At 39.8% G+C, this 144,179-nt stretch overlaps 1 long non-coding RNA gene and 1 pseudogene across 2 annotated transcripts; one reads left to right on the top strand and one right to left on the bottom strand.

The window, feature by feature from the left end:
- The first annotated feature begins 4,525 nt into the window (after positions 1-4,525).
- LOC101445104 (olfactory receptor 2G2-like) lies at positions 4,526-15,639 on the top strand (annotated as a pseudogene).
- A 23,144-nt stretch (positions 15,640-38,783) lies between these two features.
- LOC131277498 (uncharacterized) lies at positions 38,784-120,105 on the bottom strand. Of its 2 annotated transcripts, XR_009184659.2 has the most exons (7): positions 119,969-120,105; positions 115,219-115,308; positions 109,882-109,913; positions 109,602-109,771; positions 99,484-100,004; positions 41,505-41,632; positions 38,784-39,312 (listed from the first exon to the last, which is right to left on the bottom strand). It is a non-coding gene; the product is annotated as an uncharacterized lncRNA (long non-coding RNA). The 2 variants fall into 2 exon arrangements; XR_009184660.1 differs by lacking the exons at positions 115,219-115,308; positions 119,969-120,105 and adding an exon at positions 112,582-112,830.
- Positions 120,106-144,179: the final 24,074 nt, after the last annotated feature.

Raw genomic sequence — 144,179 nt, 5'->3', positions numbered from 1 at the left:
GTCTAGGTACTTATCTGCACATGGTTACTATGAAGAGAGGATTCACAGAGATGGCCTGAAACCATTTCACATCCATCAACCTGCAGTGCCATAATTAGGCATGGATGGGAGAACATATGGCTAACCCTTAAACAACTTCTACTTTTTTGGGGGCTTGCTTGTTTCTTCCTAGCCAACAAAGTTCTTGATTGCAATGTATTTTTAATTTTATATTCCTGATATGTACTGTAGGACCTCAAACACAATATTCATTAAATAAATAAGGATGGATACATGAACTGATTTCATGTCCAAAGACAAATAATTAAGTAATATTATTTCTCTAAGAGGTATAATGTGCTCTTAAAAAGTTGTTTATAAATGAATGGAGCCGAATGTGAAAATTAAGTAGAGTATAAAATATAATCTCAAAAATTAATAAGCTCTTCATGTATTCATTCATATATATAAATATACCCATTAAAAAATTTATTGAAGGATATCCATTCATATATAAACATACATATATAAACAATAAGAGTATAGTAATAATTGTGAACTTACTAAACAAACATGTACAACATTATACAGGGCTCTCATACTTCATACTACCCTAAATACCTCACATTGTTGTGAAATATTTTTAACTAGTGATTAAAGCACATCCTCAAAATATTACTACTAGCCAAAGTATTTTACATTTGGTGTATCTTTCCCCCAACACACCCCATTATTATTTTATATCATTTACACGTGACCATACATAAACAATTAACATATAGTAAAGGTTTGAACTTACAAAGCAAACATACATAACATCATATGGGAGTCCCATCTACCAACTGACCACCACCACCTTGCTTTGTTGTGAGACATTTGTTACAAATTATTTTTTTAAAGATTTATTTATTTACTTATTTATCCCCCCCCCCGGTTGTCTGTTCTCTGTGTCTATTTGCTGTGTCGTTTTTGTCCGCTTCTGTTATTGTCAGCGGCACAGGAATCTGTATTTCTTTTTGTTGCATCATCTTGTGTCAGCTCTCCGTGTGTGTGGTGCCATTCCTGGGCAGGCTGCACTTTCTTTCATGCTGGGCGGCTCTCCTTACGGGGTGCACGCCTTGCGCGTGGGGCTCCCCTACGGGGGGGACACTCCTCCGTGGCACAGCACTCCTCGTGCACATCAGCACTGTGCATGGGCCAGCTCCACACAGGTCAAGGAGGCCCGGGGTTTGAACCGCGGACCTTCCATGTGGTAGATGGATGCCCTAACCACTGGGCCAAGTCCACCACCCTGTTACAAATTATTAAAGAATATTGTCAAAATCTTATTACTAATTATATTCCTTATCTTACATTTGGTATATTTTCCCCTAACCCATCCTATTAATTTTTTTAAATACATTTTTTATGACAGAAGTAAATTTACAAAACAATCATGCACATGTGTAGTATTCCCATTTACAACACCCCTCTATCAACACACCACACTGTGGTGGAACATTTTTTACAGATGAGATAATATCATCAGATTATTACCAGGACCATAGTGTACATTTGGCACACTTTTTCCATACTCCCCCATTATCAACACAGTACATCTTTGGCATAGATGTATGAATATTACATTATTACTGTTAAGCACATTACATAGGTCACTCCATTTGTATTTTTCCCATGTTTCTCCACATTTCCACCCCCACAAATAGTGATGTACATCTCTTTAGCTCACAAAGAACAGTCTTGAATCTGTCCCATCAACTACAATTCTCACCCACCTCTGGGTTTACTGTATTATTCAGTCCCTAAATTATTCTCTAGCTTTCTTTAGTTGGCATTTACATTCCTAGATTGCCCTTTTCAGCCACATTCCTATTTATAAACCAGCTGTTACTCACTAAAATGTGTTACCATCAACTTTATACATGTCCACACTTTTACACTAGTTAATTAAAACCTCCACATACATTAAATATCAGTAGTCCATCTCAGTCCTCCTATTTCCTTTAAGAATCCACCACCTACCACCAGGTCTTAAAGATATTTTCCCATATTTTCTTTTAGAAGCTTTATTGTTCTTGTTTTTATATTTAGGTTTAATCCATTTTGAGCTAATGTTTATATAAGATGTGCAATAGGGGTTCTCTTTCCTTCTTTTGGTTATGGATATCCCGTTCTCCCAGCACTGTTTGTTGACTGGACTGTTCTGCTCAAGTTGGGTGGGTTTGATAGGCTAGTTAAAAAATCATTTGACCCTAGATGTTAACGTCTGTTTCTGAACCATCAATTCTCTTCCTTTGGTCTATGTGTCTGTCTTTATGCCAGTACCATCTGTTTTTACCACTGTAGCTAGGTAATGTGATTTAAAGCCCAGAAGTGAGAGTCCCCCAACTTTGTTTTTCCTTTTTAAGGAAAAGGAAAATTTCCTTTCCTTAAAGGTCCTGGCTATTCAGGACCCCTTAACCTTCCAAATAAATTTGATAATTATGTTTTCCATTTATTTAAAAAGTACTGGTGGAATTTTTGTCAGGATTCCATTGAATCTGTATATCAATTTGAGTGAAACACCTTTTTAAAATTTTTACTTTTATTTAAGAATTGACATCTTAATGATATTAAGTCTTCTAATCTGTGACATTGGAATGTTCTTCTAATTAATTTGGTTTTTTTTTTAACCAATGAGTTGCTTTACATCATTGGTTAAGTTTATCCCTAAATATTTGGGTTTTATCTGTCATATATTATTTTCATCACTCTCTTGACACTTTTAATTACATTTACTGATATAATCTTCATGTCTAGACTCTCTTCCAAGTCTCCCTCTCCTGACTTTTCTTTTCAGGCTATAGCACACCCTCTAGTATTTCCTGCAAAGCTGGTCTCTTGTTTACAAACTCTTTCAGTTTCTGTTTATTTGTGAATATTCTAAACTAGTCCTCATTTTTGAAAAACAATAATGCTGGATATTAGATTCTTGGCTGTAAGTTTTTCTCTGCTGTATCTTAAATATATCAGACCAGTGTCTTCTTACCTCCATGGTTTCTGTTGAGAAATCAGCATTTAAACTTATTGAGTGTCCCTTATGTTATGCATTACTTTTCTCTTGCTGCTCTCAGAATTCCCTTTGTCTTTGGTATTTGAAATTCTGATTAGCATGTGTCTCAGAGTTGGTCTATTCAGATTTATTCAGATAGGAGTACATTGTGTTTCTTGGACATGGCTACCTATGTCCTTCAATAGGGTTGGGTAATTTTTTACCATATTTCTTCAAATATCCTTCTGTCCCTTTTCCCTTCTTTTCTCCTTCTGGGACACCCATGACATGTATGTTTTCATGTCTCTTACTGTTGTTCGGTTTCCTGAGAATTTGTTCTATTTTTTCCTTTCTTTTCTTCAGCCGTTCTTTTGTATGTTCACTTTCAGAGGCCATTTCTTTAAGCTCAACAATCCTTTATTCTGCCTCATCAAATCTGCTATTATATGATTCCAATGTATTTTTAATTTCATTTACTACCCTTTTCATTCCCATAAGATCTGCTATTTTTCTATGTAAGCTTTCAAATTCTTCTTTGTGCTCATTCAATATCTTCTTAATATCCTTAATCTCTCTAGCCATCCCATTGAATTTATTAAGAAGATTTGTTTGAACATCTATGATTAGTTGTCTGAACTACTTTATGTCATCTGGAAGCTTATCTTGATCCTTTAACTGAGCCATATTTTCCTGTTTTTTGGTGTGGATTGTAATTTTTTGTTGGTGTCTTGGCATGTGGCTTAATAGATGCATTTATTCTGGGTGCAGTTTCTCTCTTCAGTTTAGGGCTTCTTGCCCTTTCTCCCTTGCTGGTTGTGTATAGGTGCCAAGAATATAGTTGATGCTGTTAAGCTGTAGAAGCTCATGCTTCTCTCATTGCCCCAGGGACCAATGAAGCTTCTCCCAACTTTCTCCTTTGCCAGGGGTAGTGACAGAGCCACAGCCAAGTGTAGTAATCCAAGTCATGCAGGCCTAGACTATAGTTGCCTGAGAGACTGATGAAGCTTCATGTCCCTTTCTCCCCTGCCTGAGATGTGGATGGGGCTACAGGTGTGGGCAGCAATCTAGGCTGTGTGGGTCTAAACTGACCACATTTGCCCAGGTAGACTTCCAACTCTGTCCAGCCAAATATACCTGCAGTTAACAGGAGAGGCTGGCACAGGTCCCCCCTGCTTCTTCCCTGCTGGAGGTGAGGCTGGGGCTTAGGATAGAGCTGCAATCTGATCTGGATGGAAAGAAGGCTTCCCTTGCCAGCACTAAGATTTTCAGTGCACCCTGCTTCCCCTCATGGCAGGGGCAGAGTCTGGCCTCTTTCTGACTTGGACATGTTCAAATTTTATCTGTTCTTAGGGTTATAATTTAGCCTGCCAAATTTACTAATCAGTAGCTGAAGTTGATGCCCAACTATCTCTTCCTCCCCTGTTTTTTGGGAAGTGGAGCCTCCAATTCTAGCCACAGATTAGCTCCTAGGGTGGCTTGAAATGCCAGTGGAGGATTGTCACCGGCCTCCAGGACATGGAGTACTTTACTCATGAATCTTCTCTGCAGGTGGGTAGTCTCCTCCTTCCATTCTTTCAAGGATACTGGAGGATGTTCTTCTGGTCTCCTGGAGCTCCCAAACAGGAGCTTCAGATAGCTCTGGGTGATTACTAACTGCCCTGCTGCATGAGCTGACTCTAGGCTCCTTACTCTCCTGTCATCTTGCTGGTTGTCTATCCATTTATTTTTTTAACATCATTTCTGGATTAAAGTGGTTTCTGTTTTAAATTTTACTACATTGTTTAGACACACATCTTTAAAAAAAAATTCAAACAAAACCACATCCCTCTTATGAAGACTTTCCTTTTACTTGATGAATAATATACAAATAAGGTTTACTGACCTTTAAGGTCTTTGAAAAATTGACTCAAACTTACCTTTAATTACCATATCCTGCTATTTGATTTAGTCAATATATACAGCAATGTCCCCACAAATTTATTCATTTTTAAAATCTTGTTTATTAGAGTATTTGTGAGTTTACAGAACAACCATGCAAAAAATACAGGGTTCCTATACACCACTCTGCCACCAATGCCTTGCATTGGTGTGGAATGTTTTTTACAAGTGATAACATGATATTTTTACAATTTTACCATTAACTAGAGTCCATTGTTTAACATAGCAGTCACTGTGTAGTATAGTTCCATGGACTTTTTAAAAAATTTTCTGTTACCAGCTATACAGTCTAGCATTTCCCCTTTTAATCACATTCAGAAATGTATTTCAGTGGTGTTAATTGCATTCACAATGTTGTGCTACCATCAACACCATTCATTACCAAAACCTTTCCATCATTCCAAATAGGAACCCTTAAACTTTGTATATTCTAGCTTTATAATCACAATGACCTTTTGTTTTGTCTCAAGGTAGTTGGAAAACCTATAGCCAGTAGACTGTGTTCACACACACTAATATTTTCTAGTGTGGCCTTTTTCTTCATCTATTTCCAAGGCTTGATTTCCCAGCACAAAATCTTTTTTTTTTAACCTATTAAGTTACTTCATTCATTGCAGAGAGGGTAGACCTACATTTCCTTTTTTAACTTTATTCCATTAAACATGGATTTAGAACTTTCAGCATCTTAAAGGTTTAATAAATATAATATTAATTTATTTAATTGATATTCCATAAATGTAGGGAGATTACATTTAAGCTAAATAAAATTGAAACCATTATATTTTATTCCAGAAAAGTTCTTTTTGCTTCTTTTATAGGAGGTTAAATGGATTTTTCTTGAATAAAATTCTAAACCTGTGAATAATCATAAAAGCATACTGAATGCTAGGTTTTGTAATATATTACAATTGTTTAATTTTTTAAAATTACAATTGAGGAAAGATCATTCCATACATTTCAAGGAATTTTCCTTTACTAGTTGATATTTGATAATAGGAATATAACCACTCATATTTTAGGCAGCACTAAATCTTTTTCCTTTTTTGCTTGGGCCCTTTTTATTTTCTTTATTTTTTTAATGTTACATTAAAAAAATATGAGGTTCTCATATACCCCCAACCCCGTCACCCAACTCCTCCCCCAATAACAAAAACCTCCTCCAACATCATGAGACATTCACTGCACTTCGTGGATACATCTCTGAGTACTGCTGCACCTCATGATCAATGGTCCACACCATAGCACACACTCTCCCACAGTCCACTCTGTGGGCCATGGGAGGACATACAATGTCTGGTAAATGTCCCTGCAGCACCACTCAGGACAACTCCAAGTCCCAAAAACGTCCCCACATCACATCTCTTCTTCACACTCCCTACCACCAGCAGCCACCATAGCCACTTTCTCCACACCAATGCCACATTTTTTTGATTACTAACCACAATAGTTCATGAATAGATTATCAGTAAGTCCACTCTAATCCATACTCTAAAATCCTCCATCCTGTGGACCTGGAATAGTTGTGTCCACTCCATATCTATATCAAGAGAGGGCTTAGATTCCACATGGATGCTGCTTGCAATTCTCCTGCTTTCAGGTGAAGGCACTCTTGGCTCCATGGTGTGGTGGTTGACCTTCTTTACCTCCATATTAGCTGAGGGGGGGATAAGTCCAATAAATCAGAGTGTAGGAGTTGCAAGTCTATTGAGGCTCAGGGCCTGGCTATCACATAGTCAGTCTAGAGATTCAAGTCCCCTGGGTATATATTAAACCCCAGCACCAACTACAGATCCAGTAAAAGTAACAGGAGAGGTTTGTGAACAAAGATCATATCTGAATCCAGCTCCATCGTATAGAAACACAAACTGCAAAGTAGGGCCAACTGACATGGGACTGAACTCCATCTGCCATGACAATAGAAACTGTGGGTCTCTGGCCCTCAGAAGAACCAATATCTGAGGTTGTATCTACTTTATCTGTCTTTAGGACTCTGCTGAGGTGTGCATAAGGGTGACCCCTCTGATACCCTCCTGGCTCTTTTTGGAGACTCATAGCCATATAAACTCATTTGTCCTTTCCATTTCCCCCTTTTATTCAGGTCAAAAAGCATTTTTTAACTCTGGGTATTATATGTAGACTGAGATGTTCTGCTGGTCTGAGTTGACCCTTTTATTCAAGGTCATTTTCTAGTTACATCATCAGCCGGTACTTGGTAGTAATCCCTCAGCACCAGAGAGGCTCATCCCCGGGAGTCATGCTGGGGGGAAGGCAACACATTTACATGCTGAGTTTGGCTTTGAGACTGGCCACATTTGAGCAACACGGAGGGTCTCAGGAGGTAACTCTTAGGCACCCTGCAGCTCTAGGCCTTGTTCTTATTTCAGGTGCACAGGTTCACAAGCACAGTCATTAGTCAAGGTCTCATTGTTGGATCTTCCTTTTTTGGTCTTTGCCATTGCATTTGGGGGGTTGTTGCTGTTCCTTTAGGGAATGTGATAGAGCTCCCCTGGCTAGGAACTCAGCACTCCCTCAGTTGTTTTTAATTGTAACCACTATGAAAATATCCATTTTTATGTACTCTGGATATATACCCAGAGAACTCCCTGCCAACCATGTGTCCCCTGTTAATAACACCCCACACCAGTATTCCTCCCCTGCCATTGTTGAACCTCTCTGTGCTCCAAAACTTCTTAAAAAATGAAGCCTAATATATTGCCAGGTTCCATTAATAGTAAAATAGAATATAGTGATGAGTTTAAAGGTTAGATATAGAATACATATTAATTTTTAGAAAAATTAAGGTAAAAATAAATTGGGGTATCAAAAAATTAAAAGATATAAAAGCTTTGTTTTTAATATTTTGCCTTCCATCACTGCAATAAATGTGCAAATTGGCAAGGCAACTTCTTCCATCTTTTCCTCAGTGTCTATATCCTTTGACCTTTTTTCCCTAATTATTAAGCTTGTCTTCACAAAAGTTTTAGATCACAGTAATTCATTGAGGTCATTTAGTATTTGTCCTTCAATGCCTGGGTTGCTTTGCTCAAAATAAGGTTCTCAAGATTCAACCATGTTATCCCATGCGTTTTAGTGTATTTGTTCTTAAAGTCGAGTAGTATTCCATTGTATGTATATACCACATTTTATTTATCCATTCATCTGTTGATGGACATTTGGGTGATTCCAACTTTTGGCAATAGTGAATAATGCTGCTATGAACATTGGTGTGCATATATCAGTTTGTGTCCTTGTTTTCCATTCGACTGGGTATATACCCAGCAGTGGAATTGCTGGGTCATGTGGCAGATCTATAGCTCGTTTTTGGAGAAACTGCCAAATTGTCCTCCAGAAGGGCTGGATTCTTCTGCATTCCCACCAGCAGTGGATGAGTGTTCCCATTCCACCACATCCTCTCCAGCATTTGTAGTCTTTTGTTTTTTTCATAGCTGTCAATCTTATGGGAGTAAGATGGTATCTCATTGTAGTTTTGATTTGCATTTCCCTAATAGCTGGAGATCTGGAGCATTTTTTCATGCGCTTTTTGGTCATTTGTATTTCTTCCTTGGAGAAGTGTCTGTTTAAATCTTTTCCCCATTTTTAAAATGGGTTGTTTGTCTTTTTATTTTTGAGATATAGGAGTTCTTTATATATGCAGGTTATAAGTCTCCTATCAGATATATGGTTATGAAATATTTTCTCCCATTGTGTTGGCTCTCTTTTCGCTTTCTTGACAAACTCCTTTGAGGTACAGAAGGCTTTAATTTTGAGGAAGTCCCTTTTATCTATTGTTCTTTTGCTGCTCGTGCTTTTGGTGTGAAGTTCATGAAGTGATTTCCTATTACAAGGTCCTGTGGATGCTTCCCTACACTGCTTTCCAAAGTCTTTATGGTCTTGACGCTTATATTTAGGTCTTTGATCCATCTTGAGTTGATTTTTTAATAAGGCGTGGGTTGGTAATCCTCTTAAATTCTTTTACATATGGATATCCAGTTCTCCAGGCACCAATTGTTGAATAGGCCATTCTCTCCCAGTTGAGAGGATTTGGTGGCTTTATAGAATATTATATGACTATATATATGAGGATCTCTATCAGAACTCTTAATTTGGTTCCACTGGTCTTTGTGTCTCTCCTTGTGCCAATACCATGCTGTTTTCACTATTGTAGCTTTGTAGTATGTTTTGAAGTCAAGTACTGTTATTCCTCCTATTTCATTTTTCTTTTTCAATATGTCTTTGGCTATTCAGGGCCTCTTTCCTTTCCAAATAAATTTCATAGTTAGTCTCTCTAGTTCCTTAAAGAATGATGTGTTGATTTTTATTGGGATTGCATTGAATTTGTACATCAGTTTTGTTAAGATAGACATCTAATATTTAGTCTTCCTATCCATGAACAGGGAATATTCTTCCATTTCTTTAGATCTTCTTTGATTTCCTTGAACAGTGTTGTATAGTTCTCTGTGTATAAGTCTTTTACCTCTTTAGTTAAATTTATTCCTGGGTATTTAATTTATTTATTTACTATTGTGAATGGTATTTGGTTCTTGATTTCATCAAAAGATTGCTCATTATTGGTGTACAGAAATGCTACTGATTTTTGTACATATATCTTGTAACCTGTGACTTTACTGAACTTATTTATGAGTTAAAAGCTTTCTTGTAGACTTCTCAGGGTTTTCTATGTATAGGATCATGTCATCTGCAAATAATGAAATTTTGACTTCTTCCTTCCCAATTTGAATGCCTTTTATGTCTGGTTCTTGCCTCAGTGCTCGACCAAGTACTTCCAAGACAATGTTAAATAAAAGAGGTGACAGTGGGCATCCTTGTCTTGTTCCTGATCTTCCAGGGAAAGATTTTAGGACTTCACCATTGTAAACAATGTTGGCTGTGGGTTTTTCATATATACTCTTTATCATGTTCAGAAATTTTCCTTGTATTCCAAACATTTGCAGTGTTTTTATCAAGAAGTTTGCTGTATTTTGTCAAATGCTCTTTCTGCATGAGTAGATATAATCATGTGACTTTTTCCTCCAATCTGTTTATATGGTGTATTACATTGATTGATTTTCTTATGTTGAACCATCCTTGCATAACCAGAATGAATCCCATTGGTCATGGTGTATAATTCATTTAATGTGTTGTTGGATATGGCTAGCAAGTATTCTGTTGAGCATTTTGGTGTCATTAGAGAAATTGGTCTGTAATTTTCCTTTCTTGTGATGCCTTTGTTTGACTTGTTACCAGGGTAATGTTGGCATCATAGAATGAGTTAGGCAATATTTCTTCTCTTTCAATTTTTTGGAAGAGTTTCAGCAAGAGTGGCATTAGTTCTTTCCAGAATGTTTTGTAGAATTCACCAGTGAAGCCGTCTGGCCCAGGGCTCTTCTTAGTTGGGAGATTTTTAATGACTGATTCTATCTCTTTCTTTGTGATGGTTTGTTGAGATCATCAATTTCTTCTTTCATCAATACAGGCTGCTTATGTGTTTCTAGGAATTTGTCCATTTCCTCTGAATTGTCATTTTTGTTGGAATATAGTTTTTCAAAGTATCCTCTCATGATCATCTTTATTTCTGTGGGATCAGTGGTGATATCTCCTTTCTCCTTTCTTAGTTTGTGTATTTTCATCTTCTCTCTTTTTTTGTTAGTCTAGCTAAGGTTTTGTCAATTTTATTGATCTTCTCAAAGAACCAGCTCTTGGTTTTGTTTATCTTTTCAAGTGCTTCCTTATTTTCTATTTCATTTAGTTCTGCTCTTATCTTTGTTCTTTCTTTCTTTCTTCTTACTGTGGGGTTGCTTTTTTATTTCCTTTTTTACTAATTTCTCCAAATGTGCAGTTAGTTCTTCAATTTTTGCTCTTTCTTCTTTTTTGTTGTATGAATTTGTTGCTATAAATTTCCCTCAGTACTGCTTTTGCTGCATCCCATTAGTTTTGGTAGGTTGTGTTATCATTTTCATTAGTTTCAAGGTAGTTATTAATTTCTTTTGAAATTTCCTCCTTCACCAACTGTATTTCTAAGAGTGTGCTGTTTAATGTCCATATCTTGGTGTGAAATCTGGGTCTGGTCCTCGTAGATTTCCAGCTTCACTCCCCTGTGATCAGAGAAATTATTTTTTATGATTCTGATCTTTCTGAATTCCTTGAGCCTTTCTTTGTGGCCTAGCATATGGTCTATCTTGGACAACAATCCATATGCACTTGAGAAAAATGTATACCCTGCTGTATTCAGGTGTAATGATCTGTATATGTCTATTAAGTCCTGCTCCTCTAATATGCTGTTCAGAGTTTTTGTTTATTGATTCTCTTTTGAGATGTTCTGTCCATCTATTATTTCTATTATTTCACTTAGCTTTTCCAATGTTTACCTCATGTATTTGGAGGCTCCCTTGTTAGGAGCATAAATATATATGATTGTTCATCCTTCTTGAAAGATTATCCCTTTCACTAATATGTAGTGTCCATCTTTGTCTCTCACAATTATTTTGCATTTAAGTCTATTTTGTCTGATATTAATATAGCTACTCCTGACTTTTTTTGGTTATTGTTTGCTTTTAAGATTGTTTTCCAGCCATTCACTTTCAACCTCCATGAATCCCTGGGTCTAAGATGTGTTTCTTGTAGACAGCATATAGATAGGTCATATTTCCTTATCCAATCTTCCAGTCTGTATCTTTTTACAGGTGAATTTAATCCATTGACATTCAGTGTTATTACTTTCAAAGAATTATTTATGTTAGCCATATTTTCTTTGGACTTGTATTTGTCTAAAATTTTTTTCTTCTCTTTTTGTCTTTTTTGTTGCTTGTATACGCTCTTCCAACTCTGCCTCTCCTGTTTTTTTCTTTGTTCCTGCAGAACTCCCTTTAGTATTTCTTGAAGGGCAGGGTTCTTGTTGGCATACTCTTTTAATTTCGGTTTATCTGTGAATATTTTGAACTCTCCATCATTTTTGAATGCTAGTTTAGCTGGGTAGAGTATTCTTGGTTGGAAATTTTTTGTTTTATTATCTTGACTATATCATACCACTGCCTTCTTGCCTCCATGGTTTCAGATGAGAAAGCAGCACTTAATCTTATGGAGCCTCCTTTGTATGTGATGGTTCTCTTTTCTCTTGCTGCTTTTAGAATTTTCTCTGTCTTGAGCATTGGATAATTTGACAAGTATATGTCTTGGGGTGGGTCTGCTGGGATTTATGGTGTTTGGGGTGCATTGTACTTCCTGGACGTGTACATCCATCTCCCTCAGTAGATTTGGGAAGTTTTCAGTCATTATTTCCTCCAACACCCCTTCTGTCCTCTTTCCCTTCTCTTCTCCTTCTGGGATGTCTATAATACGTATGTTTGTGCATTTTGCATTGTCATTCAGGTCCCTAAGTCCCAGCTGCGTTTTTTTCTACCTTTTTATTGATCAGTTCTACTCTCTGATTTCAGATGTACTGTCTTCCACATCACTAATTCTGTCCTCTGCCTCTTCTAATCTGGTGCTCTTTGCTGAGAGGGTATTTTTGATTTCTTGAACTGTGGTGTTCATCACCATCATATCTGTTATCTTTTTGTGTGACTGCAATTTCTTCTGTATTCTCTCCAAGTGTTTTCTTCATATTGTTAATCTCTTCCTTTACTTCATTAAGTTGGTCTCTAATATATATGTTTTGAGAGCTCCTCTTCCTGGTTTTTAGTTTGTTCATTGGATTCAGCCATGTTTTCCTGATTATTGGTTTGGTTTGTACTTTTTGGTGCTGTCTGGTTATCATTTTATCTTGACAGGTTTAATCAGTTCCTTAGCTTCTTTGTCTAGTCTTGGGGATTAATTAGTTGTTGTTCATGTGTAAGTGTCTTCTCTTCATCACTTTGTTCTTCTTACTCTATTTTCTTGTTGCTGGCTAAGTTCACTTTGAAGGAAAATTTAGGGCCAGGGGAAGCAAAATGAGTAAGAAAAGAAAATGTATAAAGTAGTATTGGTAATAAATGTTAACAGAGAAACAATGTGAGATTTAGGAGAAATGGATATTAGACTCATGTAAGTTGTGTAGAGTTATAGCAGTAAGTAGAGTACCTATAATGAGACAGTCAACTGAATATGGGGAGGAATATAGTATGAATTAAAAGGCCAGTATTTTCATGAGAGAGGGAAAGAGAATAGAAAGACAATAATATCAAGAGTGGATAAAAGAAAACAGAACAAAGGTATGAGAAATAAAAAATCAGACAATTTGGGGGCCAAAGAAAGGGAGGTGGAATGCAAGAGAAACAGTAGATGATGGAGGATAGAAAGATGTAGAGGAAAGGGAGAGTGTAGGTGGCCAAAATCAATACACACAGAAAAGAGGAAATGGAGGATGAGGAAACACAGCAAATGTGAAGTGCTCCCTGCAGCACCTATTAAATAAAGAAAATAAAATAAAAAAGAAGAAAAAGAGAGAAAAAAGAGAAAAAAGGGGGGAACACAAAAGGGGATGAAACAAGCAAGATAAACAGAAAATAAACTAAATAAATGAAAAAGGACCTTGTGGGATAAAATAGGAGATAAGACCAGGAGACAATGCAACAGTAGCAACCATGATAAAAAAAAAAAAAGAATCAAAGTTTCAAGCTAGGAATCCTCTTTGCAGTTAAATAAAATGCTTAGGGATCTTACATTCCCTCTTTCTCCCATCCTCACTTCTGTCTCACCCAGGTCAGCTGGAAAGCTGCCTGAGAGGTCCGGTAGGAGATTCAAGTGGGTTCTTGTTGAACCAACTCAACACAGAAGACAGTGACTCTTTATTTCCAGCATGAGAGCACTTACACCTCACCAGCAACCCCAAATATGATATTGGAAGCTTGGATAGCATGTCCTACAGTCTCTTCCCCTTAGGTGTGCTAGGGGAGGTCTAATTGATTTTCTGATCCACCTCCTCCCAGACCAAGTTTCCTATCCTAGGACATTTAGGTAAATTGGGCTTTCTCAGCAGATTCACCTCTGCTTTCTTCCCGGACTCTCCCCAAGTCAGCTGGTACACTCCTCAAAGCTCAAAGAAAAAAACAAACAAACAAAAAAAAAACGTGGAGTGCTAGGGTAATCAAGGACCTCAGACGGGCCTCAGGGTGCTGGATTTGGGGATGGGAAGACCGGGATATTGCAGACTTAAGGTATGTGAGTCTGTGGAGTGTGGGCTATGAGGTTTTAGGGTATACAGACCTGGGAACCATGCATCCAGTAAACATGGGGTTTGGGAATGCTGTAGCACAACAATGATTTCAGGGATCCCTGTGGCTGGGCTGCCAGCCCTAGGGGGAGGGTCCCACCCACAACTTCTGAGCTTTGTGTCAGAAACCCAAAATTCCACCTCTCACAAGAATCTCTTCTGTCACTGTCTCACCAAATTGACATCCAGTCACCTCCTGCCCTGCAAGCCCCTGAAACAGCCTGCTCAGGGTCTGGGAACACCTCAGCACAACAAAGTTTTCAGGGATTGCCACATCTGGGCTGCCAGCCCTAGGGAGAAGAGTCCCACCCACAACTTCTGACCTCCATGTCAGAGACCCAAAATTCTACCTCTTGCAAGAATCTCTTCTGTCACTGTCTCACCAAATCAATGTCCAGACACCTCCTGCCCTGCAAGCCCCCAAAACAGCCTGGTCCAGCAGAACTCTGATCGTACTCACCTGCTTCTTTGCAGGAGAGATTAAGAGATGTACTCACTCAGATACCATCTTGCCCCTAGCACTAAATCTTTATTGTCATTGATTTGTCATAAAATCCCTGAGGTTAATACATGATATGATTTCATCTTTCAGAAGTGAAAGGTCAAAGTAAGAGGAATTCAGGGGACCAATGAGAGTGCCTCCTCTGGATTTATTCTGATAGGTTTTTCAGACGAGTCTCAGTTAGAGCTGGTTCTCTTTGGAATAATCTTGTTCCTTTACCTCATGACCTTTCTAGGCAACACTGCTATCATCTTGGTGTCCATCTTGGACTCTAAACTCCACACTCCTATGTATTTTTTTCCTCTCCCATTTCTCCTTCCTGGACCTCTGCTTCCTCAGCAGTATCATTCCCCAGCTTCTAGTCAACCTCAAGTGTTCAGATAAGTCCATCACATATGTAGACTGCATGATTCAACTCTATGTCTCCCTTGTAATGGGCTACACTGAGTGTATCCACCTGGCTGTGATGACCTATGATCACTATGTTGCTGTTTGCCATCCTTTACATTATATTTTTTCATGCATCTTTGGCTCTGCCATGTCTTGGCCTCTATGGAATGGCTCAGTGGGGTGGCCACTACATTGATTCAGTCCACACTCTCCCTTCAGCTGCCCTTCTGTGGTCACTGCCAGGTGGATCATTTCTTCTGTGAGGTCCCTGTACTCATCAAGTTGGCATGTGTGGACACCACCTTCAACCAGGCTGAGCTCTTTGTGGCTAGTGTATTATTCCTGGTGGTGCCTTTGTCACTCATCCTAATCTCCTATGGGTACATTGCTCAAGCAATTTTGAAGATCAAGTCAGCCATTGGAAGACATAAAGCATTTGGGACCTGCTCTTCCCACCTGATGGTAGTCATCTTCTATGGAACCATCATTTTTATGTATTTGCAGTCAGCCAAAAGTAGATCCAAGGACCAAGGAAAGTTTGCTTCCCTCTTCTACATCGTGGTGATCCCCATGCTTAACTCACTCATCTATACCCTGAGGAACAAGAAGTAAAGGCAGCACTGAAAAAAAAAATTGGAAACTCTATGACTGAGTGGGACATGATTATCAAGAAACATTTAGGAGAGACTTACTAAGGGTGAATCACTTAATGAAGGGTGACTAAATAACTAATTTTGTTATGTTCATGACCCTGTCAATGGGATTCAGTAGAAGAGAATAAATTAGCACTTGAATTTCAGAATCTGAACAATCTGAGTTTGAGTGCCCATTTCACCAAAGAAGAGCTGTGGCTGGGAAACGGACTTTGGCCCAGTGGTTAGGGCGTCCGTCTACCATATGGGAGGTCCGCGGTTCAAACCCCAGGCCTCCTTGACCCGTGTGGAGCTGGCCGTGTGCAGTGCTGATGCGCGCAAGGAGTGCCTTGCCACGCAAGGGTGTCCCCTGCGTGGGGGAGCCCCACGCGCAAGGAGTGCGCCTGTGAGGAAAGCCGCCCAGCGTGAAAAGAAAGAGCAGCCTGCCCAGGAATGGCGCCGCCCACACTTCCCCCGCTGCTGACGACAACAGAAGCGGACAAAGAAACAAGCCGCAGCGAATAGACACCAAGAACAGGCAACCAGGGGTAGGGGGGAAATTAAATAAATAAATAAATCTTTAAAAAAAAAAAAGAGCTGTGGGACTTGGCCAATTTGCGCAACTACCATTACATTATTTCTAAACTGGGCTGTATACTAGGACCTGAAATGCAATAGACCCAATTAAAACAGATCACTGTTCTAAGGATTTTATTGTTTTTAAAGTTAGTTTTTATAAAATTTATTCTCTTTAATAGCCACAGCCATATTTTTAGATGGCTATAAACTACTGAATTATTATAAAGTTTTTACAATTTTTCTTTCACAAAAATTAAAATACTTTGACCAGTTGCTGAGAACAGAAAGAGAAAACACTAAACTTCAGTGATATTCTTTTATCAACTCTAAGTATGGGTTCCTAAGCCCCTTAAGTCCCATTTGTAGGCTCTCTGAATTCACCTCTAGTGCTGCACCCCACACCCAGTCCTGTATTATAAGTTTCTGATTTTTTGTATTTCTTCACTTACTAGTTTTTTAAAAAATCCCCCCTTGTGGCTATTTGCTTGCCATCTGCTCTCTGTGTCTATTCTCTGTGCATTCTTTTGTGTCTGTATTTTTTTACTTTTTATTTATCTCCCCGCCCTTGTGGCTTGCTTGCTGTCTGCTCGCTGTGTCCATTTGCTGCATGCTCTTCTGCCTTTTTTTTTTTTTTGCTTGTCTCCCTTTTTTTTTGTTGTTGCATCACCTTGCTGAGGTGATTGTCCATGGTGCTTGTGGGCCGGAGGCTCTCCGCAGCATGTGGGTGAGCCTGTCTTCACAATGAGGCTCTGGGATGTGAACCCAGGGCCTCCCATATTGTAGATGGGAGTCCAACTGATTAAGTCTTAGCCACTTCCCCCCTCACTAGGTTTTTGAGAACAGCAAGTACATTTTGATTTAATCACAATTTAAAATAAAAACCTTTGCATATGACTTTACAATGCCTCCCAGCTTTCTCTTTAAGCTCAAATGTCTAATCTTCAAAACCTCATGTTAAATTATGTATTTCTCTCTAACAGCCTGTTTTATTCCATTAAAAATTTATTGAAGTATGTTATACTTACATGAACAATCAGAAACAGTAAGTATATAGTAAAAGCTGTGAACTTAGAAAACAAACATGCATAACATCATACAGTTCCCATACATCACCCACAACCAATACCTTGCATTTTTGTGAAACACTTGTAACAAATTATGAAAGAGCATCGTAGTATATTACTATTAATATATTACTACTAATTATAGCATATATCTTACATTTGGTGTATTTTTCCCCAAACTCACCATATTATTATACTAAAGTTTATAATCAATGACATTTGATATAATCACAGAGTTGTGCATTTATCATTTTAATCAATATTAGAGCATTTTCTTTTTCAAGACTTGAAAAAAGAAAAAAATTAACAAAAAACAAACCACTATAATGCTCATATGTTAGTGCTATAAATTATAAATCCTAAAATGTTCTTTGACATTTTTCATTCATTTCTAAACATTTAAAAACACATTTTTACCAATTCTGCAAAGATTAAATTTCAGCTTTTCATTCTGTAACTAGGTTCTATTTTCTGGTGACATATTCTTGCTATTATTAACTCCATGATTTTTCTCATTTTATTTATTAATAGTTCATAATAGTGAAATCATGCAATATTTGTCCTTTTGTGCCTGGCTTGCTTCATTCAACATAAAGTTCTATAGGCTCATCCATGTTGTCATATGCTCCACGACTTCATTATTTCTTACTGCTGAATAATATTCCATGTGATAGAATCCTGGGTTGATTCCATCTTTTGGCAATTGTGAATAATGTCACTATGAACATAGGTGTGTGGATGTCTGTCCATATCACTGCTCTAAGTTCTTCTGGGTTATATACCTAGTAGTGGTCTTGCAGATTCACATGGTAGATCTGTATCTAACTTTCTTAGGAACCACAAAACAGACTCACAGTGGGGATTCTACATTCCCACCAACAGTGAATAAACATTCCTGCCCCTCCACATCCTCTCCAACACCTTCAGTTTTCTGTTTTGTTAATAATGGCCATTCTAGTAGGTGTGAAATTAAATCTCACTGTAGATTTGATTTGCATTTCCCTAATAGTGAGTGATGTTGAACATTTTTTTTCATGTGTTTCTTCACCACTTGTAATTCTTTTTTTAAGAAAAATACCTATTCAAGTTTTTTGGCCAATTTTTAATCAGGTCATTTGAATTTTTATTGTTGAGTTGCAGGATCTCTTTATATATAATGAATATTAGACCCTTGTCAGATGTATGATTACCAAATATTTTCTTCCATTGTGTAGGCTGCCTTTTTACCATCTTCACACAGTCCTTTTTGCTGGAGAAGTGTTTAATTTTTAGGAGGTTCCATTTATCTATGTTCTCCTTAGTTGCTTAAGCTTTGGGTATAAGGTTTTGGAGACTGCCACCTACTGCAAGGGCTTGTAAATATTTCTCTACATTATCTTCTAGGAGTTTTATAGTCTTGGCTTTTATATTTAGGTCTTTGATCAATTTCGAGTTGATTCTTGTATAGGGGGTGATATAGGGCTCATGTTTCATTCTTTTTGTATGGATATCGAGTTGTCCCAGCACCATTTGTTGAAGAGACTGTTCTGGCCCAGAAAAGTGGATTTGGTAGGCTTATCAAAAACCATTTGACCTTAAAGGTGAGGGTCTATTTTTTTTTTTTAAAGATTTATTTATTTATTTAATTTCCCCCCCTCCCCTGGTTGTCTGTTCTTGGTGTCTATTTGCTGCGTCTTGTTTCTTTGTCCGCTTCTGTTGTCGTCAGTGGCACGGGAAGTGTGGGCGGCGCCATTCCTGGGCAGGCTGCACTTTCTTTTCACGCTGGGCGGCTCTCCTCACGGGCGCACTCCTTGCACGTGGGGCTCCCCCACGCGGGGGACACCCTTGCGTGGCACGGCACTCCTTGCGCGCATCAGCGCTGCGCATGGCCAGCTCCACACGGGTCAAGGAGGCCCGGGGTTTGAACCGCGGACCTCCCATATGGTAGACGGACGCCCTAACCACTGGGCCAAAGTCCGTTTCCCGAGGGTCTATTTTTGAACTCTCATTTTCATTCTATTGATCAATGTATCTATCTTTATGCCAATACTCTGCTGTTTTTTTAAAGATTTATTTTATTTATTTCTCTCCCCTTCCTCCCCCCCCCCAGTTGTCTGTTCTCTGTGTCCATTTGCTGCATGTTCTTATTTGTCTGCTTCTGTTATTGTCAGCAGCACAGGAATCTGTGTTTCTTTTTGTTGTGTCATCTTGCTGTGTCAGCCCTCTGTGTGTGTGGTGCCATTCCTGGGCAGGCTGAACTTTCTTTTGCACTGGGTGGTTCTCCTTATGGGGTGCACTCCTTGCACATGGGGCTCCCCTACACAGGGGGCACCCCTGTGTGGCAGGGCACTCTTTGCGTACATCAGCACTGCACATGGGCCAGCTCCACACCAGTCAAGGAGGCCCAGGATTTGAACCTCAGACCTCCCATGTGGTAGATGGATGTCCTAACCACTGGACCAAGTCAGCTTCCTTTACCCTGCTGTTTTGACCACTGTAGCTATATACTACACTTCAGTATCGGGAGGCATGCATCTTCGATTTTGTTTTTCTTTTTTAGGATGTTTTTTATTATTAAGGAACACTTTCCCTTACAAATAAACTTGGTAATTGACTTTTTTTTATATCTCTTAATTAGGCTGTTAGAATTTTGATTGGTATAGTGTTGAATATATAAATGGGTTTGAGTAGAATTGACATCTTCATGATGTTTGGTCTTCCAATGCATGAACACAAAATGTCCTTCCATTTGTTTAGGTCTTCTTTGATTATTTTTAGCAGTGCTTTGTAGTTTTTGGAATAAAGGTCCTTTACATTCTTGATTAAATTAATTTCTACGTATTTGAATTTTTTGTTGCTATTTTTATTGACTTTGTAATAATATTACATTAAAAATATATATGTATATGAGGTCCCATTCAACCCCACCACCCCCACCCCACCTCTCCCCCCCCAGCAACACTCATTATAAATAGAATTTTTGCTTTATTTCCTCCTCGATTTGCTCATTACTAGTACTTAGAAACACCACCTTTTTTTGGCATAGTGATTTAGTTTCCTGCCACTTTGCTGAACTCATTTATTAGCTTAAAAGCTTTGTTGTAGATATGTCAGAATTTTCTAAATATAAGATCATGTCATCTGTAATAGAGTTTTATAAGTATTTTTTTATTTTTTAAAAGATACTTAGATTACACAAAATGTTACACACAAAAATATAAGGGACTCCCAAAATTTCCCCATCCCCACAATGTCCACTCTTCCCCACATTAACAAATTCTTTCTTTGGAGTGGAACATTCATTGCAATTGATGAGCACATCTGAAGAACTGACAAAAGCATGGATTATAGTTAACACTGTACTTTACACTCTTTCCCACTCAACTCTGTAGGTTATGACAGGATATATAATGGCCTGTATCTTTCATTGCAATGTTACTCAGGACAATTCTAAGTCCTGAAAATGCACCTCTTTTTCCCTCTCCCAACCTTCAGCACCTCCAGAGTCTCCACATCAATGAAATAATTTCTTCCATTACTAGAATCACAATAAGCCTATAGTAGAATACCAGCAAGTCCACTCTAGTCCATTTTTTATTCACCAATCCTGAGGATTCTGGGATGGTGATACAACTCCACATCTAAATGAGAAGGGACCTTGATCTCATATGGCTGATGGATGGGACTCTTGCTTGCAGCTGAAGACACTCTCAGTTACTTGCTATGGTGGCTGTCCATCCTCACCTCTTTGTCAGTTGTCCAGGGTGAGTCCAATGAACTAGAAAGTAGGTATTGCATCTCCACTGAGGCTCAGGGCCCAGCCGACACATGGAAAGCCCAGAGATTCAAATCTCTTGGATGTACGCCTACCAATGTCAGCACCAACTATAGGTACAAATAGAAGGGACAGAGGAGGCATGTGTAGAGAAGTCACATCTAAGTCCAACTCTGTCACACTAGGTTGCACAAACTCCAAAGTAGGGCCCATTGGAGAGACACCAAACTCTGAAATCTACCTGCCATGACTCTAGGAACTGGGTGTCTCCAGAGCCCTCAGGAGCCCCACTGTTTGGGGTAGAATATACTTTGGTAGTCTATGAGATCCGGCTGAGGCATGCATGAGCATTACCTCTGGGATGACCTCCCAACTAATTTCGAAGACTCTTAGCCATATAAACTCATTTGTCCTTACATTTCCCCCCTTTTATTCAAGGTCTTTTTCAAGTTGCATCACCAGCCAGTGCTTGGTAATAAACTCTCAGTGGCAGAGAAGCTTATCCCTGGGAGTCACATATGGTAATATATTTATATGCTGAGTTTGGCTTACAGAGAGGCCACATCTGAGTGACATGGAGGATCTCAGGGGGTAACTCTTAGGCACCCTACAACACTAGGCTAAGTTTCAATTTCAAGAGCAAAGGCTTATAAGCATAGTCATCAATATCAGGGGTCCATCAATGGACTATCCTTCTTCTCTAGTCATTGCCTCCATACTTGGGGAATGTTGATATTCTATTAGAGAATGTGGCAGAGCTTCCCAGGATGGGAATTCAATATTCTTTCAGTTATTGCATGAATCTCCACTCACTGTGACAATGCCCCATGAACATTCCAGCACATGTATATACCTCACATGTATGTCCAGGTGAACTTCCTTCCATGTATCCCACATCACTGACACCTCACACCAATGATGCTCCTCCACCACAGTTGTAACCCTTCTGTGATACAAAACTTCTTCAAAATGAAGCCAATAATATCACCAAATGTAATTAATAGGAAAATGAAATAATAATAATGGGTTTAAACACAAGAAATAAAATATATAAACAGAAAAAAAAAAACTAAAATAAAGTTTAAAAATTGGGGTATTCAAATAAAAAATATTTTTAAAAAATGAATACTTTTTTTTGACATTTTGCCTTTCATCACTGTAATATCTGTTGTCCTGTATGTACAGTGGAATTTTCTTTCATTTCTTCCTCAGTGTCTTACTTTTTTCATTTTCTCATTTCTTTTAGGTCACAGTAAAGTCACAAACAGAATATAGAGGATTCCCATATACCCCAAATCCTCCCCCTTTCCCCCCTTCCCTATTAATAACCTTTTTACATGTGGATGGTACATTTGTTACAACTGATGTAGAAATATTGAAACATAGCTACTAACCATGGTCAATGGTCTATATTATGGTTTACACTTTAGACCATACATTTTTATAAATTTTTGATGAAATTTAACATGGCCTATATCCATCATTGCAAGATCATGCAGAACACTTCCATCGTCCCCTAAATATCCCCCTTCCATATATTTTATTCTTCCCTCCCCCTCCCCATGGGGTCCACTGCAACCACCAGACTTCACTCCTTGAAGGACAAGATTCATAGATACTTGCAACAATGCTGAGGGCTTGACACACTAGTCTGTCTTTCCCTATAAGAAACTGTGTGTGCTCTCAAGAGGCACCCTCTCCTTATTTTGAGAACTTACTGGGCCTCCCCAGGATGGGAGTCTATTTCCCACTCATTATGTGGTTCTTTCCCCAATGATACAACACACTATGATGAAATGATCATTTGCCCTTTCTCTAGAAGACTGTCCCAGGTGCACCCTGTCCCAAATGACCCCCATTCAACACCCTAAACTAGTAACCCTTTTCATATTGCCAAAAGAGCTTTCTCAACATTGTAATTTCAGCCACATACCTACCAATCCCCAGTGTTTACCTCCTCCCTCCCTCAACAATCCCTCCAGTTCAATGGAGCATCCAACACATCCTCCCCACCCTGTCAAGCTTGCACTACCCAACCCAATAGTAACCCTGTACCCCTGCCATATTCCTTCACTGCACAACTACTCATTTCCACCTTTTCATAGATTTCACATATATGGGCATTAGCTAACAAACTTCTCCCTTTCTATTTCATGCAACCCTATTTTTCAGACCCTTGCTCTCTGTCATCTTGATTTGCTAAATTCATATCAGAGAGGTCATGTAATATTTGTCCTTCAAGACTTGACTTGCTTCATGCAATGTAATGTCCTCAAGATTCATCAGTTTTCCCATGCGTTAGTACTGTATTCTTTCTTATGGCTAATATCCCATTGTATGTATATACCACATTTTATTTATCCATTCATCTCTTGATGGGCATTTGAGCTGATTCCAACTTTTGGTAACAGTGAATAATGCTGCTGTGAACATTGGTGTGCATATAACTGTTTCTGTCCTTACTATCAATTCTTTTGGTTATATATCCAGCAGTGGAGTTGCTAGGTCATATAGAAAATCTATAGTTTCTTTTAGGAATTGCCAAAGTATCTTTCACAATGGCTGGGCCATTCTACATTCCCACCAGCAATTGATGAAGTTTCCCATTCCCCCACATTCTCTATATCATTTGTAGTCCTCTGTTTTTTAATGGTCACCAGTTAAAATTATGTAAAATGGTATCTCATTGTAGTTTTGATTTGCATTCCCTAATAGCTAGTGATGTTGAGTATCTTTTCATGTGCTTTTTAGCCATTTGTATTTCTTCTTTTGAGAAGGGTCTGTTCAAATCACTTGCCCATTTTTAAAATGAGTTATATCTTTATTTTTGAGATACAGGATTTCTTTATATGTGCTCCATATTTGGCCCCTATATGGTTACCAAATACTTTTTCCCTTTGTGTGGGCTGTCTTTTCACTTTCTTGGCATACCCCTTTGTGATGCAAAAGGTTTTAATTTTGAGGAGATCCCATTTATCTATTTTTTCTTCTACTGCTCATGCTTTGGGTGTAAAGTTTATGAAGCCATTTCCTATTACAAAATCCTGTAGATGCTTCCTAATATTATCTTCCAAGGTCTTTATGGTCTTGGCTCTTGTATTTAGATCTTTATTCCATCTTGCATTGATTTTGTATAAGGTGTGACATGGTGGTCCTCTGTCATTCTTTGGTTACGGATATTGAGTTCCCTGCCTTCAGTTTTATTGAGTATATACCAAGAAGTGGGATTGCTGGTTTTATGGTAATTCTATTTTTAACTTTCTGTGGCATTTCCAAGCTGGTTTCCAAAGAGTCTGTGCCATTTTACAATGCTGCTAGCAATATATTAGGATTTGTATTTCTTTGTATCTTCACCAACATTTACTATTTTTTGTTTTGTTAGTGATAGCCATCTAGTGGATGTTAACTGGTATCTCACTGTGGTTCGGATCTGCATTTCTCTGATAACCAATGATTTTGAGTATCTTTTCAGGCTTTTTGTATATCTCCTTTGGAGAAATTCTACTTAAATAACTAGTGAAGACTTATTGTCCTTGACTTCACTGCATTGGGAGTTTTTTTTTTCCTTAAGCAATTTTATTAAGATATATTCACATATTATATAATCCAACTAAAGTATTCATTAAATGGCTTTTCTAAAAATGAATGCATTGTGCATTCATCTCTGCACTCAATTTTAGGGCATTTTCATTACTCCAAAAAGAAAAGTCTCTTACCCATTAGGAGTCAGCAATCCCTCTGTCCTTCCCCTGCCATTCATAACCACTAATCTAATTCCATCTCTATAAATTTATTTTTATTTACATTTCATATAAATGAAGCCTAACAATATGTAGTACTTTGTGTTTGGTTTATTTCAGTCATTTTTTTTTTTACCATTGATAGAAAAATATTAATATTTTACTATTCTCTACAGTCCATTGATTGCTTTAGGTGTATTTTCACCCAAATACCACCCTATTTTTTAATATCATGTGATAGTAACATACATTTGTTCTGATTCAGGGAAGAATATGCTTAAATTTGTACTATTTTTTAATATACTTTAAAAATTTTTTTAAAGAAACGTAGATTACATAAATGTTACATAAAAAATTTAGGGGACTCCCATATGTCCCAATCCCTCATTTCCCACATCAATAATATCCTTAATTAATGTGGTACAATTGCCACAATTGATGAACACATCTTGGAACATGCCACTAAGTGTTGATTATAATTTACATTATAGTTTACACTCCCACATTTTTGTAAGTTATTACAAGATATATGATGGCCTATACCTGTCACTGCAATGTCATTCATGACAATTCCCACGTCCCAAAAATATCCCTAAATTATACCTATTTTTCCTTCTCCTTCCCCTCAGAACCTCCTGTGGCCACTGCCTCCATGTCAATGATAAGAGTTCTTCCATTGCTAGGATCACAATAAGTCTATAATAGAATAACAGTAAGCCTCCTCTTGTCCATTGTTCATTCCCCAATTCTGAGGATTCTGGGATGGTGAGGACCACTCTGTCTCTAGTTGAAAAGAGGCTTAGATCCCATGGGGTCAATGGATGGGACTATCTTGGGTGCAGTTGCAGACTCTCTGTTCCTTGAGATGGTTGTTGTCAATTATCATCTGGTTAGTTATCCTGGGTGAACCAATGAACTGGAGAGTAGCTTTTGCAAATCTGTTGAGATTCAGGGCCCACCTGGTACATGGACAACCCAGAGATTTGAGTCTTTAGCACTAACTACAGGTTCAAATGGAAGAGGCAAAAGAACCATGTTAGGAAAACCACCACTGAGCCCAACTCTGTCATATAGAGCATAAATTCGAAGTAGGGCCTGCTGGTAGGGTGCCAAAATCCTGAGCTGTCTGCCCTGCCTATAGTGTCCATTTGTCAAGGAAGAGAAAAGGCAACCTACTCAATGAGAGAAAATATTTGATAACCATATATCTGATAGGGGCCTAATATCTAGAATTTTAAAAGAAACCCTACATCTCAAAAATAAAAGAAACATACAACCCATTTTTTAAATATGGGCAAGAGATTTGAATAGACACTTCTCTAAAGAAGAAATACAAATGTCTGAAAAGTGCATGCAAACATACTGAATATCACTAGCTATTAGAGAAATACAAATCAAAACTACAAGAGATATCATCTTACACACATTAGACTGGCAACTATTTAAAAAACAGGACTACAAGATTTGGAGAGGATGTGGAGGAATAGAAACCCTTATCCACTGCTGGTGGAAATATAGAATTGTGCAGCCATTGTGCACAGTTTGATGGTTCCTGTGCTATAGAAGCTAACTATAGAGGTGCCATATGATCCAGTAATCCTTCTGCTGGGAATATACATAGAAGAATTGGAAGCAGGTCCGCAAGCAGATATATGTACACCAATTCTCATATCGGCATTATTCGCTATTGCCAAAAGTTGGAAACAATCCAAATGTCCATCAAGAGATGAATGGGGGGAAACGGACTTTGGCCCAGTGGTTGGGGCGTCCATCTACCACATGGGAGGTCCGCGGTTCAAGCCCCGGGCCTCCTTGACCCGTGTGGAGCTGGCCCATGCGCAGTGCTGATGCGCGCAAGGAGTGCCCTGCCACGCGGGGGTGTCCCCCGCGTAGGGGAGCCCCACGCGCAAGGAGTGCACCCATAAGGAGAGCCGCCCAGCATGAGGGAGGGAGCAGCCTGCCGAGGAATGGTGCCGCCCACACTTCCCGTGCCGCTGACGACAACAGAAGCGGACAGAGAAACAAGACACAGCAGGGGGACACAGAAAACAGACAACCGGGGGAGGGGAGGGGAATTAAATAAATTAAAAAAAAAAGAGATGAATGGGGGGCAAGATTGCATCTGAGAGATAATCTCTCCTGCAAAGAAGAGGCTGAGTAGGGTTGGAGTCCTGCTGGACTAGGCTATCTCAGGTGCTTGCAGGGCAGGAGGTGTCTGGACATCAATTTAGTGGGATCGTGACAGAGGAGATTCTTGCAAGAGGTAGAATTTTGGGTCTCTTTCATGGAGGTTGGGTTTGTGGGTGAGACCCTTCCCCCTGGGTCTGGTGGCCCAGCACTGGGGATTCCTGAAGGCTTTGCTATGCTGGGGAGTTTCCAAGCCCTGAGTGGGCTGTTTCAGGGTCTTGCAGTGTGGGAGGGGTCTGGAAGTTGATTTGGTGAGACAGTGATGGAGGAGATTCTTGTGAGAGGTGGAATTTTGCATTTCTGACATGGAGGTCAGAGGTTCTGGGTGGAGCCCCTCCCCCTAGGGCTGGTGGCCAGGCCTTGGTGATCCCTGGAATCTTTGTCATGTGGGGTGTTCCCAAACCCTGAGTGGGCGGTTTCAGGGGCTTGCAGGGCAGGAAGTGTCAGGATGTCGATCTGGTGAGACAGTGACAGAGGAGATTCTTGTGAGAGGTGGAATTTTGAGTTTCTGACATGGAGGTCAGAGGTTGTGGGTAGGACCCCTCCCCCTAGGGCTGGCACCCAGCTGTGGGGATTCCTGAAGGCTGTGTTATGCTGTGGTGCTCCCAGGCATGCTGTTAACTGGATACAGGGCTCCCAGGTCTGTGTCCCCTAAACCCTGGTGGACCACACTTCAGAGACTCACACACCTTGAGTCTGCAATATCACAGACTTCCCATTCCTGAATATATCGAACCCTGAGGTCTATCTGAGGTCCTTGATTAACCTAGCCCTTGGAGTTTGTGTGTGGTTTTTTTTCTCTCTCTCTCCCTGAACTTGGAGGAGTATACCAGCTGTCCTGGGGAGAGTCTAGGAAGAAAGGAGAGGTGAATCTGCTGAGAAAGCTCTATTTACCTAAACGTCCAGGGATAGGAAACTTGGTCTGGGAGAAGGTGGAGGCAGAAAATCAATTAGACCTCTCCTAGCACATCTAATGACGAGGAACTGTAGGAGATGCTATCCAAGCTTCCAGTAGCATATTTGGGGTTGCTGGTAAGGTGTAGGTGATCTCACATTGGAAATAAAGAGCTATAGTCTTCTGTGTTGAGTTGGTTCAAAAAGAACCTACTTGAATCTCCTACTGGACCTCTCAGGCAGCTTTCCTGCTGCCCTGGAAGAGAGAAGTGAGGAAAGGAGAAAGGGGGAAGGTCAGATCCCTAAGTGTATTATTTAACTGCAAAGTGATTCCTAGCTTAAAATGTTGGTTCTTTTTTTTTTTGTCTTGGTTGCTAATATTGCATTGTCTATGGTCTTTTCTCCCATTTTATCCCCCAAGGTCCTTTTTCATTTATTTAGTTTTATTCTCTTTTTCTTTTTCTTGCTTGTTTCCCTCCCTTTTCTTTGCCCATCCCCTTTCTCTCTTCTCTTTTCCTTCTTATTTTATTTTATTTAGATAATAGGTGCTGCAGGGAACATTTAACATTTGGCTGTGTTTCCTCATCCTCCATTTTCACTTTTCTGTATGTATTGATTTGGGCCACCTACACTATCCCCTTTCCCCCACATCTTTCTATCCTCCATCATCTACTGTTTCTCTTACATTCCACCTTCCTTTCTTTGGCCCCTTAATTGTCTGACATTTAATGTCTAATACCTTTTGTTTTCTGTCTTTTATCCACTCTTAATATTATTGTTTTTCTCTTTCCCTCTCTCATTAAAACACTGGCTTTTAATTTCATACTATATTCCTCCCCATATTCAGTTGACTGTCTCATTATAGGTACTTTACCTACTGCTATAACTCTACACAACTTACATGGGTCTAATATCCATTCTCCCAGATCTCACATTGTTGCTCTGATAACATTTATTACCTATACTACTTTATACATTTTCTTTTCTTACTCATTTTTGTTCCCTGGCCCTAATATTTTCGTTCAAAGTGAACTTAGCAAGCAACAAAAAAACAGAGTAAGAAGAACAAAGTGACAAAGAGAATACATAACACTTATGTATGAACAACAACTAATTGATCCGCAAGACTAGACAAGGAACTGATTAATCCCGTCAAGATAACATAATGACCAGACAGTAACAAAAAACTACAAACCAAACCAATAATCAGGAAAACATGGCTGAATCCAATGAACAAACTAAAAACCAGGAAGGGGAGCAGAACATTGGACAAATAATTAAAGATCTCAAAACATATATTAGAGACCAACTCAATGAAGCAAAGGAAGAGATTAACAAGATGAAGAAATCACTGGGAGAGGAAATTGCAGACATATGCAAAAAGATAACACATGATGGTGATGAACACCACAGTTCAAGAAATCAAAAATACACTCTCAGCAAATAGCAGCAGATTAGAAGAGGCAGAGCAGAGAATTAGTGACATGGAAGACAGTGCATCTGAAATCAAACAGAGAGTAAAACTGATTGATAAAAAGATAGAATAAATCCAGTTAGGACTTAGGGATGTGAATGACAATGCAAAATGCACAAACATATGTATTATATGCATCCCAGAAGGAGAAGAGAAGGAAAAGGGGAAACAAAGGGTGTTGGAGGAAATAATGGCTGAAAACTTCCCAAATCTACTGAGAGAGAGGGATGTACACGTCCAGGAAGCACAATGCACCCCAAACACCATAAATCCCAGCAGGCCCACCCCAAGACATATACTTGTCAAATTATCCAATGCTCAAGACAAAGAGAAAATTCTAAAAGCAGCAAGAGAAAAGAGAACCATCACATACAAGGGAGGCTCCATAAGATTAAGTGCTGCTTTCTCATCTGAAACCATGGAGGCAAGAAGGCAGTGGTATGATATAGTCAAGATAATAAAACAAAAACAAATTTCCAAACAAGAATACTCCACCCAGCTAAGCTAGCATTCAAAAATGATGGAGAGTTCAAAATATTCACAGATAAACCGAAATTAAAAGAGTATGCCAACAAGAACCCTGCCCTTCAAGAAATACTAAAGGGAGTTCTGCAGGAACAAAGAAAAAAACAGGAGAGACAGAGTTGGAGGAGAGTGTACAAGCAACAAAAAAGACAAAAAGAGAAGGAAAAAAACAAACAAAACATGACAAACACAAGTCCAAACAAAATATGGCTAACATAAATAATTCCTTGAAGGTAATAACACTGAATGTCACTGGATTAGACTCACCTGTCAAAGGATTCAGACTGGGAGATTGGATAAGGAAATATGACCCATCTATATGCTGTCTACAAGAAACACATCTTAGACCCAGGGATTCATGGAGGTTGAAAGTGAATGGCTGGAAAACAATCTTACAAGCAAACGATAACCAAAAACGGCAGGTGTAGCTATATTAATATCAGACAAAATAGACTTTGAATGTGAAACAATTGTGAGAGACAAAGAAGGACACTATATATTAGTGAAAGGGATAATCTTTCAAGAAGGAAGAACAATCATAAATATTTATGCTCCTAACAAGGGCACCTCCAAATACATGAGGCAAACACTAGAAAAACTAAGTGAAAGAATAGATGCCTCTACAATTATACTGGGGGACTTTAATACACCACTATCAGCTTTGGACAGAACATCTCAAAAGAGAATCAATAAACAAAAACTCTGAACAGCATATTAGAGGAGCTGGACTTAATAGACATACAGATCATTATACCCGAATACAGCAGGATAAATATTTTTCTCAAGTGCACATGGATTATTCTCCAAGATAGATCACATGTGAGGCCACAAAGAAAGTCTCAATGAATTAAAAAAGATCAAAATCATACAAAACAATATCTGTACCAGGAGGGAAGGAGGGCCCAACAGTGGGCTCCTGATACTAGTGGCTATGCTTTTGAGCCTATACAACTGCAATAAGAATGGGGCCTGGAGTAGCACTGTGCCTGGGAGTTTCCTCCTGACAGCCTTCATGTTACTCAAATGTGGCCACTCTCACAGCCAAACTCAGGATGTAGATGCAGTGCATTCCCCCCAGCGTGGGACATGACACCCGGGGATGAGCCTCCCTGGCACCGAGGGATCACTACCACATATCAGCTGAAGATGCAACTAGAAAATGACCTTGAATTAAAGGTTCAATACGGATCAGCAGAATATCCCTGTCTACATATAATAACATGACTTCAAAATGCTGTTTGACCTAGTGTAAGGGGGAAATGGAAAGGAGAAATGAGATTATAAGGCTATGAGTCTCTAAAAAAGAGTCTGGAGATTGTCAGAAGGAATGCCCTTATGCACAACTGAGCAGAGTCTAAGAGATGGATAAAGTAGATACAACCCCAGGTATTGGTTCTTTTGAGGGATAAAGAGACCCACGGGTTCTATGGTCATGGTGGATGGGGTTCACTGCCATGGCAGATGGCCCTTCTTTGGAGCTGGTGTTTCTGTGTGATGGAATTGGACTCAGAGGGGATCTCTTCTCACAAGACTTGCATGCTACTTTATTGGAATTGTAGTTGATGCTGGGGTTTAAGATATATTTAGGGGACTTGAATCTCTGGACTGATAATATGACACCCAGGCCCAGAGCCCCAACAGACTTCAGCTCCTACACTTTGATTTATTGGACTTACCCCACTCAGGTAACATGGAGTTGAAGAAGGTCAACCACGACACCATGGAGCCTAGAGTGTCTACAACTGAAAGCAGGAGGAGTGCATCCAGTATCCATGTGGAATCTAAGCTCCCACTTGACATAGATGTGCAATGGACACAACCAATCCAATGTCCACAGAGAAAATGTGGAATGGGTGTGGGAAGGGTAGCCATGGTGGCTGCTGGGTTTGGGGAATGGGAGGAAGAGATGAGATGTGGAGGCGTTTTCAGGACGTGGAATTGTCCTGGGTGGTGCTTCACGGACAATTACGGGACATTGTAGATCCCTCCAGAGCCCACTAGATGGAACGTGGGAGAGTGTGGGCTATGATGTGGACCATTGATTTATGGGGTGCAGTGATGTTCAGAGATGTACTTACCGGGTGCAATGGATGTGTCACGATGATGGGAGAGAGTGTTGCTGTGGGGGGAGTGGGGGTGGGGGCTTTGGGGTTTATTGGGACCTCATATTTTTTTAATGTAATTTTTAAAAATAAATAAATAATTTTAATTAAAAAAATAGGATCACAAAAAAAAAAACATCTGTGACTACAGTGGAGTGAAGCTGGAAATCTGCAAGGGCCAGTGGCCCAGATTTCACACCAAGATATGGAAATTAAACACCACACTCTTTGAAAAACAGTGGGTCAAAGAGGAAATCTCAAAAGAAATTAATAACTACCTTGAAACTAATGAAAATGATAACATAACCTACCAAAACTAATGGAATGCAGCAAAAGCAGTACTGAGAGAGAAATTTATAGCCATAAATTCATACATCAAAAGAGAAGAGCAAAAATGGAAGAACTAACTGCACATTTGGAGAAATTAGTAAAAAAAAACACAAAGTAACCCAACAGGAAGAAGAAAGAAAAGAACAAAAACAAAAGGAGAACTAAATGAAATAGAAAATAAGAAAGCACTTGAAAATATAAACAAAATGAAGAGCTGGTCCTTTGAGAAGATCAATAAAATTGACAAAACCTTAGCTAGACTAACAAAGAAAAAAAGAGAAGATGCAAATACACAAAATAAGAAAGGAGAAAGGAGATATCACCACTGACCCCACAGAAATAAAGACTATCATGAGAGGATGCTTTGAAAAACTATATTCCAACAAAAATGACAACTCAGAGGAAATGGACAATTCCTAGAAACACATAAGCAGCTTATATTGATGAAAGAAGAAATTGATGATCTCAACAAACCAATCAAAAGTAAAGAGATAGAATCAGTCATTAAAAACCTCTCAACTAAGAAGAGCCCTCGGCCAGACAACATCACTGGTGAATTCTACAAAGCATTCCGGAAAGAACTAATACCAATCCTGCTGAAACTCTTCCAAAAAATCAAACCAGAAGGAACATTACCTAACTCATTCTATGATGCCAACATTACCCTAGTACCAAACTCAAACAAAGACATCACAAGAAAGGAAAATTACAGACCAATTTCTCTAATGAACCTAGAAGCAAAAATCCTCAAGAAAATACATGCCAACTGTATTCAACAACACATTAAATGAATTATACAGCATGACCAAGTGGGATTCATTCCAGGTATGTAAGGATGGTTCAACATAAGAAAATCAATCAATGTAATACACCACATAAACAGATTGAAGGGGAAAAAATCACATGATTATATCTATAGATGCAGAAAAAGCATTTGACAAAATACAGCACACTTTCTTGATGAAAACATTGCAAAAGATGGGAATACAAGAAAATTTTCTGAACATGATAAAGAGTATATATGAAAAACCCACAGCCAACATCATTTACAATGGTGAAATCCTAAAATCCTTCCCTCTCAGATCAGGAACAAGACAAGGATGCCCACTATCACCTCTTCTATTTAACACTGTCTAAGAAGTACTTGCTTGAGCACTGAGGCAAGAACCAGATATAAAAGGCATTCAAATTGGAAAGGAAGAAGTGAAAATATAATTATTTGCAGATGACATGATCCTATACATTGAAAACCCTGAGAGGGCTACAACAAAGGTTCTAGAACTCATAAATGAGTTTAGCAAAGTCACAGGTTATAAATCAATGTGCAAAAATCAGTAGCATTTCTGTACACCAATAATGAGCAAGCTCAGGAGGAAATCAAGAAATAAATACCATTTACAATAATAAATTAAAAAATCAAATACGTAGGAATAAATTTAAAGATGTAAAAAACTTATACACAGAGAACTACACAAGACTATACAAGGAAATCAAAGAAGACCTAAATAAATGGAAGAACATTCCCTGTTCATGGATAGGAACACTAAATATTATCAAGATGTCTATCCTACCAAAACTAATCTACACATTCAATGCAATCCCAATAAAAATCAACACAGCATTCTTTAAAGAACTAGAATAACTAGCTATGAAATTTATTTGGAAAGAAAAGAGGCCCCGAATAGCCAAAGACATATTGAAAAAGAAAAACGAAATTGGAGAAATCACACTACCTGACTTCAAAACATACTACAAAGCTACAGTAGTGAAAACAGCATGATATTGGCACAAGGAGAGACACACAGACCAATGGAACCGAATTGAGATTCTGATAGAGATCCTCAAATATATCGTCATATAATATTCGATAAAACCACCAAGCCCTCTCAACTGGGAAAGAATGGCCTATTCAACAAATGGTGCCTGGAGAACTGGATATCCATATGTAAAGAATGAAAGAGGATTACCATCTCACACCTTATATAAAAATCAACTCAAGATGGATCAAAGACCTAAATATAAGAGCCAAGATGATAAAGACTTTGGAAAGCAGTGTAGGGAAGCATATACAAGACCCTGTAATAGGAAGTGGCTTCATGATCTTTACACCAAAAGCACGAGCAGCAAAAGAACAAATAGATAAATGTGACTTCCTCAAATTAAAGCCTTCTGTACCTGAAAGGATTTTGTCAAGAAAGTGAAAAGAGAGCCTACACAATGGGAGAAAATATTTCATAACCATATATCTGATAGGAGACTTATATAACCTGCATATATAAAGAACTCCTATATCTTGAAAAGAAAAAGACAATGAACCCATTTTAAAATTGGGGAAAAGATTTAAACAGATACTTCTCCAAAGAAGAAATACAAATGGCTAAAAAGCACATGAAAAACTGCTCCAAATCTCTAGCTATCAGGGAAATGCAAATCAAAACTACAATTAGATACCATCTTACTCCCATAAGATTGCCAGCTATGAAAAAAACAGAAGACTGCAAATGCTGGAGAGGATGTGGAGGAATGGGAACACTCATCCACTGCTGGTGGGATTGTCAAAGAATCCAGCCATTGTGGAGGACATTTTGGCGGTTTCTCTAAAAACTAGCCATAGATTTTCCATATGACCCAAATGCCCATCAACAGATGAATGGATAAATAAAATGTGGTATACACATACAACTGAGTACTACTCAGCTATAAGAATGAGTACACTACAAACACACGTGATAACATGGATGAATCTTGAGAAACTCATGTTGAGTGAAGCAACCCAGGCATTGAAGGACAAATACTACATGACCTCAATGATATGAAATAAGTAAACCAAGCTGCCTCAGAGAGCTAGAGACTGGATGATAGGCTTAAAAGAAATTGGGGTGTAGAGGAAGGATGTAACAAGACACCTACATGGGTGAAATCTATGATAAGCTGGAGGTAAGTATTTGTACAAGGAAGGGATAAAATTGGGGCATAGGTTTACCTTTGTGTGGGGCTTTGCAGGCTTGAGGGGGGCTAGGGATGGGAAGATGGGTAATATTACCCAAGAAATTGCAGAGAGGGTAGGGCAACATACAAACATAGGAGATTGTTAGGTATTTGGTTGAGAGTATAATGCTGAGAAAACTTTTTAAAAAATATAATAAGGATCATTACCTGTTTAAGATGCTTAAAGGAGATAATCAGATGCAGGACAGGCTCCTAGGGAATATGTGAATGCTCATTTTGCCATAGTGGGTTATATCATTGGATAGAGATCCATATAATGAGAGTGAAAGTATACCCACACACTGGGGAGGACTGATGCCCTTAAACAGAGGGAATTGTATCTCTCAAGAGAAATAGTGGCTCCCAGTGCATTAGGGAAGTTGATCATATCAAGCCCTCAACACTGTTGCAAGTATCTCTGAACATGACCCTTCAAGCAATGAAGATTGACTGTCACTGTGGGCCCTAAGGGGAGGGGGAAAGAGGTATTGAATAGATGGAACCAATGTAACTGTGTGGGCAATAGAAGTGTTCCACAAGAGTACACAAGGATGTATATAAGACATAAAATTACACCAAAAATATATAGGGGCTGATAGGCTAAAATGTAAATCATAATGTAAAACATAAGATAACTAAAAATTTAGAAAATTGTATCATCGAAAATATAAACCACAAGGAAAACCCAAATGTTACCTTGTTTGAAAGCTATTGTCTCAATATCTGTACAACAGTTTCAGTAAATATAGTATGAATATGTAAAAAGATTATTGCTGTGGAAGGGAAAAGGTTTTATGTTGGATATGTGGGAGTACTGTATATTGTATACATCAATTACTGTGATCTAAAACTTTTGTGAAGATAAGGTTAATTAGAAAAAAGAAAAGAGAAAGAAAGGACATAGACAGTGAGGAAAAGACGGAAGCATTTGCCTTGCCAATTTGCATACAGGGTCACACTTATTGTAGTGATGGAAGGCAAAACATCAAAAACAAAGCTTTTGCATTTTTAAATTTTTTGATACCCCAATTTATTTTTACCTTAATTTTTCTAAAAATTAATATGTATTCTATATCTAAACTTTAAACTCATCACTATATTCCATTTTACTATTAATGGAACCTGGCAATATATTGGGCTTCACTTTCCAAGAAGTTTTGGATCACAGAGAGGTTCAACAATGGAAGGGGAGGAATACTGGTGTGGGATGTTATTGACAGGGAACACATGGTTGGCATGGATTTCTACAGGGCATATACCCAGGGTGCATAAAAATGTTTGGATATTTTCATAGTGGATATAAATTAAAAACAACTGAGGGAGTGCTGAGTTCCTAGCCATGGGAGCTCTATCACAGTCCCTAAAGAAACAGCAACAATCCCCCAAGTGCAATGGCAAAGACCAAAAGAGAATGAAGGTCCAACAAGGAGACCTTGACACTAATGACTATGCTTGTGAGCCTGTGCACCTGAAATAAGAACAAAGCCTAGAGCTGCAGGGTGCCTAAGAGTTATCTCCTGAGAGCCTCCATACTGCTCAAATGTGGGCAGTCTCAAAGCCAAACTCAGCTTATAAATGTGTTGCCTTCCAGCATGGGACATGACTTCCAGGGATGAGCCTCCCTGGCACCAAGGGATTACTACCAAGTACCAGCTGATGATGTAACTAGAAAATGACCTTGAATAAAAGGGTCAACTCAGACCAGCAGAATATCTCAGTCTACATATAATACCAGGAGTTAAAAATACATTTTGACCTGAATCAAGGGGGAAATGGAAAGGACAAATGAGTTTATATGGCTATGAGTCTCCAAAAAGAGCCAGGAGGTTATCAGAGGGGTTGCCCTTATGCACACCTGAGCAGAGTCCCAGAGACAGATAAAGTAGATACAACCCTGGGTATTGGTTCTTCTGATGGCTACAGAGACCCACAGCTTTTATGGTCATGGCAGATGGAGTTTAGTGCCATGTCAGTTGGCCCTGATTTGGAGTTTGTGTTTCTGTGTGATGGAGCTGGACTCAGATGTGATATTTGTCCAAAGCCTCTCCTTTTACTTTTACCAGAACTGTAGTTGGTGCTGGGGTTTAATATATACCCAGGGGACCTGAATCTCTGGACTGACTATGTGATAGCCAGGCCCTAAGCCTTAACAGACTTGCAGCTCCTACACTCTGGTGTATTGGACTTACCCCTCTCAGCTAACATGGAGTTGAAGAAGGTCAACCACCACACCAGGGAGCCAAGAGTGCCTACAACTGAAAGCAGGAGGATTGCAGCCTGCATCCATGTGGAATCTAAACCCCCACTTAATATAGATGTGGAGTGGACACAACATTCCAAGGTCCACAGGATGGAGGAATAGAGTGGACTTACTGATATTCTATTCATGAACTATTGTGATTAGTAATAAAAGAAAATGTGGCATTGGTGTGGAGAAAATGGCCATGGTAGCTGCTGGGGATAGGGAATGGGAGGAAGAGATGTGATGTGGGGGCATTTTCAGGGGTTGGAGTTGTCCTGGTGGTGCTGAGGGGACAGTTATCAGACATTGTATGTCTTCCCATGGCCCACTGGGTGGAATGTGGGAGAGTGTGGGCTATGATGTGGACCACTGACCATGAGGTGCAGTGGTGCTCAGAGATGTATTCACCAAATGCAATGAATGTCTCATGATGATGGAGGAGATTGTTGTTATGGGAGGAGAAGTGTGGTGAGGGGGTGGGAGGTATATGGGGACCTCATATTTTTTTAATGTAATATTAAAAAAATAAATTGAAAAAAAATTATAATAACCATGTAAAAAATGATAAAAGTTCTCATTAAAAAAAAAGAGATGAATGGATAAGTTGTGGTATAGACATACAATGGAATATTACTCAGCTAATAATCATTTTCTCAATTATATAGAGATTTAATTCATATAGATACAAGCCAGACCATTCACCTGTTCACACCAGTACACTTTGACAAAGGCCTACCCCAATGAAACCAACAAACCAACCAAAGAATTTTTCCTTCATGCCCCTTTACAGTCAATACCTGCCCACCCCCAGTATTTCTCACACCTGCTGGGAAGAGACCAAACTTGGTCCTCTTCTTTTACAGGACATCATTTTTTCAGTTATAATGAGCTTTGTAACTTCAATCCATTGTGCCTACTGATAAAGTTTTCTGCTTCCATTGCAAACTCCTCCTTCTTGTATCTATTTCATTTAATAACATGTAATTTAAAAATGATCAAAATATGTTTTCAGGAGTACAGTAGATGCATTATCATGGTACATTGAGAAAACTGGCACTGAGAGTTTAACTGAATCAAAGATGTTCACACGAAAAGGGTACTTGGGATTGAAATCAGGAGCTGACCAATTTCAAATTTCATGCTTGCTACTTATTTTTTTCTCTAATACTCATTTTCCTCACCTTTGAATGGCAATAATTACATGTGTTTATGAGGACATACCTATGAATTTTCTAATGGGTCCAGGCAATCAGTGAGTAGTTGATACTGCTTTTATTATCTTAATAGGAGTCAGAGAAAGTTGAGAATGTTTATTGTCACATACACATACGTTCTATCCCTCTCTCTTTCTCCCTCTCTCTCTGTCTCATACCCACCCACAGACACACATGTGCACAAGCACAGAAACACACACAGCTGCTTTCTGAAAGATCATGGCAAGTAATGCAACTCCCGCTTTTCCTGTTTGGGCCATTGGAATGTGTCCTGGTGCTTAGAAAGACCAGGAACAAAGAGGAATCCCAGAGAAACAGAGCCATGGCCTAGTTGAGTGGTGGCTGCAAGAGTCTGCTGGGGATCATGTGACCTCTGTGGGGACCAAGTGACCCTTGCACTCAAGTCCGTGTCTTCTTATCTTCAGCAGCATCTCCATGAGCAAGTCCTAAACATGACTCAGTGTTCCAGTGACCTTCAGGTCTCTGGGCAAAGGGCCAAATGATCCCCCTCAGATGTCATCTTCCAGAGAAGAATGGTAGTTCACAGAAGCATATATTTTCTGAAAAACAATTCATTTATTGTAGACTTGCAACTGGAATGAAATGTTTGTAGTGTCCTTCCTACTCTGTTGCCTACCCCAAAACCATAACCAAATCTCCTAGAAGGCTGCAAGTGGTTTTTGTCTGAATTACAGTTTTTCTAAATAGAGACCTAACAGGAATTAGGCATATAAGCTACTATAGGATGTGTAGATGGAAGGCAATCATCAAGTAATCTTGGAAATTTCCATCTGTGCCCTGGATATAGACAACCCCCTGCAGGTGAGGAATGAAGCTCAGTAGGCATTGTAGGGTCAGGAGAAGGGTCAGCCTCACAGAATTAAGGAACACACCAGAATGTGGAAATGAAAATTGAGACGTGCCTGAGACCTAGAGGAAACCATGCAGGCTGTGAAGGATCACTCCTATAATGGATCTACTGCTACTTGATTCCTTAAGTGAGACTGATAGCTAGAATATACACTTCATAAAAATTTCTTCACTTAAGCAGCTCTGGGTCTTCCCAGACATAACTGAACTAGTTTTCAATCAGTCTAATTTTAGAAGCTTACACTTTGCATCTGGTTCCCTGAAGAATATTAACCAAACCTTCTCAATTTTGCTTACTGGAATAAAAACCTCAAAGCAAAACCAAACAGAATGGTGTCAGGTGTATCTTGTGACCCAGGAAATCTGTAACTTACCTCAGAGGATAAAAACCTTGATATCCTTGAGTGCTCACTGAGAAAGGAGTCATGGAGACTGGCATGTAAGCACCTGCACAACACTTTCTAAACTCTGACTTATTTGGTGCTGAAACCAAGGACAAGGTGAATGTGCTTGAGAGAACACAGGCCTGAGAAATTGCATGTATCCTCCTCACAAGGCCCCTGGAATATCTAGTCCTCACTATGTTTGTTTTTTTACTTGTTTTACTTCTCCCCTAGCCCTCTCCTTTGCCTATAAAAACCCTGGCTCCCATTCTCACTTTGAACAGGTTTTGGGAAGATCCCCCAGTTCCTTGCTTGTGCACTCATATAAATCACCTCCTCACAGAGACCTGTATCTCCTTGTGGCACAGGACTGGGGGTGGAGGGGCCTTCTGTTGGAAATGCCCCTGCACAGGGTAACAAGATCCCAGAAGATTCTGTTTGGTGGTGCTAAGTTCACAGCGGTTTTCTTTCTGTTGCTCACAGCTGCAAGTCTCCTGACCACAGTTCTCAGCCCACTTTCATGTCATGATTTTTCACATAGCTGTGTTCCAAGTGGTGTCCCAACTTGGGTTACCATGTTTGAGCATGAAAGTTGATGTTTTATGAAATATAAAAATAAATTACCTTGGCAACAAGCTTCTTGGTATTTCTCAGTTACTTGTGCTAAAATCATCAGATCATGACTCAGAAAGGAAATTGGGAAGGGGAAGGTTAGAATAACAAGCTAGGAGAGGCAGGGCAAGATGGTGTCTGAGTGAGTGCACCTTACAGTCTCTCCTGCAAAGAGGTGGCCAAGTGGGGATGGGGTCTTGCCAGAGTGGGCTGTCTTGGGGGCTTGCAGGGTGGAGGGTGTGTGGATGTTGATTTGGAGAGACAGTGACAGAGGTGGCATTTGCTAAAGGTAGAATTGCGGGTTACAAGTACAGAGGTTGGAAGCTGTGGGCTGGTGGGACCCTTCCCTCTGGGGCTGGCAGCTGCGGTATGCCCTGAGAACTGTCGGTTGTGCAGCAGTATTCCTGGGCCCCATGGTCCCTGGATGTGTGGTGCCCAGGTCAGTGTCCCCTGAGGCCCCATAGCCCGTGTTCCATGGACCTTCATACCCTAGGTTTGCAGTGTCCCAGATTTTCCTTTCCCTAGTCCAGCACTCCTGGAGGTCTGGGATTGCCCTAGCCCTCCAGTTTTGGACTGATTCTGTGGGTGGGAGGGATTTGGTGGGGGGTGCAGCAAGGGGGCCTGGCTAATATGGGTTCAATATTCTGGTGATTCCCCCCACTTCTGTTCTTTTTATTTTTCCACTTGGAGGAGCATACCGGCTAGCTTGGGGAGAGCCTGGGAAGAAAAGAGTGGTGAATCTGCTGAGAAAGCCTATTCACCTAAATACCCTGGGATAGGAAACTTGGTCTGGGAGAAGGTGGACTCAGAAAATCAACTAGCCCTCTTGTAGCACACCTTAAGGAGAGGGACTGAAGGAGGTGCATTCCAAGCTTCCAATAGCTTACTTGGGGTTCCTGGTGAGGTGTGGGTGCTCTCTCTCTGGAAAGTAAGTCATTGTTTTCTGTATGGAGCTGGTTCAACAAGAACCCTCTCGAATCTCCTACCAGACCTCTCAGGTAGCTTTCCTGCTGCCCTGGAAGAGAAGTGAGAAGGGAGAAAGGCCAAATGTCAGATTCCTAAGCATTTTATTTAACTGAAAAGAGGATTCCCTTGCTCGAAGCTTTGTCTGATATTTTCATGGTTTCGGTTCTTTTTCCTTCCTCTTTATCCCCTGAAGGCCCTTTTTTCTGTTTTTCTTTTTCTCTCTTTTTCTTCTTGTTGCTTGCTTCCCCCTCCCTTTTGTCCCTTTTTTCCTTTTCTTTCTTTCTCTTCTTTTTTATTCTTTTTATATTAGGTGCTGCAGGGAGCACTTCACATTTGCTGTATTTCTTCATTCTCAACTTTCTCTTTTCTGTGTGTATTGATTTTGGCCACCTACACTATCCCCTTTCCTCTACATCTTTCTATCCTGCATCATTTATTGTTTCCCTTACATTACACCTCTCTTTGTTTGCCTCCCTATTTTTCTGACTTTTTATTTCTAATACCTTTGTTCTGTTTTCTGTCTTATATTCACTCTTTATATTATTGTCCTTTCTTTTCTCTTTCCATCTCTCCTGAACACAGTGGCCTTTTAATTCATAATATATTCCTCCCCACATTCAGTTTCTGTCTCATTATACATTCTCTGCTTTACTTACTGTTATAACTCTACAGAGCTTACATGAATCTAATATCCATTCTCCTAGATCTCACATGTTTCTTCTGTTAATACTTACTATAGTAGTATATCAATACTACTAGGGAAACGGACTTTGGCCCAGTGGTTAGGGCGTCCGTCTACCATATGGGAGGTCCGCGGTTCAAACCCCAGGCCTCCTTGGCCCGTGTGGAGCTGGCCATGCGCAGTGCTGATGCGCGCAAGGAGTGCCGTGCCACGCAGGGGTGTCCCCCGCATGGGGAGCCCCACGAGCAAGGAGTGCGCCCGTGAGGAAAGCCGCCCAGCGTGAAAAGAAAGAGCAGCCTGCCCCAGGAATGGCGCCGCCCACACTTCCCGTGCTGCTGACGACAACAGAAGCGGACAAAGAAACAAGATGCAGCAAATAGACACCAAGAACAGACAACCAGGGGAGGGGGGGAAATTAAATAAATAAATAAATCTTTAAAAAAAAATACTACTATTATTCATTTTCTTTTCTTACTCCTTTTGCTTTCTCTGGCCCTAATATTTTCCTTCAAGTGAACTTAGACAACAACAAGGAAATAGAATAAGAAGAACAAAGTGACAAAGAGAAGACTTAACACACACAAAAACAACTAATTAAACCCGTCCACAAAGAAGCTAAGCAACTGATTAAACCTGTCAAGATAAAATGATGACCAGACAGCAACAAAAAGCTACAAACCAAACCAATAATCAGGAAAACATGCACCAATCCAATGAACACAGTAAAAAGCAGGAAGAGGAGCAGAACATAGAACAAGTAATTAAAGCTCTTGAAACATATATTAGGGACCAATTCAATGAAGGGAAGGAAGAGATTAAGAATATGAAAAAAACACTTGGGGAGAATACAGAAGAAATTGATATACACAAAAAGATAATGGATATGATGGTGATGAACAACACAATTCAAGAAATCAAAAATACACTCTCAGCAAATAACAGAAGACTCAAAGAGGCAGAGGAGAGAATTAGTGATATGGAAGACAGTACATCTGAAATCAAAGAGATAGTAGAACTGATAGATAAAAAGATAGAAAAAATCCAGCAGGGACTGAGGAAATTGAATGATGATGCAAAACACACAAACATACACATTATAGGTATCCTAGAAGGAGGAGAAGGGAAAGGGGACAGAAGGGGTAATGGAGGAAATAAAGGCTGAAAACTTCCCAAACCTATTGAGGGAAATGGATGTACATTATTCAGGAAGCACAACGCACCCCAAACAGCATACATCTCAACAGGCTTACCCCAAGACATACACTTGTCAAATTATCCAATAATCAAGACAAAGTGAAAACACTAAAAGTAGCAAGAGAAAAGAGAGCCATCACATACAAAAGAGGCTCCATAACATTAAGCACTGATTTCTCATCTGAAACCATGGAGGCAAGAAGGCAGTGGTATGACATAGTCAAGGTCCTAAAAGAAAAAAATTTCCAACCAAGAATACTCTACCCAACAAAGTTAGCATTCAAAAATGATGGTGAGTTCAAAATATTTACAGATAAACAGAAACTAAGAGAGTATGCCAACAAGAATCCTGCCCTTCAAGAAATACTAAAGGGAGTTCTGCAGGAAGAAAGAAAAAAACAAGAAAGACAGAGTTGGAGCAGAGTGTAAGAGCAACAAAAAAGACAAACACAGATAAAATAAAACAAAATATGACAAACACAAATCCAAAGAAAATATGGCTAACATAAGAAATTCCTTGAAAATATTAACACTGAATGTCAATCAATTAAACTCACCTGTCAAGAAACTCAGACTGGAAGATTGGATAAGGAACTATGAACCATCTATATGCTCTCTACAAGAAGCGCATCTCAGACCAAGGGATTCAAGGAGGTTGAAAGTGAATGGTTGAAAAACAATCTTACAAACAAACAATGGCAAAAAAAGGGCAGGAGTAGCTATATTAATATCAGACAAAATAGACTTTAAATGCAAAACAATAGTGAGAGACAAAGATGGACACAACATATTAGTGAAAGGGATAATCTTTCAAGAAGAAAGAACAATCATAAACATTTATGCTCCTAACAAGGGAGACTTGAAATATGTGAGGAAACATTGGACAAACTAAGTGAAGGAATAGATGCTTCTACAATTATAGTGGGGGACTTTAATACACCACTATCAACTTTGGACAGAACATCTCAAAAGAGAATCAATAAAGGAGAAAAGACTTTTGAACAATATATTAGAGGAGCTGGACCTAACAGACATATATGGAACATTATACTCAAATATAGTAGGGTATACATTCTGCTCAAGTGCACATGGATCATTCTCCAGGATAGACCACATGCTAGGCCACAGAAAAAGTCTCAATGAATTCAGAAAGATTGACATCATACAAAATAATTTCTCTGACCACAGTGGAATGAAGTTGGAAATCTGCTAGGGCCAGGGACCTAGATTTGGCACCAAGAATGGAACTTAAACAACACACCCTTATAAAAACAGTGGGTCAAGGAGGAAATCCCAAAAGAAATTAATAACTACCTTGAAACTATTGAAAATGATAACACAACATACCCGAGCTTATGGGATGCAACAAAAGCAGTACTGAGAGGGAAATTTATGGCCATAAATTCATACATCAAAAAAGAGCTAAAATTGAAGAACTAACTGCACACTTGGGGGAATTAGTAAAAAAAACCAACAAACTAATTCCAAAGGAAGAAGAAAGAAAGACATAACAAAGATAAGAGCAGAACTAAATTAAATAGAAAATAAGAAAGCACTTGAAAAAATAAAACCAAGAGCTGGTTCTTTGAGAAGATCAATAAAATTGACAAACCCTTAGCTAGACTAACAAAGAAAAAAGTAGAGAAGATGCAATACACAAAATAAGAAAGGAGAAAGGAGATATCACCACTGACCCTACAGAAATAAAGACTATCATGAGAGGATACTTTGAAAACTATATTCCAACAAGAAGGACAATTTAGAGGAAATGGACAAATTCCTAGAAACAATAAACAGTCTACATTGACAAAAGAAGAAATTGATGATCTCACCAAACCAAACACAAGTAAAGAAATAGAATCAGTCATTAAAACCTCCCAACTAAGAAGAGCCCTGGGCCAGACAGCTTCACAGGTGATTCCACCAAACATTCCAGAAAGAACTAACACCAATCTTTCTTAAATCTTCCAAAAAATTGAAATAGAAGGAACATTGCCTAATTCATTCTATTATGCCAAGATTACTCTGGTACCAAAGCCAAACAAAGACACCACAATAAAGGAAAATTACACACCAATCTCTGTAATGAACGTAGACATGAAAATCCTCAACAAAATACTTGCTAATCGTATTCAACAACACATGACCAAGTGGGATTCATTCCTGGTATGCAAGGATGGTTCAACATAAGAAACTCAATTAATGTAATATATCATATAAAAGATTGAAGGGGGGTGGCAGACTTGACCCAGTGTTTAGGGCATCCATCTACCACATGGGAGGTCCGTGGTTCAAACCCTGGGCCTCCTTGATTTGTGTGGAGCTGGACCATGTGCAGTGTTGATGCACACAAGGAGTGCCATGCCATGCAGGGATGTCCCCCACATAGGGGAGCCCCATGCACAAGGAGTGTACCCCATAAGGAGAGCCGCCCAGCATGAAAGTGCAGGCTGCCCAGGAATGGTGCCGCACACATGAAGAACTGACACAACAAGATGGCGCAACAAAAAGAAACACAGATTCCCATGTTGCTGACAACAACAGAAGTGGACAAAGAAGATGCAGCAAATAGACACAGAGAACAGACAACCACTGTGGTGGGGGGAGGGGAGAGAAATAAATAAATAAATCTTAAAAAAAAAAAAACAAACCACAGCTAACATCATTTACAATGGTGAAATCCTAAAATCTTTCCCTCTAAGATCAGGAACAAGACAAGGATGCCCATTATCACCCATTCTATGTAACATAGTCTTAGAAGTACTTGTTCAAGCACTGAGGCAATCACCAGACATAAAACGCATCCAAATTGGAAAGAAAGAAGTCAAAATTTCACTATTTGCAGATAATGTGATCGTATACATAGAAAACCCTGAGGAGTCTACAAGAAAGCTTCCAGAACTTATGAGTTCAGTAAAGCCACAGGTTACAAGATCAATGTGCAAAAAATCAGTAGCATTTCTATACACCAATAATGATCAATCTGAGGAGGAAATCAGGAATCAAATACCATTTCCAATAGTAAATAAAATCAAATACCTAGGAATAAATTTAACTAGAGATGTAAAAGAAATCTATGATAAGCTGGAGGTAAGTATTTATACAGGGAAGGGATAAAATGGGGGCTTAGGATGGAACTTTGTGGGCTTGAGGGGGGCTAGGGATGGGAGGATGGGGCAGATGGCCCAAGAAATTGGGGGGAACATTTGAACATAGGAGATTGTCAGGTATATGGTTAAAATTATAATGCAGAAAAACTCCTTAGAAAATATAATATGGAAGGTTACCTGTTTAAGATGCTTAAGGGGGGGGCATCTGACACAGGGCAGGCTTCTAGGGAGTGTGTGAGTGTTCATTTTGTCATAGTGCGTTATATCATTGGGTGGAGACCCATACAATGAGAGTGAAGGTATACACACATCCTGGGCAGGACTGGTGTTCTGAAACAAAGGGAATTGTATCTTTCAAGAGAATTGGTGGCTCCCAATGGGTTCGGGTAGTCAAGTATGTCAAGTCCTCAACATTGTTGCAAGTATCTCTGAATATGGTCTTCAAGTAATGAAGATTGATTGTTGTGGTGGGCCCTGATGGGAGGGGAAAGAGGGGTTGAATAGATGGAATCAGTGTAACTGTACGGCAATAAAAGTGTTCCACAAGACATTCAATTATGGATATAGAACATGTTAAATTACACAAAAAATGTATAAATGTCTATAGGCTAAAAATGCAAACCATAATGTAAAACATAAAATAACTAAAAATTTAGAAAATTGTATAGTCAAAAATACAAAGCATAATGTAAACTCAAATGGAACCATGTTTGAAAGCTATTGTTTCAATATTTGTACATCAGCTGCAGCAAATATAATATGAACACATAAAAGGATCATTGCTGGGGAAGGCACAAAATGATGTTGGATATGTGGGAGTACCATATACTGTACATGTGAATTACTGTGATCTAAAACTTATGTGAAGACAAACTTAATAATTAGGGAAAAAAAAGAAAGGATGTAGACACCGAGGAAGAAATGGAAGAAATTGCCTTGCCACTGTACATACAGGACAATACCTATAGCAGTGATGAAAGGCAAAATGTCAAAAACAAAACTTTTTCATTTTTTCATTTTTTGATACCCCAATTTTTCTTTTTTTTATTTTTTAATGTTACATAAAAAATATGAGGTCCCCATATACCCTCCACCCCCCCACCCCACTCCTCCCACATCAGCAACTTCTTTCATCATTGTGGCACATTCATTGCATTTGGTGAATACATTTTGGAGCACTGCTGCACCACAGGGATAGTGGTTACATTGTAGTTTACACTCTCACCAGTCCACCCAGTGGGCCACGGGAGGACATATGATGTCCAGGAACTGTCCCTGGACATCCTGAAAATGCCCCCACATCATATCTCTTCTTCCCTCTCCCTACCCTCAGCAGCTACCATGGCCACTTTCTCCACATTAATGCTACCTTTTCTTCCATTACTAATCACAATAGTTCCAGAATAGAATATCAGTAAGTCCACTCTAATCCATACTCTATTCCTCCATCCTGTGGACCCTGGGATGGTTATGTCCACTCCACCTCTATATTGAGATGGGGCTTAGATTCCACATGGATGATGGATGCAATTCTCCTGCATGCAGTTGTAGGCACTCTTGGCTCCCTGGTGTGGTGATTGAGCATCTTTTCACATGCATTTTGGCCATTAGTATTACCTCTTTGGAAAATTTTCTAGTCTTTTGGCTTTTTAAAAATTGGGTTGCTTGCCATTTTGTCAAGTTGTGTGATCTCTTTATATAATGTGGAAATAAACCCTTGTCAAAAATGTGGATTCTGAAGATATTTTCTCATTGAGTTGGCTACCTTTTCACCGTCTTAGTAAAATTTTTTAAGCACAAAAGTGTTCAATTTTGAGAAAGTCCTATTTACCTATTTTTTCTTTATTGCCTGTGCTTTGGGTGTAATCTCCATGGAACCACCATGTACCACAAGGTACTAAAGATGCTTACCTAATATTTTTGTTCTAGGAGTTTTATTGTCCTTGCATTTATATTTAGTTGTTTGATCCATTTTGAGTTCATTTTTTAATAAGGTGTGGGATGGGGGCACTTTCTTTAGTCTAAGAATATCCAGTTTTCCCAGTACCATTTGTTGAAGAGGCTGTACTGACCTGGCCGAGTAGCTTTGACAGCTCTATGAAAAATCACTTAACCATAGATTTGAAGGTCTTGTTTTGAGCACTTGGTTTGATTCCATTTGGCAATCTGTCTGTCTTTATTCAAGTACCAAGCTGTTATTACCTCTGTACCAAGATAGTATCTTTTAAAGCCTGGAAGTGAGAATCTTCCATCTTTATTCTTTTTAAAGATATTTTTGGCTATTTTGGCCCTTATCCTTTTAGACATTTTTAAAAATTGGCTTTTCCAATTCCACAAAGATGACTGTTGGAATTTTTATTGGGATTGTGTTAAAACTGTAGTTCAGTTTGCATAGAATTGATATCTTAATGATATTTAGTCTTCCCAGTTATGCATCCAGAATATTCCTCCATTTATTTATATCATCATTCTTTCTTTTAGCTATGTTTTATACTTTTCTGAATATAGGTAATTTATGGTCTTGTTTTAATTTATTCCTAAGTATTTGATTATTTTAGAAACTATGGTAAATGAAATTTTCTGACTTCCCCCTCAGATTTATCATTAATAATGTATATAAACACTATTGATTTTTGTAAATTAGCCTTGTATCAAGCCACTTTGGTGAAATTGTCTATTAGTTCTAGGAGTGTAGTTGTAGATTTTTTGGAATGTTCTAGTTATAGGATTATATCATCAGTGAATAGTGGTTTTACATCTTCTTTTCCTATTTGGGTACCTTTTTTTTTCCCTTGCCTAATGGCTCTATCCAGAACTTGTAGCACAATATTGAATAACAGTGGACAGAGTGGACACATTCTCTTATTCCTCATCTTAGCAGAAAAGCTTTCAATTTTTCATATATGTATTTTATTGTATTAAGAATGTTTCCTGCTATTCCTATGTTTTGGAAGGATTTTATCAGGAAATGATGTATTTTGTCAAATGCCCTCTTTTGCATGTATTGAGATGATCATGTGTTGTCCCAAGGCAAATATTTTCTCCATTTTGTTCTCCCAGGACAATGTGTAAATACGTGATACAACAAGGTACTGTTTTTACTTAACTTTGTGTGTTCTGTTTATATTATAGATAATCCTATTGAGAACTGAGACTGTGGCTTGGTTTTGAATATGAAATACAATCAAAATTCAGCAAGAAGTAGATAGGAAACAATTTCAATTTAATTTAATAATACAAAGTCAATCTGGGTTCTTTCATTTTTCACCATTCTTGTCTGTTTTTTTATTATTATGAAAAAAATTAAAATACTTTAATAATGATTGAAGTGATGGAGACTGCCCATCTGCAGAGAAGATTCATAAGTAAAGCACCCTATGCCCTAGAAGCCAGTGCCCATCCTCCACTGGAGGAACAAACCACTTCGGGATTATTCTGCAGTTGGAAACGGAAGCTCCACTTCCCAAAAATGGGCAGGAAGATACAACTGGGCACCAGCTTCAGCTACTGATTAGTAAATTTGGCAGGCTAAAGTATAGTCCTTAGAATGGCTAAAATTTAAACATATCCAAGTCAGAAGAGACTGGTATCCACCATTTTAACTCCACCCCATGCACGAGGGAGGCAAATGGACTAAAAAGCCCAGTGCTGGTAGGGACCAGCTTCTTTCCATCCAGATTGGATTGCAGCTCTAGCCCAAGACCCAGTCCCACTTCCAGAGAAAGTTGGGGGGACCTTTGCCAGACTCTCTGGAAAAATACAGGCCACACCATGGATGCCAGTAATCATACTACACTGGTGGTGCAAGCCATCTCAGGAGCTCCTCTGTGACTGGAACTGGAAGCTTTATTTCGCAAAAATAGGGAATGAAGAGATGGTTGGCCACTGATTTCAGCTACTAATTAGTAAATTTGGCCGCCTAAAGTACAATCCTAAGAACAGCTAAAGTTTTAACCTATCTAAGTCAGAAAGAGGCCAGTAGGCCATTTTGACTTTGCCCCCAGCAAAGATGAAGCTGGGCTGACTGAAAATCACTATGCTGGTAGGGACCAACTTCTTTCACTCAGATCAGCCTGCAGGCCAAGCCAAGGCTTCAGCCCCACCTCCAGCAGGAAAGAAGCAGGTGGGTCCTCACCACCATCTCCAGGTAACTGCAGGTACATTCAGTGGGGAAACTGAATAGTGGGAACTCTACTGGGGCAAATACAATCATTTTGGACATGCATGGCATAGATTATTGCCCATATCTGTAGCTCCACTCCTTCATAGGCAGGGGAGAAAAGGACTTGAGACATCATCAGTCTCTCTGGGTGACTACAATTAAGGCCTGCAAAACTTGGATTATCACACACAGCTGTGGCTCTGTCCATACACCTGGCAAAGGAGAAAGTTGGGATATGCTTCATCAGTCCCTGGGGAAATGAGGGCAACTTGAGCCTCACAGCTTAAAGCACAAACTACATCTTTGGTTCCTACTACACAACAAGCAAGGGAGTAAGGGCAAGAAGCACTAAACTAAAAAGAAAACTGCACCCAGAATAAATACTTTTAGTAAGCCAGATGCCAAGACACCAACAAAAAAACTGCAATCCATGCCGAGAAACAGGAAGCTATGGCCCACTTGAAGGAACAAGATAAGCCTCCAGATGATATAAAGGACAATGTTGAGACAACTAATCAGAGATGTTCCAACAAATCTCCTTAACTAATTCAATGAGATGCCTAAAGAGATTAAGGATATTAAGAAGACACTGCATGAGCACAAAGAAGAATTTGAAAGCATACATAGAAAACTAGCAGATCTTATGGGAATGAAAGGCACAATAAATGAAATTAAAAATACACATGAACCATAAAATAACAGATGAGGAGGCATAAAGATTGGTGAGCTTGAAGAAATGGCCTTTGAAAGCAAACATACAAAAGAACAGATGAAAAAAAAGAATGGGAAAAATTGAACAAGGTCTCAGAGAAATAAATGATAGCAAGAGACATGCAAACATATGTGTCATGTGTAGACCAGAAAGAGAAGAGTAAAAGGTCAGAAGGGATATTTGAAGAAATACTGGTAGAAAATTAATCAACCCTATTGAAGGACATGGATATGCACATCTAAGAAGCACAACACACTCCCATCTGGATAAATATGAATAGCAACTGAGACACATACTAATCAGAATGTCAAATGTCAAAGACAAAGAAAGAATTCTGAGAGCAGCAAAAGAAAAGCAATGCATAACACATAAGTGATACCCAATAAGATTAAATGCCAATTTCTCATCAGAAACCATGGAGGCAAGAAGACAGAGTTATTATATATTTAAGATACTGCAAGAAAAGAAGTGCCAGAAAAGAACCTTATATCCAGCAAGATTGTCTTTAAAAATTGAGGGTGAGTTTAGAATATTCACAGATTAAAAGAAATGGAGAGAGTTTATAACCAAAAGACTAGCTTTGCAGGAAATATTGAAGGGTGTGTTACAGCCTGAAAAGAAAAAACAGGAAAGAAAGTTTTGGAAGAGAGTCTAAAAATGAAGATTATATTAGTAAAAGTAGCTGAAGTAAAAAGAGTGGTGAAAGTAAAATATGACAGATAAAAGCTCAATATTTATGAATATACTTAACCCATGTTGTAAAGCACTTGTATTCAGAAAACCACAACTCATTGTTAAAAGAAATAAATAAGACCAAAATCTTTGGAAGAACATTCCATGCTCAGATTGGAAGACTAAATGTTACTAAGATGCCAATTCTACTCAAAATGATATACAGATTGAATGCATTCCTTATAAAAATTTCACCAGCATTTTAAAAATGAATGGAAATTTATTTGGAAGGGTAAGGAAGGAGTCCTGAATAGCCAGAAACATCTTAAAAAAGAAAAGCAAAGTCAGAGGACTCTCACTTCTGGACTTTAAACCATATTACCTAGCTACAGTGGTTAAAAACAGCAATGATACTGTCATAAAAACAGACACATAGACCAACGGAACTGAATTGATTGTGGTAAGGTGAGGTATGAGACCCCTGTATGATGTTATGTATGTTTGCTTTGTAAGTTCACAAAAATTACAATAAACTTATTGCCTATATATTTTATGTATGAGTGATATACTTCAATATATGAAGAAAAATGGGGGAAAAAATCCACAACCACTCATAACCAGCATATCTGTAGGCTTGGTTTCCTGCCATCTTCCAACCTTGGGATCACCCTGATGAATACGACATCCCTCCCCCCTACTGCTCTGTGGGACTCCAGCTGGCTCCAGTGCCACCTTCTTCCCATCTGACCAGGCCCTTCAGACATCCCAAGTGGCATCACTGCCTCAGCCAGAAACCCCCAGCCTGCCCACACTAGTGTTCTGCAACCCCACCCCAAAGTGTAAAGACCACTTTAACCCTAGAGTCACCCCCCCAGTCCCTATTTGGAGTCTCTGGTGGGCAGCCTCATGGAGCCATCAGCTCTGACCATTCTTTCCAGTCTGCAAATCTGGCAGCTCCCACCTCAACCTCTCCTCAAGGCCAGCCACCCCTGGGCAGCACCAGTTAGCTTTGGGGGGTTGATACCCACAAGTTCCACCTTGGGCACCCAAGCCAGGCTCCAGCTGGCCTATGGGCCCACCCCTACTGTATTCTCCTCTGGCACAGCCAAATCATCTGATTTTGCATACATCACCAACGTGCCCTGTGCTGTGACCAATTTCAAGGCCAACGTGAGGCAGTGAATCTCAATATTTGGCAGCACCACTCCAGTCGGGGTTTAAGCAGCACATAGGAGCTTTGGGAACCAAGTGGAGGTCACATATCTGTGCTCCAACATTCAAGCACTCAGTATAAAAGCAGAATGGAGGGGGGTCCCACACTACAAATAGCTATGGAATAAGCTTAAGCCTGAAGCCCTAGGGCCCTGGAGCCAGAGCACCCCTACTGCCATCGTGGGAGCCAGCACCCCTAAGAGGAACCTTGTGTTTGGAGGCACTAATGCCCCTACAAGCTACCCAACACCCAGGGACCTGCCATGGCAGGGCCCCTTCCCGTGGAGGGCCCAGCACCTCTCAAACCCATATTGGATTTACATGCACATTCACCCCTTTTTCCCACCAACCCACCAGGAACAGCCTTGCTTTCAGGGTTCAGTCATCACAAGGCAGGGCTTTGCATGAGACAGAACTGTGGGCCCTCAGCTCATTCAATTCTCTCCAGGTGGGGCTCCACCATCTCAGGGTCTAAGAGGCAAAAGCTGGCCTGAGGGAGCGGAACCTCAAGAAGCAGCCTTGGGAAGTGGATATGGCTCAAGCAATTGGGCTCCCATCCACCATATAGGAGGTCCAGAGTTTGATGCCCAGGGTCCCCTGGTGAAAGCAAGCTGGCCCATGAGGCAAGCTGGCACATGTGGAGAGCTGGTGCAGCAAGATGACACAACAAAAAGACACAGAGGAGAGACAATAAGAGACACTGCAGATCAGGGAGCTGAGGTGGCACAAGAGAATAGTCACCTCTCTCACACTCTGGGAGGTCCCAGAATTGGTTTCTGGAGCTGCCTAATGAGAATACAAGCAGACACAGAACACACAGCGAATGGACACAGAAAGCAGACATCGAGGTGGGGAGAGAAAGAAATAAAATAAATTAATAAAAAAAAAGAAGTCTTGTCCACTTTCCTTCAGGCTGAATCTGCGATTGACCAATTTAAATGTGTTATACAAACCAACCCCTGTTCTCTTCAGTCCTAGAGCCAGTTGGAGTCCCAAAGATAAAAGTTTCCATTTCCTCTGCATTCCCTGCAGTTTTGTTCCTGAAGTTGGGGGTTTGAGCTATCATCCGGTAGGGTCGCAGTAGCCAGATTACTTGGGCAGGACAGGAGGTGATGACCTGACCCCTCCAGACGTGGAGCTGGCTGAGCCCACAGCTGCCCATAGGTGCCTCCTGCCCTTCCCATTTTCCTTATCAGTCTTAGAGATGTCTTATAAATAAAACCTGTTTTTTTTTCCTTTTACATAATATATCTCTGCTCTGTAAATCAAGTATAGAGAAGCCATTGACTTGTACAATTGGAGACAGATGAAGCCAGGTTTAACTCTTTAAAGTTTCTGATGTCCCAGCTAATGGGGTAGGGAAAGCAGCAAAATAAATGAAACCTGAGTATGAAGCCTGACACATAAATATTAAAAATGTGATCTGAGGTGGGGGGAGGAAAATAAAAAAATAAATAAAACCTTTTTTAAAAAATGTGATTTGACTTTAAGGTCTGGGAGTCCAGATATAGTGGATCCAGGGAAAGGATAGATGGGGTGCCCAGGGTAAAAGAGCCCTGGGGAAGGGATTGGTAGACAGGGAACCTGGGGAGAAGAGGCCCTGGGGAGGGAGGGAGACAGGTGGAGGCCCAAGACAGTGGGTCCAGGGAAGAGTACTCTGACTGTGGAACAGGCTATATCATCACTAGTACACCCAATAAAACACATGTGATACATTTAGTGTTTTGAAGCTGATTTTTTTTTTGCTTCTAATTAAGGTTTAGACAAATCACAGCTTCATCTAAAGAGTGTGGGCCTGGCATCAAGGCCTTAGGACCAGAGTGAACAAGGGAAGAAAACTCACCTCTGCTCTGTAAGCAGTGAAATGCATGTCTAAGATATTAAATATTCCTGGTCAATTTGTCTTAAAAAAAAGCATAGGACTGGACAACTAGCAAGATGGCAGTGGAGTAAGAAGCTCCTAGAGTCAGCTCCTGCTACAGGGCAGTTAGTAAACATGCAGAACTCTCTGGAGCTAGCTGAAGCACCTGTTTGGGGGCTCCAGGAGGCCATAAGAGCATCCTGCAACATCCCTGAAGGAATAGGAGGAGGAGACTGCCCATCTACAGAGAAGGCTTGTAAGTAGAGCAAGTCACACCATGGAGGCCAGTGCCCATCCTCCATTGGAGGCACAAGCTGTTCCACAACTGTAATTGAAAGGTCCACTTCCCAAAAATGGGGAGGAAGAGATGGTTGGGCACCAACTTCAGCTACTGATGAGTAAATTTGGTGGGCTAAAGTATAATCCTAAGAACAGCTAAAGTTTGATACTGTCGTCAGAAAAAGGCTGACAGTCACCATCTTAACTCTGCACCTGGCATGAGGAGAAGTGGGGCAGACTGAAAATCCCAGTGCTGATAGGGACAGGCATCTTCCCATCCATATCAGATTGCAGCTGTAGCCTAGGCCTCAGCCACACCTCCAGCAGGGAGGAAGCTGGGGGACCTGTGTTAGGCTTTCCAGGAAATTACCAGCCAAGCTACAGAGGCCAGTGAATATCTTACTATGGCAGCACAAGCCACCCCAAGAGCTATTCTGTGGCTGGAATTGGAAGTTCCATTTTCCCAAAAACAGGGAAGGAAGAGATTGTTAGCCACTGATTTCAACTACTGATTAGTAAATTCAGCTTGTTAAAGTCTAACCCTAAGAACAGCTAAAGTATGAACCTGTCCAAGTCAGAAAGAGGCTGGTAGCCACCATTTTGACTATGCCCTCAGCATGAGGGGAAGCCAGCCTGACTGAAAATCACTGTGACCATAAGGACCAGTTTCTTTCATCCAGATCAGCCTGCAGCCTTATCATAGGCTTCAACCCCACCTCCAGCAGGGAGGACACTGGCAATCCCTGTACCAGCCTATCCAGGTAATTGCAGGTACCTTTGGCTGACACAGACTGAATAATTAGAAGTCTACTAGGGCAACTGCAGTCATCTTGGACCCACACTGCATAGACTGCTGTCCACACCTGCAGCTCCATCCCTGCCCCAGGCAGGGGAGAAAGGGCTGTGAAGTTTCATCAGTCTCTCTGGGTAACCACAGTCTAGGCCTGCATGACTTGAATTATTCCACACAGCTCTGATTCTGTCCCTACCGCTGGCAATGGAGAAAGTTGGGAGAAACCTCATCAGTCCCTTGGTAAGGAGGGTAGCTTAAGCCTTCACAGCTTATTGCACCAACTATATGCTTGGCTCCTACTGCATGAACAGAAAGGGAGAAAGAGCAGGAAGCCCTAAACTTAAGAGAAAAACTGCACCCAGAATAAATACCCTAGTAAGCCAGATGCCAAGACAACAACAAAAAATTATAATCCACACCAAGAAACAGGAAGATATGGCCCAGTTAAGGGAACAAGATAAGCCTCCAAGAGTTGAGACAACTAGTCACAGAAGTTCAAATCTCCTTAATAAAGTCAATGAGAAGGTTAAAGAGATTAAGGATACTGAGAAAACACTGCATGAGCACAAAGAAGAATTTGAAAGAATACATGGAAAAATTGCAGGTTTTATGGGAATGAAAATCAATAAATGAAATTTTAAAAACATTGGAATCATATAATAGCATATTTGAGTAGGCAGAAGAAAGGACTGGTCTCTGAAAGTGAACATATAAAAGAACAGATGAAGAATGGAAAAAAATTGAACAAGGAATCAAGGAACTAAATGTAGCAAAAGACATGCAAATATACATATCATGGATGTCCAAGAGGAGAAGAGAAGGGAAAAGGAGCAGAAGGAATATTTGAAGAAAAAATGTTTAAAAATTTCCCAACCCTAAGGACATAGATATCCATGTCCAAGAAGCACAATGAACTCCCATCAAAAAAAATCTTAATAAACCAACTCTGAGACACATTCTAATCAGAATGTCAGATGCCAAAGACAAAGAGAAAAGCAATGCATAACATAAGGGATATCCAATATGATTACATGCTGATTTCTCACCGGAAGCCATGGAGGTAATAAGACAATGGTCTGATATATTTAAAATATTACAAGAGGAAAACTTTCAGCCAAGAATCTTATATTCAGCAAGACTGTCTTTCAAAAATGAGGGTGAAGGAAGTGGGCTTGGCTCAATGGATAGGGCATCCGTCTACCCCATGGGAGGTCCGTGGTTCAAACCCTGGGCCTCCTTGACCCAAGTGGAGCTGGCCCATGTGCAATGCTGATGTGTGCAAGGAGTGTCATGCCATGCAGGGGTGTTCCCTGTGTAGGGGAGCCCCATGTGCAAGGAGTGCACCCCATAAGGAGAGCCACCCAGTGTGAAACAAAGTTCAGCCTGCCCAGTAATGGCACTGCCCACACAGAGAGTTGATGCAGCAAGATGATGCAACAAAAAGAAACACAGATTCCCATGACACTGACAACAAAAGAAGCTGACAAAGAAGAACACACAGCAAATAGACAGAGAACAGACAACTAGGGTGAGAGGGAAGGGGAGAGAAATAAAATAAATAAATAAATATTTTAAAAATATTAGGGTAAGAGTAGAATATTCACAGATAAACAGAAACTGAGAGAATTTCTAAGCAAGAGACAAGATTTTCAGGAAATATTAAAGGGTGTGAGAAGGAAGAAGCAAGATGGTCGCTGAGTGATCTTGCCTTGCGATCTCTCCCAGGAAGAGATGGCTGGGCATGGCTGGAGGTTCTCTGAGGTGGGGATTTTTCGGGATTTTTGCAGGGCAGGAAGTGTCTGGACATTGATTTGGTGGAAAGGTAACGGAGAGGATTGGTCTATAAGATATAATTTGGGTTCTATTGCCTGGAGGTGAGACCTGCACACGGGTTCCTCCCTCTTGGGGGTGGGTAGAGCCATGGTGCTGTGCAGCAGCTCAGCTTTTTGGTGGCTCTGCAGTGCCGGGGAGTTCACGAGTCCTGGGCGGGCTATTGGTGAGTTGATGCGACGGGTGGCTTTTGCGGATCGATTTGGGGAGATAGATGGTGTTTTGTTGTGAAGCGGGGGGAATTTTTGATTGCGGACACAAATAATAGTGCTTCCGCCTGAAGCCCTGCCCCCACAAGGCCAGCTGCCGATCTGCAACCGAATTAGGCTGTAGGCAATAAAGGGAAGTAATTGGGAAGTTGTTTCATGGTGCAGCGAGGGAGGGGGACACATCTGGAAGCCGATTAGGGAATATTTTGCGAAGCTTGGGAATTCCGGTTTTGGAATCTGTTTTCGGCATCATGGGCCGGGCTTCGGATCTGTACCAGTAAAGTGGCTGCGGTGTAAAGGCGCCCTCAAGTGGCAGTGTTGTGGAAGCACAGGGCGGGAGCTGTCCAAAAGCTGAAGTGACGATATACCCACATTAATGAGCCCTACTAAGTAAGTGAATTGCAGGGTTCAGACATAATATAGAGTTTGAGGATCTGACTTCCCCCATAGGGCTGGTGCCCAGCTGTGGGGATCCCTGAGGGCTGTGTTACACTACGGGGCTCCTAGGCTTCCTGTTGACCAGACTGGAGGTTGCCAGGTCTGAATCCGCTAAACTCTGGTGGCCCACAACCCAGAGAATCACACCTCTTGAGTCTTTAATATCTCAGACTTTCCACCCCTGCATCCATCACGCCCTGAGGTCCATCTGAGGTCCTTGAATGCCCTAGCCTTCAACGTTGGCATTTTTTCTTTATCATTTCATTTTGTTTTGTTTTTATTTTCATTTTGTCTTATTTTTTACTTTTTTTAATGTCCTGATTGCGAACATCACAATATCCCCTAGTCTTTTCTGACAGCGTATCCCCCAAAGTCTTTCTTTTATTCAGTTATTTAGGTTTTTTTTTGTGGTTGTTGTTGTGTAGTTGGTGTTTTAATTGTGGTTCGTGTATATCTGTTTTTTTTCCTTTCCCCTACCTGTTCGCCACCCTTTGCCCACCCCCTTTTCCTTTCTTCCTTTCTTCTCTTCCCCCTTTTTAATTTTTTTAATTTTTTTATTTTGTTTCTTTTTCTGTTTTCTATCTCCCTTGTGTTCCTCATCTTCCACTTATTTTATTTTAATTCAATTATACAATAGGTGCGGCAGGAAACACCTCACATTTGCTGGGGTTTTCTCATCCTCCACTGCCTCATTTCTGTGTGAACTGATTTAGGCTACCTACACTATCCTCTTTCCCCTACATCTTGATATCAGCCATCATCTACAGTCTCTCCTATATTCCACCTCCCACCTCCCTTTCTTTGATCCACAAAGTGTCTAAGTCTTAATTTCTAATACCTTTGTTTTGTTTTCTGTCTGTTATCCACTCCTGAAACTATTACCTTTCTTTTCTTTTTCCCTCTCTCACGAAAACAATAGCTTTTTAGCTCATACCATATTCCTCCCATATTCAATCATCTACGTCATAATAGGAACACTACCTACTGCTATAACTCTACACAATTTACATGAATCTAACCTCCACCCTCCCAGATCTCATATTCTTGCTTTGTTAACATATATCACCAATACTACTTTACACTTTTCCCTTGCTTCCACAATTGTGTTTCCCCAGCACTAATACTTTCCTTTACAGTGAACTTAACTAACAAAAAGAAATTAGAATAAGAAGAACAAAGTGACAAAGAGAAGATATAACACTTATGCAAAAACAACAGCTAATTAATCTCCAAGAGTAGACAAAGAAGCTAAGGAACTGATTAAATCGGTCAAGATTAAATAATGACCAGAAAGCAACAAAAATCTACAAACCAAACCAGTAATCAGGAAAACATGGCTGAATCCAATCAACAAACCAAAAATCAGGAAGGGGAGCAGAACTTCGAACAAGCAATGAAAGATCTCAGAACATTTATTACCGACAAATTTGATGAAGTAATGAAAGAGGCTAACAACATGAGGACATCACGAGGAGGGGAAATTGCAGACATACGCAGAAAGATAACAGATATGATGGGAATGAACACCACAGTTCAAGAAATCAAAAATACACTTGCAGCAAATATCAGCAGACTAGAAGACGCAGAGCAGAGAATTAGTGATGTGGAAGACAGTACATCAGAAATCAAACAGATAGTAGAAGGGGTCGATAAAAAGATAGAAAAAATCCACCTAGGACTTAGGGACCTGAATGACAATGTAAAACACTCAAACATATGTATTATAGGCATTCCAGAAGGAGAACAGAAGGGAAAGGGGTCAGAAGGAGTGTTGCAGGAAATAATGGCTGAAAACTTCCCAAATCTACTGAAAGAGACAGATGTACATATCCAAGAAGCACAGCACACTCCACTGGTCATAAACCCCAACAGGTCCACCCCAAGACATATACTTGTCAAATTATCCAATGCTCAAGACAAAGAGAAAATTCTAAGAGCAGCAAGAGAAAAGAAAACCATCACATACAAGGGAAGCGCCATTAGATTAAGTGCTGATTTCTCATCTGAAACCATGGAGGCAAGAAGGCAGTGGTATGATAAAGTCAAGGTACTAAAGGAAAAAAATTTCCAACCAAGAATACTCTATCCAGCTAAACTAACATTCAAACATGATGGAGAGTTCAAAATATTCGCAGACAAACAGAAACTGAAAGAGTATACCAACAAGAAACCTCCCCTTCAAGAAATTCTAAAGTGAGTTCTACAGGAAGAAAGGAAAAAACAGGACAGGCAAAGTTGGAGGAGAGTATAAGAGCAACAACAACAACAACAAAAAAAGACAAAAAGAGAAGGGAAAAAAATACAAACAAAATATGACAAACACAAATCAAATCAAAATATGGCTAACACAAATAATTCCTTGAAAGTAATAACACTGAATGTCAATGGATTAAACTCACCTATCAAAACATTCAGACTGGGACATTGGATAAGAAAATATGACCCATCCGTATGCTGTCTACAAGAGACACATCTTAGACCCAGAGATGCATGGATATTGAAAGTGAATGGCTGGAAAACAATCATACAAGCAAACAGTAACCAAAAAAAGGCAGGAGTAGCTATATTAATATCAGACAAAATAGACTTTAAATGTGAAAAATTGTGAGAGACAAAGAAGGATACTACATTTTAGTGAAAGGGAAAATCTGTCAAGAAGATCGAACAATCATAAATATTTATGCTCCTAACAAGGGCGCCTCTAAATTACGTGAGGCAAATGATGGTAAAACTAAGTGAAAGAATAGATGCACCTACAATTATAGTGGGGGATTTTAATACACCACTATCAACTCTGGATAGAACATCTCAAAAGAGAATCACTAAAGAAACAAAACATTTGAACAGTATATTAGAGGAGCTGGATCTAATTGACATATATAGATCATTACACCCAAACACAGCAGGATATACATTTTTCTCAAGTGCAAATGGATCATTCTCCAAGATAGACCATATGCTAGGCCACAAAGAAAGGCTGAATGAATTGAGAAAGATTGAAATCATACAAAACAATATCTCTGACCACAGTGGAGCCAAGCTGGAAATTTGCAAGGGACAGAAGCCCAGGTTTCACACCGCAATTTGGAAATTAAACAGCACACTCTTAGAAAAACAGTGGGTCAAAGAGGAAATCTCAAAAGAAATCAATGACTACCTTGAATCAAATGATAATGATAACACAACATACCAAAATTTATGGGATGCAGCAAAAGCAGTACTGAGAGGGAAATTTATAGCCATAAATTCATATATCAAAAAAGAAGAAAGAGGGAAAATTGAAGAACTAAATGCACATTTGAAGGAATTAGAAAAACAACAACAAAGTAACCCAACAGGAAGAAGGAGGAAGGAAATAACAAAGATAAGAGCAGAACTAAATGAAATAGAAAATAAGAAAGCACTTGAAAAGATAAACAAGACCAAGAGCTGGTTTTTTGAGATCAACAAAACTGACAAACCTTTAGTGAGACTAACAAAGAAAAAAAGAGAAAAGATGCAAATACACAAAATAAGAAATGAGAAAGGCAATATCACCACTGACCCCACAGAAATAAAGACTATCATAAGAGGATATCTTGAAAAAATATATTCCAACAAAAATAACAATTTAGAGGAAATGGACAAATACCTAGAAACACATAAGCAGCCCATATTGACAAAAGAAGAAATTGATGATCTTAACAAACCAATCACAAGCAAAGAGATAGAATCAGTTATTAAAAATCCCCCAATTAAGAAGAGCCCAGGGCCAGATGGCTTCACAGGTGAATTTTACAAAACATTACGGAAAGAACTAACACCAATCCTGCTGAAACTATTCCAAAAAATTGAAACAGAAAGAACATTCCCAAACTCCTTCTATGATGCCAACATTACCCTAGTACCATGCCAAACAAGGACACCACAAGAAAGGAAAATTACAGACCAATTTCTCTAATGAACCTAGATTCAAAAATACTTAACAAAATACTTGCTAATCGTATTCAACAACACATTAAATGAATTATAAACCACGACCAAGTCAGATTCATCCCAAGTATGCAAGGATGGTTCAACATAAGAAAATCAATCAACGTAATACACCACTTAAATAGATTGAAGGAAAAAAATCACATGAGTATATCTATAGATGCAGAAAAAGCATTTGACAAAATACAGCACCCTTTCTTGATGAAAACACTCCAAAAGATTGGAGTACAAGGAAATTTTTTGAACATGATAAAGAGTATATATGAAAAACCTAAAGCCAACATTGTTTAAAATGGAGAAATCCTAGAATCCTTCCCTCTAAACTCAGGAACAAGACAAGGATGCCCATTGTCTCCGCTCCTATTTAACATTGTCTTGGAAGTACTTGCTCAAGCACTGAGGCAAGAACCAGATATAAAAGGCATTCAAATTGGAAAGGAAGAAGTAAAAATTTCATTATTTGCAGATGACATGATGCTATACATAGAAAACCCTGAGAGATCTACAACAAAGCTTCTAGAACTCATAAATGAGTTTAGTAAAGTCACAGGTTATAAGATCAATGTGCAAAAATCAGTGCATTTCTGTACACCAATAATGAGCAAGATCAGGAGGAAATCAAAAAACAAATATCATTCACAATAGTAAATTAAAAAATCAAATACTTAGGAATAAATTTAACTAAAGAGGTAAAAAAACTTATACACCGAGAACTATACAAGACTGCTCAAGGAAATCAAAGAAGACCTAAATAAATGGAAGAATATTCCTTGTTCATGGATAGGAAGACTGAATATTGCTAAGATGTCTATCCTACCAAAACTGATCTACACATTCAATGCAATCCCAATAAAAATCAACACAGCCTTCTTTAAGGAACTAGAAAAACTTACTATGAAATTTATTTGGAAAGGAAAGAGACCCCGAATAGCCAAAGACATACTGAAAAAGAAAAACGAAATTGGAGGAATCACACTACCTGACTTCAAAACATACTACAAAACTACAGTGGTGAAAACAGCATGGTATTGGCATAAGGAGAGACACACAGACCAATGGAATCGAATTGAAAGCTCTGATATAGAACCTCACATATATAGCCACATAATATTCGATAAAGACACCAAATCCTCTCAACTGGGAGAGAGTGGCCTATACAACAAATGGTGTCTGGAGAACTGGATAGCCATATGTAGAAGAATGAAAGAGGATTACCATCTCACACCTTATACAAAAATCAACTCAAGATGGATCAAAGACCTAAATATAAGAGCCAAGACCATAAAAACCTTAGAAAGCAGTGTAGGGAAACATCTACAGGACCTTGTAATAGGAAATGGATTCATGAACATCACACCAAAAGCACGAGCAGCAAAAGAACTAATAGATAAATGGGACTTCCTCAAAATTAAAGCCTTTTGCACCTCAAAGGAGTTTGTCAAGAAAGTAAAAAGGGAGCCCACACAATGGGAGAAAATATTTGGCAACCATATATCTGATAAGAAACTTATAACTTGCATATATAAAGAACTCCTATATCTTGAAAATAAAAAGATAAACAACCCATTTAAAAAATGGGAAAAAGATTTAAACAGACAATTTTCCAAAGAAGAAATACAAATGGCTAAAAAGCACATGAAAAAATGCTCCAAATCTCTAGCTATCAGGGAAATGCAAATCAAAACTACAATGAGATACCATCTTACACCCATAAAATTGGCAGCTATGAAAAACACAGAAGAATACAAATGCTGGAGAGGATGTGAAGAAAGGGGAACACTCATCCACTGCTGGTGGGAATGCAGAAGGATCCAACCATTCTGGAGGACAGTATGGCGGTTTCTCAAAAAACGAGTCATAGATTTGCCATATGACCCAGAAATACCACTGCTGGGTATATACCCAGCAGAACTGAAAACAAGGACACAAATTGATATATTTACACCAATGTTCATAGCAGCATTGTTCGCTATCGCCAAAAGTTGGAATCAACCCAAATGCCCATCAACAGATGAGTGGATCAATAAAATGTGGTATATACACACAATGGAATACTACTCGGCTGTAAGAAAAAACACACTACAAACACATGTGACAACATGGATGAATCTTGAGAACCTTATGTTGAGTGAAGCAACCCAGGCATTGAAGGACAAATACTACATGACCTCAATGATATGAAATAAGGAAGATGCCTCAGAGAGCTACAGACTGAACGATAGGCTTACAGGAAATCGGGGGGTGAAGGAAGGATGTGAGCTGACATCTGCAGGGGTGGAATTTATGACGAGCTGGTGGTAACTATGAACACAAAGAAGAGATAAAATGGGGGCAAGGGGTTGCCTTTGGGAGTGGCTTTGCGGGTTTGAGGGTGGATGGGGATGGGCGGATGGGTAATATTGCCCAAAAGTGGGGGGAGGGAGGGGTAGCATACGAACATAGGAGAGTGTCAGGTGTTGGTGGAGAGTAAAATGCCGAGAAAATCATATCAAAATATAATTAAGAGGGTTACCTGTTTAGAATGCTCGGAGGGGATGGTCCGATGCGGGACGGGCTCCTGGGGAATGTCTGAATGCTCATTTTTCCAGAGTGGTTGGCACCATTGGGTAGAGACCCAAGTAGTGAGAGTGGGGGTGGACTCACATCCTGGGGAGGACTAATGCCATCAAATAGAGGGAACTGTATCTCTCGAGAGAAAGGGTGGCTCCCAGGGCATTGGGGCAGTTGAGCAAGTTAGGCCCTGAACACTATTCCAACTATTTCTGGACGTGGCTCCTCGGGAAACGGAGGTTGGCTGTCACTGTGGGCACCAAGGTGGATGGGAAAATGGATGTTAAATGTGTGGAACCAAGGTAAATGGGGGGTAAGAGAGGAGTTTCACAAGAGTACACAAGGATGGATATAAAACGTGTAATATTACACCATGACATATAAGAGATGACAGACTGATAATGTAAACCATAATGTAAAACATAGGATAACTAAAAAATTAGAAAACTGTGTATCCTAAAGTATGCACCACAATGTAAGCACAGATGTCACCTTGTTTGAAAGCTATTGTCTCAGACTCTGTACATCACTTTAAGTAAATATGATGTGAATAGGGTGTAAGAGTATTGCTGTGGAAGGGAAAAGGTTTTGTGGTGGATGTGTGGGAGTGCTGTATATTATATATATGAATTGCTGTGGTCTAGGGCTTTTGTTAAGAGAAGTTCAATAGTTAGGGGGAAAAAGAAAAGAAAAAGATAGGATGTAGAATTTTTTCCAAGTCAACACATATTCTATATCTAACCTTTAAACCCATCGCTATATGCCATTTTGCTAGTAAGGGATCCTGGCATTATATTGGGCTTCAATTTTCAGGAAGTTCTGGATCACAGAGTGGTTCAACAATGGCAACGGAGGAATACTGGTATAGGATACTATTGACAGGTGATATATGGCTGAAAGGGAGCTATACAGGACATATGTCCAGGGTTCATGGTAATGTTTGGATATACTCATAGTGGCAACAATTAAAAACTACAGCTGAGGGGGTACTGGGTTCCTGGCCAGTGGTGCTCTGTCGTGGTCCCTAGGGGAGCAGCGACAGTGTCCCAGGTGCAGCAGCAAGGACTGGGAAGGAATGAGGGTCCAATAGTGAGCCCCTGATGCTAATGACTATGCTTGTGAGCTGATATGCCTGAAATAAGAACAAGGCCTAGAGCAGCATTGTGCTGGGAATTTCCTCCTGACAGCCTTCATGTTACTCAAATGTGGCCAGTCTTGAAGCCAAACTCAGCATGTAAAGGCAAGGCCTTCCCCCCAGCGTGGGACATGACACCCAGGGATGAGCCTCCCTGGCACCGAGGGATCACTATCAACTACCAACTGATGATGCAACTGGAAAATGACCTTGAATGGAAGGTTCAATGCAGATCAGCAGAATATCCCTGTCTACATAAAATAACATGACTTTAAAATGCTGTTTGACCTAATGTAAGGGGGAAATGGAAAGGAGAAATGAGTTTATATGGCTATGAGTCTCTAAAAAAGAGTCTGGAGACTGTCAGAAGGATTGCCCTTATGTACAACTGAGCAGAGTCTAAGAGACAGATAAAGTAGATACAACCCCCAGGTATTGGTTCCTTTGAGGGCTAAAGAGGCCCATGGGTGCTATGGTCATGGCAGATGGGGTTAACTGCCATGTCAGATGGCCCTTCTTTGGAGCTGGTGTTTATGAGTGATGAATCTGGACTCAGATGGGATCTCTCTTCATAAGACTTTCATGCTACTGTGCTGGAGTTGTAGTTGGTGTTGGGGTTTAAGATATATTTAGGGGATCTGAATCTCTGGACTGACAATGTGATAGCCAGGCCCTGAGCCTCAACAGACCCCAGCACCTACAATCTGATTTATTGGATGCACCTCACTCAGCTAAGATGGAGTTGAAGAAGGACAACCACCACACCATGGACCCTAGAGTGCCTACAACTGAAAGTGGGAGGATTGCATCCACTATCCATGTGGAATCTGAGCCTCCTCTTGACATAGAGGTGCAATGGACACAACCAATCCAATGTCCACAGAGAAAAGGTGGTATTGGAGTGGGAAAAGTGGACATGGTGGCTAATGGGTATGGGGAATGGCAGGAAGAGACGAGATGTGGAGGCGTCTTAGAGACTTGGAGCTGCCCTGGATGGTGCTTCAGGGGCAATCACCGGACATTGTAAATCCTCACAGGGCCCACTGGATGGAATGGGGGAGAGTATGGGCCATGATGTGGACCACTGACCATGAGGTGCAGAGGTGCCCAGAGATGTACTTACCAAATGCAATGGATGTGTCATGATGATGGAAATGAGTGTTGCTGGGGGGGGGGGGAGTGATGGGGTGGGGGTGGTGCAGTTGAAGGGGTCCTCCTATATTTTTTTTAATGTAATATTTTTACAAAATCAATTTAAAAAAAAGAACATTGTCAAAATATTACCATTAAACAAAGTATTCCCCCCCCCAAAAAAAGGGGGTGTGCCAGAGCCTGAAAAGACAAGACAGGAGAGAGAGGCCTGGAAGAGAGTCTAGAAATGAATATATCAATAAAAGTAACTAAAGTGTCAAAAGAATGGTGAAAATAAAATATGACAGATAAAACTCAAATAGTCAAGAATAAATTTATCCAAAGATGTAAAGCACTTGTATTCAGAAAACTGTAACTCAATATTTTAGAAACATAAAAAAAGGCCTAAATAACTCAAAGAACATTCCATGGCCACACACTGGAAGACTAAATATCATTAAGATGTCAATTCTACTCAAATTGATATTCAGAGTCAATGCAATCCTGATAAAAATTCCACCAGCATTTTTTAAATTGAAATCATGAATATCAAACTTATTTGCCAGATTAAGGGGTCTTGAATAGCCAGAAACATCTTAAAAAGGAAAAGCAAATTCTCATCTCCAGACTTTAAATCCTATTTCCTAGCTGTAGAAGTTAAAAAAAAAAAAAGCATGGTACTGGCATAAAGACAGACACATAGACAAATGGAATCAATCTGATGGTTCAGAAACAGATCCTCACATGTATGGTCAAATGATTTTTGACTAGCCTGTCAAACCCACACAGCTCAGGCAGAATAATCCATTCAACAAATGGTGCTGAAAGAACTGGATATCCATAGCCAAAAGAAGGAAAGGGGACCACTATTTCACACCTTATCCAAAAATTATCTCAAAATGGACCAAAAACCTAAAAATAAAAGAACCATAAAGCTTCTAGAAGAAATTGTGGGAAAGTATTTTCAAGACTTGGTGGTAGGTGGTGGATTCTTAAAAGACATGAGGAGGAATGAGATGTGGACTACTGATGGTTAATATATGTAGAAGTTTTAATTAGCTTTGTTATAAAAGTGTGGAAAAGTATAGAGTGTATGGTAATACATAGTGAGTAAAAGCTAGTTTATAAATGGGGATGTGGTTGAAAATGTTAGTCTAGGTATGAAATGCCAATTGACAGAATGCTAGAGAATAATCTAGGAACTAAATAGCACAGTAAACCAAGAGGTGGATGAGAATTGTGTTTGATGGTACCGATGCAAGAGTGTCCTTTGTTAGCTAAAGCAAATGTACATCACTACTGCAAGGTGGTGGGAACGTGGAGAAGCATGGGAAAAATACAACTAGAGGGACCTTTGGACAGTGGTTAGCAGCAATAATATAATATTCTTGCATCTATGCCAAAGATGTACTGTGTTGATAATGGGGCAGTGTGGAGTATGTGTGCCAAATGTACACTATGGACATGGTAACAATCAGATGATATTCTTTTCTGTAACAAATGTTCAGATAGAGAGGTGTAGTTTGGGAATTCTGCACATGTGGATGATTATTAGTTTACAACTTCTTCCATAAAAATATACTTTAAAAAGTAATGAGGGTGGGTTGGGGGAAAAATACAGCAAATGTAAGATAGGGACTTTAAGATTTTGACAATAATTTTTCATAATTTGTAACAAACGTCTCAAGAAAATTCAAGGTGTTGATGGAGGGTTGATGTATGTGACCCCTGTATGATGTTATACATTTGCTTTGTAAGCCCACAATTTTTACCATACTTATTGTTTATGTATGATCATATATAAATGATATAAAGATAATAGGGTGGGTTGGGGGAAAATGCTTTGGTTAGTTGTAATAGTTTGACAATGTCCTTTAATCATTAGTTTAAAATGTTTAAAAACATTTCAAGATATTGGTGGTAGGATGAGGTATGAGAGTTCTGTGTGATGCTATATGTTTGTTTTTTAAACTCCCAACTATTATTATATACTTATTGTTTATGTATGCTTATGTATGAGAGATATACTTCAATAAATTTTTTTAAAAGATTTATTTATTTATTTCTCCCCTCCCCCGTTGTCTTTTCTCTGTGTCTATTTGCTGTGTGCTCTTTGCCTGCTTCTGTTGTTGTCAGTGGCATGGGAATCTGTGTTTCTTTTTGTTGCATCATCTTGTTGTGTCAGCTCTCCATATATGCGGCACCATTCCTGGGCAGGCTTCACTTTCTTTCGTGCTGGGCGGCTCTCCTTATGGGGTGCACACCTTGCGCATGGGGCTCCCCTATGCAGGGACACCCTGCGTGGCATGGCACTCCTTGCATGCATCAGCACTGCACATGGGCCAGCTCCACACGGGTCAAGGAGGCCCAGGGTTTGAATCGCAGACCTCCCATGTGGTAGATGGATGCACTAACCACTGGGCCAAGTCTGCTTCCTTTTTTTTTTTTTTTTAATTTTAAAAAGCATGGGACCCACTGAGTTGTTCAGTCTCCTTTCTGCAGAATAGGGAAGGAAGGAGACTATTTGGGGAGTCAGGCAAGCTAAAATTAGATTTATAAAATAAAGTCTAAAAATTAGGTATGGCTTTTTTTATCACCATTTTACAGATGAGGGATAGGTACAAAGATCTCAAAGTACTTTCCCTGAAGTGACTCACCAAGTACATGCCAGGATCTAAGTACAGGGAAGTCTGACTTTAGGCTAACCCACTGTGGATATGACTCCACAAGAGTCACAATTCCACCCAAGTTGGGCTGCCCTCAAAGCCCATGGTGAGCCTCAACTACATCCAAGGGCTGCAAATATGATGGTCTGAAACCACCTCCCCAGCCAGGAGACTCATCGTAGAGACAGTGGAAAGAGCCACCATCTCCACTCTTTATACTCTACTAAACAGTGAATGATGACTGTGTATGTAACCCTGTACTAGGCACAGGGCAGGGAGAGATGAATGTAAGCCTTATGGGAGAGATTTACAATCCAGTGAGCAAGAAATAAAGAATTAGCAAATACAACTTGAGGGGTCAGTGTTAGGATAACAGAGCAGGTACAAAAGATGCTGGGAGTGGATGAGGTTCAAGCAGTTGAGCATCTGCTTCCCACACAGGATGCCCCAGGTTTGGTTCCTGGTGCCTTCTAAAAACAAGCAAACAAATGAATAAACCAACTCAAGGGAGCCTATGTGGCTCAGTGGTTCAGTGCCAGCTTCCCACATATGAGGTCCCAGGTTCAATGCCCAGTCCTGGTACCTAAAAAAAAAAAAGTTACCTAAGTCAGAGAACACAAGACTAGAGCTGGGAATCAAGGAGGAGGAGGAAGCAGCCAACTGATGAGGGGCTATTTCCACATCAAGGAAATAGCCAGTGAAAAGTGGAGAAGGAAGACAGAGCTTGAGTCACTGGGTAACCTCCAAGGGAGGAGGGCATGGCAAAGAAACTCACTTAAAATGGGCAAAGTATTTAAATAGACATTTCTACAAAGAACATATACAAATGGCAAATAAGCATATGAAAAGCTGCTCAAGTCCATTAGCCATTAGGGAAAGGCACATCAAAAGCATGATGAGTTATTACTTCACACCCATACAAAAGGCTATTATTTTTAAAATTGGAAAATAGCAAGTGCTGGTGAGGATACATATAATTAGGAAAACCTGTACACTGTTAGTTGGAATATAAAATAATGCATTGGCTGTGGAAAACAGCTTGACAGTAACTCAAAAAGTTACACTTAGAATCCACTTCTGGATATGTATCCAAAAGAACTGAAAGCAGAGATTTAGACAGGTATTTGCATGCCAATGTTCAGAGCACAATAGAGAAAAAGTAGAAGCCAAATAACTATCAACAGAAGAATGGATAAGCAAAATGTGGTAAATATATATGATGGAATATTATTCAGCTCTAAGAAAGAAGTTCTGATGCATGAGACAACATGGATGAACCATGAGGACATTACATTCAGTAAAATAAACCTGGCACAAAAGGACAAATATTGTATGATCTCACTGATATGAAAGAATTATAATAAGCAAAATCATAGAGTTAGAATGTAGAATATAAGTTACCAAGAGATAGAATAGGGTAGAGAATGGAGACCTGATGCTTAAATTGTGTAGAATTTCTATTTAGGTTGATTATAATTGTTTGGGAATGGATAGTGGTGATGGCAGGACCTTACTGTGAATTATGTTTGTGAATGTGGTTGAGAGAAGAAGTTTAAGGTCATATACATTACTAGAAGGAAAATTAGAAACCAAAACATGGGATTGTTTAATTAAGTGAATACTGTTATGGATGATGGACTGAGGTTAATAGTACATATATAAAATTGTTCTTTCATGAATTATATCAAATGTCTGACACTATTATATGTTGTTAATAATAGGAAGGTAGATAAAAAAACACCTACCTAATGTAAACTATGGATTATAGTTATCACTAATATCTTATATTCCTTCATCAATCCTCACAAAGGTAATACACTAATGCAAAGAGTCAACAATAGAGGGAAACATAAGAACACTGTATTTTTTACATGAATTTTCTGTAAACATACAACTTCCCTAATTTAAAAAAATTGCAATAATTTAAGAAAGCATTACGCTAAGTGAAAGAAACTACACACAAAGTACTACATAGTCTATGATTTCATTAACATAAAATGTAAAGATAAATAAATGTATAAAGATGGAATGAGATTAGTGGTTATGTAGGACTGGGGATTGATAGAGGTATTGAGAGGTGATTTCTAAGGGACATAGGGCTTTTCTTCTAGGAGTGATGAAAATGTTCTAAACTTGATTGTGGTGATGAATGCACAACTCTGTGATTATACTAAAGTACACTTTGGATAGATTATACGGTATGTGACTGTATCTCAAAACTGCTTTTAAAACTTGGGGCACACATTGTGGAGGTTCTTGTAGTCCAGTGTAATACCCTTGCATTTTACTGTAAGCTGGGAATGCATGGGGGTTTCACTAAAGAGAAACAAGAGACAAGACCTGCCTTAGGTTTCAAGAGGATCATTCTGGTTGCTAGGTAAGAATGGACCACAGTGGCAAGGAGGTCAAAGACAGACCAGTTAGGGAGCTACCACAGTAGTCCAGGCAAGTGATATGGTGGATGAGACAGAGCAGTAGCAGTTAGGGAAATGGGTGGTCAGGTTTTGCACATATTTGAAGTAGTTGGTGCTGGAATGATGTGGGGTAAGAAAGTGACACAACTTCAACTCCAAAAGAGAGAGGAATGAACAAACAGGAGGAACACAACTATGGATTAAAGGAGACTACTATTATTCTAATAATGTAAGAACTTGTAACACTGATATAAAGACAGTGGACACAAGAGGTTCTGAGGGGAGGGAAAGGGAAGAATAGGTATAACATGCAGTATTTTTGAAACGCTGGAATAATTTTGCATGATACTACAATAACAGATACAAGTCACTATACATTTTCTCAAAACCTATAAAAATGTGCTGTGCAAAGTGTGAAACATAATGTAAACTATAGACCATGCTTAGCAACAATGCTTTAATGTTTTCATCATGTGAAACAAATGGACCACATTAATGAATGATGATGTTCTTGGGGAAAAGTGTTAGGGGGAGGGAGAAGGATATATGGGTATCCCTGATATTTTTTATGGAGCATCTATGTCATTTAAAGCTCCTTTAAAAATAAGAGAAACAAAACTTTTAAAAATTGTGACACTGAAGCAGAAGAACCAATGGAGTTGTCATGCTAGGCAAGAGAAAGACTGGAGTATCATCAAAACTATTTGATATTTGAAAACATGGAAAGAGATTCCAAAGGAAGAGTGCTTTGAATGAGATCTATAAAAAATAAAAATGATACATTGGTCTTCACCAAATTTTAAAACTGCAGATCTGAAAAAAAAAACTATAAAGGTAAACTACAGATGGGGAATAATATTTGCAAACTTAACTATGACAAAGAAAGAACAGATACCTAGAATATCTGGAGCTGATAATGGAACAGGTATCTAGAATATTAGCAGTGGATGTGGTTCAAGGAGTTGAGTACCTGCTTCCCACATGGGAAGTTCTGCGTTCAGTTGCAGGTACTTGCTAAAATAAACAAAAAGAAAAAACAAGCAAAGAAATGAAAAAAAAAATTCAGGGGAGCCATTGTGACTTAGTGGTAGAGCACTGGCTTCCCGCTTACAAGGTCCTGGGTTCAACCCCTGATCCTGACACCAAAAACAAACAAACAAAAACAAAAACAAAAAAAACACAGATATATAGAATAAATTAAAAGAATTCCAATATTGTCAAAATTCAACCATGAAAAAACAATTCTATTAGAAAATGGGCAATATATATGAGCAAACATTTCACCATAGTAGATAAATAGATGGGAAATAACTTCAGGAAGAGATGCTGTATATAATTAGCCATTAGGGAAATGCAAACTACACCATTATGATATATAACTACACATGATTAAAAAAACTAAAATGCTGTTGGTGACAACACCAAATGCTGGTGAGGATGCAGAGAAATTGAATCTCTCATACATTGCATAAGAGAATGTAAAATGGTATAGTCACTCTGAAAACTAGTTAGCAGTTTCTTATAAAACTAAATATATATTTATCATACAGCCCAGCAAGTGTACTCCTGTACATTGACCACATAGAAATGAAAATGTATTCCCAAACTAAAGCATTTGTTTGTTGTTTGAAAAGATTTAATCAAACTGATAAGCCTCTAGCTAGGCTAACCAAACATAAAATAGAGAAGATAAAAATTACTAATACCAGGAATAGAAGAGGGGTCATCACTACTGGTTCCACAGACATTAAATGGATAATCAGATAAGACTATGAACATCAATAGATCCAATAATTTGATAACTTAGATGTAATCACTCAAAAGTTCTTGAGAGGTGCAAGCTATCAAAACTCACACAAAAACAAATATAAAATCAGAATAGCCCTATAGCCATTAAAAATTTGAATCAATAATAACATTTCAAAATGAAAGGACCTGGTTCAGATAGTTCACTGGCAAATTCTACCAAACATTTAAGGAAAAATAAAACCAATTCTCCACAGCCTCTCTCAGAAAACAAAGCAGAGGGAACATTTCCTAACACACTCAAGGAGGCCAACATTATCCTAATGGCAAAACAAGGAAAAGATATTACTAATAAAAATCAAATGTTGAGGGAAGCAGACTTGGCCCAGGGGGTAGGACATCTGCCTACCACATGAGAGGTCCGTGGTCCAAACCCCGGGCCTCCTGACCCGTGTGGAGCTGGCCCACATGCAGTGCTGATATGCACAAGGAGTGCCCTGCCATGCAGGGGTGTCCCCTGTATAGGGGAGCCCCATGCACAAGGAGTACACCCCATAATGACAGCCACCCAGCATGAAAGAAAGGGCAGCCTGCCCAGGAATGGCACCACATACATGGAGAGCTGACACACCAAGATGATGCAACAAAAAGAAACACAGATTCCTGTGCCACTGACAAAGACAGAAGCAGACAAATAAAAGAGCACACAGCAAATGGACACAATGAACAGACAACTGGGGTGGGGGGGAAGGGGAAATAAATAAATAAAAAAAATCTTTAAAAAAATCAAATGTTGAAAAAGCTACATAATGAAAGGTAAGTCTCCCTCTCATCCAGCCCCTGTTCCTTTAGTTCTTCCCCTGCCCAGACACCCACTTAACAATTTCACACATCTCCTTGCTGGATAGGCTGTCCAGGCAGAAGTATATATGCCTGTATCTGATTGTACAGTCTATTTTTTGCATTTTTTTTACTTAAATTAAGTTATTCAGTCATTAAGCCAATGTTTCTTAAAGAAATGTCCAAAATAGACCTACCAGCATGACCATGTAACAAAGTCACATTAGGAAACTCTTAGTGAGAGGGAGTGACATGAAAAGGCAGAACAGACATAAACCAGGACTGCCCTAGACAAGTGGGAGCACACAGTCATCTTGGAGCTCATCCACCTGTTTAACAGCTCTATGGTAATCCAGTTCATGGACTTACTTTAGTTGACATATCAGTGATCTGGAGTCCCCCAGGTCCACGAAGACAAATGTACCACCTCCAACTCCAGCAGCAGGAGGTCCAGTATTAAAGGATAAGAAACTCAGCACAGGGTCTGAACCCTCCCTAGTACACAGGACTAACACCTCCCACAAACACTCCAGGGTGCAGAGCTCCAGGCAGCCTAGCACCTGAGGAGCCACGGACATCACCAAAGGCCTGGCGGAAGGAGCCTGGAGCTGAGTATCATGGGAGAGAGGGGCAGGACAGCTTCTAGCACTGCCCTCATGCAGGCCCCACCCAGACCTCATTACCCAGCCAGGCCTCAGACTGGGATGGTCCCGGCGACTTCTTGGTTCAGGTACCCAGGGCTCAGCTAATGGGTCATCGGAACCAATCCTCAACTTCTGAGGTTTTTTCCAAATCTTTAACATTCTCCATTTAATTTTTAGGCCCATTCAACTTTTCACCTTTGCTTTCTACTTAAGCATTATCTTGTCAACCTATTTTTTAGAGATTCCATTTCAAGTTTGAATTATGTTCCCATTTTTCTTATTTTTTAATTTCTTCTCATTCATTTTTTTGTTTTTTAAAATTTATCATGTCTTATATCATTTTCTTTTTTGTCTTTATTTTTTTAAGGTTACCTTTACAAAATATGAGGTCCCCATATACCCCCACTCCCTCACCCCACTCCTCCCACCATAACAACAACCTCCTTCATCATCATGAGACATTCATTGCATTTGGTGAATACATCTCTGAGCACCACTGAAATCATGGTCAATGGTCCACATCATAACTCACACTCTCCCACAGTCCACCCAGTGGGCCATGGGAGGATATGCAATGTCCAGTAACTGTCCCTGCAGCACCACCCAGGACAACTCCAAGTCCTGAAAATGCCCCCACATCACAACTCTTCCTCCCACTCCCTACCCCCAGCAGCCATCATGGCCACTTTCTCCATACCAATGCCACATTTTCTTCGATTACTAATCACAATAGTTCATGCATAGACTATCAGTAAGTCCACTCCAATCTATACTCTATTCCTCCATCCTGTGGACCTTAGAATGGTTGTGTCCACTCCACATCTATATCAAGAGGGGGCTTAGATTCCACATGGATGCTGGATGCAATCCTCCTGCTTTCAGTTGTAGGCACTCTTGGCTCCCTGGTGTGGTGGTTGACCTTCTTCAACTCCATGTTAGTTGAGTGGGGTAAGTCCAATAAACCAGAATGTAGGAGCTGCAAGTCTGTTGAGGCTTAGGACCTGGCTATCACATGGGCAGTCCAGAGATTCAGGTCCCCTGGGTATACATTAAACCCCAGCAACAACTACAGTTCTGGTAAAAGTAACAGGAGAGACTTGTGGACCAAGATCACATCTGAGTCCAGCTCCACCACACAGAAACACAAACTCCAAAGTAGGGGCAACTGGCATGGCACTGAACTCCATCTGCCATGACCATAGAACCTGTGGGTCTCTGTAGCCCTCAGAAGAACCAATACCTGAGGTTGTATCTACTTTATCTGTCTCTGGGACTCTGCTGAGGCATGCATAAGGGTGACCCCTCTGATAACCTCCCAGCTCTTTTTGGAGACTCATAGCCATATAAACTCATTTGTCCTTTCCATTTCCCCTTTTTCTTCAGGTCAAAATGTATTTTTAACTCCTGGGATTATATGTAGATTGAGATATTCTGCTGGTCTGAGTTGACCCTTTTATTCAAGGTCATTTTCTAGTTACATCATCAGCTGGTACTTGGTAGTAATCCCTCGGCACCAGGGAGGTTCATCCCCAGGAGTCATGTCCCATGCTGGGGGGAAGGCAACACATTTACATGCTGAGTTTGGCTTTGAGACTGGCCACATCTGAGCAACACGGAGGCTCTCAGGAGGTAACTCTTATGCACTCTGCAGCTCTAGGCCTTGTCCTTATTTCAGGTGCACAGGCTCACAAGCATAGTCATAGTCTTTTTTGGCCTTTGCCATTGCACTTGGGGGATTGTTGCTATTCCTTTAGGGACTGTGATAGAGCTCCCCTGGCCATTTTCTTAATGCCTTATATATTCTTTTCGGAAACTATATGTCAGTATATGACATAGGTCATGATGAAGAACTTTCATCCATTTGTTGTGGGTTACTCCACACTTACTCCTTTTCTCCCCATATTACTTTGGTACTTGAAAGTAACATGAAATTTTTCTGTTGGTATGCATACAATTTTAAAACATTATAGACAAAACTGGAATTCAAAATAGCTTCAGCGAAGCAGAGATCTGTTTCTTTTCCTAGACTTTTTTTTAATCTTTTTTTTATTTTTTAATTATTTTTTTTAATTACATTTAAAAAAATATGAGGTCCCATTCAACCCCACTGCCCCCGCCCCCCACTCCCCCCACAGCAACACTCTCTCCCATCATCATGACACATCCATTGCACCTGGTAAGTTCATCTCTGAGCATCACTGCCCCCCATAGTCAATGGTCCACATCATAGCTCAGACTCTCTCATGTTCCATCCAGTGGGCCCTGGGGGGATCTACAGTGTCCCATAATTGTCCGTGAAGCACTATCCAGGACAACTCCACGTCCCAAAAACGCCTCCACATCTCATCTCTTCCTCTTTTCCTAGACTTTTAATGAAAATTTTTAAATTATGCAACTTTCTTCCTGATATTTCTGGATTCTCTACTTCTACCACTCTTAAAAATGGGTCCTCACTCTCATTACCTCTATTGCACCTTCTGTTGTTCATTTTCTTTCTCTATCTGACTACCAAATATTCCTTTTACATATACTTTATTGAGGAGAAACATTATTACATTGGCAAAATCTTGTCATTCTCTATGAATGTCTATATATTTTCAAAATCAATTACCTATAGGTTATTTCAATAAGTTACATTGGATTTCATTTCTGAATTATCTTATTATTGCATATTTATATGTATTGTATTTCTACAATCACTAGATTTTAGTTTCTTATATATATTTTATAATGAAATTTCTTTGTTTTTATACTGAGTCATTTGACTACAGTTTTTAATTTTATATCAATCTATTTTCATACATACTTGGTATTAGCAATGGCAGTCTATATTCAACAAATTTTTAAAAGTATCTATTGCTTCAGATTCACAATCACATAGGTTCAGTGTCATTTATATCTGGACTACAATATTACCACTATATGGCTTTATATCTATCATCAGGCACATACACTGACATCCCCCAAAGTAATCTTTATATTTCCCATGGTCCTCAAGGATTCTGGTTAATACTTGCTCTTGCTATGGTTAAAAAAACAACAACAATATTTTATAAATAACCTCTAGAAAGAAAAATTCATTTAATAGGGTTTACTGAATTTTTAAAATTTAAAAACACAAACATTTATGTATATTCTGTCATGATCTTATTATTAAAACTTGAACACAAGTACATTAGTAAGAAACATGTAATTCAAAACCATACAAATATAGGTCTACAATTAGCTCACATTCCAGGATTTCAGAAATGCACTCCCAAGCATCCTATATCCTGGGGGTTTTCTGCTTCTCTCTGCGTGGATGGTCATTTGTGGAACTCATTCCACTCTGTTCTGAGCTGCATCTAAATAACCCACTGCTAAAATAAGCAATAATAAAATACTGAATGTCTTTCCCATGAGGTCAAGAACAAGATACATTAGTTCATTTTCATCACTGCCATTGAACACTGTACTGGAAATTCTAGCCAGTGCATTAGGCAACATAAAGAAATAAAGTCATCAAAATTGGAATGGAAGAAGTAAACTATCTTTATACACAGATGAAAGAATGCTTTCAACAGACAGTCCCAAGGAATCCACAATACAACTGGAAGAAATGGAGATTAAGCAAACTTGCATTCTACAAGACATGCACTCAAAAGTCCATTTTGTTTATATAGCAGAAAATAATATGAAATGGATTTTTTAAAGAAAATCCATTCATTTAGCCTCTAACAAATAAAATATCTAAGAATGAATTTAATGAAAGGGTGAAGACTTGAATAACTGGCATACATACATGAAAGAATTTAAGAAGACATATACATATGGCAAGACAACCATTGTTAATGGTTGATGGGACTCATTATTGCTCTAATATCAATACTACACACAGGGAACTACAGATTCAATATAATAGTTATAAAAATCCTGGCAGCCTTATTTTTTTCTTACAGAAATGGAAAAACCAATTCTCAAATTTACATGACATCTGTAAGGGGCTTGACTGGTAAAACAATCACCTATTTCTCTTGTGAGATTGGGTAGATTAATTTATGTAACATGAAGACATTTTGCTGACTTAGATATGTAGGATTTGTGGGATCCTATAAGGGATACTGGTATCACAGAAAAGAGGGATTAATTCTTCCCCTTAATAGAGAGACATCATTTTCCTGTAAGTCTTGAGGGGACTCAGAGGAAAGAATGTGGAATATCTCTGAGAACAGAGCTGTGTCTCTCCTTTGGGGGATTTTTGTTCAGGTTGGGTAAAGCTTTTGGATCTCAGAAGGAAGTGGAGGTCTCTAAAAGAACTAATAATTCACCATGTCCCTTCATCTGTATACCATAAGTCATAGGACCTGCAGTGAGTTAAGCATGAGCAAAGGTATAAACATTCATTCAACATCACTACTGACCAGTAAAATTCATGTGAAAACTACAAGGTGTCACTGCTACATCTTTTGGGAAGGGCATGATCTGGGAGAGGAAGGACTGAAATAGGAAAGGTGCACACACCAAGCTGCTCAGAGAGTTATTCAGGTCTTCCAACAGGGAGCCAAGTGTTGTTGACCACCTCCAGATAAGTTCTCATATCACTGATTGGACTTTTCAAATGCAAAGTTTTTATTTCTGTTGATTTACTGCTTTCTATCTCTTTATTAATATTCTCTATTTGGTGAGACATAATTCTCATATTTTCCTTTTACTCATAGAGCATATTAAAACTAGTAATTTATAATCTTTATTTATCAAGTTCAAAATCTGGGCTCCAGAATGAGGAGGATGGTGGTGGAGTAAGGAGCTCCCAGAGTCAGCTCCTGCTACAGGGCAGTCAGTAAACACCCAGAGCTATCTGGAGCTAGGTGAAGCATCCATCTGGGGGCTCAAGGAGGCCAGAAGAGCATCCTGCCACATCCTTGAAGGAATGGAAGGAGGAGACTGCCCATCTGCAGAGAAAACTTGTAAGTAGATCACTCCACACCACGGAGGCCAGTGCCCATCCTCTACTGAAGGTATAAGCCACATCACAAGCTGTTCTATGGCTGGAATTGAAAGCTCCACTTCCAAAAAATGGGGAGGAAGATATAGTTGGGCACCAACTTCAGCTGCTAATGAGTAAATTCAGTGGGCCAAAGTATAATCCTAAGAACAACTAAAGTTTGGGACTGTCCATGTCAAAAAGAGGCTGGTAGCTGCCGTCTTCACTCCACACTTGGCATGAGGGGAAGCAGGGTGGACTGACAATCACAGAGCTGGTGGGGACCAGCTTCCTTCAATCCAGGTCAGATTGCAGCTCTAGCCTAGGAACCAGTGTCGCCTCCAGCAGGGAAGAAGCTGCAGGGACCTGATCAGCCTCTCCAGGAAATTACCAGCCAAGCCATGAAGGCCAGTGTTTATTCTACTTTGGCAGCATGAGCCACCCCAGGAGCTATTCTGTGGCTGGAATTGGAAGCTCCATTTCCAAAAAACAGGGGAGAAGGAGATGGGTGGTCATGATTTCAGCTACTGATTAGTAAATTCAGCTTACTAAAGTCTAATCCTAAGAACAGGTAAAGTATGAACCTGTCTAAGCTGGAGAGAGTCCAATGGCCAACATTTTGACTCCAAACCCCAGCCTGAGGGGAAGCTGGGCTGACCAAAAGTCATGGTGATGGTAGGAACCAGTTTCTTTCACCCAGATGAGCCTGCAGTCCTAGACTAGGCTTCAGCCCCACCTCTGGTAGGGAAGAGACTGGCAGGCCCTGCACCGTCCTATCCAGGTAACTTCAGGTACATTTGGCTGGCACAGACTGAATAATCAGAAGTCTATCAGGTCAACAGCAGTCATCTTGAACCTGCACTGCATAGATTGCTGCCCACACCTGCAGCTCCATCCTCACCCCAGGCAGGGAAGAAAGGGACGTGAAACTTCATCAGTCTCTCTGGACAACTAGAGTCTAGGGTTGCATACTTGGGATTATTCTGTCCCAACCCTTGGCAAGAAGAAAGTTGGGAAAACCTTCATTGTTCCCTTAGGCAATGCAGGCAGTTTGAGCCTCCACAGTGTATAGCACCTACTGCACAACCAGGAAGGGAGAAATAGCAGGAAGTCCTAAACTAAAGAGAAAACCTCACCCAAAATAAATACTCTAATAAGCCAGACGCCAAGATACCAACATAAAATCACAATGCACACCAAGACACAAGAAGAAATGGCTCAGTTAAAGGAACAAGATAAGCCTCTAGATAAAGGAGCTGAGACAACTAATTGCAGATGTTCAAACAAATCTCCTTAATAAATTCAATGAGCTGGCTAAAGAGATTAAGGATACTAAGAAGACATTGCATGAGCACAAAGAAGAATTTGAAAGCATACATATAATAATAGCAGATTTATGTGAATGAAAGGCACAATAAATGAAATTTTAAAAACTTTGGAATCATATAATAGCAGATTTGAGGAGGTGGAAGAAAGGATTTGTGAGCTTGAAGAAATGGCCTCTGAAAGTGAACATACAAAAGAACAGATGAAGAAAAGAATAGAAAAATTGAACAAGGTTTCAGGGAAACTAAATGACAGCAAAAGAAATGCAAACATATGTGTCATGGGTGTCCTAGAAGGAGAAGAGATAGGAAAAGGGGCAGAAAGAATATATGAAGAAATAATGACAGAAAATTTCCCAATCCTATTGAAGGACATAAACATCCATGTCCAAGAAGCAAAATATACTCCCATCCGAAAAAGTCCATATAGACAAACTTCAAGACACATACTAAAAAGAATGTAAAATGCCAAACACATAAAGAGAATTCTGAGACTAGCAAGAGAAAAGCAATGCATAACATATAAGGGATATCCAAAAAGATTAAGTGCTGATCTCTTACCAGAAACCATGAAGACAAGACAAATGGTGTGATATATCTAAGATACTACAAAAGAAAAACTTCCAGCCAAGAATCTTATATCCAGCAAGATTGTCTTTCAAAAATGAGGGCAAACTTAAGATTTCACCATTGTAAATTACGTTAGCTGTGGATTTTTCATATATACCCTTTATCATGTTCAGAAAGTGTCCTTCTATTCCTATATTTTGCAGTGTTTTTACCAGGAACGGGTGCTTTAGCTTGTCAAATGCTTTTTCTGTATCTAAAAATATGATCATGTGATTTTTTTCCCTTTCTGGTCATGTGACATATTAATTACATGGACTGATTTTATGTTGAATCATCCTTGCATACCAGGGATGAATTCCACTTGGTCGTGGTGTATAATTCATTTGATGTGTTGTTGAATATGATCAGCAAGTATTTTGTTGAGGATTTAAAAAGATTGGCCTGTAATTTTCCTATCTTGTGGTGTCTTTGTTTGGCTTTTGGGTAATGTTGCCATTATTGAATGAGTTAGGCAATGTTCCTTCTATTTCAATTTTTTGAAAGAGTTTAGGCAAGATTGGTGTTAGTTTTTTCTGGAATGTTTGGTAGAATTCACCTGTGAAGTCATCTGGCCCAGGGCTCTTCTTAGTTGGGAGGTTTTAAATAACTGATTCTCTTTATTTGTGATTGGTTTATTGAGATCAACTTCTTTCATCAATGTAGGCTGCTTATGTGTTTCTAGGAATTTGTCCATTTCCACTAAATTGTCTTTCTGTTGGCATAGAGACTTTCAAAGTATACTCTTTGGATAGTTTCTATTTCTGTGGGGTCAGTGGTGATATACTCTTTCTCAGGTATATAGAGTATATAAATATGTTCAGATATTCATTGGGTATTGTCCTTCAAGGTAGACATGACAACTGAGGGCGTGTTGAGCTCTACTGCATTCCCCAATTTAACAGCAACAATCGCCCAAGTCCTAGGGCAAAGACCAGAGAAGGATGGTAGAATGATGGGCCCTTGATACTGAGAACTATGCTTATAAGCCTGTGTGCTTGAAATTTCAACTAGGCCTAGAGCTGCAAGGTACCTAAATGTTACCTCCTGAGAGCCTCCGTGATGCTTAAATGTGGCCACTATCTAAGCCAAACTCAGTATGCACTACCTTCCCCCCAGTATGGGACATGACTCATGGTGATAAGCCTCCCTGGTGCTGAGGGATTACTACCAATTACTAGCTGGTGATGCAACTAGGAAAAGACCTTCAATAAAAGGGTGAAATGGTAAAGACAAATGAATTCATATGGCTAAGAGATTTCAAAATGAGTCAGGAGGTCATCAGAGGGGTCATGCTTATGCATGTCTCAGAAGGATCCTAGAGATAGCAAAGTAGATACAACCCCAGGTAGTGGTGCTCCTGAGGGCTATGGAAACACACAGGTTCTCTGGTCATGGTAGATGGCTCTGGAGTTCAGTGCCTTGTCAATGGGCCATACTTTGGAATTTGTGCTCCTGAGTGTGATGGAGTTGGACTCCATCTCTACACGTGCCTCTTCTGTCACTTTTACTGAACATGTGGCTGGCACTGGGGTTGGTGTATGCTCAGGAGAATTGAATCTCTGGACTGTCCATGTGCCAGCTGGTCCCTGAGCCTCAGCAGAATTGTAAAACCTACTCTCTGGTTCATTGACCTTAACCAGGTCAGCTTACAGGGAGGTGAGGATGGTCAACTACCACACCAGGGAACTGAGAGAGTAGACAACTACAAGCGGGAGAATTGCATCAATCAACCATATTGGATCTACACCCCCTCTTGATTTAGAGGTGGTGTGGACATCACAATCCCAGGGTCCACAGGATGAGGAATAAAATATGGATTAGAGTGGACTTACTGGTATTCTACTATAGAACTATTGTGACTCTAGCAATGGAAGAAATTGTATCATTGATGTGGAGATAGTGGCCACAGGTGTTGCTGAGAACAGGGAGAAGAAAATAAAGGTGTGACACGAGGGCATTTTCAGGACTTGGACTTGTCCTGAATGATATCTGAGGGAGAGATGCAGGACCTTATATATCCTACCACAACCCACTGAATGGACTAGGAGAGAGTGTAAACTACAATGTAAACTATAATCCATGCAGTGCAGCAGTGCTCCAAAATGTATTCACCAAATGCAATGAATGTGCCACACTGATGAAAGAGGTTGTTGATGTGGGAGGAGAGAGTGGATAAGGAGTGGGGTATATGGAAACATCTTATTTTTTTAATGTAACATTTTGTGTGATCTATGTATCTGAAAAAAGACAAGAAAAAAATTTGCTAAAAAAAGTGAGAGTTTAGAATATTCACAGATAACCAGAAACTGAGAGAATTTCTAACCAAGAGATGAGATTTTCAGGAAATTCTAAAGGGTGGGCTAGAGCCTGAAAAGAAAAGACTGGAGAGATGGGCCTAGCAGAGAGTCTAGAAATCAAGATTATATCAGTAAAAGTAGCTAAAAGTGTAAAAAGAGTGATGAAAATAAAACATGCCAGAAAACTCAAATACTCAGGAATAAACTTAAACCAATGTTGTAAAGCACTTGTATTCAGAAAGCTGCAACTCAATGTTAAAGGAAATCAAGAAATGCCTAAATAACTGGAAGAACATTCCATGCTCATGGATTGGAAGATTAAGTATCTTTAAGATATCAATTCTACTCAAATTGATACACAGATTCAATGCAATTCTGATAAAAATTCCACCAACATTTTAAAAATTGAATACACAGGGACGTGGCTATGGCTCAATCAGTTGGGCTCCCATCTACCATATGGGAGGCCCTGGGTTCATGTCCCAGGGTCTCTTTGTGAAAGGCAGGCTCACCCGCCGCCCAGCCCGCAGCACTGCTGAGAGGCAACTCAACAAGGTGATGCAACAAAAAAAGGGAGACAAGTGAAAAAAAAAAAAACAACACAAAAGAGAGCACAGCAAATGGACACAAGCAAGCTGCAAGAGGGGAGGGGAAATAAATAAATAAGTACACACATAGAAGGAACACAGTGAATGGACACAGAAAGCAGACAGCATATCAAAAAAGCCACAAGGTAGGGGATAAAAATTTTTTTGAAAACATGACTAATATTTGGAAGGGTAAGTGGTCCTCAATAGCCAGAAACATCTTAAAAAGGAAAAATGAACTTTCCTCTCTAGAGTTTAAATTATATTACTTAGCAATCATGGTAAATACAGCATGGTACTGGCAAAAGACAGTGGAACCAAACTGATGGTTCAGAAACAGGCCCTCACATGTATGGTCAAGTGATTTTTGACTAGCCTGTCAAACCCACACAACTCAGACAGAACAGTCCATTCAACAAATGGTGTTGAAAGAACTGGATATCCAAAGCCAAGAAAAAAGGAAAAAGTACCCATATTTCACACCTTATCCAAAAATTAACACAAAATGGATTAAAAAATAAATAAATAAAACAAGAACAATACAGCTTCTAGAAGAAATTGTAGGAAAATGGCTTCAAGACCTGGTGTTAGGTGGCAGATTCTTAAAGGAGATAAGAGAAGGACTGAGATGGACTACTGATGTTCAATGTATGTAGTTTTAAAAGCTTTAATGTAAATGTGTGGAAATGCATAGAGTGGATGGAAACACATAGTAACAGCTAGTTTATAAATGGGGATATGGCTGAAAATGGTAGAAGTCTAGGTATGTAAATGCCAATTAACAGAATGCTAGAGAATATTCTGGGAACTGAATAGCACAGTAAACCAAGAGATGCATGAGAATTATGGTTGATGGTATAGATGCAAGATTGTCCTTTGTTAGCTAGAGTAAATGTACTTATTGCAGGGTCATGGGAATGTGGAGAAGCATGGAAAAGATACAACTGGAGTGACCTATAGACTGTGGATATCAGTAATAATACAATATTCTTTCATTTATGCCAAAGAATGTACAGTACTGATAATGGGGCAGTATGGAAAATGTGTGCTAAATGTACACTATGGATGTGGTAACAATCAGATGATTTATATTATTTGTAATAAATGTCCCACCACAGTGCAGTGTGTTGATAGAGGGGTATTGTTTGGGAATTCTGAATGTGTGCACGATTGTTTTATAAATTTATAACTTCTGTCATAAAAAATATATTTTAAAAATAATAGCATGGACTGGGAAAACATACATGAAATAGAAGATAAGGACTGTAATTAGGAAGATTTTGACAATATTCTTTCATAATTTGTAACAAATATCTCACAACAATGCAAGGTGTTGGTGAAGGATTGATGAATGGACCCCTGTATTATATTATGCACGTTTGCTATGTAAGTTCCCAACTTACGGTTTTGTATGTTCATATATAAATGATATAAAGATAATAATAATAGGGTGGGTTGGGGAAAATACTTCAGTTAATAATAATACTTTGACAATGCTCTCTAATCATTAGTTAAAAATTCTAACAACAATGCAAGGTATTGGTGGTATGGTGAGGTACAAGAGTCCTGTATGATGTTATATATGTGTTGTAAGTTCACAACTATTAATATTTGTTTATTGTTTATGTATGTTTACATGAGTGATATACTTCAATAAATTTTTTAAAATCTGAGCTTAATGGGGGATAGTTTCGATTAACTGTCTTTTACCTTGTGTGTGTAGTATTTTTTCTTGTTTCAGTGCATGTGCAAAAAACTGGATCTTTGAATATTTTAAGGTGGCCAGTCTGGAAATCCCAGTGTGTCAGAGCTGGACTCAGTTGCATTTTCCTTATATGAGGCTTTTCTGTCCCTTATATCTGAACCTATTTTTAGTACCAGAGTTAAGAGGTGTATGTCCAAGAGACTTAAATCTTTGGTCTGTCCATGTAGCTTTCGGCCCTGACTCTCAACAGATTTGCAACACCTACTCTCCAGTTCACTGGACTCACCCAGGACAACAAGGAGATGATGATGGACAACAAGCATGTCAAGGAACAGAGAGAGTCTGCAAATGGAAGCAAGATAGTCCCATCCATCTGCCCCATGGGATCTAAGCCCCCTCTCAGAGGTTAAGTGGGCATCACTGTCCTAGAAACCTCCAGTTCAGGGAATGAACAATGGATGAGAGTAGACTTATTGTTATTCTACTACACACTCATTATGATCCTGGCAATGGAAGAACTTTGATCACTGATGTGGAGGCAGTGGTCACTGGAGGTTCTGAGAGGAAGGAGAGGGAAAAACAGGTCTACTTTGGGGGCATTTTCAGGATGTGGGAATTGTCCCGAATGGCATTATAATGACAGATATAGGCTATTATATATCTTGTGATAACTTACAAAAATGTGGAGAGAGGTGGCGGACATGGCCCAGTGGTTAGGGCATCCATCTACCACATGGGAGGTCCACGGTTCAAATCCTGGGCCTCCTTGACCCATGTGGACCTGGCCCATGTGCAGTGCTGATGTGTGCAGGGAGTGCCATGCCATGCAGGGTTGTCCCCCATGCAGGGGAGCCCCACACACAAGGAGTGCACCCTGCAAGGACAGCCGCCCAGTGCCAAAGAAAGTGCAGCCTGCCTAAGAATGGCACCACCCACATGGAGAAATGACACAACAGGATGATGCAGCAGAAGGAAACACAGATTCCCATGCCACTGACAACAGAAGTGGACAAAGAAGATGCAGCAAATAGACACAGAGAGTGGACAACTGGGGTGGAGGGGAAGGAAAGAGAAATAATAAATAAATAAATAAATAAATAAATAAATAAATAAATAAATAATGTATGTATGTATGTATGTATGTATGTATGTATGTATGTATGTATGTGGAGAGAATGTGAACTATAGTGTAAACAATAATCCAAGCTTAGTGGTCCAGTGCTCCAAAATGTGTTCATCAATTGTAACAAATGTATCACAGTAATGAAGGATGTTGTTAATGTGGGAAAGTATGGGAGGGTAGGGAGCAGGGCATATGCGAATTCCCTATATTGTTTATGTAACATTCATATAATCTAAGTATCTTTTTTAAAAAAAAATAAAAACTATATAAAAAATAAAAGAATTATCCCTTGATCAAGGGTGATTTATCCCAGGAACAAAAGAGGGGTTCAACACAATATCATTCAATGTTATAATCCTTATTTTTCATGTAAGGAAATACTGCATGAACATTTCAATGAACAAAGAAAAGTTATTTCCAAAATCCAATATTCTTTTATGTAAAAAAACACTCTGGAAAATAGTTTGAGATATTAACTTCCTCAATGTGATGAAAGATCGTGTACAATAACTCACAGCTAAAATTATAGTCAATGGTGAAATTCTGAAAATCCACAACCCAAGGCCAGGAACAGGTTAAGGTATATCAATTTCATCACTGCTACTCATTATTGTACAGGAAGTTCTGTCCAGAGCAATTAGGCAAGAGAATATAAAAGACATACAAATTGTAAAGGAAGAAGTAAAGCTATCTCTTTACAAAGATTACATGATCCTTTATATACTAAATCCAAAAGAAAACTTAAAAAAAAAATGGATCTACTAAATGAATTCAGTAAATTTGCAGAGTATAAAACAAAAATCCAAAAATTAGTTACGTTTTGACACTCCAGCAAAGAATTATCTGAAATGAAAATGAAAAGATTCTACTCAATTGACATCTAAAAGAAAAAGTCCTAAGTATAAATTTAATGAAATAGGTGCAACACTGTACACTAAACTAGAAAAAAGACTGCTGAACACAATTGAAAACTGAAACCAAAGGCAGGACATCCATTGGTCATGTCTCATAAGTCAAAGTATTGTTAATGTGTCAATACTACCCAAAGTGAGCTACAGATTCAATGACATATTTATCAAATTCCTACTTTACTTTTACAGAAATGGAAAACTTAATCCTCAAATTCACATGGAATCTTTAATTGTTTCACATTATAAAAACAACTTCGAAAAAGTATCAAAATACAATAAGCATGCTAACCAGAATATTACCCAAAATTATACTACATAACATGCAGTGAACCAGGTAAATCTGTACTCTTCTCCAGGGTAATGTCTTACAACAGAACTAGATAAATTTGCTCTCTTTTCAAGGGTAAATACTTATAAACAGAAACAGTCCTTAAGTAACCACAGAAAGGGTAATCAAAATACCTACTATATGTTGCTCAATGAGAAACCAAATCCTTAGAATGAACGGAAAGAAAAGAGTTCTCAGTAGATAAACAGAAGGAATTAAAAGATGTAAATGAATATTTCAGAGCTCAGACTAAATTATCAAATACAAAAAAATTACTGGTGGACTTAATAAAATGCAGGCATCAAAGGAAAATACTGTCATGCTGGAAGCTAGATGAGTAGAAATCATTTAAGCTCAGTATATACACAGAAAGAGGATACAAAATTAACAGTCTAAAAGAACTGTAGGACACTTAAAGTTTTAATATTCATTCCAAAGATGGAAGGAGATAGAAGGAATTTGATGTGAAATAAATATGTTAAAAGTGACTGAACACCACCCAACTTGCAAATACAGATCCCAAAGATCTCAGAAAATGTCACCTGGAGAAAATCCAGTCAAACAATTGAAGAAATGAAGTCAATCTTGAAAAATCTTGAAAAGAGGCACAGGGAAATGAAACATCTTGAAAAGAGGCATAGAGAAATGAACATTACATGTAGGAAAATATTATTTTGAAGGACTGTATTTCCCATCAGAAAACATACATGCCATAAGGGAGTTTAACTTTAAAGTGCTGAAAGAAAGGAATTGTTATTTACCAAAAAGAGTTTAGGCTGCAAATGTTGCTTACACTTTGAAGGGAAAATTAAGAAAGGACAGACTGAAAAACAGACTTCTCCACTACAGTCCTTCCTCTATAAGGATGTGAAAGGAACTGCTTCAGGCTGAATAGAAATGATACAAGAAGGAAGCTTCAGGAATAAAAGATATAGTCCAGAAATGGGTAAAAGAAATAACCTATTTTTAAACTTTAAAATTGTTTCATATATTTTAAAAGGTACATTTTTGTAAAAGTTAGACTCTACTCTGGGTGGGAGGACACCCTCCATGTAGAGGAAATGTAGGTGACCACTATAAGAAGTGGGGTTGAAATGATTCAAGTGCTTCAAAGGCTGTCAGTTGAATTGCTACGTTAACTCTAATACATTTGACTAGATTGGTATACATATGTTATTCTCAGAGCAATCAGTTCAGTGCCATGTCAGTTGACCCAACTTTGGAGTTTGTGTTCCTGAGTGTGATGGAGTTGGACTCAGATGTGACCTTTCTACACATGCCTCTTCTGTTACTTTCACCAGATCTGTGGTTTCACCAGATCTGTGGCGCTAGTGTTGGTGTGTACTCAGGAGACCTGAATTTCTGGACTGTCCATGTGACAGCCAGGTCCTGAGCCTCAGCAGACTCGCAACTCCTACCCTCTGGTTTATTGGACTTAACCCAGCCACCTAACAGGGAGGTGAAGAAGGTTAACCACCACACCAGGGAACCGAGAGTGCCTACAACTGCAAGCAGGAGAATTGCATCCATCATCTATGTGGAATCTAAGCCACCTCTCAATATAGAAGTGGAGTGGACACAACCATCCCAGGGTCTACAGAATGGAGGAATAGAGTATGGACAAGAGTAGACTTGCTGATAATGTACTATGAAACTATTGTGATTAGTAATGGAAGAAATTGTAGCATTGAGGTGGAGAAAGTGGCCATGGTAGCTGCTGAGGGTAGGGAGAGGGAAGAGGAGATATGTGGGGGCATTTTCAGGACTTGGAGTTGTCCTGGGTGGTACTGCAGGGACAGATGCTTGACATTGTATGTCCTGCCATGGCCCACTGGGTGGACTAGGGGAGAGTGTAAACTACAATGTAAACCATTATCCATGTGGTGCAGCAGTGCTCCAAAATGTATTCATCAAATGCAATGAATGTCCCACGATGCTGAAAGAGGTTGTTCATCCAATGTCCACATAGAAGAGGTGGCATTGGATTGGGAAAAGTGGACATGGTGGCTGATGGGTATGGGGAAAGGCAGGAAGAGATGAGAGGTGGAGGCATCTTTGGGACATGGAGCTGCTCTGGATGGTGCTTCAGAGGCAATCACCGGACATTGTATATCCTCACAGGGCCCACTGGATGGAATGGGGGAGAGTATGGGCCATGATGTGGACCATTGACTATGAGGTGCAGAGGTGCCCAAAGATGTACTTACCAAATCCAATGGATGTGTCATGATGATGGGAGGGAGTGTTGCTGGGGGGGGGGGGAGAGGTGGGGTGGGGGGGGTGGGGTTGAATGGGACCTCACATATATATTTTTAATGTAATATTATTACAAAGTCAATAAAATAAAATTTAAAAAAAAAGAAAAAGGTTGTTCATGTGGGAGGAGTAGGTGAGGGGGGTGGCGGATATTTGTGGACTGCTTATATTTTTTAATGTAAATTTTAAAAAAAATAGAGAGAAAAAAACAATTGCAAAAAACTCTAGAAAAATTGTGTGACCTAAATAGTCCTTTATCTAAGAGACACATATAAAGCACCTAAAACATTGGCATACAACTTGTGGAGTGAGCAACAGTATTCATTTCTCTTGGCTGAATACCTAGGAGTAGGATTGCTGGGTCAGAGAGGAAGTCGGTCTTTTCCAGCCATCCTCCCTACCAAGGCTGACCATACTACAGCAGGATCTGGGTGGCCTCTACTTTTCAGCTGTGCATGGGCTGCCAGTCACCCTGGAGAAAATGCAAGATTTCCTGGTGCTGACCCCATAGCTCCTCCTATAGTAGGCTTCCAAGAGTCTAAGACCAATGACCCACCTGATTCTGCCCCGCAAGTTCAGGGGACTCCTGCCTTACATGGATGATGGCAGTGCTGGTGCTGGAGCAGAAGGTTGGGTATATCTACCATTAAGTCCTTTCTCAATCATACCAAACATGATTTTCAAACAACAGAGTCCAGTAATGCAGGAGTGTCCTGGGGGCTGGACCACAGGCATTGACACACCAACATCCTGCCTGTGTTTGTGCATGTTCTTTCCTCCATTGCACCCCAGGCACAAGTCAATCAGGGTAGACTCTGCCTTTAATAGAGTTTTTCTGGACCATGGTAAGATATTCAGAGACCCACCCTATGTATCTGCTCTTTATGGGCACTTGCCTGGGCAAGCTTTGCTCCTGCCACCAGCTCTGCACAGTCTTAGATGCGCCTCTTCGGCTCTGGAGCACAAAGTTCACATTTATGCTCCAGGTGTCAGTGAGGGCCTCTCCTCCTTCCTGGAAGACCTTGACCTCTAAAAAGAAACCTCTGTTCCAATTGCTCAGAAAGCAGCTCCATCCAGAACTCACAGACCTCTCCCATGACTTCATGTGCCAAACAAAATGCCATTTTCATGAGCCCATACAGCAATACTGGAGGTTTTCCTGGAGGGCAGGAGTCCAGATCCACACCCCTCCCTGCTGCACCAGAGGTCCTCAGAGAACATGAGCTGGATGGCCAGAAGACCATCAACTCAGCCTCACAGGTGGCCAGAGGAAGGTTCTAAGAGAAGATGGTTTAGATTTGTCCACAGGAATAAAAGGAAGTCAAGGAATTGCTCACCCAAATCTGATAGTTATAGACAGAGTGAAGTGAAGACATTTGACTGTCACACAGGCAAGGGGAGGCTCGGAGGTGGCTGCCATGCCCAGCTAGCTAAATAGACCACTTATGTGGCTCTAGACTTGAAGATGGAAGCACATTCCTGAGCATCAATGCACTGGGCGGGGGGGAGGGGTGAAAGAAGACTGAGTCCATACTGACTGCAGCGCCACCAAGCCTTTCAGTTCCTTCCTTCTGTCTACTGTTTAATCCTGTCTTTATTTATATGGTCAACTTCAGAAATTCACATCAATATACCCATTTTAACCCCCATCCACAGATACTGTTGAGATTCTGGCATTTACATATAAGTAGCTGTTTCCTGTATGCACATTAAGCAAATGTGATGAGATACAACACAGGATTGTTTCACTAGAATCCCATGGCTGTGGTGAGATACATGAATGGAACTGGTCACCTTTGGGCCACACTTTATACACTGGGCCATTGATTTGTTTCTTCTATTCAGCTTTGCACTCACTCTATCTCCCTGCTTCTGTCATCTCTGCTAAAACAGGGCAAAGCCTTGTGAAAACTCATGTAGTAAAGCATATCTCTCCTGTGAGATTGTGATAGACTAAATCATATCACATGGAGTGATCTCTGGTTGAGCTTCAGGTGACCTAGATATGTAAGAATTTGTGGGACTCTCTGATGATGTAGGCATGTAATTACCCTCCTTAACAGAGGGATGCAATTCTCTCAAATGTCTTATTGGGACACATAGGGAAGGTTGTAGCTCATCTCACAGAACAGGGCTGGTTGTTTTCCTTGGGGGTTTTGGGATTGGGCTTAAAGCAGGATGGGTTCTCAAAAGGTTGTTGAAGCCTCTGAAAGAACAAATAATCCACAGTGTCTGCTCTTCTGTGAACCATAAATCATTGGATCTTGTATTAGTCAGGGTTCTCTAGGGAAACAATCAGCAAGAGACATCTGTCAATAGTATGTGATTCTATAAGAGTCTCTCACACAACTATGGGGATGCACAAGTCCAGGTTCCACAGACAGGCTGGAACCAGGGGCTGCAATGAAAGTCCAATGAAGGTTCATGACAAGTTCTGGGAGATGTTGGCTGTTGAAGATGAGCTGGGAAATCCTCTCTCAATGCTGGAATTACTTCTCCTTTTTAAGGGATTCAATTGATTGGGTTAAGTGTCACTCATTGCTTATTGCAATCTCCCTGACTGATGCAATTATAACCAGCTATCTATGATTTACCACTGCAATAAAGTTAATGGTGACTGAAGTCCATAAATACCCTTGTATTACAGTTAGTCCAGTGGTGCTTGATTGACCAAACAACTGGGCACAATTACATGGTCTGGTTGACACAATAGCTTAACCATCACAGTCCACCCCTTGTCAACCTGGTAACCATACACATTACCTTAAACCATACTTAGTCTCTAAGCAAAAACAGTAACAGACATGCATATATCTATATTTTTGCCTAACAATGTTCAACTCTCTTGTGTACAACTGGAAACATATTAATTCCATATAGAATACGGTGCAAGTTCTTGAGTAATATTCACTCTCAAACTTGATATCCTCAAATATTATGACATTAAATTGATAAAACTTGTTATATGATAAGGCAAAAGTTTGGGGAAGAAGACAAAGAAATTTGTTTTGTATACATATAAAATCATCATAATAATGAAACAAGGAAGAAAGATTCATGACCATTCACTTTTCTAACTGGTCACATGACAAAGTTCATATTTATCACTTCTTCCACTACCCATTCCATGTTTCCATACCATCAGAAAGCATCTCAGCTGGCCATGGTTCTTTGCCTGGTGGGGTGACTGAAACTTTCATTCCTGAAGAATATGGGCCATTGTTAGTCCTGCTTGGATTGGGTTGTTGCAAATTTCCATTGACATTAATCATAGGACATGGCAGTACTAGGAGATGCCCTACAGGATCTCGTGTATTCCAGGCAAACTCTTCTGTACTCCTATTATGTAGATGCAGTAGTAGTTCCCCTTGACAGTCAGGATCAATCACCCCAGCCAGTACAGTAATTCCCTTATTTGACTGTGTATTCAGAGGTAAGAGATCTGGTAGCAGTTTTAACTTCCATTTCAATGGAATCATTGTTGTGTTCCCTGGTGACAGCACTCCTTCTTTTGTGACTAAAACCTGTAGGCCAGCAGAGTTTGAGGTTGCAGGGACAGGAAGCAAAAATTTTCCTGGTGGGTCCCTAGGGGTAATAGTCAGTGGTGCCACTCCCACTTCCACCCCTTGATTCCTGGACCCATGGATCCTGGTTATGGGAGAAACAGTGCCACAGAGTGGACACTGATTTAAAGCATACACAGCCTCCTGGAGAACACTGCCTCAGCCCTGCAAGGTATTGCCACCTGGTTGGCACTGTATTTGAGTCTTCAAAAGGCCATTCCACCATTCTATCAATCTAGCTGTTTCAGGGTGATGGGGAACATGGTAAGACCAGTGAATTCCATGGGCATGTGCCCATTCCCACACATCATTTGCTGTTAAATAGGTTCCCTGATCAGAAACAATGCTGTGTAGAATGACATGGAGGTATATAAGGCATTTGGTTGGTCCACAGATAATAGTTTTAGAAGAAGCATTGCATGCAGGAAATGCAAACCCATATCCAGAGTTTGTGTCTTATTCAAGTTAAAACAAATCGCTGCCCCTTCCATGGTGGAGTGGTCCAATGAGGTCATCCTGCAACCAGGTAGAAGGCTGGTCACCTTGAGGAATGGTGCCATTTCAGGGGCTGAGTGTGGGTCTCTGTTGCTGGCAGGTTGCACAATCAGCAGTGGCTATAGCCAAGTCAACCTTGGTAAGGGGAAGTCTATGTTGCTGAGCCCATGCATAACCTCCATCCCTACCTCATGGCCACTTTGTTCATGGGCCCACTGGGCAATGACAGGAGTGGCTGGGGAAAGAGACAGCATTAGTCACAGAGCAGGTCATCTTATTCACTTGATTAAAATCTTCCTCTGCTGAAGTCACCCCCTGGTGAACATTCATGTGGGACACAAATATTTTCATGTCTTTTGCCCACTCAAAAAGGCCTATCCACATACCTCTTCCCCGGACCTCTTTGTCACCAATTTTCCAATCATGTTCCTTCCAAGTACCTGACCATCCAGCCAAACCATTGGCAACAGCCCATGAATCAGTGAACAAATGCACCTCTGGCCATTTCTTCTTCCAAGCAAAATGAACAACCAGGTGCACTACTCCAAGTTCTGCCCACTGGGAGGATTTTCCCTCACCACTGTCCTTCAGGGATGTCCCAGAAAGGGGCTGCAGTGTTGTAGCTGCCCACTTTTGGGTGCTACCAGCATGTTGTGCAGAACCATCTATAAACTAGGCCCAAGTTTTCTCTTCCTCAATCAACTGATTGTAAGGACTCCCCTAGAGGCCAAAACAGTGGGCTGGGAAAGAAAAGGTAACAAGGCAGGAGTGGTGACCATGGGTATTTGGGTTACTTCCTCATGTAACTTACTTTAGGACCAGCTCGAGTCCTATCTCATATGTACCACTTCCACTTTATTATGCAGTGCTACTGTGCATTCCCAACTTTATGGTTTGGTGGGTCAGACAATACCCAACTCATGATAAGAAACCCAAGTCTCATGGTAACTTGGTGTCCCATGGTTAAGAATTCAGTCTCCACTATAGCCCAGTAGCAGGCCAAAACCTGTTTCTCAAAAGGGGAGTAGTTATCTGCAGAGGATGGCAGGGCTTTGCTCCAAAATCCTAAGAGTCTGCATTGTGATCCTCCTGTAGGGGCCTGCCAAAGGCTCCAGGTAGCATCTTTATTTGCCACTGAAACTTCCAGCACCATTGGATCTGCTGGATCATATATGGTCCAAGTGAGAGTGCAGCTTGCACAGCAGCCTGAACCTGAAGTAGAGCCTCTTCTTGTTCTGGTACCCAATCAAAACTAGCAGCTTTTCTGGTCACTGGGTAAGTGGGCTGGAGTAGCACACCCAGTGAGGAATGTGTTGTATCTAAAATCCAAAGAAACCAACTAAGCATTGTGCCTCTTTTTGGTCATTGGAGGGGTCAGATGCAACAGCTTATCCTTCACTTTAGAACGGATAGCTCAACATGCCCCACACCACTGGACACCTAGAAATTTCACTGAGGTGGAAGGACCTTGTATTTTAATTGGATTTATCTCCCATTCTCTCTTATGCAAATGCCTTACTAATAAGTCTAGAGTCTTTGCTACTTCTTGCTTACTAGGTCCTATCAACATGATATCAATATAATGGACCAGTGTGATGCCCTGAGGGAGGGAGAGATGATCGATATCCCTGCAGACAATATTATGACATAGAGCTGTAGAGTTCATAAACTCATGAGACAGGACAGTGAGGGTATACTGCTGGCCTTGCCAGCTGAAAGCAAACTGTTTCTGGTGGTTCTTACTAATAGCAATTGAGAAAAAACACATTGGCTAAATCAACAGCTGCATACCAGGTACCAGGGGATGTGATTTGCACAAGCAATGGTAACACATCTGGAACAGCAGGTGCAATTGAGGTCACCATCACGTTAAGTTCACTATAATCTACTGCCATCCTCCTAGATCCATCTGTTTTATGCACAGGCCAAATAGGACAGTTGAATGAGGTTGTGGTGGGAATCACCACCCCTACATCCTTCAAATCTTTGATGGTGGCACTACTTTTTGCAATCCATCCGGGAATCCAGCATTGCTTTTGATTTACTATTTTGCTAGGTAGGGGCAGTTCTAGTGGCTTCCACTTGGCCTTTCCAACCATAATGGCCCTCACTCCACAAGTCAGGGATCCAATGTGGGGATTTATCTAGTCACTTACTGAGTATGTCTATTCCAATTATGCATCCCGCAACTGGGGAAATAACCACAGAATGAGTCCAGGGACCTACTGAACCAACTGTGGGACAGACCTGAGCTCCATTAATCATCTGACTTCCATAAGCCCCTACTCTGACTTGTGGACCATAGTGATATTTTGGGTTTCCTGGAATTAATGTCACTTCTGAGCCAGTATCTAATAATTACCAAAATGTCTGATCATTTCCTTTTCCCCAATGCAGTTACTCTGGTAAAAGTAGGTCTCCTTGGGGAAAAGTGGGAGGAAGATTAACAGTATAAAGTTTGGGCAGTTTAATGGGATCCTTCCCCCAAGGAGACTTGGCCTTCTCCTCATTCAAGGGGCTCTGGGTCTGTAAACTATCTCAAGTCTGGGAATTGATTAAGGTGCTGTGATTCTCTGCATCTGTAATTTGAGTTAGGGTTTTATTCACTCAACCTAGAACACTTCTGTTTATAAAGATTGTGAAGAAAATTAGTAGACTGCTTATTTCACTGCTAGGTCCCCCATTATATATTATCCAATACCATAAATCTATGCAACTCAGACTATTTTGAGTGCTTTTTTGAATCTGCCTTTCATGGTGGTAGCCATGCCCACCTTGACTTTGAGATTATCTGCTATTTGACTTTTACCAGACTGACATCCAATCATCCCCATAATGTTTAAGGATTCTAATTCCATCAGAGTCCCCCCTACAGTTATATCTGGACTACAGAGAACAACAACCACAGAGCTCTCCAGGGAAGATGGAGTAAGTCTTACAAAATTATTCCTTACAGTCCTGATTAAAGGTGTGTCCTCTGGGGTGGGTGGTCAGCTCTAAAATGGTAAATCCATTCTAGCATTACAATCTCCCTAAGCCTTTGAATTCCTTCTTCTACTGTGTACAAGCATAAATCGGGTATCTCAACCTCAGACATGCTAGGCCATCTTTTGGCCCATGCTTCAATCAGCCACCCAAACAAACTGTTAAAGCCCTTTCTAACCCATCCAGCTATAGCACAGAATCCAGAATTTCTGCTTAGTGGGCCCATATCAATAAATTCAGCCTGATCCAACCTTATATTTCTTCCACCATTATCCCATACCCTTAGTATCCATTCCCATGCATATTCCCATGATTTCTGTCTATATAAGTTGAAAACTCATGCCATTCTTTCTGAGTATACATTACTTCCTCATGGGTCACACTTTGTATTTCACCTTTGGGGTCTTGTTGTGATTTTAGTCTAGTAATAGGTCTCAAATACAAGAGAGGTGGTGGGGGTGGGTAAGGAGAAGGATTAGAAATGCCTTGCAAGCTACTGACCTCAGGGCATTCTCTTGCATTTTCTTCTGGTGAGACAGGATTAATCTCTTCAGCAGGGGTTGGAAGGTAGTTTCCTCAGGGCAGACTGGAGGCTAGGCAGTGCATGCTGGAGTTTGGCTGGTACATGTCTCAGTGCTGGGAGGAGGTCCAGACTCCTTGGGGCAGGCCAGAGGCTGGGCAGGGCAGGCTGCAGTTTGGCTGGTACCCACCTCAGGGCTGGAAGTTGTTTCAGACTCCCTGGAGCAGGCTGGACATTGGATGATACAAGGTTGGCAAGGTATGATCTGGACAGGGCAGGCCATGGCAGGCTTATGTGATAAAGTCGCAGCAGAATTCAGGGTTTCAATGTCTCCATCAATATCACCATCCCATATGTCTCCATCCCAATTCTCTGAATTCCACTCTTTTCCAATCAAAGTCTTCAGTTTGAAGAAACCCTGCAGGACTGGGATTTTAGTTTCCTTTGTAACTCCATTACTCATACAATGAGAGTCTGAGTTTGGTTCTCAGATATTTCAAGCCTGTGGCACAGGAGACAAGATTTTCTTTCAGAGCACACATAGAAACTTTTGCATCATCCATGTGGAGTTTAAGTTTCAAATCTGAAGCCTTTAACTCATCTCTTTCTTTTGTAACACTATCCAGACTATCTAGGAGGAGCCAGCCAACATCATTACACTGTTTGACTGCACAGAACTCTGTTAAGGTATTGAAAACACTCTCACCCAGATCCTTGCTTCTTATAAGTATGGAAGTAGGCGAATACAGTGATGCTATCTGTGCATCTCGATTGCTAACTCACACCATAAACCATTAGCAGCCTCTTTGTTATTGGAAAGGGAATTGTCAGTTCCCTTGAGTTCAATTAAAGAGACTATTGCAAAACTCCCCAAACCACCTCAGACACCCCATGTAAAGACTCTGTTCCTCAAGAACCACTCCCAGGCATTCTTGGGACTTGGAGTTGTCCTGGGTGGTACCCCAGGGACAATTGCCGGATGTTGTATGTCCTCCCATGGCCCACTGGATGGAACATGGGAAAGTGTGGGCTATGGTGTGGAACACGGGACATGGGGTGCAGCGATGCCCAGAGATGTACTCACCAGATGCAATGGATGTGACATGATGATGGGGAAGAGTGTTACTGAGGGGGGAGTGGTGGGGTGGGGGTGGTGGGGGCAAATGGGGACCTCATATATATATATTTTTAATGTAATATCTTTTTAAAAAATGAATAAATTGAGTAGAAATTGGAAAAAAAAACACCACTCCCTGTACAAAGCTGTATAAGTCAGTGTTCTCTAGGGAAATAGAATCAACAAGAAATTATGTCAATAGCATGTGATTCTATAAGAATCTCTCACACAGCCATGGGGATTCACAAGTCCAGGTTCCACAGGCAGGCTGCAACCAGGGGCTGCAATGAAAGTCCAGTGAAGGTTCTTGACAAATTCTGGGACATATTGGCTGTACAAAGATGGGCTGGGCAATTCTCTTTCAATGCCAGAATCACTTCCCCCATATATATATATATATATATATATATATATATATATATAAAAGAAGTTGTGAACTTACAAAACAATCATGCTGATATGCAGAATTCCCATACTACAAGCCTTCAACAACCACACCATTGTGGAACATTCATTTGTTACAGATTATGAGATTTATCATCAGACTATTACCACTAAATATGGTCCATAGCATACATTTAGTATATCTCTTCTGTACTCCCCTAGCCTTAACACGTACATTTTGATATTGATGTAAGAATGTTACAATCATGGTTGTTAATAACTTTTAATTGGGTTTTTGCTTTCTTAATGTTGGGTGGCATTTAACTGATTGGGTTAAGCATCACTCACTGCTGATGGCAATGCCCCTGACTGATGTAATTATAACCAGCTATCCATGATTTACCACTGCAGTAGAGTCAATGGTGACTAAAGTTCATAAATGCTCTTGTATTACAGTTAGCTCAGTGCTTGCTTGACCAAACAACTGGGCACAATTACATGGCTGAGTTGACACATTAGCCTAACTGTCACAGATCTGTAGTGAGTTCAGCTTGTGAAACAGTAAAGAAAAAGGCATGTAGTATCAGTAATGGTCAGTAAAATTCATAAGGACTGTAAGGTCTCAGACCCATATCTTCCAGAATGGACCTGGTTTGGTGAGGAAGAACACTTGCAGAGAAGGTACATAATTAGTGCTTGTGAACTCTATGCCTATTTTCAATCCAGGCTGCTCAGACAGGATTGAAGACCTTAGCCAGGAAAAAAGCTGGGGGCTTCCAGACTTCATCCATTGAACCAAAAACCCCTGGTGCAGTGGGTCACTATCCCTGTTGATGAACATCACCTGATCACCCAGGGTTGCTCAGTGGAAGGTGAAGCTAATCATTTGAGGAGCTGCCATGTAGCAGTTGGTCTGGGATGTCCAGGGTTCTGCACCAGCTTAGGGAGCCAAATAGACCACCAGTCACTCAGGGAGGTCACTTGACTGTCAGAGAGGCTCGCCAAAGTAGGTGACAGATAATGTAAAAATGCTGTGGGAAGAGGGCTACAAGTCTGGACTTCATCTAGACCTTTGGGGGAGGTACATGTGAGGGAAATGACATAATTGTTAGGGTTTGAAATGTAGAGTCAGGAAATTGTGTCAGCATTGGGGCCATTCTAGTGGCTCATGAACATCCTTTGGGCATTGATTCTCTCCCCCAACAGCTTTGAGAAAGCAGCATTTTTAAGGACTGTCTCAACGGTGAAAGCAGGAAAGCAATTAGGAAACATTCTGAGATGATTGAAAACAAAACCACCACATACAAAAACTTACAGGATGTAGCAAACGCAGTACTGAGGGGGGAATTTATAGCCCTAAATGCTTAAACTACAAAAGAAAAAAGAGCAAAAGTCAAACACCGAACTGCACATCAGGAGGAACTAACAAAACAACAGCACAGGGAAATGGACTTTGGCCCAGTGGTTAGGGCGTTTGTCTACCATATGGGAGGTCCGCGGTTCAAACTCCAGGCCTCCTTGACCCATGTGGAGCTGGCCATGCACAGCGCTGATGCGCGCAAGGAGTGCCGTGCCACTCAAGGGTGTCCCCCGCGTAGGGGAGCCCCATGCGCAAGGAGTGCGCCCATGAGGAGAGCCGCCCAGCGTGAAAGGAAAGAGCAGTCTGCCCAGGAATGGTGCCGCCCACACTTCCCGTGCCACTGACGACAACAGAAGCGGACAAAGAAACAAGACGCAGCAAATAGACACCAAGAACAGACAACCAGGGGAGGGGGGGGGGAATTAAATAAATAAATAAATCTTTAAAAAAAAAAACAACAACAGCACAAACTAAATCCAACACAAGCAGAAAGAAATCACAAAGATTGGAGAGTTTAAAAACCAAAAATGAAAGGGAAAAATATATATTTTTTCATCTAAATATCATCTAAATTAATGCAGAAAAGGCATGTGACAAAATCCAGCATCCTTTCTTCCTAAAATCACTTAGAAAAATAAGAATAAAAGGAAACTTCACCAACATTATAAAGGGCATACTTGAAAAACACCACTGCAAACACCATATCACTGGTGAAAGATTGAAAACTTTCCAAGATCTGGAATGAGACAAGGATGCCCAATGTCACCGATGTAATTCAACATTGTACTGGATGTTGTAGGCAGAGCCAAGTAAGCAAGAAAAAGAAATTAAAGACATCCAATTAGGAAAAGAAGTAAAACTTTCTCCTTGCAAATGACATGATCTTATATATAGAAAGTCCTGTACATTGTACAACAAAGTTATTCAAGCTAACAATTCCAGCAAAGTGCTGTTTGTTGAGATAAACATGAGCAAATCAGTAGTATTTATGTATAATTTCAGGAAGAAGTGAAAAAAAAAGTCCATTTCCCACTACCAGAATAAATTTAACTGAGGATGTAAAGGAATTATGCATGGGAAACTTCAAAATTATGAATACAAAAATAATTTTTAAGAGAATGGAAGGATATTCCCTGCTCATGGATTGGAAGATTAAATATACCAAGATATATGAATTACCGATGCTACGCAGTCCCAATGAAAATTGCAATAAACAACTTTGTAGAAATGGAAAAGACAAGTCAACACATTTATTTGGAAGGACATACAGTCCCAAAAAGCCAAAACCATCATGAAAAACAAACTCAGAGGACACACACTTCTTCACTTTAAAACATATTACAAAACTACAGTGGCATAAACAACATGGTCCTGGGACAAGTAGATACATAGACCAATTGAACTGAATGGACCCTCAAAATTATCCAGAAATAGACTCTCATAACTATGGCCAATTAATTTTTGACAAGGCTGCCAAGTCCACTCAAAATAGTCTCTTCAATAAATGATGCTAAGAGAACTGGATATTCAAATGTAAAACAATGACAGAGGACCCTGATCTCATCTCGTATACAAAAAATTAACTGAAAATGTATAAAGATCTAAAAGAACTAGTAAGATAAGATTTCTAGAACAGGAAATGATCTTCAGCACCTCATGTTGGGCAATGGTTTCTTAGACTTTACACCCAAAGCACAAGCAACAAAGGAAAAATTGATAAGACCTCATCTAAATTAAAAAGTTTTTCACCTAAAATAATTTTATCATGAAAATGAAAAGACAACTCATTCCATGGGAGAAAACAATTGGAAACTATATATCCAATTAGGGTTTAATACCTAGACTATACAAAGAAATCCTAAAACTCAACAATACAATGAAAGAAAACCCAATTAAATATGGGGAAAAGACTTGTGTCTCCAAAGAGTATACACAAATGACCAGAAAGCACATGAAAAGATCCTTACCTTCATTAGCTATTACGAACATGCAACTCAAAACCAAACTGAAATACCATGTCACACTCACTATAATGGTGTTATTAAGAAACAGAAAATAAAAAATATTGGAGAGGATGTTGAGATATAGAAACACCCATTCAATGCTGATGGCCAAGTAAAATGGCCACACAGCAGCAGTTGGACCTTGCAATATGGAGAATACATTCCCTTTGAAAATTCTGTGATGACTGGTTGCCATGGTTATCTCATGATGCATGTAAGGCTCACGGTCCTAACTGTCACTCTATGCCCAGAGAGATTTGGAGTTGGTAGCAGGTGAAAAAGCTCCCAGCTTAGTTTCCACAGTACATAGAGGTGGGAAATCTCAATTGCTGCTTAAGAGGTATGATCATATTGGCCTACATGATTAATTCAATCCCCAAAAAATTGGCAGGAAATTTTTCCACAAAATAGGATTCACTTTTCTTCTAGTTTCTCCTCTCCAATTTGTCCTAAAGAGTTTTAGATGTGATTTATACTTTTCTCTTAATCCTTATTTTATATTTTAGATCCATCTATCAAGCTGGTTGCCTCAAAATGAGTCTCCCTTTAGAAAAATTTAGCATTTCTTATAAAGTTCTTTACCATTCATTCTCTTCCTCAAGACCATGTCTGTGTTAATGTTATTTTACTCAGCAGGGATGTAGTAAAATAATTATTATAATAATTATTATGGAGTGAATCTGGATTGGTAGGGACCAGAAAAGATGCATTTCATATGATGAGGTGTACTAAAGATGTTTTTAACACCCTTTTCAACCTCTATTCATCATTAAGTGTATATATAACTCAGTATACTTGGGGTATGTTAGTACCATTCATATAACTAGTTTTCCAAACCTAGCTATAAGAACTTGAGTTTCCAAATGTCAGTTTATAAACCAATATACATATTTCCTTTAATCCTTGGGGGTTATACAAAATTTTCATTTTAGGAAGTTACCTACTGATTTTCTCACTGCCCTGTATGCTCTTCAATAGTAAGTATGGGGAAAATAGAATAATTTTTTTCCATTGTGTTTTACATCACAAAATAAGCTTCTTTAGATGTTGACCATAATAACACATATTAGACTTGTTAGTGGTTCCATGGTTTAGGAAGCTAGAGCATAAGTAAGACAAATGTTGAAGTTAAATGGAGTGATTCCCTTCACTATCCTTTCTCATTAATGGATTGTCTATCTTTACCTAAAAGGGCATATGATTTTGCCAGATTTCATGGTGGGATTTCTGTGGGATAATAGCAGAGGGTGCAGGTAACTGAGTGCAGCCTGGGGGAGGGAGAAGAAGGGACATCCCTTAGTACATGAGCAATTGGGGCCCAAAGAAAGGAGGCTAGAGGTGCTGAGGAAAATCCTGGGTGAGGATAGCTATGGATGGGACTCTCTCCTCTGCCACTGCTTGTTCAGACTTGAGTGCAAGGAGAGCACATTCTTTGCAGAGCTCTCATGTGGCAGCTCTTTGTGAAAAGGTGGGTTCTGAGCCAGGATGGGAATCAAGCACACCCCTGATCACTAGGAGAGATTACATGCCCCCAGGAAGGCTCACATGAGGCAGCTAACAGTGGGAGTATTTGGGGCACGATGTTCACAAGTTTTGTTGTTCCCTGGTCCTTCAGAGGAACTCTATGAGGGGAAACCTGAGTTATGGTTTGGGTCAGAGAACTCACTTATGCAGAAGGCAGGGTGAGGGTTTGAACCACTCTCTCTCCTGTAATAAAGTAGTTGGCAGGCCTTTCTCCACAGCTCCTGGGAGGTAACTTGTAACCCCAGAATCTGCTGAGTGGGGGCACTGACTACATTTCCTGACTAGAATCATTCACTCAGCAGTGTTGTTGACCACACAGGGTTGATGTGGGATCTCAGAACAGAGCACGTGTTCTCTGTGAGCTGTAAAGGATCACCCCACTGAGGGCTGAAAGTCAGTGTCCATCCCCCTTGTCCTGGAACCATCAGGCACCCACTCTGGAGGGAAGTACTAGCAAGTTTCTTGCAAATTCCTCCCAACATTTAATAAGTGAACTCTTCTGGGGCTCTTCTGGGGCTGTTATGATATATTGGGCATTTTTCTTAAGGATTTCCTTACATTTGCTTATTTTTAGTCTCATAATACAAACTAATAAGCAGGTCTGGCTAAAATCTTCAAAAGACAGCATGGAAAACTGGACACATAAAGAGTTTACATAATGTTCCCTGTTTTGGGTGGCCTCTGAATGAGATTTGAACACAGTTGACCAGACCTTGGCACCCATGCTTTTGGTCACTGTGCTCTGCTGCCTTCCTATGCTGTGTCATCTATATAAAGTACCCTACATCTGTCTTTTGGGTATCTAAAGTGAACCCCAAACTACAACTTTTTTTGAAGCCCACCTTTGACTCAAGTGGGACACCTGTGTAGACTGTAAATAAGGGATCATAGTGTGAACTGTAAATAAATTAATAATGATTTCCTACATTCATCTGTTGGTAAGATGTCACCTGAGAGTTCTGTTGTGAATGCCTTTCCCAGTTCTTGTCTCAAGCATGAAAAAAGAAAATTTGCTACCCAGTCCAAAAAATCTACTATCTGACAATCCCATTCAGTTGGGAACCTCAAAATCAGCATCTGGCCAAAGAAAAGGGAGTGTCCTCAAACATTCCCTAGAAAGTATTCCACAGACAGTACAGTAGAAATGCAATTATTTTATTGCATCAGTAATGTTGACTGTAGATACTAAGTATTCCATATTGAGAAAAACCTTTAAAAAGGTTAAGCCATGATAGTTTTCTTAATTCACATGTGAAATTTTGCTTTTAGTAATGAGTCAGTAGTGCCACAACCACATAATTAAAAATGTAGTTACAACTAAAGTTGGTTCACATTTACTGGTAGATTGTATTTTAAGTTAATGTTTGGTCAGTCTATTTCTGAACATTAGTAGGAAGAGTTATCTTCTGAAAAAGTGCTGTTAGATTATTAAAAATCTGATATATTTTTAAGAGAAGTTTTAGATTCACATAAAAACTGTGGAGAATACAAACAATTCCCACATATTCCCCTGCCACCCTCCCAGTCTAGAGCCAGCAGTTTCCCCTGTTAATAACTCTCATCACTGTGGTATGAACAATTGAAGGGACAGTATTGATACAGTGTTTTGGAGGCTCACTCTTCCTAATCCTCAGCTTTGTGCATTTTGACAAAGGCATATTGTCATGTACCTACCATGACAGAACATCAGTGGTTGAATTGTGTCCCTCCAAATTACGTTGAGAAAACCTTGGTACCTGTGAGTGTGACCACTTTTGGAAATAAGATGTTTGCAAATGTGATTAAGATGAGGTCTACTGAATCAGGGTGAACTGAATCAGGTCTACTGAATCAGGGTGAACAAGTTATAATACAACTTGTGCACTTACAAGAAGGGAAGAGACAGAGAGGAGAAGACTGTGTGAAGATGGACCAACACTGGAGAAGCAGGCCAGGTGAAGATGAGGAAGAGATTAGAGTCATGCTGCCAGGAGCCAGGACACCTGGAGCCACCAGAAGCTGGAAGAGTCAAGGAATGGTTCCTAGCAAGGATCTTCAGAGAGAGACAGAGTATGGTGCTGTGGACACATTAATGCTGGACTTTTTGTCCTTAGAATTGTGAAGGTTTAAGTTTGTGTTCTCAAACCACCCAGTCTGTGGCAATGTATTATAGAAGTGCTAAGAAACTAAACACATATAGTGCTGGGAAGTAAGGTGCTGCTGTAACAGATACATGTGGAAGGCTCACAGAGGCTTCTAGGCAAAATATAGCCTCTGAGCAGTCATGGGTGAAATTAGCCCAGATATTTCCAGCCTACCTATAGCCATGACTCTGCATTGAAGCTTCAGACTCCAGAAAGCACAAATGGACCTCATCAATGTGCCTGTCTGGATTGCTAAAGATGTGATACAAAAACCTACTGAAATTGTTGTATTCCACAATTTGGGACAGTAGGGTTTTCATACAAAATAGCAGCAAAAATAATGCATTAATAAGAAATTTAAAATGTATGCAGGACTGTATATTGAAATCTGATTGACCTACCCTCCATTTTCTTTAGCCCCTAGGTTCTGTGTCTCAAGTAACAACAGTTAAGTTTTTGCACATCCTTTTGGATTGAGTAATTGAGTATTCATATAAAATTGACACTGTACCACAGTTTTCTAAGGGCTTTACCTATATGTACTCATGGACTTTTTTCCCTTTACTTTTAAGGAAATTTTAGATTACATGAAAGTTAAAGCAAAATTAGGTGGGATTCCCATATACCCCACCTCCACCCCCTCACACTTTACCCATTAAAAACATCTTTCATTAATGTGGGACATTTTTTATAAATCTTGAAGCACTGCTACTAACCATGGTCCATAGTTTCTAAGGTAAGGCCCACTGATGGGTTGCCAATTTCCTGGGGATATCTGCCCTGGCTAGAATGTCCAGATGCCTTTAGAGCCCTCAGGAACACTCCTGCCTGAGGCATTATTTACTGTGGCAGCCACAGAGATCCTCCTGTGACCTGCCTAAAGTTTCCTCTGGAATGACTTCCTGACTCATACTGAAGTATCCTAGCCATAAACACTCATTTGTATTTAATATTCCCTCTCTTGGTCAAGGTCTTTTTACAAATGTATCTCTAGTTGGCAATTGGTAACAATCCCTCAGTGCCAAGGGGGCCCATCCTTGGGAGCAATGTCCCATGCTGGGGAGAAAGCAGACTTCTATGCTGAGTTTGGCTTAGAGAGAGGCCACATTTGAGCAACATACACATTTTCAGAAGGTAACTCTTAGGCAGTATATATCACTAGGCTAAGTTTCAATTTTACAAGAATGAAGTTCATAACTACCAGCATTAATATCAAGGGCCTGGCATATTGGTCTGTCCTCTTTTAGCTAGGTTCTGATGATGTATTGAAGATATTCTTGCCACTGTATTAGAAAATGTAGCAGGGCTCCAAGAATGGGAATTGAAAGTTTTGTTGGTTATTGTATGGGTTCCATCTACTGAGATAACACCCCATGACCATATGGACACATTCATAATCCCTAGAGGCATGCCTGAGGTGCACCCTTTCCCACGCATCTGTCCCTCATTGTCACCCTGCACCAGTAGACCTCCCCTGCCATAGCTGTAACTTTTGTGTAGTTCAAAACCTCCCCATAAAGAAAGTCAAAAGTTGTTTGCATTGTGACTTTCATCACCTTAATATCTGTTATTTTTTATGTATACTTACAATTTCATCTGTATCTTCCCCCAACGTCTTATTTTTTTTCACTTTATCTTCAAAGAAGCTTTAGGTTACAGAAATGTCACATCAAAAATATAGGGAATGAGCAGATGTGGCTTAAATGTTTGAATGCCTGCTCTCCACATGGGAGGTCCCAGTATGATTCCCAGTGCCTCCTAAAAACAAAGACAAACAAAAAGTAAATGAAAAAAGCAAACACACACACACAAAAACAACTCAAAGGAACTGATGTGGCTCAGTGATTGACTACTGGCTTCCCACTTACAAAGTCTGGGTTTCACTCCCTGGTCCTGGTACCTAAAAAAAGAGAGAAGAAAATAGAAGAATATATAGGTGATTCCCATATACTGCACCCCTTCCCATCTCATATTTATTCCTATTAGCAATATCATACATTAGTAGGGTTCATCTGTTACAACTGAAAAAAAAACGGAAGCATTGCTACAAACTATGGTCAATGGTTTATGTTATGGTTTACACTTTGCATCATACTTTTATACGTTTTCACACAATGTACAGTCATCTGTATCCATAATTGCAAAATCAGACAGAACAGTTCCAATGCCCTCAAAATGCCCTATGATCCATCTATTCTTCCCTCCCTCTTCCCTCAGAACCTATGTTAGCCACTAAGTTTCAATTTTCCAAGAATAAGGTTCATAGTCTTATGCATTAATAATGAGGCTTTGACATACTGGTCTGCTTTTATTTGGCACTGCCCATGTACTCTAGAGATTCTTGCCCCTCTCTTTGAGTATATAGCAGGATTCCCAGGATGGAATTTTAATATTTTCTCATTGTTTGTGGGTCTCCATCCACTGATATAACATCTTATGATAAGATGAACACATTCATATTCCTTTGAAGCATCCCCCAGGGGCATCTTTTTCTATATGCCCCCTAGCACCGGTACACTGCACCAGTGACCTACCTGCTGTATTTGCCAAAAGAACATTCCCATGCTTGTAGTCCCAACACAAACCAACAAATCCCAAGTACACTTGTTCCTTCCTCCAAGACTTCCACAATTCCATACAGTCCAAATTAAATACCTCCACCATGCTCACCCTTCCATTCCAGTTCCATCAACCCACTCATATCCCTGCATCACCATCACCCCATCCACTGCCAAACCCCCCTTTCTGCCTTATCATAGGCTCTGCCCATATTGAGCTTGGTTCACCACACTCAACTCCCTTTCTGTCTCCTTTAATCTATCTTCCAGACTCTCTGTGAGTCTCCTAAATAAACTTAGGTCATATCAGTGAGGTCAAGAAGTATTTGCCTTTAGTGACTGGCTTACTTCACTCAACATAAGGTCAAGATTCATCTATGTTGTCACATATATCAACACACCATTCCTTCCTACAGCTGAGTAATATTCCATTGTATGTATAAACCATATTTGCTTATCCATTCATTTGTTGCTGGTCACAATTCTTTTGCATATATACCCAGTGGTGGGATTGCACAATCATATGGCAATTCTATAATAACCCTTTTGAGCACTGCCAAATCATCCTCCAAAATGGCTGCACCATTCCACATTCCCAGCAGCAGTTGAAGAGGGTTAGTCTTTAAGGAAATGGAGATTCCATTTTTAATAAGTAGGGTGGCTAATATTTTAGAAAGAAACAAAACTAGAAAATAACAAATAGAGATGTGGATATGAGTAAACTGGAATCCCCATATATTGGTGATAGGAATCTAAAATAAAGCAGCCAATTCAGGAAATAGTTTGACATTCCCTCAAAAAGCTAAATCTAGAACTACTATATGACAGCTACCTATTAGGTTTATATATTAAAGAATTAAAAACAGAGGCTGAAAGAGGTACTCGAAACCAGTATTTATTGCAGCATTATTTGCAATACCCAAAAGCTGGAAACCACCTAAGTGTGCTCATATAGAGGAATGAGTTTTTTTAAAAGTGGCATATCCATACAATGGAATATAATTGAGCCATAAAAAGTATTGAAGTTCTGATACATACTACTATATGCATAACCCTTAAAAACGTACTGAATAAGGCAGACATAAAAGTAAAACAGTTGGTGACTGCAATTATTTGAAAGCTAAGAAAAAGTAAATTCACAGAAACAGATAGGAGATTAGAGTTTATTACCAGGGACTAGCAGAAAGTAGAATGGGCTTAATAGCTAATAATTACAGAGTTTCTGTTTCAGGTAATGAGAAAGTTTTGGAATTGAATGTTTGGTGACAGTTACAAAACACTGTAAATGTAATTGATTCAAGTAAATTGTACATGCTGTAAAAATGGGTAAACTGGCAAATTTTCTATTACATAGCTATCTCATTAAAAATTTTTTAAAAATCCTCTAGAATGGATGGGATATTAAAAGTCAACAAGGCTGTGAGGCTGAAGCAGTATTTCTTGAAATCAGTGTGATACTATTTCCTTGGACTTCAGAATAGGTTGGATATATATCATCATACTGTATAGTTTAGTACCACTTATACATGAACTATTTCACACTGACTTAGATTGTCTTCAGCTACAAAGCCAAGGATTCTGATTATATTCCACTCTTTCCTTTGTCTCTCTTTCCTACATGAAGGGTTTCTGGGTAGCTCCACCATCCTTGTTTGCACACTGTAGCCTCTTGTCTGGGCAAAGCAAAGTGCCCTGAGTAATGCAGGAGCTGCACCCCAGTGTACTGATCATTACTCTGTGTCCCCCTAGCTCCCATGGAAGATCTAGTAGAGGAGCCTTCTAGTGACAGGGTGGTTGAGGAGGTCCCATCTAATGTTGAGGTGAAGTCATCTGTTTTTGTCTAAGATAGAAATGTTCCTTTCTCAGATTTGTCCTTTTTTAAATTTGAGTACAGCACTTATTATATGATGGTATGAATTATAAATATTTTTAAAGATTAGACTACAGCATAATTATATTTTTTCTTCTCCTCCCCCAGCCCCACCCCCACCTCCATCCTACTGTTCTTACTGTCTGTGCCCATTCACTGTATGACCTTCTGCATTTTTGTCTTGTCTTCTCATCTTTCTCCTCTAGGATTCACTAGGACTCAGTCCTGGGGACCTCTGATGTGGAGAGAGGTACCCTTTCACATGTGCCACATCAGTTCCTGGTCTCTGCTGCCCTTCACTTTGACTTTCCCCTTTGTTTCTCTTTAGTTGCATCATCATCTTACTGTGTGACTCACCTAAGCAGGCACTGGCTCACCACAGAGGCACTCAGCTCACCATGTGAGCACTAGCTCACTGCATACGTACTCACACAGGCACTTGGCTTAACACATGGGCACTTGGCTTACTGTGTGGGCACTGGATCCCTTTACAGGCACTGGCTCAGCACATGGGCATTCACATGGACAATTGGCTCAGCACATGGGCACACAGCTCACCATGAGGGCACTTGGCTCACTAGGTAGGCACTGGCTCACCATACAGGCTCACTTTCTCTTTTTTACCAGGAGGCCCCAGTGATCAAACCCAGGTTCTCCTATATGGTAGGTGGAAGCCTTATCACTTGAACCACATCTGCTTCCCTGAACTACAGATATTAACTATCTGATCCAGTGGGGGTGGATTCCAGGGGCCTGTGGGAAGAAGTGGGGGCAGGGAATGAGAAGAATGTAGGCAAAACAGGATTCTGATCAAGCCTCGTTTATTGGGGGTAGAACATGGGAATATATACTGAGGGAAGGGAACGTGTCCATGGGTGATAGGTTGGTCTTGTGGGTGGCAGGCACCCAAGGAGGGAATTGGCTGAAAATTTGTGCCAGGTCTGCAGAATTTCACGCCTTGTGCATGCGTGCTGCTGTGGTTACCAGAGTTGTGGTGGGAAGGGGAGAACAAAGAAACAAGGAGGAAGAAGAAGAAGGAAATGGCGGGGCAGGGCTAAGGTAGTTGTGAAATCCGCCCATGTTGTTGGAGGCTGTAGATTTCACAGTGGGTGGCTCCCCACAGGTCCCCCTTCTCTGTTTAATATGTTAGGAACTGAAGTGAAGAACAGCTGGTGATGGCTCATGTTAGGGCAGGGCTTATGCTCAGTGGTGATGTGTGGCTGCAAGGTGCTCCTGTACTGAGGGGGCTGTGCCTGTCTTAGGTTGGGGCTGCACCTGTTAAGTGATCAGTCTTACCTGTCATTGGGAATCATGGCAGCAAAAGGCCACATCTGTCTTAGGTTGACTCATGGGTCAGCCCAGTTGCCCGTCGTTGGCTAACCAGACCAGCGCCTCAGCGATAAATGACTTGCAAATATAACAAGCTATAACAGGGAGCTCTACACCATGCATGACGTACATGATGTGCTGAGATTAGTGGGTGAGGCCACACCACCCTGGTCTTGTTTGGCTAGGGCACCTGCTGCTCATCTGAACCACTAAACTCCTCACTGAAGCTGTTTTCCTTACTGAAGCTGTTCAGCAATATTAATTAAACAAAGAAGGGTTAGCTGCAATAGGGGCAGTTGTGACCGTGGGCAGGGAGGACAGGCAAGGAAATGCCATTAGGGTACAGGTTGGTGATGAGGCAACATAAGAGATTTGCATTTTCAAAGGTTGGTTGTTTGTTCTTTGGTCCAGATAGGCTGGTATTGATGAACAGCATCAAGATACATCACATGGGCAGAAATTTGCTTCATCCTTTCTTGGAGAAATTTAAGGAGACAAGGTGCAAATGCACAGATTAAAAGGAGAGTGATTAGGGGGCTGAGGAGGGGACCTAGTCACATTATGAAGGGGGAGGTGAGCCAGGCAGATAAGGAGAGGTTGATTGGGGGGGCAGTATTCCTTCCCCCAATTCTCACAATTTCTTAACATTTTGCTCAACAATACCAGATTCATTTATATAGTAGCAGCATTCCTCCTGGAGGAAAAGGCAGGTTCCCCCTTTTTTCAGCTGTAAGTTAAGGGCCCTGCAGTTTTGAAGGACTACTTGGGCGAGGGATGTTAGTTGCCACTGCAGAGAGTCAAGAGACTGTGCACTGGATTCTAGGCTAATTTGTCATTCTTGTTTAAAGTATTGCAAGCTGATGAGGCCATGACCAAGAGCACCACCTGCCGTGGCAGCTGCAGTGACTGAACCTGTGAGGCTAATTTTTTACCAATATAGGGAGGAAGGCGGCTCTCTTTGACACAGATGCAGATAGTAAAATTTTTAGTTTGCCTTCTCCATAGTATGTTAGTTGCGGGGTAATGGCTACTAGGATGCAAGGCCTCATTTTTATAGAATAGAGCATTTCTGGGTTATAGTTAATTTTCCAACAATCATAAGTAGGATTCTTGGTTATGATTAAATTGTAAGAGGGAAACAAAGTCACAATAAACTGAGTATTACTATTTTTGAAGATAATTATGGCCTGATTTTTAACCTACATACAGGAAGGATGGTTACTAATGCATAAGGGTTGATAATCAAATGGTAATATGAGATTATCGATTCTTTGTCTTTCTTTATAGAGTTTAATTGGCAATCGATTATCAATTGGTTTAGGGAATATATGGGTTTTATTCAGATATATATGAAAGAATGTATTTTTCCAGGTTAACACTCTAAGTAATGGGGGTTTAGGTATAAAGGCCTAATAAGTGTAATTACTGGCAGCTTCCTTATTACTTACGATCACCATCATCAGAAGTTGTAGAAGACTCCATCTCTCCATTCTGGGGTTTAATCCTTTTCAGAGATAACTAAATTTGTTCTCCATTTTCTGAAATGATAAGAGCATAGCCTCACCCCCTTACTTTAATCCTGCTTTTTTCCATTCATTGCTTAAAATATCTTTCTAGAATATTGGTTGATCTTCATTTCCTGTGTCTACTGTAGATGTTTGACATTTTCCAGAGTGACATTCCACAGGTGTTAATGAATTATAAACATTAAGAAAATGTAAAGTAAATAAAGCTTTTGCTAATTAATCTTTTGGTGTCATAATAACATTATTTCCCCCTTTTTGTTTTAAAAGCATAGTTTTTAGGGTATGATGGTTGCATTCAACTATGGCTTGACCTGTAGGATTATAAGGAATATTAGCAACATATTGAGTACCATATTTTAAAAGGAAAGATTCAAAGGATTTACTAATGTAAGGTGTATTATTAATTTTTAGAGGGCATCCCATTACAGCAAAAGCAGACTATAGATGTGAATGAACATGATGCAACTGTTCCTTACTTTGAGCAGCAGTGTACATAAAATGAGAATAAGTGTCAATATAAACATGAACATATTGTAGTTTACTAAAGGATGGTATGTGAGTAACACCCATCTGCCATAATTGATTAGTAGTCAGGCCTCTGGGATTAGTTCCAGCCTCAAAAGGCACCACTGTTAGTGGTCCACAAGTAGGACAAGCGTGAATAATTTTTGTGCCTGTAGTTTTGTTAACTTTTGATATTTATTTCACACACCTTTAGCATTAATGTGAGTTAGAGCATGAGCACCTTGTAAACACCCTACTAATAAATCAGCTCGAGCATTATTTGCTGTCATAGGACTAGGCAAAGAGGTATGAGAGCGTATGTGAGTAATGTAAATAGGATGCTGTTTTAACCTGATGAGATGTTGCAAGTCAGTGAAAAGTTGAGATAACTTATTAGTAGCAAAGATATGAGCTGTTTCAATATACTAAATAGTAAGGCATACATATTCAGAATTAGAGACAACATTCAAAGGTTCCTTAAATATTGTTAACACCTTAATGATGGCAGCAAGTTCAGTATGCTGAGCAGACATGAATGGAGTCTGCCAAGCCTGTTCTTTTCAAGAAGTAATGTATGCTGCTTTTTTATTACTATTACAATCAGTAAATACTGTACAAGATGCTTAGGCCATGCACATAGTCCTGAAAAGCACTGCAAAAGTTCATTGTTAGGTTTTTTTATAGATAGAGGAATGCAGCTGGCTTGATTTGTGTAAGAAGACACTAAAGAAAGTCTTAGCAAGTTTTAAAACAAAGTGATAGCTGTGCTGGACTTTAACTTTTTGCAACAAACTAGCAGTGTTTGGGATTGCTGCATACTAGTGTTGTTACTTTAATCTATGATAAGAGGTTGTTTCTGTGACACATACTCTTTTATTATAATTAAAACCATGAATAACCACACTGTACTTCTCTTTAATATTATGCTGAAATATTGGTAACTTTATACACTTTTAAGCATTTGTAGAAACCTTTTGTTCATATGACTTTAATTAATAGAGGGTTTAAGGGAAGAAAAAACTTGTTAATTTTATAACACTGTAAAACACCTTTTATTTACTTATAACATATTAAAAGAACTTAATTATTACTTTAATTTTTCTTTCAAGGTAAAAGAACAAATCTCTTATAATTAGTTTGGAATAAAAGGCTACTGTTCAGGATTAGGTTTTGAGAAAGCAGTTTTGAACATTATGTTCCTTTAAAAGAGATAAAACTTTCCTTTCTTGGAACACCGAGGAAATGATAAGCAGAAGAAGCACAAGAAGCTATTTTGATAAGACAGACTTTCTTTGTATACTGATTATTGAGGATAAGAACTTTTACCAAAACAGATTAATGATGAGAGGCCTTGAGAAAGAATAAAAATTTTCAACTTTGCATCAGCATACTACTTGATACTAAAGCCTTTAAAATTTTATAGATAGACCCATCAAATCTTATTCAACTTTAACTATAAAATTTCCTTTTTCACGAACCTTCTGCACTTTTAGTGGTCACTCAGGTTTTGTTCCATATTTTACCCTTTCTTAATAACCAATCATTTTATCTTAGGACAAAATTATCCCATTTCCTTAATAATAAAAATACATTCCATATAGCCTACATACAAAGTTATCAAGCAAACTTTTTATAACATAATACCATGAACACTAAATGAGCTTGTTAAAATAATGAACTTTTCTTTACTTTAAATACTTAGTAGCATGCAATATCAGAAACAGTTTCCTAAAAGCAAGTTGTCAAGGGAGGCTGGCTGCAGCCAAGCTTCCCTGTTATAAAATTACTTTTTATTATTATTATTATTATTATTATTATTAATTCAGGTTTGTTTAATAATGACCTTTTGGAAATAGCCACTTAAACACTTTAATTTAAATAATGCTTTATAAGAACTTTTGTAATTATTTATAACCATATAGACTATAATTATATCATTTTTAGACAAATTTTATCTTTACAGAACACATTCCCTTACTTAAAGTTATCACAATACCTTCTACAACTTGCCACATGCAAATTAAGTTTCAAGAGTTTATGAAAAATTAGCCATCCTACTTTAGGACAAAACACACCCCGTTGCAAAACCCATTAAATTTCTGCTAGCATGGCCACAAACACCCAACTCTTTAACATTCATTCAAGTTTCGCATCCCCCACACCACCCTGCAAAGAAAAACAAGCCATTCATTTCAATCTAGGCAAGAACCATCCCCTATGAAAAGGCATAGTAATTTTGTTAATCAAGATTTACAATTTTTATCATTGTAGATATCTTATTAACATTTAAACTTATGTATTAATATAATTAACTTAACTATTAATATAAGTGCTTATTTAATTTTTGGCCATTTGAATAGAGCTCTTTTAAAAATTTCTACTAATTTATATTTACCATCCGGAGGTATCACAATATACACTGACATTGAATGAACAGACAGACAAACACAAAAGAGTTACAACACATTAACAGAAACATACAATTTATTTACAATCGACTCATAATTCTTACTTTATTGGTATAGCTGCTTTTAAATCCTCTGTTATATATCACATCTTAGATTGTACCTTTTAAGATTTCTTCTGGAATTCATGTCACCTGTAATATGCAAGCTTGTGCTTGGAAACATTATTAGTTATCAGCAATCAGTTAAAATAACTTGAGCAGCATAAATATAGTTAAGTTTTTATTTTGCAGTTTAGACAGACCATTAACACACATTTTTGGATTATTACTGTAAGACTATACTGAGACTTGAAGTTCTGGAGAAAACTATTGATTTAAAACTGAAAATTCCTTTTAGACCTTGATAAAAACTTGGTACTAATTTTATTATCTTGGTTAAGTAAGCCCAATCAGAATTAGCATTGAAACAAAACAAAATACAAATGTTGCCACATTTTTCTCTCTTTCCAGTGGCTTAACTATATTAGCCCTCACTAGCCCAGAGCTACATTGTCATATAGACAGCAGGGAGTTTGAAGAGTTGTGAAAGGGAATGGCATTTGCTGGAGCAAAGTTGATTGCCTCATAAGCTTGTTTGGGTTTTGGGGCCTGTAGCTGGCCTCACGTTCCGTTTCCCTGATGGGGAGGGAGAGGTTGACACTGCATGTTGGTTTGGGACCAACAGCCACTAGCCCAGTGCTGGCTGTGGCAGCAATGAGGACAGACTTTAGGGGCACTACTAGGCTTTTTGTTAATACCGGGGGTGGGACAATCTTGGGTGAAATGGCCGGGATCACCACACTTAGAACAAGTTCTTATTTGCTGTGGCTGTAAAACCTCTTTTAAAGCGGTGGCCATAGCAAGGCCTTGTTGGTAGGTGGGGCCAATTTCAGAACAAAGCCTGATGTAACCAGACAAGTCCTCCTTCTTTCTATAAGGTCTAACTGCGGCCTGACAAGCCGCATTCACATTTTCAAAGGCAATTTGCTCTACATAGTCTGTTTCTGTATTGGTATCACCAAACAGTCTTTCTGCAGCCATGCACAATCTGCCTACAAAATCTGAAAAGGGTTTCTCTGGCCCCTGCTTAATATTAGTGAGGGAGGAGGCAGGGCATTCTTTTGTGAGCAACCTTTTGCAGGCCCTAAGGGCTGCAGTTTGAATTTGGGTGAATAGGCCAGGGTTATAATTCATATGCTGTACAGTGCCTTCATAATCTCCCGAGCCTGTTACAGAGCAGTGGGCCCATAGGTGGAGGCGGCAGTTTTAAGCTCTTTTAAAGATTTAAAGGGGAAAGTGGAATGCACACGAACTATCTTCACCTCACCATCTGCCTCATTATCTGCCTCATTGTTTTGCCCCTCAGTTTGCCTTTTGGTGACCCGGATATGCAAAAAAAGGGGGGGGTTTCACTGCAGGGGATGCATGCCTGGGTGGCCTTTCTAAGCAGGTGCAGGTGGGTGGGAAGTTGATAAAAGGATTGTGGTTTACTGCCTTTCTGCATTTATGGTGTTGTAATCCTTTTAGCTGCTGTAGCTCCTTTATGAGTTGTAAATGCTCCCTTCCTGTGGAAACCAGGGATAAACTTCTTTTAGGAACGCAAAGAATTTAGAGAGTTCTTTAACATTAACCTTTACTCCTCTCATCCTAAGTGGGGCCTGCAGGCCAGACAGGAAAAGGGAACGATTATTAGAGGATGCCTGCCCCATCCTCGCAGATCACCGAGCCTTCAGAAGATAGGCAGTCTTCTGAAGGTCTCTTCCGCCCAAGCTGATAGCTCAGGTCTTCTGCCCAAGCCGATGGCTTAGGTCTTCCACCCAAGCTGATTGCTCAGGTCTTCTGCCCAAGCTGATGGCTTAGGTCTTCTGTCCAAGCTGATTGCTCAGGTCTTCCACCCAAGAATTCTCAGGTCTTCCGAGTTCGCGTAGATCACCTGGCCAGGTTTTCCGTTGTGTCGGCGTATCAAGAGTACTTCATTCCTGGCCCCACCCACGTTGGGCGCCTCTTGTTCAATCTGGCGGGGGTGGATTCCAGGGGCCTGTGGGAAGAAGTGGGGGCAGGGAATGAGAAGAATGTAGGCAAAACAGGATTCTGATCAAGCCTCATTTATTGGGGGTAGAACATGGGAATATATACTGAGGGAAGGGAACGTGTCCATGGGTGATAGGCTGGTCTTGTGGGTGGCAGGTGTCCAAGGAGGGAATTGGCTGAAAGTTCATGCTGGGTCTGCAGAATTACATGCCTTGCGCATGCATGCTGCTGTGGTTACCAGAGTTGTGGCGGGAAGGGGAGAACAAAGAAACAAGGAGGAAGAAGAAGAAGGAAATGGCGGGGCAGGGCTGAGGTAGTTGTGAAATCCGCCCATGTTGTTGGAGGCTGTAAATAGATTTCACAGCGGGTGGCTCCCCACAATTAACCACTCTTTGGGGGAAGGATAGTTGGGAGATGCCTACCAAAAGATCTCAGACGATGGAAGTGTTAAAATGGCAGTGTTGTTTCATAAACCATATGGTAGTGGATTTATGCTTGAGCACCATTATTCCTTATCAGATTAGGACTTGGCTAATTGCCATCAAAATGGATTTGAGAAACACATACTGCAGGAAAAGTTGACTCCCAAAGTTAGTTGCCAGGCTTATTCATGGGGGCTTTGACTTTACTAGTGCTTCCTATATGTTTTTATAAAATCACCATCTGAACAGACCCTATTCAACATCATAGTATCCTCATAGTTTTCTTTTCTACAATTGCAGGGGAACTCCAGAGCAAGTGAAAAAGTAGGTGTTCTGGGCTCATCCAATGTCTGATGAGAAAACAAATATAAGAGACTCGGGCTTCAAACTAGAGACTCAGGCTAATCACAGCATCATGGTGAGATGAGGATTAGGGGTATGATGAAGGGTTTCCATGGAGGAAATGTGCCCTTGTTACTACATTCTGTGGTAATGGCTTTGATCTCTCTAAGTTGTGCAAGTTTTGCATGCAAGGGGGTTTGCAGGTACTCTAGTTTTAGTTTCTGTGGTGTAATTTTTTAGTTTGTCTGTGAGCAAAAGGGGTGACCATAAGCAGCTCCCTAGATGTTAGGTGCCATTTACACTGGACAATTACCAGGGACAGTTTTCTCAAATACAACCCATCACCACAGCATGCTCTATGTATATGACCTTGTTCTGTCCTCACCACAGCTGGATCTGGGGTTTGCTTTCTATGATGGCAAAAAGATGTAAAAGTGAGGTACAGATGTGAACCCACACTCATGCACTGCTAAAGGAAAGGTCATAAATGTGAACTCAGCCATGTGTCATAATACTGTGACCTACAGACATGAACTTACCACACAACCATATGCTTGCTAGAAACCATGCAAGAGAGTTCTAGCACATGTGTATGTACCTACACCCAAATTACCTGGGCCTACAAAGAGACCAAAACTGCCCATCATTATAAAGTAGCCTCCATAGTCACATGGCCTAGGGAAGCTAGCTGTCCAGAATATTACAGACTTTGGCATAGTTATTAGTACCCAAAGCATACAGTACTCCCACATGCAAATGAGCAGCTCAAAATTCTGAGTTGTGTGGCAATACATAGGATAACATGGTCAATCCTAAGAGGGCTGAGGACACAGCTCAGCAAGTCACCAAAAGCAGACAGGCAGGAAATGGCTGTGGCTCAATCAGTTGGGCTCCTGTCTACCATACAGCATGAACCCAGGGCCTCTTTGTAAAGGCAGGCTCAGCCACATGCTGCAGAGAGCTACTGGCCCAGGCGCCATGGAATGCCACTGGCCCACAAGCACTGCAGAAGGTATCCAGGCCTGCAAGCACCATGGGGTGCCAAGTCAGCAAGGTGACATAACAAAAAGGGAGACAAGCAAAAAAACACAGAAGAGCATGCAGCAAATGGACACAGAGCAGACAGCAAGCAAGCCACAAAGCAGGGGGGAGGGGGAAATAAATAAGTAAAAATACAGACACAGAAGAACGCACTGTGAATGGACACAAAGAACTGAGAGCAAGCAAAAAAAAAAGCTGCAAAGGGGTGATTAAAAATACATATATATTAAGAAAAAGCAGATAGGCATTGAGAAGACAATACAGTGCATTTGATAACATCATCCAAATGACACCATAGATGCTCGAATCATGAGTCAACACTATACTGTCACTGAAAAATAAGAACTCAGGAACATCATCATTCTTAACCTGGTTTCTAAAACCCTTCTTGAAACATTCTTAAACAGCTGTCTTTATGGGTGTTGGCACTCAATCTAGGCAGCCCTCCATAATGAGCATCCCAGAGTTGATGGCCAATAATGAACAAACAATATTTCAATGAATTAACAAAGGGGGTTGCAAAGAAAGACTGGAAGAAAATCCATATGATTAATAAGCAGTGACATTTAAATGGTAATATTTTAGATCATCAATCTTCTACAATTGATTATCTTTATTACAATATGATACTGAATAAATGCAATGGAATGTACAATGTAGACTGGAATCTAGACCACCAAAAAAAAAGTTGCTTTTAATCAAGTGGAAATTCCTGTGGAACAAATGGTAAATGTAGCATCAGTACATGTGTATCCAAGGAGCTGAGTTTGTTGGATTTGTCAAGAGGATACTGGCAATTTAGGTGAGATACACTATAGAGAGGAGGTGTGATAGTACTCAGCCACTGGGTCACAGCATGTATTTTTGTGCCATTTGTACACTGGGTATGGCCAATTGCTTTAGGCTTCCATTAGCTACAAAGCTGGGGACACTGAGTTTTGTTTCTTTCCTCCTACTCTCCCTGCCATCTTTCTTTCATGATGGAAGGCCCCACAGCAGCAAACGTCATGCTTGTTAAACTACCATCTCTACAAAATTTAGCATCTTGTCCAAGGCCATAAATTTCTTTAGCAATTCATAAGCAACCCACAAATATGAGGCATTATTCTGTGTCCTCATAGCACCCCAGGAACAACTGATGGTGGCACTTCCAAAGGACCAAGACGATAAAGAGGTCCCATCTACAGCCAGGGTGAGGTTACTATTCTTTATCTAAAATGACAATGTTCCTTTTCAGTCACTTTCAGATGAGGATGCCTCATCATGTACATATTACATGATATAACACAATTTTCTTAGGGTAGGAAGCATCAAGTGAGAACCTCTATTAACTGATCCAACTTTGAAGAGATCATCCACAAAGTGGGGCAGCAGTTTACAAAGTAGTATTTTACTGAACTATAACTTTTTTTCACCTTAGATTGAGAATTTGCAATCACAATCAAAACTGAATTTAACAGATGCATGTCTCAGAAAAAACTCATGCCTCTCCTGAAGTGTCTGCTATAATTGCTTATCAGGTCTTGCTTGACCACTCTTTCACATCTGATTTACTAATGATGCCAAACAAGCAAAAGTCCTTTGCAAACAGACGAAACATGATATGATCCTCATAGGCTTTTCTCTAATTGCAGATGGCCCCAGGAGCAAGTCAGATTGGTAGGTATCTAGAATACTGATTAAGGAAATATATGGGTAAGATAAGTTTGCCTGTAGACCCATGGCGGCTCCAGGTACTGGTGGGAGTGAAGATTGTGGTATGGTTAGACATGAATTTCTCATGATAAGGAATATGGCCATTCTCTATTGTCCGGTAAGCAAATGCATTCCCTTTAGGAGGCATGGATTTGTGTGTACTGTGGTTAGGGCATTGTATGACTGACCCTATGTGCAGGAATTGTGGAGGTGTGTGGGGCATTAATGTGTGTTTCCCTAAGAGAAGCCCAACATACAAAGGACAATTGTCATTGAAAACTTTCTAAAAAACCATCCCATCACCACTGCATATTTCACATATATTAACCTGTAAAATCCTCACCAGAATCATTCTTGCAATGATGTACACTCTCCCCATCCCTTACATGAAGATTCTGAGGGGCATTGATTAATGACCCAAGACTTCAAATTCCTAAGTGGTAGAGTCAAATATTCTACCACTAATATCTGTGATAGTGCTACCTATCACAATATATACTAATATTGTGATAGTATATCACAATATACCAATATTGTAAGCTACTATCACTTACATCACAGGCATGATTTATTAGTGACAATGAAGGAGTTTCCATCATCTGTATATATGCATGTGCCCTAGACAGTTCTTAAACACTGCACTTATATATTTGATATACTCAGGGGTCATATAACCCAGGGTTGCTTTAGTTGCATTTTACCAAACCTTTTAGTTATTAGTTTGAAAAGCAAGAGAAAGCCCAAAATGTTTCTGGTAAGTTCTGAGACTTGTGAGGCATCAGTAGAACAAGTTGCCAATCTCTGCCAATGTTGGGTCACAGCTCAGTGCATGGCCCAAGTAGACAGGTATTGGGGAGATATTTTCATCTACTTGATGACTTTATTGCCACAGCCATACAAATGATCATTCTGTGAGTACACATTGGAGAAACAGTAACCAGGAAGTAATCAAACTCCATCTTAGTCATAAGCTTCATGTTCATCACTCTCATTGCCACATTCCTGCATAGGTGGGATAAAGAATCAATGCTCAACCTCTCAATACAGTTAATCCAAATTAACTGTCCCACAGTGGGCTGGTTCATGTAAGCATGGAGAGTCACATCACTCAGTGAATACAAAAATACAGTAATGAAAAGAAAGAATTAAGGAAAAATATAAGTTGAACATGTTACTTTTAAATGGTAATGCTTCAGTATAATGCCAAGCTCTATAAAGACTATCCTTATGACACATCTCAGTGACTCAATACAAAGAATAATTTACCTAGAATTATATCCAGTCCACCAATACACACAAAGAAAAATACTACACAACAAATGAGTATTTTAGTAGCAGCATTTTGTAGTAGTGGAGATTGAAATGATCTTGTAAGTACAAAAGGATACTACAATTAGCTTTGATTCAAAAGAGGAAGGAAGAGTGATAGGACTCTGAGGGAATAGCATCTATTTAATACTATTTGTGGATTGGATATATCATGTTGCTCTTGGATGCCTTAAGCTACATAGCCAAACATTCTTGTTTCTCATTTGTTTCCTGTTCCTCTCCTCCTTTAAAATCCTTCTTCCACCAGAAAGCATGGGCTACCACACATCATTCCAGGCTTATTGCCCTCAGCTCCATATTTTCTTGCCCATTGCAAAGACATGCCAGCTGCCTGAATAATTCATGAACAACACCCCATGTAAAGATACTCTGTGTCCTCCCAGCAACCCCCAAGGGTCTGTTAGAGAAGTCCCCTAGAGATAGGGCAGACAAAGATGTTTCATCTAACTCAAAGGTAAGGTCACCCTTTCATTTACTGAAATAAACTTCCTAATTTTAGCTTTTATTAAGATATGAAAATCAGACCAAGTAATTATTCATGATGTATACAATTTCCTTGGTCAGGGGGAGTGTTCATTTGGAGCCTGTTACTAACTTAGCCCTGACACAAGAGGAACCACAAGGAATCACCTGTATGATACAGGGCTAGTTTTTCCTCATAGGATTAAGATTTTATTTCCAACCTAAATAGACAGGAGAGATGGATCAAACAGGAAAATCCTGTGCATTTCCACACATCTGTTACAGTTACTTTACGGGCATTTCACTGGACCACTTTTTACCATCAGCTTTTCTAAAGGAAGCAACAGAGTAAAATATTTGTGCAAACATAAACAGCATGGTCCAATCCTCAGTGTTTTCATTTCTCTAATTGTAGGTGGCTTCAGGAGTAAGTGCAAATGGTGGTATTGGTTACACGTTAAGAAAAAAAAATCTAGATAATTTAACCACAAGGTTTTTCATGCTTACTTTATTGTGGAGAGAAGCCTGCTTTCAGCTTCCACCGGGACATAAGAAATAGGGATGTGCTTCTGTTTAAGGTGAAGACAAATGGCCATGTACTACAGTACTTGGAAGCAGCTGTATTCCCATTAGGTGGTTTGGGATTTTGCTCATACTCCACCACAATTGCACACTTTACATATATTTGCACAGTCAATGGTCAAACTATAACACTGGACTTCAAAAGGGGCAGGAGGAGTGGTAAGAATCTCTCATTGAACAAACTGCTGCAGTTTAGTCCCTTTGCAGGGTTATTTCCTGCTAAACACCAGTGACAGCTTCCCTTGCTATTGCTGCCCCTCCATGGTGTGGTTCTTCCTCTCCTCAGCAGCTCATTTGTGCTTGCTGATTACCTGCCTCATAGACACTAATCCCTGTCCAAATAAGGCCTCATGACCAATCCAGGAGGAACACACCCAAGGTACTGACTGTGACTCCGTGTCCTCCAAGATCCTCCTGAAGGCCAGCTGGAATAGTTTCTAAGTGCCAGGGTAGAGAGCATGCACCATTTACTTCAAGGTGAGGTCAACTTTCTTCATCTGAGTTAGAACTGAGCCATTCTTCATTTCTTCCTTTTCCCATCTAATTCAGACATGAAAATTTGATCCTGTGCACTAGAGGTGGGAAGTACAAATGTCTGGTGGGTCAGTGATCAGTGGGCATCTCTTAGCTAATCACTATGTCAAGGGTAAAATCACAAAAGGCAGCATCAAGTTATTAACGATATGGTAGAAAAATATATTCTACTTGGGTTAAAAATTTTGGACTTAGTAATCAAAATGGACTTGAGAGATACATCACCCAAGACAAGCTTCTGTCTTTTCCTGATGTGTCTCCTTTCCTTGAGTTCTTTCCCATCCTGTATTCTAAAGTCACCAAGTGGACATAAGCTTCTGATATCACTATACAGTGAGTTCTGATCCTTACAGTACTTTCTTTTTTTTAATGAGCATTTATTTTTATTGTATTTTTTGTAGACACAGACCACAAAAAATGTTACATTAAAAAATATAAGAGGTTCCCACATACCCTCCACACACACCCTCCTCCAAGGTCAACAACTTCCTTCATCACTGCAGCACATCCATTGCATTTGGTGAATACATCTTGGAACACTGCTGCACCACATGGATTATAGTTCACACTGTAGTTCACACTCTCCCCCAGTACATTCAGTGGGTTATGCCAGGATATATAATGTCCAGCATCTGTCCCTCCAATATTTTCTTTGTAATTGCAGCCAGCCCATAGAGAAAGCAACAACGGTAAGTATTCTGAAATCTCACTAGCTGAGGAAAAAAATCCACATAGTAAAAAAAAAAAAAAAAAAGGGTCTTCCCATGCTAGTTTAGTCTCAAGAAGTCCCTGATTATAGCCTCCTGGTAGGAAGGAGAATTGGGGTGTGGTGAAAGCTGCAGCTATTCCAGGTAAGACAACAATTATGTTTCCTGAGAAGCTGTGTTCTCTTTCTTTGGCATTAGTCTGTGTGCACCAGAGTGGCACATGATGAAATGAAAACAGACATATGTGGCCATTCATTAACATATGAGACAGGGAAGACTTGAGAAGGTGTACAAAGTATTCAGAGCTGCACATCTAGTGAAAACAGACCCAGGCACTGGAGATATTAGAGGCTTAGATTCCTAAACCACACACTTTCTTCATGCCTCTTCTGCCTGGCAGGGTCTCTAAAGTTAGAGTATGAATTTGTCAACATGTCCTATTTTAATTCCTGGTCCTGAGCCCCACAGGGTCAGTGCATGTATAGCAGATTGCAATTTTTGCAAATTTTCAAAAGCCCAGTATCCATTTGTGCTAGTAGTTATGATATGGACAATAGAGAGAACATATTCACCCTTGTAAAATGATCTCCAGGGCAGCTACCCAGAGTCTAGCACTAGGTCCATTCTTTGTACTCACCTTAGTGTGTGTGTCCAGTCAACATTTCAGGGTGATAAGATTTGAGAAGAATGCTGTAACTTTTGAGCTAAATGAGGCAGTGAGAAGTTGAGGGCTGATTCCTTCACCTCTTCTTCCACATTTGCAAACTGCTTGCAACATCTCATTAGAGGCCTGGGACTCCAGAGAGCACAGGGAATGTCTCAGGACCCAGGCTAGGGAGCTGGGATTCCTATGGTAGCCAGCACGGCCTCAGGTAGAGAAGAGAGGGTGGAGGCCTTATTTTAATAATGTTCCTATGGATGCTTGTGTTCCTAAAAGACTGGCTTGTGGATCAGAGGTACATCTCCACCAGAAGCAAAGATGATGACAATCCAGGTAGGTAACAATTCTCAAGAAAGGATCTAATGGAGAGGATTCCAGATCAGTAGTTATACCTGGTGCCAAATCCAAAATGCTGGATTAGGAATTAAACCTACATTTCATCACATTCGAGAAAGGCTTGATTCCAGCTGCCCCTTCAGTGCTAAAAAACCCTAGCAGGTTTTTGTAGGACTTCTGTGAATGGGCTGCTGGATAGCTTCACACACTGGCTCTCCAAGTCCTACTCAGCTGGAGTTCTGGAATTGAGCAGGCCCAAGAGAGAATCTCTGGGCAGCAGGACCACAGCTTCCCTGCTCCTCCCTAAACCAGTGCTGCTGCCAGGCATCTCTGCTATGTCCTTCACACAACATGTGTGTCCCTCCCTATACCTTTCCCCAGGCTTGTCAAAGCACCCAAGGTACCCAGTCCTAGAGAGGCTTGATGAAGTCACTTCTTTAATTGGCCATGCACCCTGCATAAACCCTATTATGTCAATTGCAGGACAAGGGAATGTGGGCAAGTTACCTCTAATCTTGTGTTCATCCACCCAAAAGGGTTAGGAAACCTATGGGGGCATTGAGAGGACAAAGGCCTGCCCAATTCCTAATGTCATCCCAGGCACTTGACAGCCACTTGGTTTGTGAAGTGGGTGGTAGCTCTCTTCCCCAGGATCTGATTCAACTCCAGGTTGCAGAGAGTTGCCCCTGGAGATGGGTGAACTGGTAAGTGAACAATTTATTGACTGGAGAGGACAACAATATATACTTGATCATTCCTCCATGTTCTCCTATGGAACAACAACACGAATGGAAATTAAAGCAAATAAGCACTAATTAGGAGAGAGAAGAGAGGCAGGGAGGTTCTGAGCCAGGAAAATGGGAAGGAAAGCAATAGCATGCTTAGAAAGACAAGGAGACACTGACTGCTTTCTTAGTGCTCAAGGAAGATATGAGCATTTCTTCCTAAAATTAGAGCATGTGAGGTCTAGAACACAGACCCTATATCTTAGGCAAACCCCACAAGGCAGAAGAGAAGCAATTGAAGCTCAAAATCAGGATGAGATGAGGACAGAATTGTATCCTAGGTGCATGTCATGTTATGACATCAACAATAGGGGCTTGAGCTCCCCTTTCAACCTGAACTTTCTCCTTTCCTTTTGCAAGGCCACCCCATCACCGTTACAGCATTGTGCATTCAGAAGCATTTTTCAGAGATGAAGAAGATTCAGATATAGAGAATGGCAATTTGCATGTAATTTATTTCCTTTCTCCCTATTTTTAAAATCTGTTTCTTATCTGTAAGCATTTCTTTGTAGCTCTTATTTTATCCATTCTTTATATAATTATCTTGAAGGTCTCTTCCAGGAAGATGAGTTCATACCAATGACAATGTTTTTAAAACATGTCTTCAACTTCCTACCTACTATATTTCTACATTACACTGATTTTTCAACCTACTCTGCACCATGAATCAACTCACGGAATCCAGATGGGCCAGAAAAGTAGCTGTGCTGGGATCAGAAGCCTGGATCTCCATTATGGGGAAGGGGACTCTGTGAAGTTGGTTCTGGGCTGGGCTATCCCCTCACGGTAGTGATGCTGCACATGCAGCTCTGGAAATGCAAGTCTGCTCTCCTCCCTGCAGTTGTCTACACTCTTTGAGGAGGAGAAGGAGTCTCTTTATGTCAATTTTCTGTTCCTGGAAAGCACAGATGGCATCCAAGATGTAGAAAGAGAAGAACAAGAAGAGGAAATGTTGAGTGTGGTGTGGGTAGAATGAGGAGGAGAAGGGAAACAGGTCAACTAACACTCCACTGATTCTTTACTTTCTCTTGACACTTCAGGAAATCCAGCCTTCTTGAGGAGCTTACTGAAGAGACTGCAAGTGTGGGAGCATGGAGATAGAGGTGAGAATTGGATGGTGAAAATAAGTGCAGGCAGGTGAAGGATGCCCTGAGACCCTCAACCCCAGGGACTAGAAACCCATTCCACAAAAGTCCTAATTTGCTCAGCTATGGCTCCTTAGTTAAGAGGAGAGAGCTCTAGCCCAGTTTAAGAACAGAGTTTGCCCTCCTAATCCCCTTAAAGTCCACCAGCTCTTCCCCTCTCTATTATTGAGTGTGGTGGATAAAGTGAAGTGTCATTGAGTGCCACCTAGTCAGGTCTCAAGGGAAAAGGTTGAGTTAGATTGTTACTTTGCCAGGGCTGCTTTACCCAATACCACTGGCTAGTTGGTGTATACGCAGGAATTGACTGCCTAAAAGTTTCAGAGGTTAGAAGTAAACTCTAGGTGTGAGCATGGCCATGATTTCCCTCAAGCTGGTGGCAGTTTGCCAGCAATCCATAACTCCACTTCTCCCTCCATCACCTATCATCTCTTTATATTTATCCCCTCTGCTCCTGCTCATGAATTTCTCTAGACTTGCTCTCTTCAGGACTCCATGCATAAAGGACTAAAGCCACCCTGTAGCAGACTGGCATCACTTACACCAATAAGATCTAACAGCCCTATTCACAAACGAGTTCACTTCCCTAGGAGTCGAGGTGAGGGTGAAACTATGACTTTATGGCTGGACCTGACTTGATCCAACAAGAACAGTAAGGCTCTGAGGTCCCTCTTAAGCAAGAAGGGTAGCTACTGTGGCCATCTGTTCTCACTGGGACCTCTCAGTTGCCCAAGACATGGGGTTCTCAGCCTCTGCAGTTCTCTACCCAGATACCAGATTAGCTCATGCACCTTTTCTCCAGATGCAGGTCTTCAAGATTTCTCTATGTATGTAGAAGTCAAAGAAACAAAACCTGAAGGAAATTTCCCTGCAGTGCTAACTTGGGATGAGAGAAGCAAGGGAGATTTCGCATTACTCATTTCCCCTTATTAAAGATTGCAATTATTAAAATAACTCTATCATACTATAATGAGGAGTGTTTTATAATATCTACATTTTGGAATATATTAATGTAAGAAAATTTGTTTTTGTATCACAGTATAACTTTTTAAAAATGGAAAATGACAGGTAAGCTTTGTGTTTGATTAAGAATGAAACTGTTGATTAGGAAAAGGAAGGTTTTTTTAAATGTGAATCTTTCATGAATGAACTCTGTTGGAAATTTCTAGACAATCTTTGTCACAGACAGCACCCTCTGCAAAGAGCAGCAATAGGAATTCAATGGCTCCTGGATCTGGCTCCCAGGGGTATCAGGGACCTAAGGTCACTTCTCCAGGGTCTGAGGTGTCTTCTGGGTCTTGCAACCCACCTCAGGTATTCCAGATTCTGTATTTGTGTTGCAGATCCTACAACTGACAGCTGCAGAGACCTTGACTAGAGGCCTCAGTTTGAGGCTAAGAGGAGCTGGAGATCTCACAGTGTTTGGAGATGCCTCAGTACTCACTCTTCTACTCCACTCAGAATGAGTCAATTTAATGACAGTTCAGTTTTACTTCAAAAGATTAGGCTGTTTTAGAAAGAGGTTACATTTAATTTTACTTATTAAACAATATTTGTATCTTTAATACATGTATATATATAGATACGCACCCTAAACAAAGTTAGCACTATATGAATTATATTTGGTCTCCATAATGGCTCCCAATTCATACTCTCACTCCTAGAATCCTCATGTTAGTTGAATAATGGTAAATTGAGTGTGTATCATCCATCCTCCTGTCAATGAATTTCAGTAATTTCATTTACTGAACTCTGTTCACTCACATGGAACATGTCTAGTAGGATAATTGAGTTTCAATGAATTTTTTGCTGTTTTTTCTCTATTTTTTTAATGTTACATTCAAAAAATATAAGAGGTCCCCATATACCCCCCACTCCCCTCACCCCACTCCTTCCACATCAACAACCTCTTTCATCATCATGGGATATTCACTGCACTTTATGAATACATTTTGGAGCACTGCTGCACCACGTGATAATGATTTAAATTGTAGTTTACACTCTCTCCCAGTCCACCCAGTGGTCAATGCCTTTTTTATTACATTTCTGTGTTGCTGGGTATAAAACCACAAATATTGCTTTCCACAAATATACTGCCCCATTTGCATCTGGCACAAAATATTGTTCTCAAAAATGTTGATGAAATAGTAATTACTTTGCATAATGCATGTATAAGGATTTTTATATTTTCTTTAATGGGTAATTTTCCTAAAATATGCCTTGCATTTAGCCTTTCTTAGTCAGTGCTCAGTGTGCACTTTTGATATGCAGCTTCAAGGAATTTCATATCAAACAAAGGAATTGTAATTTTTAGTATTTCTTTCAAGTCTTTCAGCTGGTTTTCTGGTTCAGACATTCTATAGCATTCCTCATTGTATTAACTCAGCATTCTCTATGGAAACAGAATCAACAGGAGATATCTGTAAAGAGTATGAGATTTTATAAAATTCTCTCATGTATAGTGGGGATGCACAAATCCAGATTCTGTAGGCAGGCTGCAAAGCCAGGGGCTCTGATGAAAGTCCCACGAAGTTCCCAGGAGAAGCTGGCTGTCCAAAGAGGAGTTGGGAAATTTTCTCTCAATGCTGAATCACTTCCCCTTTTTAAGGCATTCAGTTGATTACATAAAGCATCACACATTGCTGAAGGCAATCTCCCTGGTTGACTGTTGACATAATCAGCCATCTATGCAGTAAACTCACTGATGACTTAAGTCCACAAATGCCCTTATATTACAATTAGCCCAGTGCTTGCTTAACCAAAAAAGTGAGCACACATTCTGGCCAAGTTGACATATTAACATAACCATCACACTCACCTGTTGACTTCTCTTTCAAATCTTTAACATTCTACACTCAATATCTTTTCAGCACTTTCCACTTATTACCTTCTCTTTCTACTTAAGTGTTGTCACCCTATTTCATATATATTACATTTCAAGTTTGAACTGATATTTTTCCAATTTTCTTACTGCCTAATTTCTCCTCATTCATTTTTTGTTTTATAAATAATTTATAATGTCTTCTCAAATATTGTTTCATTTTCTTAGTGCCTCGTATCTTCTTTTGAGAAAGTATATTTCAGTACATAATATAAATCATGATAAAGAGCTTTCATTCATTTGGGGTTATTCTGTACTTACTCCTTTTCTCACTATATTATTTGAAAATAACATGAATTTTTTCTTTTGATTTTCACATGATTTTAAAAAATTATAGACAGAAGTGAGATTCAAAATACCTTTTCCAACAACACAGAACTGTTTCTGTGTCTAGATGTATTATGAAATTTTTTTAAAAGCATGGAAGCTTTCTTCCTGATATTTCTGGATTCTGTACTTTTAGCACTCCTAAAAATGCATCGTCACTCTCATTACCTCTATTGCATCCATCATTGTGTATTTTTTTCCTCCATGTGACTACTGAATATTCCTTTTAGCAAGTGAAACATGAATTACCACTTTGCCAAAATCAAGTCATTCTCCATAAATGGTTATGTATTTTTAAAACCAATTATCTGTTATTTTCAAATATATAACTTACATTGTATTTCATTACTGAATTAACTTATTTTTGAATATTTATATACATATTATTCCTATACTCATTAGGTTTTAGTTTCTTATATTTCTTATATATGTAAATTTCTTTGTTTTTACACTTTATATCTGAGTTGAATTCAGAGTTAACTTCCTTTTTATTTCATTTTAAATCAATCTATTTTCATACATATTTGGTGTTAGCAATGGCAGTTCATATCAGCAATTTTTTAAAAATTTCTATTATTTTGATTCACAATCACATGGGTTCAGTGTCATTTATATGGACTACAATATCACCACCATATGGCTTTAAACCTATTATCAGGCACATACACCAACATCCCTGAAGGAATCTTGGTATTCCCATGGCCCCCAAGGATTGTCTTTAATACTTGTCCTTGACCCATTAATAGTACTGTTTTCTTAATAACCTCTAGAAAGAATAAATTCATTTGATATGCTTTACTGAATTTTAAAACTTAAGAACACATCAAAATGTTTCAGGCATATTTTATCATGAGTGGATTATTAAAAGTTGAACACGTGGACATTAGAAAGAATTCAGTTCTTCAAAACCATAAAATTGTAGGTATGCTACAATTAACTCACATTCCAGGATTTCATAAATGCACTCACAGGATGCTATCACCTGGGAACTTTCTACTGCTTACTAAGCAGAGGGACATTTGTGGAAGTCATTCTACTCTGTTCATATACCTGCATCTACAAAACTCACTGCTAACATAATACTCAATAGTGAAATCTTGAAAATCTTGCCTATGAAGTCTAGCCAGAGCAGTTGGGTAAGAAAAAGAAATAAAGTCATTCAGATTGGAATGGAAGAAGGAAAGCTATCCTTACATACAGATGACATAATCTTATAAAAACAAATTCCAAAGAACCCACAATACTAATTTTACAATAATTTTACAATAAAGCAAACTTGTCGTGTATAAGATACACAAAAAAGGTTTTTTAATACAGCAAAGGATTTTTTTAGAATTCCATTTAATTATCCACTAACAAATTGAATACCTAATGAATTTAATGAAAGGGTGAAACACTTGAACACTAGCAAACATACCTGCATTAAACTGAAGTCCTAGACATATGGTAAGACATCATCTGTTCAAGGATGGTAAGACTCAGTAATGTTCTAATATCAGTACTACCTACAGGAAACTACAGATCAATATAATAGTTTAAAAAATCCCAGCAGCCATTATTCCTTTGCAGAACTGGAAAAACTGATTGCCAAATTTAAATGGCATCAATTACTGTCTTGAAGAGTCAAAACAATCATCTTTCTCCTTTGTGAGATTGGGATAGGTTAATTTATATAACATCAGGAGGTCTTTCCTTGAGATCTGGTTGACTTAAGAATTTGCGGGATCCTCAGGGACATTGGGGTTCACAGAAATTTGGGTTATAATTCTCCTTGTTAATGGAGGGCCACTATCTTCCTGTAAGTTTAATGGGGACCCAGAGGCAAGAATGTGGAATATCTCTGAGTATAGAGCTGTATTGTTGTAGAATTTGAGAGGTTCAATTATTTGAGTATAGAGAGGCCAGGACTCAGGAATGATTTTGAGAAGGAAAAATGGTTTATTGACAGTGGCTGGACTCGGGAACTTTCCATTTCAATCCCGAGCCCAGGAACAAGAATTTTTAGTCCCTTTTATACAGAGAGGAAAGGCCAAATGGTCCTTTTGTTTCAGTTCTCAATAGGCTTGAATCAGCATATATTTCCACTTCTTAGGTAAGCTTTTAGCATGGACCTCAGGCATTCGATAAGTTTTTAGCATATTTGGTTTGCATTTCCCCTGAATACTTAAAGTTTATAGACCTTGCTTTGTTAAACTGTTTCCTGCTCACCAAGGGCAGAACTGCAACATTTTATCATCCCACACCCACAAGTCACAGATAGTTTAAGGTTATCTCTGAAGAGACAAAGAGCCTCTCACCCATAGCCCATATCAGTATCTCTCCTTTGGGGGACTTTCATTCACACTGGGTGCAGTCTTGGGTTCTCAGAAGGAAGTAAAGGTCTCTTAAAAAAATGAATAATTGACCACCTCCCTCCCCTGTAGACCTTAAATCATAGGATCTGCAGTGAGTTAAGCATGAGCAAGGGTATGAACATTCATTCAACATCACTAGTGACCAGTAAAGTTCATAAGAAACCTAGAAAGTCTCACTGATACATCTTATGGAATGAACATGATCTGGGTGAGGAAGGACTGAAATAGGAAGGTGCACAACTCCAGGCTGCTCAGAGAGTGGTTCAGGTCTTTAGCCAGGGGAACTATTGTTGTCGACCACCTCTAGAGAAGTTCTCATTATCACAGATTATACTTTTCACCTCCAGAATTTCTATTTCAGTTGATTTTATACTTCTTAGCTGTTTATTTATATTCTCTATTTGGTGAGACATCCTTCTCATGTTTTCCTTTTACTCACTGAGCAGATTAAAAATTGGTAATTAAGAGACTAGTCTGGGAAAATGGCATCAATGGAGGTGGGCACTGCTGAGTTCTTTCACAAAAATGGTAGAGAAAGGACAGGGCCTAACCTGAGTGAGCTGTTTGGGGAATCCACAGAGCAGGAGGCTGCAGGCATGCAGGCATCATTAAGGAGGGAGCTGGACAAAGAGACAAAGATCCCAAGGGAAAACCATGAGGTGCTCAGCCCTGTGGCTGGAAAAGTTGGTGGATAAGTCCCACCCTCAAGGCAAATAGCCTGTGTGGACCCCCTGCTCTCAAAGGCCAGCTGAGTGGGGGGAAGCATTCCCTGGAGGAAGGGAGCCCTGGTGAAGGGTGGAGAGTGGTTTCCTTTCTGCCATTTGGGAACCTGAGCCACCTTTGAATCTCAGGGAGGACACCAGCCAGCATTGAGGTGGGCCTGGGGAGAGGAAAGGGGGAATCTGCTCAGGCAAGCTGTCAGACCCAGCCACCTTGGGAGAGGAACTTGGCCAAGGAGGGGGCAAAGACAGGCATCTAACTAGTCCAGCCACTGAAAACTGTTAGAACTCCACCTGCCTAAGGGAAATGGGGGCAGGAAGAGCCAGATAAACTTTCTTTTTTGTTGTGTTTGTTTCTTCGTGTTATTCAGGAGAAAAACTCTATCAACTTCTACTAAAACAGACTAACAGCTTAAGAAACTTTGCCACATTAATAGGGAAAGAACAAAATTTTAGCTTTACATCATTAGATTTGATATTAAAGCTTTTAAATTTTTATAAATAGACCCATCAAATCTTACTCAACTTTAACCATAAAAATTATTTTTCCATGAACCTTTTGAGCTTTCTGTATTCATTCAGGATTTGTCCCACACTTTACTTTTTCTTAATAACCAGTTATTTTATTTTAGGGCATAACTACTTTCTTTTTCCATAATAATAAAACATTCTATTTACACACATAAGTTACCAAAGTGATTTTGGAAACTATCTCAGAGCAAATCTCTTACAATATATAATTACCTTGCTTACATTAACAGGTAGTTTATTTTAACAATACAGGAAAAATTACTTTTTCTATTGTTTTATGAAAACCTAAGATTCCCAATGGAATCAAGATCACTTTATATTTACCACCACCTTAATATGAAGATTGAGGTGTTTGTTGCCTATTTAGCTTGTAGAGCTGCTGTAGAAAAAGAGGGAAATGCCTACCTTGCACATAGGTACCTGGTTCAAACCTTGGTACCTCCTAAGAGAAGGGATCTAGAGAGAGTAAGGCACCCAGCTAGCACCTCATGATAGGAACTCATAGACTGTGTTTCTATTATTTTGTTTTATGGTTGTTTGGGATCTTTTTTCTTTTTTCTTTTATTCACTAAAACTGGGTACATCACCTGCAGAGGGCAGGCTGCAGGGTGAGTGACTGATGAGCACCAGCAGTCTTGGGAGGTCCCTAGGGGCCTAAGAGGGAAGGCTGCTCTTCCTGAGTTGTTCCTCTTTCATTTCTTATTTGTTCTTTTACCTTATGTTTCACTTTCTCTTCTTTCCTTCATTTTTCTGTCTTCCAGCTTCTGTTGATTTTCTTTCATTCCACCACTTCTTCTTTGGTCTTTATGTTTCTTTTTCTTTGTCTTCTTTTTTCACCTTTCTATTCTCTTCTCATCTGCTTAGTCTTTCAATTCATTATTTTTTTCTATTTTGTTTCTTGTTTTATTTTTTTCCTCATCTGTCTAGTCTTCAAATTCATTCTATTTTTTTCTAGTTTTTTCAATCCCAAGTCTTTATTCTTATTCCTTTGTATTTGTTATGAATTTTACTCATTTTACTTAGTTTCCAAACTTTTGTCCAGTTCCTCTTGTATGTTTTATGATTAATACTATTCTCCTTTCCTTATCTCTTTCCTTTTCTCTGAGCCTTTTTTTTTTTTACAAGGGAACAGAGACAACTGCAAGGATATAGAATGAGAGGAACCAAGAAAAAAAAAATATCCTTGGTGAATGCAAAGAAACAAAATAGCTCATCAAGATAAACAGATGGTTAGACACAACAAAAAATTACAAGCCATACTAAGAAAACAGGAAGACACGGCCCACTCCAATGAACAAACTGAAAAACAGGAGAAGATACAAAATGGGGAACTAATCAAGGGTGTCCAAACAAATATCATGAGTGAAATTAATGAAGTGAAGGAAGAGATAAAGGATATTAAGAAGTCACTGTGGGAACATACTGAAGAAATTGTAAATATACATAAAAAGATAAAAGTGATGGTGATGAATGGCATACTGCAAGAATTCAAAAATACCCTAGAGGTACAAACAACACATCTGAACTGGCAGAGGAAAGAATCAGCAAAGCAGAAGACAGGACAGCTGAAATCAGGATAGATAAAAAGACCAAAAAATTTCAGGAGGAACTAGGGATGTGAATGAGAACAAGAAATGCACAAACAAGCACAAGAACAGATAGAGCACAGTAATGTCCACAGTGGCATTATTCACTACTACCAAAAGATGGGAACCTAAATGTCCATCAACAGAGGAATGGATACACAAATTGTGCTGTATATATACAATGGAATATTACTCAGCTGTAAGAAAGAATGCAGTGTTAACACATGGGATAACATGGATGAATCTTGAAGACCTTATGTTAAGTGAAGCAAGCCAGGCACTGAAGGACAAATATTACATGACCTTACTGATATGAATTAAATTAAGAAAACTCACAGAGCTAGAGCCTGGAAGATAGGTTTACAGGAGATAGAAAGGGAGCAGAAGATTGTGAGCCAAGGCCCATATGAGAGAAACCTAGGTAAGGTGTATAGGAGTAGTTGTGCAGTGGAAGGGCATGACAGTGCTGTATCGGCAGTGATGCCATTAGGTAGGTGCTGGTTTGTGAAGGGTTAGGGAGGGGAGGGTTGGTTGGACTGTCAATGGAAATGGGGGAATGATGGGGGAGGGAGCAGGTGAACACTGGGGATTTGTAGGTATGTGACTGAAACTACAATGTTGGGAATGTTATTTTGCCAAGTATGGCAAGGGGGGAATTACCAGTTTACAGAGTTGGATGTAGGGAGGATGCAGGACAGGGTGCGCCTGGGGTAGGCATCTAGGGAGTGAGAGTTCATCTTGTCAATTGTGTGTTGTATCAGTGGGTGCAGGGCCATATAATGAGTGGGAAGGTGTTGGACTCCCATCCTGGGGAGTTCTGCTGTGCTTATGAAATAGAAAAGAGGGAATCTCTCGAGAACTAGGGTGGTGCCTCATAGGGGAGGACAGAACAGTATGTAAAGCCCAAAATGTTTTAAGTAACTCTGAAACTTGTTCTTCAAGGGAGGGGAAGGAAGGAATAAAATAGATGGAATATGGGGCATTTTTGGGGTGATGGAAGACCATGTTAAATTTCATCAAAATTTATAAAGGAGTATGGTTTCAAATGTAAACCATAATGTAAATCACTGACCATGGTTAGTAGCAATGTTTCAATATCTGTACATCAATTACAACAAATGTATCATCCACATGTAAATGCCTTCAATAGAGGAAAAAGGGGAAGATGTTGGGTATATGGAATCTCCTATACATTGTATGTGAATTTACTGTAATAAAAGCTTCTCTGAAGACAAAAAAAAAATAAATATTCCCTGGGGGAATAAACAGAAGGAAATGTCACTTAACACAATACAATACATCTTAAATGATGAAAGACATGTTAAATTTTTAAAATTTATTTTACTTTTCCTCATTTCAAATTTACCTTTAATTTTTTTGTATTTTCATTGATAATTTTTAAACTATCATCATTTCATTTTCCTATTAATTGTATTTGATTATTGTGTTGGTTTCATGTCTGAAGAAGTTCTGGATCACAGAAGGGTTACAACTGTGGCAGGAGAGGATGATTGCTGTAGGGTGTCAGTAATGGGGGATGCATGGGAGGAGGGTGACCTGGGGCAAACCTATAAGGCATATAAATGTACATAAATATTCATGGGGCATTGTCACAATGGGCAGAGATTTACACACAACTGAAAGAATATCAAATTCCCATTCTGGGGAGCATGCCACATTCTTGAATGGGGCAGCAAGAATCCCCCAAGTACAGAGACAGTGACTAGTGAAGAAGGATGGACTGATGGCAAGCCCTTGAAAGTGATGACTGTATTTATGAAACTTTACTTCTGAAATTGAAACTTAGCATAGTATTATAGGGTGCCTAAGAGTTACCTCCTGAGAGACTCCTTGTTGCTCAAATGTGGCCTCTCTTAAGTCAGACTCAATATATAAATGCATTACCTTCCTCCCAGCATGGGATTTGACTCATAAGGATGAGCCTCCCTGGCACTGATGGATTACTACCGAGCACCAACTATCAATGCTAGGAGGAGAAAGACCTTGACCAAAAGGGGGAAAGGGTAAAGACAAATGAGTTTATAAGGTAAGAGACTTCAAAGTGAGTCACGAGGTCATTCCAGAGGTTATGCTTCAGCAGGATCTCATTGACTGCCAAAGTAAACACTGCCTCAAACATTAGGGCTCCTGAGGGCTCTGGAGACATCCAGACACTATAGGCAGGGCAGACAGCTCAGGCCTGGCATCATGCCAGAGGGCACTATTTTGAACTTATACTCCCCAGTGTGACAGAGGTGGACTCAGTTGTGGTTTCCCTACATGTGACTTTTCTGCCCCTTCTACCTGAACCTATAGTTAGTACTAGAGTTGATAAGGGTATGTAAATTTTTGGGCTATCCATATGCCATTTGAGGCCTGAATCTCAACAGAGTTGCAACACCTACTCTCCAGTTCATTGGACTCATCCAGAAGAACTAAAAAGGAGATAATGATGGACAAGGACCATCCCAAGCTACACAGTGTGTGCAACTGCAACCAAGATAGTCCCATCCATCTGCCCCATGGTATCTAAGACCCCTCCCAATTAAAGGATGGAGTGGATTCACCATCCCAGAATCCTCAGGATTGGGGAATGAATGATGGACTAGAGTAGACTTACTGGTATTCTACTATAGACAATGTGATTCTGGCAACGGAAGAACTTTTACCCTTCATGAGAAGGCAGTGGCCACTGGAGGTCCTGAGAGGAGGGAGAGGGAAAAATAGGTATAATATGGTGGCATTTCCCAGACTTGGGAATTGTCCTGAATTTAATGGCAATGACAGATACAGGCCATCATATATCCTGTCAAAACTTACAAAATTGTGCAGGACATGGTGTAAACTACAATAGGAAACTATAATCCATATATAATGCCTATATAGCATTATAGGCAATGCTCCAAAATGTGCTCATCAATTTTCAAAAATGTACCACATGTATGAAGGATGCTGTTAATGTGGGAAAATGTGGGGGGAATGAGGAACAGGGCATATGGGAATCCCCTATATTTCTTATATATCATTTATGTAAGCTAAATACCTTCTTTAAAAAAATGGAAAAGTATATAAAATTTGGTAATTTGTAATCTTTGCAGTGTATTAGTCAGGGTTTTCTAGGGAAACAGAATCAACAAGGGATATGTCAATAGTAAGAGATTTATCAGACTTTCTCATGCAGCCATGGGGACACACAAGTTCAGGTTCTGCAGGCAGGCTGCAACCAGGAGCTCTGGTAAATGTCCAGTGAAGATTCTTGATGCATTCTGGGAGATGTTGGCTGTCCAAAGATGAGCTGGGAAATTCTCTCAATGCTGGAATCACTTCCTTCCCCTTTTAAGGGATTCAACTGATTGGGTCAAGTGTCACTCATTGCTGATGGCAATCTCCCTGACTGATGTAATTATAACCAGCTATCTATGATTTACCACTACAGTAAGGTCAATGATGACTAAAGTTCATAAATGCCCTTGTATTACAGTTAGTTCAGTGCTTGCTTGACCAAAGAACTGGGCATAATTACCTGGCCATGTTGACACAATAGCCTAACCATCACACCTAGTAAATTCAAAATATGGGTTTCCTAAAGTTTCATTTATATCACTTTTTCCCTTGTATGTGGGATATTCTTCCTTCTTCCATTGTATGCTCTGAAAACTGGATCCTTTGAATATTTTAAGGTGGCCAGTCTGAAATCAGATGTTCCTGAATCCATGGTTTGTTGTGACTGCTTGCTGTAGTTGTTTGTTTAGTCAGTTTCTGGCACTAATTTTGTGAAACTGGTAAAATTTTCCAGGTATGGTCACTTAAATCTCTGTTCCAATAGCTCAGTGGTCACAAAGGGAATGGGCAGAAATTTCCACACAGACCTAAGATCAATAAAAAATTTCAAAGACCTCGTAGATATGTTTTATCTGTACAATGGAACATAGGTTTAACACTCAGCCAGTTTATGACTCCACAACCCTACACATCCTGTTTGTACAAATCTTAAGGGTCAACCAGAGCTGAGAGATTAGGACATCTTTAAGATCTTTTCTATTCATGCACCTAGCCCTTGCATGCACATTGAATCTAGATATGCAAGAATATATTGCAGCTTTTCAAAGACCTTATTAGACAAACCACCTCATTCTTCCAAAGCATTTGGCTTAGTCTTTTCCAGCCCCAACTACAATCCTGTGAGCCATGTAGCAACTAGTTTATTTACTTAAATATTTTGGTAAATAGCCTGAGCAGCCTGAGCACTGGGAAGGTTCTGAGTTAGGTGAAATAAATGCAGGTCCCTGGAGATGGACCTACAGGGAGTTACCATCCAAGTAAAACTATCAACTACAAACCATTGAGAATAAGTCCTTCCTGCTCCTTACGGTATAGATTATAACAGAAATGCAAGCTGTCATCTTCAAAGCCATTACCAAGCTGATGAGAAGGATTGGACCAAAGTAAACAAAAACAACTCAAACCCTCTCTTACACATTTTTATCTATTCTTTTAAAATCATGATTCAAAGTTCCCCTTGTTGTATTCTTTTGTTTAGCATGGTTTTGTGAAAAATTTTATTTCGCTAGTTTTCTCATATACTTGATGCTTTTTTAGATGGAATGATCCCAGGACTTCCTAATGCACTGTTTATTATTCTTGTTTTAGGAGGTATCTGGGAATGCCCCCCAGGACCTCATACATGGGAAGCAGGCACTCAACAACTGAGCTACATCTGCTCCCAATAAGAGTTGCTTTTTTCATTTATTTGTTTTCAGGAGGTATTGGGGTCAAACCCAGGATGTGGTACATTGGAAGCAAGTGCTCAACCACTTGAGCTACATCTGCCTCCCCCAAGGGACTATTTTTGCTTCTTTAACATTACCAGCTCTTTAAATTTATAAATATTGTGAAGGACTTTCCCTATATTCCATGCTCTGAATTTCCAGACTTATATTTTACCAGTTCACTCTTCTGGGTGTTACTCTTTATGTGAAGTTTTAGAACATCATAAGAATGGTTTATCTCTTCCCTCATCTTTTTTCCCAACAGTTCCTCTCAATCTGCCTTTGTTGGATATTTTTCAACTCATGTGGGGATAGGAGGAAGGGTGAGAGCTCCTCTATGGTTCATTGTTATTCTTATTTGTCCTCAAATTTATTTTTGACATTTCAACATTCTTTCTCTAAAATGCATGCTGACAGTGTGGCTGTTTCATAAATTTCTTATTTTGTTTTCAGGGTGTACTATCATTTTTAGAAAGAATATTGGGAGAAAATCACCTACACAGATACCATTGTCCTTATGTAATCCTAAGAGTCAGTTTCAGTTTATAAAAAGATAAATATTCATAGATACAATCCATACAAAGGAAAGCACTTTGGGATCCATATTTTTTTTCAGGCTATAAAGGAAATTTTATTTATTTATTTTTAATTTTTATTTTTGTATTTTTTCTCTGTTATTCACAATATTTTTGAAAAC

The sequence above is a fragment of the Dasypus novemcinctus genome, unplaced genomic scaffold, assembly GCF_030445035.2.
Source record: "Dasypus novemcinctus isolate mDasNov1 unplaced genomic scaffold, mDasNov1.1.hap2 scaffold_119, whole genome shotgun sequence".
Taxonomy (NCBI): Eukaryota; Metazoa; Chordata; class Mammalia; order Cingulata; family Dasypodidae; genus Dasypus; species Dasypus novemcinctus.
This window is presented reverse-complemented; position numbering and strand designations above follow the sequence as displayed.